General features: G+C 53.6%; 1 protein-coding gene and 1 pseudogene across 1 annotated transcript; both read left to right on the top strand.

The window, feature by feature from the left end:
• The first annotated feature begins 48038 nt into the window (after positions 1-48038).
• LOC135272865 (germinal-center associated nuclear protein-like) lies at positions 48039-102381 on the top strand. The gene is made up of 29 exons (XM_064371579.1): positions 48039-48077; positions 49598-50907; positions 51460-51683; positions 53054-53132; positions 53489-53633; positions 56623-56804; positions 60022-60161; positions 62122-62319; positions 63211-63479; positions 65719-65881; positions 69398-69558; positions 70334-70575; positions 70947-71149; positions 72243-72343; positions 75220-75351; positions 75718-75831; positions 76722-76874; positions 79505-79702; positions 80551-80619; positions 80873-81007; positions 84742-84895; positions 90268-90526; positions 90743-90840; positions 92263-92653; positions 93748-94005; positions 94531-94660; positions 96260-96466; positions 100292-100442; positions 102143-102381. The coding sequence occupies exons 2-29, from the start codon at positions 49689-49691 to the stop codon at positions 102299-102301; spliced, it is 5934 nt and encodes a 1977-aa protein (XP_064227649.1). The 5' UTR covers positions 48039-48077; positions 49598-49688; the 3' UTR covers positions 102302-102381.
• Positions 102382-109214: 6833 nt separating this feature from the next.
• LOC135272864 (lanosterol synthase-like) lies at positions 109215-130711 on the top strand (annotated as a pseudogene).
• The last annotated feature ends 9184 nt before the right edge of the window (positions 130712-139895 follow it).

Below are 139895 nucleotides of genomic sequence, written 5' to 3'. Positions count from 1 at the left end.
AAACTCTCCTTCCTTACCAAATTGCCAACTGCAGGAATCGTGTGCATGTAGAGCACTGGAGTTCATCTTTCCCACAGCAGGGAAGGGCCGGCCAGAGGGCGGCGGAGCTGAGAGAGGGCGGGAGGCTGACTCCTGGCAGGTGTTGAGAACCTGACCCCACTGGTGCTGAGGAAACTCACTGAACTAGTGCTGAGAGTCAGGAAGGACACTTTTGTTCCTGATCTGATGTATTTGGTCTTCTATCACCAGTCCTAGCTAGAACAGAGGGAAATTTGCCAGTCTCCCATCTAAGCTTAGGACATACATTGAGCACAGACCCCCGACTCCCACCGACCCCTTTCTGCAGATCTCATGTGAAACAATGAACCTGGGGGACAGCAGGGAGAGCGTCCTCACAAGAGCTGGTGCTATGCCAGATGGGCAGGGCCACCGGGAGGGAGGGGAGGTGCAGCCCCAAACGGGGCATATCAGGTGCCTCTGGCAGCCTAATGGTGCCAAGACAGCCAGAGAAGCAGAAACACCAGAATGCCGTTTCCCTCCAGAGGGACTGAAGCCTCAGAAGCAGGAAAACCAGCCCTTTATCCCAGGCTCCTCACTCCAGACAACAGGACACGTGTGCTCTGAGACGCCACCCTCAGAAATCCAGGTGTCCAGAAGTACAACCAAACATTGCTGGACACAGCCTGCTTGGGACTCTGTAAGGGATTTCTTGGGCCCAGGTGGAGCTATAGGACTGCTATGGGCTGAACTGTGTCTCCCAAAACTCCACCTGCTGAAGCCCTAACTCCTCGTGTGACTTCATTAGAGACCACGCCTATCACTAAGTGATTAAGATTAACTGAGGTCATGAGGGTAAGCCCTGACCCAATAGGGCTGGTGTCCTTATAAAAGACGGGGAGATGCCAGAGCGCTCTCTCTCCCTCTCTACCATGTGAGGACACAGGAAGAAGACCGCAGTCCACCTGGCAGGAAGAGAGCCCTCACCAGAACCAAACCCAGACGAAACCTTGATCTTGGACTGTTCCAGCCTCCAGGACTGTGAGAAAATAAATATCAGGTGTTTAAGCGACCAGCCTATCGGGTTCCGTCATGGCAACCTGAACAGACTATAGAGTGCATGAAGAGGATCTCTGGGTAGATATCTCCCAGGGTGATGCCCTCCTGGTCCTCAGATCGTCTGGACCTGAGGGAACACATCAGTAACCTGAACTCTATATACTAAAAGAGGAGGGGCTGCTGCGCCTGCCGCTGGCTGCCTGTCAGCCAGCCCAGCATCTGATGGGAGCAGCATGGAAGGTCAGGTCTCTGCTACGTGACACCTGCGGATTTGCAAGGTGAATTTTATGGCCAGGAGCCCATCTTCCCTCACTGAGGAAGTCAGGGCTGCTGACACCAACCCTGAAGAAAATCGTCAGGCGATGCCCTGGCTCAGGACCCACTTTGTCAACTGGACCATGGTGTGGGAACATCAAGTGGGCAGAGTGAAGAGGGCCTTCCGATTCCAAATGCCCAGGGGTGTCCGAGGCTGGGCTGCAGCCGGGAACCTTCCTTGGACAGCCAGTCAGCAGGTGAGCCGCCCGGGAGAAGTTCACAGAAAGCAAACTGATCCCGCTCGAGCTCCAGGAAGGTGGAGGCTGTGTCTGGCTTGGTTCACTGTTTTCATCCTGCACTTGCTCAGGAGGCTGGCTGGGCTGATGGCGGCTTCCCTGAGCAGGGGAAACTCCAGGCCCTTGGACAGTTCCCAGCTGCCTTCCTGCCGTCGCCATCACCGTGGCTGGGGTCCAGGCATTAATGATGGGGACGCTCCATGTGTTCACACACAGAGGTCATCTGTCCTGGGCACTCCGTGTGGGTCCCCATCTGATAGCTCTCTTCTGGGTTCTTAGGATGAAGGCCGATTCTCTCCTCTTCTCGGCGATTCCTTTGCAGGAAAGCCATCCTATCAGGGAGAGGGGCTGAGCACCAAACAGAATTCATCAGGGGCTGCGGGTGCTAGCGGCCTCGCTGGCTGTATAACCATAAATCCCAAGGGCCCACCCACCCACCAGTGACCCTCCGTATTTCTAGAATCCATTTGCTCTCCCTTCCCCTGAAGATGGTTTCACAACTTCTCACTGCTCAACATCCCGCGTCCTCCTTTCTTCTCACTCAGCAACCACGGCATCACCTCTTACTTCGCTGAGAGTGCACAGGCAATGATCTTCTACTGCCACCACCTCCGCAGGATGCCCTGCACCTGGGCCCACCGAGCCCCTGCCCGCTCTGTGGCCGCTGGTGAAAGCCCCTCACTTCTTTCTCAAGCAGCCCCTCCAACTCTTGTTAACTCAAGGACTGTGCACCTATAATTACCTCCTCCCCCTTGGACATCATCAGTTCCCCCCACCTGCTGACACCACCCCAATTATTACCATAGACACACAGCATGTTCTAACATCGGTGTGTCTAACCCTTCTAGACCATGTCGCCCCCAGCTGCTGCATCCTCCATGGTGGCTTGCTGCTGGACCCTTCACGGGCCCTCCTCTCACCATCCACCAACCCACCCCTGATATGAATGAGAGCCAAATGCTCAGATCGTTAAATGCCTATTTCCAGCCCCAACGTCTTCCCTGAAATCCAAACTCGGATATCCCAATGCCTACTTAGATGTCTAGTAGGTGTCTCAAATTTACACTTTTAAATTTGTGCTCTCAAAACAACACTCTTTTTTTAAATAAAACTTTATTTGTTTTTAATTTTTTTATATATATTTTATTGTATTTTAGGTTTTGGGGTGCATGTGAAGAACATGCAAGATTGTTGCATAGGTACACACATGGCAGTGTGATTTGCTACCTTCCTCCCCATCACCTATATCTGGCATTTCTCCCCATATTATCCCTCCTCAACTCCCCACCCCTCACTGTCCCTCCCCTAGATCCCCCGCATAGATCCCAGTTTGTGATGCTCCCTTCTCTGTGTCCATGTGTTCTCATTGTTCAACACCCGCATATGAGTGAGAACATGCGGTGTTTGATTTTGTGTTCTTGTGTCAGTTTGCTGAGAATGATGGTTTCCAGGTTCATCCAAGTCCCTACAAAGGACGCAAACTCATCGTTTTTGATGGCTGCATAGTATTCCATGGTGTATATGTGCCACATTTTCCCTGTCCAGTCTATCATCGATGGGCATTTGGGTTGGTTCCAGGTCTTTGCTATTGTAAACTGTGCTGCAATGAACATTCGTGTGCATGTGTCCTTACAGTAGAACGATTTACAATCCTTTGGGTATACACCCAGTAATGGGATTGCTGGGTCAAATGGAATTTCTATTTCTAGGTCCTTGAGGAATCACCACACTGTCTTCCACAATGTTTGAACTAATTTACACTCCCACCAACAGTGTAAAAGTGTTCCTATTTCTCCACATTCTCTCCAGCATCTGTTGTCTCCAGATTTTTTAATGATCGCCATTCTAACTGGCGTGAGATGGTATCTCCATGTAGTTTTGATTTGCATTTCTCTAATAATCAGTGATGATGAGCATTTTTTCATGTTTGTTGGCCTCATATATGTCTTCTTTTCAAAACAACACTCTTACCAAATACCTTAAGCTTGTTCGCTCAGCCAACCCCATTTCAGCAGATGACACGTATATTTCCCCATTGTCTCAAAGCAAAACCCGAGGAATCTTTATAAACTGCTCTCTTTCCCATACATGCTGGAATTCTTGCTTGAATTCAGCAGCAAATCACACTTGCTCTTCCTTCGTGGATTCCGGACCCACACCCCCTCCCCCAGCCTGTAGCTGAACAGGCCAGTGGGTAGGTGGTCACCTCTCTGAGCCCCCCAGCGTGAACACCACAGATCCCAGAGCAGACGGACGATAAAAGATACGCAGCAGCAAGAACCACTCCCATCCAGCTGCCTTGCTCAGGATGCAGGGCCACAGAAACTGGAATAGTGCACCCCAGATGACGAGAGTAACTAGAAGACACAGGATTTGAACCTGGGAAGTCTGACTGTCAACCACTACACTAAAGTGCAGGCAAGGGCGGGACATGGAGAGGGTTCAGAACATAGAGAATTACCCAGCTCATCTGCAAAACTCTTATTCTCCAGACGGAAAGAGTCAGGGGTACCCAAATCCCCTTCCCTCCCCCGGCACAGCCCCACGTCCTGGTGGCCACACATGGTTGCTGGCCATACCGGGTTGTGACAGGAGGGAACAAGGCATACAATGGCTGCTCTTGAGCAAACACTAGGCCCCTCTTCTGGACTGCAGGGTTCTCCTAATGCAGCCTCGCCCATGGGAGAAGAAGCTTAAGAGGACCCCACCTGAACAGACACAGATCCCAACACAGATTCTAATATGCAGCGGCAGCTGAGAACCACCACAGCTACAGACAAAGAGCTTCACATTCTGACTGTAGCTGAGGCTAATTGTCAGCATGGTAAAGGGACACAGTTACAGAGGCCCATGTGATCACCAAAACTTCTGTGAGAAACTTTAAAAATACTGGTTTCTGAAATACCTAATGTTGATGACGGGGTAATGGATGCAGCAAACCACCATGGCACGTGTATACCTATGTAACAAAGCTGCACATTCTGCACATGTATCCCAGAACTTAAAGTATCATAAAATATATAGAGAGATAGATAGATTTCGAGGCCTGTTTGAATCAGAGCATCTCACGTAGCATCTGGGATTCTCTACTCTCAGAAGTTCCCCATAGGATTCTATTGGTGCAGAGAGTAGATCTGAGGGAGGAGGTGACTGGGGCCTGGTGGGAGGGCCAGCTTCCGGGATGATCCCCGGGGATTCCCACCACCAAACACCCACACCCCTGGGGAGCCCCCTCCACAGTGAATATGCCTGGCCTGTGTACCAGTTGGATCTTACAAAAATAATAATGTATGAATTATGCAATCAGGTTGTAAAAGGACACTGCAGCTTTCCTCTCTGTCTCTGGATTGCAGGCTCTGACACACCTCGTCGTGGGGAAACTCGGCAACCCTGTGCAGAAGCCCCCACGGTGAGGCACCAAGGCCAGGTGCCAACAGCGAGTATTGACCCGCCAGACACATGCATGCCCCACCGTGGAGGCGGCTCCCTCAGCCCCCGTCAGGCCTTCAGGTGTCTATACCCCTCCCTGACATCTGGATGGCAACTCCAAGTGACAGCCACCCAGGCAAGCCCTCCTGAATTCCTGACTCACAAAATGGGATGAAGCAATACACATTTATGGTTGTTTTAACCTTCTGAGTTTCGCAGTAATTCGTAGTGCATTGAGAGACAATTGATAACCTGGAATGATCAGAAGACCCTTCCCAGAGGACACGGATGCTGGGTCTGATCATCAGAAAGGAGGGCATTAGGTAAAAACAGAAGCTGGTTCGGGTATGATGTACTTCACTGATGCAAAATAGAGAAGAGTAAATATATCCCTGTGAACAGATTTCTATTTCCCCTGTGAGAGTGTCAGTGCCCCTCCAGGGACGGGGGTGCTGGCATCACTGTGCCTGGTGGTGGGTGAGGCTGCCCTTCTACGGCAGGATGGACCTGAGCCGCACCCACTCTCTCCGTCATTCTTTAGCTGGGCCGCACATTCAGATCCCTGAGGAGCTTTGAAAAATACTGATTTCACACTCACAAAGATTATGATTTAACTGGTCTGAGCTGTAACCCAGACGTAAGAATTCTGAAAATCTCCCCAGGTGATTCTGATATGCAGCTGCAGCTGAGAACCACAGCTACAGACAAAGAGCTTCACATTCTGACCGTAGCTGAGGCTAAGTGTCCGCATGGTAAGGGGACACAGTTGCAGCCCTTTCTTTCAACGCAAGCAGGTGTGCAGGGGTGCAGGGACCATTCCCACTCAAGTCAGGATATGTTGAACAAACAGCCAGTAGAGATTGCTGCTTGTGTGGCATAAACCATAATAATCATTTGTTATAATTAGGACGCTCGTGCAGCTCCGGGGCCTGGTTGGACCCTGCTATGGGGTTCTTACGTAGACTGTCCTGTGGTCAGGCAGTGGCTGGGGCTAGAGTCCTCTCTTAGGCTTCTTTCCTACACACCTCACTGGTGGTTGATGCTGGCTGTCAGCTGGGTCTTCTGCTGGGGCTGTTGGTGGGACATGTGCCAGACTTTCAGGGAGGCCTGGGCTTCCTCACAGCATGGCTGCTGGGTTCCAAAAGTGAGTGTCCCAAGAGAAAAGCCATTAGGACCTCATCTAGGCCACCCTTGGAAGGCACGTAGCATGATATGGTTAGGCTTCAGGAGCCCTCCCGCATCTCATCTTGAATTGTGATCTCCATAATCCCCACGTCAAGGGAGAGACCAGGTGGAGGTGACTGAATCACAAGGGTGGTTTCCCCCACGCTGTTCTCATGAGAGTGAGTTCTCAGGAGTTCTGATGGCTTTATAAGGGGCTCTTCCTCCTTCACTCAGCACTTCTTCCTGCTGCCTTCACCTTGTGAAGAGGGCACATTGCTTCCCCTTTGCCTTCCGCTATGATTTCAAGTTTCCTGAGGCCCCTCAACCATGCTCAGCTGTGAGTCAATTAAACCTCTTTCCTTTAGGAATTACCCAGTCTCAGGCGTTCTTGACAGCATCATCACACTTTATTCATTGAGAGAATCACAAAGGCTCAAGGACCAGGAGGCTGTCTGCATGCAGACCCTCAAAAGCAAAGAAACAGCCAAAGTGATAATTGCTAACGTTTGTCAAGTGGTTACCACGTACCTGGCAGGAAGTGACAGCCTTCTGCCCTCTAGCCACTGTGGTACGGCTATGGGATGACTGCCCAGTCATTCGTGAAATACTGCGAGGCTTCATTGCCAGCGGCTCCCAGGTGGTGCTAGTCCCACTCTGCTTCTCAGGAAACGAGGTGTATTCATTTTCCACTGCTGCTGTAACAAACTACCATAAACCCATGGCTTAAAACAGCAGACATGGATTCTGTCAGGGTTCTGGAGACCAAGAGCTCCAAATCAAGTCTTCAGCACGGCCATGCTCCATCTCAAGGTTCCTCCTCCGCAAGGTTCTCCCTTGCCTCTTGTGAGATTGCCGTGGCTCCCAGCAATCCCTGGGTTCCTTGGCTTGCGGACGCATCGCTCCAGCCCCTCCTCCACTGTCACACGGGCTTCTGTGTGTCTCTGCGTCTCTCTCCCTCATCTTATGAAGACACCAGTCATCACATTTCAGGGCCATCCAAATCCAGGGTGAACTCAACAAATCGCATCTGTGAAGACCTTATTTCCAAATGTGGAAATGTGTCACATTCTGAGGTCCTAGGCGGACACGGATTTGGGGAGTCACTATTTACCCTATTACACTGAGTCTTTGAGAGGTTTCGAGAATTACCTGTCTCCACAACAACAACCAAAAAAAGGTGGCTGAAATGGGGTTTGAACCCCTGGAGTGAAGCTGCCCCTGAGGCCCACAGTGGTGTCAGCAGCCTGAGGGCTGAACAGCTCTAACCTCTTCTCCTACCACCTCACACCCCACCACCACCCCAAGAAACTGATCCACCACCACCATCATTTTTGAGTCAGAGACAGAACCCAGTAGAGAACACAGGGCGGGTCTCGGAGCAGGGTCCCAGGCTGGAACGCGGGGCGGGTCTCAGAGCAGGGTCCTGGGGACAGCAGCACCAATGGTTCTTCCTGAGCGGGCTCAGTGAGCTGGGAGGGCTCTTTTAACTCCGCAAGCCTCGGGGCCATCTTAAGACTCATGGGAGATTCCCTACACCTCCTAAGCATCCCAAGAAGTATTTTCCCCAGATACCGGTTTCTTCCTTAACTCTATATTTGCTGCCACTCTATAATTAATGTGATTTATCTTTCAGGAAAATTTCTCTTCAGTCCTCTCTCTCTGGACTTCCCACTTCCCCTCTGGCAGTCCCAGGCCATTCTAAATTATATTCCATAATCCTTCCTCAGATGTTTAATTCTCCTAATGAGCATTTTCTAGCTCAGGCTTGCACTGCTCTCCGTAGGGTCCCTGAGGGGTGCCCATGGGGAAGGCGATGCCCTTCAGGGCTTGGAGTGGGTTTTAATATTTAAATCTTCACAGCACTGCTGACACTAGATGGCAGTGGTTCCTAATTATCCAAGGCTCCAGGCGGGTTCGCCTTCTTCCTGGGCTGTGGAGGTGGTGAAAAGTGTAGCATACCCACCCCACCAACCCCTTCCTGCAGACCCAGACCAGAGAGCTCAGTCCGGGTAAGGAAGAAAGGAAAGGATTAAAGGAAGCACCCAGAGGAAAGCTGTGAGGCAGTGAACTTGACGCGCGGCTGCTGATTTCCTCTCCGCGTGCCTCAGACAGATCCCGCCCTGAGAGGCCCTTACAGAATGATCCTCTCCAGGGGAAGCTCACAAGCTGTAGTCATTGCCTGCAGGATTTTAGGAACCAGCCCTGCCTCACTTCCATCTCCCGCAGGTAGGAAAGTCCTTGGGAAAGGCAAGTCATCAGTGTTCATCAAAAGCCCCCAAAATGTCCTATGATCACTTTATATGTAGGAATTTATTGGAAGATTAGAAGTGAATATGTCAACAGGAATATATGTATGGGAAGCCAAGGCAGGCAGATTGTTTGAGCTCAGGAGTTTGAGACCAGCCTGGACAATATGACAAAACCTAGTCTCTACTAAAAATAAAAAAGTTAGCGAGGTGTGATGGTGCACGCCTGTAGTGATAACTACTTGGGGCTGAGATAGGAGGACCGCTTGAGCCCAGAAAGTCGTGGCTGCAGTGATCTGAGATCACTGCCGAGATCACACCACTGCACTCTAGCCTGGGTGATAAAGTGACACCCCGTTTCAAAAAAACGGAGAAAGGGAAAGGAAAAGAAACAGAATAATACACAAAGACTCAAAACAAAGGGATGGAGGAAGATTTACCCACCAAATGGAGAGCAAAAAAAAAAAAAGCAGGAGTTGCAATTTTTGTCTCTGATAAAATAGACTTCAAAGCAACAAAGACCAAAAGAGACAAAGAAGGACATTACATAATGGTAAAAGGATCAATGCAACAAGACGAGCTAACGATCTTAAATACATACGCACCCAATACAGGAGCACCCAGATATATAAGGCAAGTTCTTAATGACTTATAAAGAGACTTAGACTCCCACACAATAATAGTGGGAGACTTTAACACCCCATTGTCACACGCCTCGGACTCCCAAAATGCTGGGATTACAGGCGTGAGACACGACCCTCGGCATTTTTTTTTTTTTTTTTTTTTTTTTTGAGACAGAGTTGTACTCTGTCTCACAGGCTAGAGTGCAGTGGTGCGATCTCAGCTCATTGAAACCCCGGCCTCCCAGGTTCAAGCGATTCTCTTGCCTTGAACTCCCGAGTAGCTGAAAACACAGGCAAACACCATCATGGCCATATAATTTAAAAAAAAAAAAAAAAAAGGCCGGGCTTGGTAACTCACGCCTGTAATCCCAGCGCTTTGGGAGTCCGAGGTGGGTGAATCACGAGGTCAAGAGATCAAGACCTTCCTGGTCAACATGGTGATACCTTGTCTCTAGTAAAAAGACAAAAAATTAGATGGGCACGGTGGCCCGTACCTGTAATCCTAGCTACTCAGGAGGCTGAGGCAGGAGAATTGCCTGAACCCGGGAGGCGGAGGTTGCGGTGAGCCGAGACCGCGCCATTGCAGTCCAGCCTAGGTAACAAGAGCGAAACTCCGTCTCAAAAAAAAAAAAAAAAAAAAATTAGCTGGCCGTGGTGGTGCATGCCTGTGGTTCCAGCTACTCAGGAGGCCAAGGCAGGAGAATCGCTTGAACCTGGGAGGCGGGGGTTGCAATGAGCGGAGATGGCACCACTGCACTCCAGCCTGGGAGACAGAGTAAGACTCTGTCTCAAAGAAAAAAATAAAAAGGCCGGGCGTGGTGGATTACGCCTGTAATCCCAGCACTTTGGGAGGCCGAGGCGGGTGGAGCACGAGGTGAAGAGATTGAGACCATCCTGGTCAACATGGTGAAACCCTGTCTCTACTAAAAATACAAAAAATTAGCTGGGCACGGTGGCACGTGCCTGTAATCCCAGCTACTCAGGGGGCTGAGGCAAGAGAATTGCCTGAACCCGGGAGGCGGAGGTTGCGGTGAGCCGAGATCCCGACATTGCACTCCAGCCTGGGTAGTAAGAGCGAAACAGGGTCTCAACCAAAAAAAAAAAAAAAAAAAAAAAAAAAAAAAAAAAAATTAGCTGGCCATGGTGCTGCATGCCTGTGGTTCCAGCTACTCAGGCGGCCAACGCAGGAGAATCGCTTGAAACTGGGAGGCGGGGGTTGCGGTGGGCCGAGATCGCGCCTTTGCACTCCAGCCTGGGTAACAAGAGCCAAACTCCGTCTCAAAAAAAAAAAAATTAGCTGGCCGTGGTGGTGCATGCCTGTGGTTCCAGCTACTCAGGAGGCCAAGGCAGGAGAATCGCTTGAACCTGGCAGGCTGGGGATGCAATGAGGTGATATCGCACCACGGCACTCCAGCCTGGGAGACAGAGAAAGACTCTGTCTAAAAAAAAAAAAAGGCTGCGCGTAGTGGCTGAGGCCTGTAATCCCAGTACCTTGGGAGGCCGAGGTGGGTGGATCACGAGGTCAAGAGATCGCGACCATCGTGGTCAACGTGGTGAAATTCCGTCTCTACAAAAAATTCAAAAAATTAGCTGGGCACGGTGGCGCGTGCCTGTAATCCCAGCTACTAAGGAGGCTGAGGCAGGAGAATTGCCTGAACCCGGGAGGCGGAGGTTGCGGTGGGCCTAGATCGCGGCTTTGCACTCCAGCCTGGGTAACAAGAGCCAAACTCCGTCTCAAAAAAAAAAAAAAATTAGCTGGCCGTGGTGGTGCATGCCTGTGGTTCCAGCTACTCAGGAAGCCAAGGCAGGAGAATCGCTTGAACCTGGGAGGCGGGGGTTGCAATGAGCTGAGATCGCACCACTGCACTCCAGCCTGAAGAAAAAAAAAAAAAAAGAAAAAAAAACAAGGGCAGAGTTTCGCTCTTGTTACCCAGGGTGGAGTCCAATGGCGCGATTTCGGCTCTTCGCAACCTCCGCCTCCCGGGTTCAAGCGATTCTCCTGCCTTGGCGTCCTGAGTATCTGGAACCACAGGGATGCAGCACCATGGCCAGCTAATTTTGTTTTGTTTTGTTTTAGAGACGGAGTTTCGCTCTTGTTACCCAGGCTGGAGTGCAATAGCGCGGTCTTGGCTCACCGCAACCTCCGCCTCCCGGGTTCAGGCAATTCTCCTGCCTCAGCCTCCTGAGTAGCTAGGATTACAGGTACGGGCCACCGTGCCCATCTAATTTTTTGTCTTTTTACTAGAGACAAGGTATCACCATGTTGACCAGGAAGGTCTTGATCTCTTGACCTCGTGATTCACCCGCCTCGGACTCCCAAAGCCTGGATTACAGGCGTGAGTTACCAAGCCCGGCCTTTTTTTTTTTTTTTTTTTTAAATTAGATGGCCATGATGGTGTTTGCCTGTGTTTTCAGCTACTCGGGAGTTCAAGGCAAGAGAATCGCTTGAACCTGGGAGGCCGGGGTTTCAATGAGCTGAGATCGCACCACTGCACTCTAGCCTGTGAGACAGAGTACAACTCTGTCTCAAAAAAAAAAAAAAAAAAAAATGCCGAGGGTCGTGGCTCACGCCTGTAATCCCAGCACTTTGGGAGGCCGAGGCGGGTGGATCACGAGGTCAAGATATCGAGACCATCCTGGTCAACGCGGTGAAACCGCGTGTCTACTAAAAATACAAAAAATTAGCTGGGCACGGTGGCGCGTGCCTGTAATCCCAGCTACTCAGGAGGCTGAGGCAGGAGAATTGCCTGAACCCGGGAGGGGGAGGTTGCGGTGAGCCGAGATCGCGCCATTGCACTCCCGCGTGAGTAACAAGAGCGAAATTCCGTCTCCAAAAAAAAAAAAAAAAAAAAGAAAAGAAAGTCCTACTGCGCAAAAACGAAGCCCTTCTCTGGCTGCCTGCCCTCGGAGAAAAGCTGCGCTCCCTCAGGCTCCAGGGCTCCGGGGGCCTGCCGCCGCCCATTCCGGGCGCACACCTGGAAGTCCCGAGCTAGGGCCCCGCCTTGGTCGCCTACTCCAAAGCCCCGCCCCGCCGCGCTTCACCGCGCCTGCGGCGCTGCTCCACCGCCCTGTGTCGCTACACCGCGCCTGCGCCCCACTCCATCGCCCGGTCCCGCTCCACCGCGCCTGCGCCTCTCTCCACGGCCCCGCCCCGCTGCGCGGCGCCTGCGTCCTGCTCCACTGCGTCTGCGTAGCGAGCGCCAGTGTTGTAGTTGCAGTCCGTCGGGAGCAGTGCGCGGGTCGTCTGGCGGTTGCGGAGCCGTTGGCGTCCGCCGCGAGGGAGCGTCGGCGTGGAGGCGCCTTCTGGCTCGGGCTGGGACCGGCTGGAGCGCGAACGAGTAACGGCGGCAACTGCGGGCATGTGGACAGCGGCCTCAGCGGCCAGCAGGTAAGGTCCGCGCGGGGGAGGGTGGGTCTTGCAGGCCCCTGACGGGGTGCGGGTTGCGGGCGTGCCAGGGTTGCGGCGGCCTGGCCGAGGGTGTAGGCGAGCGCGGCCCGAGCGGAGTCCGTTCGGGAATTGTCCTTCCGGCGGCGCCCGCACCGCGCCCACTGCCGGCGGGTCCTCGGCGGGGACCCGGGCGGGGCGGGCCTCGGCCTCGGGGCGGGCGCGCGCTCCTTCTTCGCCGGCCGGTACTCCTCCGTCTTCCCATTTCCTCCGCACCCAGCCAACATGGCCGCCACTCTCCTGTCTCCACTTCCTGGCCGTTGCCGGCCTCTTTGCGCGCGCTTTGTTTGAAGCAGGCCGGCGGGCTCGGGGGGTGGCGGCGCTGTGTAGGCGGACGCGGGTACGCCGGGGTCCAGGGTGTCTGAACAGGGTCAGGTGCCGGTGGACCTTGATCTCTGGACGGGGCCAGGTGCCGGGGTCCTGGGCCTCTGAACGGGGGTATCTGCCGGAGTCCAGGGCCTCTAGACAGGGTAGGTCCCGGGGGACTGGGTTTCTGGACAGGGGTAGGTGCCAGGGGTCTTGGTCCTCTGGACGGGGTAGGTGCTGGGGGCCTGTGTCTCTCGACAAGGGTAAGTGCCTGGGGGCCTGGGCCTCTGGACAGGGGTAGGTGCCGGGGGGCCTGGGCCTGGGTAGGTGCCGAGGTCCAGGGCCTCTGGACAGGGGCAGGGGCCGGGGGCCCTGGGTCTCCGGACAGGGGCAGGTGGGGGGGGCGTGGGTTTCTGAACGGCGGGGGTAGGTGCCGGGGTGCCTGGGTCTCTGAACAGGGATAGGTGCCGGGCTCCATGGCCTCTGGATGGGGTAGGTGCAGGGGGCCTGGGTGTCTGGACAGGTGTAGGTGCCGGGGGGCCTTGGCCTGGGTAATTGCTGGGGTCCAGAGTGTCTGGACGGGGCAGCTGTCGGGGGCCAGGGTCTCTGAACGCGGGTAGCTGCCGGGGTCCAGGGCCTCTGCACAGCGGTAGGTGCCTGGGAGCCTGGGTCTCTGGACAGGGGTATGTGCCGGGGTCCAGGGCCTCTGGGCAGGGGTAGGTGCCCTCGGGGGCCTGGGTCCCTGGACGGGGTAGGTGCTGGGGGCCTGGTTCTCTGGACAGGGGTAGGTGCTGGGGGGCCTTGGTCTCTGGATAGGGATAGGTGCGCGGTCCTGGAAAGGGGTAGGTGTTAGGGGTCCTCGGCCTCTGGACAGGGGCAGGTGCAGGGGTCCAGGGCCTCTGGACAGGGTCAGGTGCCGAGGGTCTGGGCCTCTGGACAGGCGCAGGTGCCGGGGCGCATGGGTCTTTGGACAGGGGTAGGTGCTGGGGGGCCTGAGTCTCTAGAAACTGGTAGGTGCTGGGGTCTGGGTCTCTGAACAGGGGTAGGTGCCAGGAGCCTGGGTCTCTGGACAGGGGCTGGTGCCGAGGAGCCTGGGTCTCTGGACAGGGGCAGGTGCCGAGGTCCAGGGCCTCTGAACAGGGCTAGATGCCGGAGGCCCTGGGTCTCTGACCCGGGGTAGGTGCCGAGGGGCCTGGGACTTAGTAGGTGCTGGGCTCTAGGGCCTCTGGACAGAGGCAGTTGCCGGGGGGCCTGTGTCTCTAGACAGGGGTAGGTGCCGGGGTCCTGGGTCGCTGGACAGGGGTAGCTGCCAGGGTCCTGGGTCTCTGGACATGGGTAGGTGCCGGGGGCCTGGGTCTCTGGACAGGGGTAGGCGCCGGTATCCTGGGTCTCTGGAAAGGGTAGGCGCTGGGGGTTGGGTCTCTGGACAGGGGTAGGTGTTTGGGGATTTTGGTCTCTGGACAGGGGAAGGTGCGGGGTCCTGGGTCTCTCGAAAGAGGCAGGTGCCGGGTGTTTGGGTCTCTGGACTGGGTCAGGTGCCGAGGAGCCTTGGCCTGGGTAGGTGCCGGGGTCCAGAGCCTCTGAACAGGGCAGGTGCCGGGGGTTTAGGTCTCTGGAGAGGGGCAGGTGCCAGGGGCCTGGGTCTCCGGACAGGGGTAGGTGCTGGGGGGCCTGGGTCGCTACACAGGGGTAGGTGCCTAGGTGCTTGGGTCTCTGGACAGGTGCAGGGAGCGGGGGGCCTGGGTATCTGGACAGGGGCAGGTGCCGGGGTCCTGAGTCTCTGGACAGCTGTAGGTGCCGGGGGCCCTTGGTCTCTGGACAGGGGCAGGTGCCGGGGAGCCTGGGTCCCTTGACAGGGGCAGGTGCCGGGGTCCAGGGCCTCTGGACAGGGCTAGGTGCCGGGGTGCCTGAGTCTCTGGACAGGGGTAGGTGCCGGGGGGCCTGGGTCTCTGGACAGGGGTAGGTACCGGGGGTCCTCGGTCTCTGGACGTGGTAAGTGCCATGGGTCTGGGTCTCTGGACAGGGGTAGGTGTCAGGAGTCCTCGGTCTCTGGACGGGTTAAGTGTCGTGGGCCTGGGTCCCTGGATAGGGGTAGGTGCCAGGGAGCCTGGTTCTCTGGACAGGGATAGGTGCCGGGGGGCCTGGGCCTGTGTAGGTGCCGGGGTCCAGGGCCTCTGGATAGGGGCAGGTGCCAAGGGGCCTTGGTCTCTGGACAGGGGTAGGTGCCGGGGGGCCTGGGCCTGGGTACGTGTCGCGGTCCCGGGTCTCTGGACAGGGGCATGTGCCGGGGGGCCTGGGTCTGTGGACGGGGGCATGTGCCGGGGGGCCTGTGTTTCTGGACAGGGGTAGCTGCTGGGGGCGGGTGTCTCTGGGCAGGTGTAGGTGCCAGGGGTCCTGAGTCTCTGGACAGCGGAGGTGCCGGGGACTCGGCTCTCAGGACAGGGGCAGGTGCCGGGGTCCAGGGCCTCTCGACAGGGGCACGTGCCGTGGGGCCTGGGTCTCTGAACAGGGGTAGGTGCCGGGGGCCTGGGTCTCTGGACAGGGGCTGGTGCTGGGGGCCTGGGTCTCTCAACGGGGGTAGGTGCCTGGGGCCTGGGTCTCTGGACAGGGACAGGTGCCTGGGGGCCTGGGACTCGACATGGGTAGGTCCCGGGATCCAGGGCCTCTGGATACGGGCAGGTTCCGGCGGTCCTGGTTCTCTTGACAGGGGCAAATGCAGGGGCGCCTGGGTCTCTGGACAGGGATAAGTGCTGGCTGGCCTGGGTCTGGGGACAGGGGTAGGTTCCCGGGGGGCCCGGGTCTCTGGACAGGGGTACGTGCCGGGGTCCAGGGCCTCTGCACAGGGCTAGGTGCCGGGGGCCCTGGGTCTCTGGACAGGGTAGGTGCCGGGGGCCTGGGTCTCTGGACAGGGGTAGGTGCCTGGGGGCCTGGGTCTCTGGACATGGGTAGGTGCGGGGTGCTGGACAGGGGTTGGTGTTGGGGGACCTCGGCCTCTGTACAGGGGTAGGTGTTGGGGGACCTTGGTCTCTGGACAGGGGTAGGTGCGGGATCCTGGGCTTCTGGACAGAGGCAGCTGCCGGGGGTTGGGGTCTTTCGAAAGGGGCAGATGCCGAGGGGCCTAGGCCTTGGTAGGTGCCGGAGTCCAGGGCCTCTGAACAGGGGCAGGTGCCGGGGTTTAGGTCTCTGTACAGGGGCAGGTGCCGGGGGGGCCTGGGTCTGTGGACAGGGGAAGGTGCCGGGGGGGCTGGGTGTCTGGACAGTGGTAGGTGTCGGAGGGGCTGGGTGTCTGGATAGTGGTAGGTGCCGGGGGGCCTGGGTCTCTGGACAGGGGTAGGTGCCGGGGGTCCTCGGTCTCTGGACAGGGGTAGGTGCCGGCGTGCCTGGGTCTCTGGACATGTTTAAGAGCCGGGGGTCCTGAATCTCTGGACAGGGGTAGGTGCCCGGAGCCTGGGTCTCTGGACAGGGTAGGTGCCGGGGGGCCTGGGTCTCTGGACAGGGGTAGGTGCCGGGGGTCCTCGGTCTCTGGACGTGGTAAGTGCCATGGGCCTGAGTCTCTGGACAGGGGTAGGTGCCAAGGGTCCTCGGTCTCTGGACAGGGTAAGTGTCGTGGGCCTGAGTCTTCGGATAGGGGTAGGTGCCGGGGAGCCTGGTCCTCTGGACAGGGATAGGTGCCGGGGGGCCTGGGCCTGTGTAGGTGCCGGGGTCCAGAGCCTCTGGATAGGGGCAGGTGCCAGGGGGCCTTGGTCTCTGGACAGGGGTAGGTGCCGGGGGGCCTGGGCCTGGATAGGTGTCGCGGTCCAGGGCCTCTGGACCGGGGCATGTGCCGGGGGGCCTGGGTCTGTGGACAGCGGTAGGTTCCGGGGGACCTGGGTCTCTGGACAGAGGCAGGTGCCGGGGGGCCTGGGTCTCTTGACACAGGTACGTGCCAGGGGTCTTGGTCTTTGGACAGTGGTAGGTGCCGGGGGGCCTGGGTCTCTGGACAGGGGCAGGTGCTGGGGCCTGGGTCTCTGAACGGGGGTGGGTTCTGGGGGCATGGGTCTCTAGACGATGGTAGGTGCCGGGGGGCCAGGGCCTGGGTAGGTTCCGGGGTCCAGGGCCTCTGGACAGGGGCAGGTACTGGGGGGCCTGGGTCTCTGAACGGGGGTAGGTGCCAGGGGGCCTGGGTCTCTGGACAGGGGTAGGTGCCGGGGGTCCTGGGTCTCTGAACAGGGGTATGTGCCGGGGGGCCTGGGTCTCTGCACAGGGGTAGGTGCCGGGGGGCCCGGGTCTCTTGACAGGTACAGGGGCCGGGGGGCCTGGGTATCCGGACAGGGGTACCCTGGCCAGGGTCCAGGGCATCTGGACATGTTCAGGTGCCGCGGGCATGGGTCTTTTCACACGGGGAGATGCGGGGGCGCCTATGTCTCTGGACAGAGGTAGGTGCCGGAGGGCCTGGGTCTCTGGACAGGGGTAGATGCCGGCGTGCCTGGGTCTCTGGACAGGTGTAGGTGCCGGGGGTCCTGAATCTCTGGACAGGGGTAGCTGCCCGCCGCCTGGGTCTCTGGACAGGGGTAGGTGCCGGGGGGCCTGGGTCTGTGGATAGGGGTAGATGCCGGGGTCCAGGGCCTCTGGACAGGGCTAGGTGCCGGGGGCCCGGGTCTCAGGACAGGGGTAACTCCCGGAGGCCTGGGTCTCTGGACAGGTGTAGGTGCCGGGACGCCTTGGTCTTTGGATAGGGGTAGGTGCTGCGGGGCCTGGGTCTCTGGAAGGGGCAGGTGCCTTGGTCTCTGTATAGGGGTAGGTGCTGGGGGGCCTGGGTCTCTGGAAGGGGCAGGTGCTGGGGGCCTAGGTCTCTGAACGGTGGTTCGTGCCAGGGGGCCTGGGTCTCTGGACGGATAGGTGCCAGGGGTCCTTGGTCTCTGGACGGGGTCAGGTTCCCGGGGACCTGGGTCTCTGGACAGAGGCAGGTGCCGGGGGGCCTGGGTCTCTTGACTCAGGTACGTGCCAGGGTTCTTGGGTCTTTGGACAGTGGTAGGTGCCGGGGGGCCTGGGTCTCTGGACAGGGGCAGGTGCTGGGGCCTGGGTCTCTGGACATGGGTAGGTGCGGGGTGCTGGACAGGGGTTGGTGTTGGGGGACCTCGGCCTCTGTACAGGGGTAGGTGTTGGGGGACCTTGGTCTCTGGACAGGGGTAGGTGCGGGATCCTGGGCTTCTGGACAGAGGCAGCTGCCGGGGGTTGGGGTCTTTCGACAGGGGCAGATGCCGAGGGGCCTAGGCCTTGGTAGGTGCCGGAGTCCAGGGCCTCTGAACAGGGGCAGGTGCCGGGGTTTAGGTCTCTGTACAGGGGCAGGTGCCGGGGGGGCCTGGGTCTGTGGACAGGGGAAGGTGCCGGGGGGGCTGGGTGTCTGGACAGTGGTAGGTGTCGGAGGGGCTGGGTGTCTGGATAGTGGTAGGTGCCGGGGGGCCTGGGTCTCTGGACAGGGGTAGGTGCCGGGGGTCCTCGGTCTCTGGACAGGGGTAGGTGCCGGCGTGCCTGGGTCTCTGGACATGTTTAAGAGCCGGGGGTCCTGAATCTCTGGACAGGGGTAGGTGCCCGGAGCCTGGGTCTCTGGACAGGGTAGGTGCCGGGGGGCCTGGGTCTCTGGACAGGGGTAGGTGCCGGGGGTCCTCGGTCTCTGGACGTGGTAAGTGCCATGGGCCTGAGTCTCTGGACAGGGGTAGGTGCCAAGGGTCCTCGGTCTCTGGACAGGGTAAGTGTCGTGGGCCTGAGTCTTCGGATAGGGGTAGGTGCCGGGGAGCCTGGTCCTCTGGACAGGGATAGGTGCCGGGGGGCCTGGGCCTGTGTAGGTGCCGGGGTCCAGGGCCTCTGGATAGGGGCAGGTGCCAGGGGGCCTTGGTCTCTGGACAGGGGTAGGTGCCGGGGGGCCTGGGCCTGGATAGGTGTCGCGGTCCAGGGCCTCTGGACAGGGGCATGTGCCGGGGGGCCTGGGTCTGTGGACAGCGGTAGGTTCCGGGGGACCTGGGTCTCTGGACAGAGGCAGGTGCCGGGGGGCCTGGGTCTCTTGACACAGGTACGTGCCAGGGGTCTTGGTCTTTGGACAGTGGTAGGTGCCGGGGGGCCTGGGTCTCTGGACAGGGGCAGGTGCTGGGGCCTGGGTCTCTGAACGGGGGTGGGTTCTGGGGGCATGGGTCTCTAGACGATGGTAGGTGCCGGGGGGCCTGGGCCTGGGTAGGTTCCGGGGTCCAGGGCCTCTGGACAGGGGCAGGTACTGGGGGGCCTGGGTCTCTGAACGGGGGTAGGTGCCAGGGGGCCTGGGTCTCTGGACAGGGGTAGGTGCCGGGGGTCCTGGGTCTCTGGACGGGGGTAGGTGCCGGGAGACCTGGGCCTGGGTAGGTGCCAGGGTCCAGGGCCTCTCGACAGGGGCAGGTGCCGGGGTCCTGGGTCTATGGACGGGACACGTGCCAGAGGCCTGGGTCTCTGGGCAGGGGTATGTCCAGTCCCGGGGGGCCTGGGACTGGCTAGGTGCCGGGGGTCCTGGGCCTCTCGACAGGGGCAGGTGCCGGAGGTTTGGGTCTCTCGACAGGGGCAGAGACTGGCTGAGCAGAAGCTCTTTCGTTAGATCCCATTTATCAATTTTGGCTTTTGTTGCAATGGCTTTTGCTGTTTTAGTCATGAAGTCTTTGCCCTTGCCTATGTCCTGGATGAGATTGCTTAGGTTTTCTTCTAGGGTATTTATAGTTTTAGTTTTTATGTTTGCGTCTTTAATCCATCTTAATTTTTGTGTAAGATGTAAGGAATGGGTCTAGTTTCTGTTTTCTGCATATGGCTAGCCAGTTTTCCCAGCACCATTGATTAAATTGGGAACCCTTTCCCCATTGCTTGTTCTTGACAGATTTGTGGAAGATCAGATGGTTGTGGACGCGTGGTGTTATTTCTGAGGTCTCTGTTCTGTTCCTTTGGTCTACATATTTAGTTCGTACCGGTACCATGCTGTTTTGGTTACTGTGTCCCTTTAGAACAGTCTCAAGTCAGGTAGTGTGATCCCTCCAGCTTTGTTCTTTTGACTTAGGATTGTCTTGGCTATACGGGCTCTTTTTTGGTTTCACATGAAATTTAAAGTAGTTGTTTCTGGTTTTGTGAAGAAAATCAGTGGTAGCTTGAGGGGAATAGCATTGAATTTACAAATTACTTTGGGCAGTATGGCCATTTTCACGATAATGATTCTTTCGACCCACGAGCATGGAATGTTTTTCCGTTTGTTTGTGTCCTCTCTTATTTCTTTGAGCGGTAGCTTGTAGTTCTCCTTGAAGAGGTCCTTCACTTCCCTTGTAAGTTGTCTTCCTAGGTAATTTATTTTCTTTGTAACAATTGTGAATGGGAGGAGTTCACTCAAGGTTTGGCTCTCTGCTTGCCTGAGATGATGGGGTTTTGTAAATATACACTCATGTTGTCTGCAAACAGAGACAATTTGATGTCCTCTCTTCCTGTTTGAATACACTTTGTTTCTTTTTTTTTGCTTGATTTCTCTGGCCAGAGCTTCCAATACTATGTTGAATAGGAGTGGTGAAAGCCGGCATCCTTGTCTTGTGCTGGATTTAAAGGGAATGATTCCAGCTTTTGCCCATTCATTATGGTACTGGCTATGGGTTTGTCATTAATAGCTCTTACTATTTAGAGATAGTTCTGTCAACACCTAGTTTATGGAGAGTTTTTAGCATGAAAGGGTGTTGAATTTGATCAAAGACCTTTTCTGCATGTATTGAGATAATCATGTGTGGTTTTTTTTTTGGTCATTGGCCAGGGATATGTGCCGGGGGCCTGGTTCTCTGCACAGGTTAGGTGCCGGGATCCAGGGCATCTGGACAGGGCTAGGTGCCGGGAGCCCAGGGTCTCTGGACAGAGGTAGTTGCTGGGGCCCTGGGCCTGGGTAGGTGCTAGGGTCCAGTGCCTCTGGACAGGGGCAGGTGCCAGAAGGCCTGGGTCGGTCTCTGGACAGGGTTAGGTGCCTGGGGGCCTGGGTCTCTGGACAGGGGTATGTGCCCGGGTCCAGGGCCTCTGGGCAGGGGCAGGTGCTGGGGGCCTGGTTCTCTGGACAGGGGTAGATGCTGGGGGCCTTGGTCTCTGGACAGGGATAGGTGTACGGTCCTGGAAAGGGGTAGGTGTTAGGGGTCCTCGGCCTCTGGACAGGGGCAGGTGCAGGGGTCCAGGGCCTCTGGACAGGGGCAGGTGCCGAGGGTCTGGGCCTCTGGACAGGCGCAGGTGCCGGGGCGCATGGGTCTTTGGACAGGGGTAGGTGCCGGGGGCCTGAGTCTCTAGAAACTGGTAGGTGCCGGGGTCTGGGTCTCTGAACAGGGGTAGGTGCCAGGGCCCTGGGTCTCTGAACAGGGGTAGGTGCCAGGGCCCTGGGTCTCTGAACAGGGGTAGGTGCCAGGGGCCTGAGTCTCTGGACAGGGGCTGGTGCCGAGGAGCCTGGGTCTCTGGACAGGGGCAGGTGCCGAGGTCCAGGGCCTCTGGACAGGGCTAGGTGCCGGAGGCCCTGGGTCTCTGAACCCTGGTAGGTGCCGAGGGGCCTGGGACTTAATAGGTGCTGGGCTCTAGGGCCTCTGGACAGAGGCAGTTGCCGGGGGGCCTGGGTCTCTAGACAGGGGTAGGTGCTGGGGTCCTGGGTCTCTGGACAGGGGTAGCTGCCAGGGTCCTGGGTCTCTGGACATGGGTAGGTGCCGGGGGCCTGGGTGTCTGGACAGGGTTAGGTGCCGGGGTCCTGCGTCTCTGGACGGGATAGGTGCCGGGGGCCTGTGTCTGTGGACAGGGTTAGGTGCCGGGGGTTCTTGGTTTCTTGACAGGGGTAGGTCCCGGGGGGCCTGCGTCTCTGGACAGGGGTAGGTACCGGGGGCCTGTGTCTCTGGACAGGGGTAGGTGCCGGGGTCCAGGGCCTCTGGACAGGGCTAGGTGCCGGGGGACCTGATGTCTCTGGACAGGGCTTGGTGCCGGGGGGCCTGGATCTGTGGATAGTTGTCGGTGCCGAGGGGCCTGGGACTGGGTAGGTGCCGGGGTCCAGTTCCTCTGGACAGAGGCAGGTCCTGGGGTCCAGTGCCTCTGGACAGAGGCAGGTCCTGGGGAGCCTGGGTCTCTGGAAGGGGTAGGTGTCGCGGGGCCTGCATCTCTGGACAGGGCTAGATGTGGGGTCCTGGACCGGGGTAGGTGTTGGGGTCCTGGGCCTCTGGACAGGGGTAGGTGCCGGGGGCCTGGGTCTGTGGACAGGGGTAGGTGCCGGGGGCCTGGGTCTCTGGACGGGGGTAGGTGCCGGGGCCTGTGTCTCAGGACAGGGGTAGGTGCCGGGGTCCAGGGACTCTGCACAGAGCTGGGTGCCGGGGGCCCTGGGTCTCTGGACAGGGGTAGGTGCCGGGGAGCCTGGGTCTCTGGACAGGTGTTGGTGCCGGGGTCCCCGGTCTCTGTACAGGGTAGGTGCCAGGGGCCTGGGTCTCTGGACAGGCGTAGGTGTCAAGAGTCCTGGGTCTCTGTACGGGAGTAGGTGCCAGGGGGCCTGGGCCTGGGTAGGTGCCGGGGTCCAGGGTGTCTGGACCGGGTCAGGTGCCGGTGGGCCTTGATCTCTGGACGGGGCCAGGTGCCGGGGCCCTGGGCCTCTGAACGGGGGTATCTGCCGGAGTCCAGGTCCTCTAGACGGGGTAGGTCCCGGGGGACTGGGTTTCTGGACAGGGGTAGGTGCCAGGGGTCTTGGTCCTCTGGACGGGGTAGGTGCCGGGGGCCTGGGTCTCTCGACAAGGGTAAGTGCCTGGGGGCCTGGGCCTCTGGAGAGGGGTAGGTGCCGGGGTGCCTGGGCCTGGGTAGGTGCCGGGGTCCAGGGCCTCTGGACAGGGGCAGGGGCCGGGGGCCCTGGGTCTCCGGACAGGGGCAGGTGCGGGGGGCCTGGGTTTCTGAACGGCGGGGGTAGGTGCCGGGGTGCCTCGGTCTCTGGACAGGGATAGGTGCCGGACTCCATGGCCTCTGGATGGGGTAGGTGCAGGGGGCCTGGGTGTCTGGACAGCTATAGGTGCCGGGGGGCCTTGGCCTGGGTAATTGCTGGGGTCCAGGGTGTCTGGACGGGGCAGCTGTCGGGGGCCAGGGTCTCTGAACGCGGGTAGCTGCCGGGGTCCAGGGCCTCTGCACAGGGGTAGGTGCCTGGGGGCCTGGGTCTCTAGACAGGGGTAGGTGCCGGGGTCCTGGGTCTCTGGACAGGGGTAGCTGCCGGGTTCCTGGGTCTCTGGACATGGGTAGGTGCCGGGGGCCTGGGTGTCTGGACAGGGTTAGGTGCCGGGGTCCTGCGTCTCTGGACGGGATAGGTGCCGGTGGCCTGTGTCTGTGGACAGGGTTAGGTGCCGGGGGTTCTGGGTTTCTTGACAGGGGTAGGTCCCGGGGGACCGGCGTCTCTGGACAGGGGTAGGTACCGGGGGCCTGTGTCTCTGGACAGGGGTAGGTGCCGGGGTCCAGGGCCTCTGGACAGGGCTAGGTGCCGGGGGACCTGATGTCTCTGGACAGGGCTTCGTGCCGGGGGGCCTGGATCTCTGGATAGTTGTCGGTGCCGAGGGGCCTGGGACTGGGTAGGTGCCGGGGTCCAGTGCCTCTGGACAGGGGTATGTGCCGGGGTCCAGGGCCTCTGGGCAGGGGTAGGTGCCCAGGGGCCTGGGTCCCTGGACAGGGTAGGTGCTAGGGGCCTGGTTCTCTGGACAGGGGTAGGTTCTGGGGGGCCTTGGTGTCTGGACAGGGATAGGTGCGTGGTCCTGGAAAGGGGTAGGTGTTAGGGGTCCTCGGCCTCTGGACAGGGGCAGGTGCAGGGGTCCAGGGCCTCTGGACAGGGGCAGGTGCCGAGGGTCTGGGCATCTGGACAGGCGCAGGTGCCGGGGCGCATGGGTCTTTGGACAGGGGTAGGTGCCGGGGGCCTGAGTCTCTAGAAAGTGGTAGGTGCCGGGTTCTGGGTCTCTGAACAGGGGTAGGTGCCGGGGTCTGGGTCTCTGAACAGGGGTAGGTGCCAGGGGCCTGGGTCTCTGGACAGGGGCAGGTGCCGAGGTCCAGGGCCTCTGGACAGGGCTAGGTGCCGGAGGCCCTGGGTCTCTGACCCGGGGTAGGTGCCGAGGGGCCTGGGACTTAGTAGGTGCTGGGCTCTAGGGCCTCTGGACAGAGGCAGTTGCAGGGGGGCCTGGGTCTCTAGACAGGGGTAGGTGCCGGGGTCCTGGGTCTCTGGACAGGGGTAGGCGCCGGTATCCTGGGTCTCTGGAAAGGGTAGGTGCTGGGGGTTGGGTCTCTGGACAGGGGTAGGTGTTTGGGGATTTTGGTCTCTGGACAGGGGAAGGTGCGGGGTCCTGGGTCTCTCGAAAGAGGCAGGTGCCGTGTGTTTGGGTCTCTGGACAGGGTCAGGTGCCGAGGGGCCTTGGCCTGGGTAGGTGCCGGGGTCCAGGGCCTCTGAACAGGGGCAGGTGCCGGGGGTTTAGGTCTCTGGAGAGGGGCAGGTGCCAGGGGCCTGGGTCTCCGGACAGGGGTAGGTGCTGGGGGGCCTGGGTCGCTACACAGGGGTAGGTGCCTAGGTGCTTGGGTCTCTGGACAGGTGCAGGGAGCGGGGGGCCTGGGTATCTGGACAGGGGCAGGTGCCGGGGTTCAGGGCATCTGGACATGTTCAGGTGCTGGGGTCCTGAGTCTCTGGACAGCTGTAGGTGCCGAGGGGCCTTGGTCTCTGGACAGGGTCAGGTGCCGAGGGGCCTTGGCCTGGGTAGGTGCCGGGGTCCAGGGCCTCTGAACAGGGGCAGGTGCCGGGAGTTTAGGTCTCTGGAGAGGGGCAGGTGCCAGGGGCCTGGGTCTCTGGACAGGGGTAGGTGCTGGGGGCCTGGGTCTCTACACAGGGGTAGGTGCCTAGGTGCTTGGGTCTCTGGACAGGTGCAGGGACCGGGGGGCGTGGGTATCTGGACATGTTCAGCTGCCGGGGTCCTGAGTCTCTGGACAGGGGTAAGTGCCGGAGGCCTGGGTCTCTGGACAGGTGTAGGTGCCGGGACGCCTTGGTCTTTGGACAGGGGTAGGTGCTGCGGGGCCTGGGTCTCTGGAAGGAGCAGGTGCCTTGGTCTCTGTATAGGGGTAGGTGCTGGGGGCCTGGGTTTCTGGAAGGGGCAGGTGCCAGGGGCCTAGGTCTCTGTACGGTGGTTGTTGCCAGGGGGCCTGGGTCTCTGGACGGGTAGGTGCCAGGGGTCCTTGGTCTCTGGACGGGGGCAGGTTCCAGGGGGCCTGGGCCTCGGTAGGTGCCGGGTTCCAGGGCCTCTGGACAGGGAAAGGTGCTGGGGGGACTGGGTCTCTGGACAGGGGCTGGTGCCGGGGGCCTGGGTCTCTGAACGGGGATAGGTGCCGGGATCCAGGGCCTCTGGACAGAGGTAGGTGACGGGGGCCTGGGTCTCCGGACAGGGTAGGGGCTGGGGGCCTGGTTCTCTGGAAAGGGTTAGGTGTCGGGGTCCTGGGTCGCTGAACAGGGGAAGGTGTTGCGGTCCTGTGCCTCTGGACAGGGGTAGGTATTGGGGGACCTGGGTCTTTAGACAAGGGTAGGTGTGGGGTCCTGGGCCTCTGGACAGGGGCAGGTGCCGGGGTCCAGGGCCTCTCGACAGGGGCACGTGCCGTGGGGCCTGGGTCTCTGAACAGGGGTAGGTGCCGGGGGCCTGGGTCTCTGGACAGGGGCTGGTGCTGGGGGCCTGGGTCTCTCAACGGGGGTAGGTGCCTGGGGCCTGGGTCTCTGGACAGGGACAGGTGCCTGGGGGCCTGGGACTCGACATGGGTAGGTCCCGGGATCCAGGGCCTCTGGATACGGGCAGGTTCCGGGGGTCCTGGGTCTCTTGACAGGGGCAAATGCAGGGGCGCCTGGGTCTCTGGACAGGGATAAGTGCTGGCTGGCCTGGGTCTGGGGACAGGGGTAGGTTCCCGGGGGGCCCGGGTCTCTGTACAGGGGTACGTGCCGGGGTCCAGGGCCTCTGCACAGGGCTAGGTGCTGGGGGCCCTGTGTTTCTGGACAGGGTAGGTGCCGGGGGCCTGGGTCTCTGGACAGGGGTAGGTGCCTGGGGGCCTGGGTCTCTGGACATGGGTAGGTGCGGGGTGCTGGACAGGGGTTGGTGTTGGGGGACCTCGGCCTCTGTACAGGGGTAGGTGTTGGGGGACCTTGGTCTCTGGACAGGGGTAGGTGCGGGATCCTGGGCTTCTGGACAGAGGCAGCTGCCGGGGGTTGGGGTCTTTCGACAGGGGCAGATGCCGAGGGGCCTAGGCCTTGGTAGGTGCCGGAGTCCAGGGCCTCTGAACAGGGGCAGGTGCCGGGGTTTAGGTCTCTGTACAGGGGCAGGTGCCGGGGGGGCCTGGGTCTGTGGACAGGGGAAGGTGCCGGGGGGGCTGGGTGTCTGGACAGTGGTAGGTGTCGGAGGGGCTGGGTGTCTGGATAGTGGTAGGTGCCGGGGGGCCTGGTTCTCTGGACAGGGGTAGGTGCCGGGGGTCCTCGGTCTCTGGACAGGGGTAGGTGCCGGCGTGCCTGGGTCTCTGGACATGTTTAAGAGCCGGGGGTCCTGAATCTCTGGACAGGGGTAGGTGCCCGGAGCCTGGGTCTCTGGACAGGGTAGGTGCCGGGGGGCCTGGGTCTCTGGACAGGGGTAGGTGCCGGGGGTCCTCGGTCTCTGGACGTGGTAAGTGCCATGGGCCTGAGTCTCTGGACAGGGGTAGGTGCCAAGGGTCCTCGGTCTCTGGACAGGGTAAGTGTCGTGGGCCTGAGTCTTCGGATAGGGGTAGGTGCCGGGGAGCCTGGTCCTCTGGACAGGGATAGGTGCCGGGGGGCCTGGGCCTGTGTAGGTGCCGGGGTCCAGGGCCTCTGGATAGGGGCAGGTGCCAGGGGGCCTTAGTCTCTGGACAGGGGTAGGTGCCGGGGGGCCTGGGCCTGGATAGGTGTCGCGGTCCAGGGCCTCTGGACAGAGGCATGTGCCGGGGGGCCTGGGTCTGTGGACAGCGGTAGGTTCCGGGGGACCTGGGTCTCTGGACAGAGGCAGGTGCCGGGGGGCCTGGGTCTCTTGACACAGGTACGTGCCAGGGGTCTTGGTCTTTGGACAGTGGTAGGTGCCGGGGGGCCTGGGTCTCTGGACAGGGGCAGGTGCTGGGGCCTGGGTCTCTGAACGGGGGTGGGTTCTGGGGGCATGGGTCTCTAGACGATGGTAGGTGCCGGGGGGCCAGGGCCTGGGTAGGTTCCGAGGTCCAGGGCCTCTGGACAGGGGCAGGTACTGGGGGGCCTGGGTCTCTGAACGGGGGTAGGTGCCAGGGGGCCTGGGTCTCTGGACAGGGGTAGGTGCCGGGGGTCCTGGGTCTCTGAACAGGGGTATGTGCCGGGGGGCCCGGGTCTCTGCACAGGGGTAGGTGCCGGGGGGCCCGGGTCTCTTGACAGGTACAGGGGCCGGGGGGCCTGGGTATCCGGACGGGTACCCTGGCCAGGGTCCAGGGCATCTGGACATGTTCAGGTGCCGCGGGCATGGGTCTTTTCACACGGGCAGATGCGGGGGCGCCTATGTCTCTGGACAAAGGTAGGTGCCGGAGGGCCTGGGTCTCTGGACAGGGGTAGATGCCGGCGTGCCTGGGTCTCTGGACAGGTGTAGGTGCCGGGGGTCCTGAATCTCTGGACAGGGGTAGGTGCCCGCCGCCTGGGTCTCTGGACAGGGGTAGGTGCCGGGGGGCCTGGGTCTGTGGATAGGGGTAGATGCCGGGGTCCAGGGCCTCTGGACAGGGCTAGGTGCCGGGGGCCCGGGTCTCAGGACAGGGGTAACTGCCGGAGGCCTGGGTCTCTGGACAGGTGTAGGTGCCGGGACGCCTTGGTCTTTGGATAGGGGTAGGTGCTGCGGGGCCTGGGTCTCTGGAAGGGGCAGGTGCCTTGGTCTCTGTATAGGGGTAGGTGCTGGGGGGCCTGGGTCTCTGGAAGGGGCAGGTGCTGGGGGCCTAGGTCTCTGAACGGTGGTTCGTGCCAGGGGGCCTGGGTCTCTGGACGGATAGGTGCCAGGGGTCCTTGGTCTCTGGACGGGGTCAGGTTCCCGGGGACCTGGGTCTCTGGACAGAGGCAGGTGCCGGGGGGCCTGGGTCTCTTGACTCAGGTACGTGCCAGGGTTCTTGGGTCTTTGGACAGTGGTAGGTGCCGGGGGGCCTGGGTCTCTGGACAGGGGCAGGTGCTGGGGCCTGGGTCTCTGGACATGGGTAGGTGCGGGGTGCTGGACAGGGGTTGGTGTTGGGGGACCTCGGCCTCTGTACAGGGGTAGGTGTTGGGGGACCTTGGTCTCTGGACAGGGGTAGGTGCGGGATCCTGGGCTTCTGGACAGAGGCAGCTGCCGGGGGTTGGGGTCTTTCGACAGGGGCAGATGCCGAGGGGCCTAGGCCTTGGTAGGTGCCGGAGTCCAGGGCCTCTGAACAGGGGCAGGTGCCGGGGTTTAGGTCTCTGTACAGGGGCAGGTGCCGGGGGGGCCTGGGTCTGTGGACAGGGGAAGGTGCCGGGGGGGCTGGGTGTCTGGACAGTGGTAGGTGTCGGAGGGGCTGGGTGTCTGGATAGTGGTAGGTGCCGGGGGGCCTGGTTCTCTGGACAGGGGTAGGTGCCGGGGGTCCTCGGTCTCTGGACAGGGGTAGGTGCCGGCGTGCCTGGGTCTCTGGACATGTTTAAGAGCCGGGGGTCCTGAATCTCTGGACAGGGGTAGGTGCCCGGAGCCTGGGTCTCTGGACAGGGTAGGTGCCGGGGGGCCTGGGTCTCTGGACAGGGGTAGGTGCCGGGGGTCCTCGGTCTCTGGACGTGGTAAGTGCCATGGGCCTGAGTCTCTGGACAGGGGTAGGTGCCAAGGGTCCTCGGTCTCTGGACAGGGTAAGTGTCGTGGGCCTGAGTCTTCGGATAGGGGTAGGTGCCGGGGAGCCTGGTCCTCTGGACAGGGATAGGTGCCGGGGGGCCTGGGCCTGTGTAGGTGCCGGGGTCCAGGGCCTCTGGATAGGGGCAGGTGCCAGGGGGCCTTAGTCTCTGGACAGGGGTAGGTGCCGGGGGGCCTGGGCCTGGATAGGTGTCGCGGTCCAGGGCCTCTGGACAGGGGCATGTGCCGGGGGGCCTGGGTCTGTGGACAGCGGTAGGTTCCGGGGGACCTGGGTCTCTGGACAGAGGCAGGTGCCGGGGGGCCTGGGTCTCTTGACACAGGTACGTGCCAGGGGTCTTGGTCTTTGGACAGTGGTAGGTGCCGGGGGGCCTGGGTCTCTGGACAGGGGCAGGTGCTGGGGCCTGGGTCTCTGAACGGGGGTGGGTTCTGGGGGCATGGGTCTCTAGACGATGGTAGGTGCCGGGGGGCCTGGACCTGGGTAGGTTCCGGGGTCCAGGGCCTCTGGACAGGGGCAGGTACTGGGGGGCCTGGGTCTCTGAACGGGGGTAGGTGCCAGGGGGCCTGGGTCTCTGGACAGGGGTAGGTGCCGGGGGTCCTGGGTCTCTGGACGGGGGTAGGTGCCGGGAGACCTGGGCCTGGGTAGGTGCCAGGGTCCAGGGCCTCTCGACAGGGGCAGGTGCCGGGGTCCTGGGTCTATGGACGGGACACGTGCCAGAGGCCTGGGTCTCTGGGCAGGGGTATGTCCAGTCCCGGGGGGCCTGGGACTGGCTAGGTGCCGGGGGTCCTGGGCCTCTCGACAGGGGCAGGTGCCGGAGGTTTGGGTCTCTCGACAGGGGCAGAGACTGGCTGAGCAGAAGCTCTTTCGTTAGATCCCATTTATCAATTTTGGCTTTTGTTGCAATGGCTTTTGCTGTTTTAGTCATGAAGTCTTTGCCCTTGCCTATGTCCTGGATGAGATTGCTTAGGTTTTCTTCTAGGGTATTTATAGTTTTAGTTTTTATGTTTGCGTCTTTAATCCATCTTAATTTTTGTGTAAGATGTAAGGAATGGGTCTAGTTTCTGTTTTCTGCATATGGCTAGCCAGTTTTCCCAGCACCATTGATTAAATTGGGAACCCTTTCCCCATTGCTTGTTCTTGACAGATTTGTGGAAGATCAGATGGTTGTGGACGCGTGGTGTTATTTCTGAGGTCTCTGTTCTGTTCCTTTGGTCTACATATTTAGTTCGTACCGGTACCATGCTGTTTTGGTTACTGTGTCCCTTTAGAACAGTCTCAAGTCAGGTAGTGTGATCCCTCCAGCTTTGTTCTTTTGACTTAGGATTGTCTTGGCTATACGGGCTCTTTTTTGGTTTCACATGAAATTTAAAGTAGTTGTTTCTGGTTTTGTGAAGAAAATCAGTGGTAGCTTGAGGGGAATAGCATTGAATTTACAAATTACTTTGGGCAGTATGGCCATTTTCACGATAATGATTCTTTCGACCCACGAGCATGGAATGTTTTTCCGTTTGTTTGTGTCCTCTCTTATTTCTTTGAGCGGTAGCTTGTAGTTCTCCTTGAAGAGGTCCTTCACTTCCCTTGTAAGTTGTCTTCCTAGGTAATTTATTTTCTTTGTAACAATTGTGAATGGGAGGAGTTCACTCAAGGTTTGGCTCTCTGCTTGCCTGAGATGATGGGGTTTTGTAAATATACACTCATGTTGTCTGCAAACAGAGACAATTTGATGTCCTCTCTTCCTGTTTGAATACACTTTGTTTCTTTTTTTTTGCTTGATTTCTCTGGCCAGAGCTTCCAATACTATGTTGAATAGGAGTGGTGAAAGCCGGCATCCTTGTCTTGTGCTGGATTTAAAGGGAATGATTCCAGCTTTTGCCCATTCATTATGGTACTGGCTATGGGTTTGTCATTAATAGCTCTTACTATTTAGAGATAGTTCTGTCAACACCTAGTTTATGGAGAGTTTTTAGCATGAAAGGGTGTTGAATTTGATCAAAGACCTTTTCTGCATGTATTGAGATAATCATGTGTGGTTTTTTTTTTGGTCATTGGCCAGGGATATGTGCCGGGGGCCTGGTTCTCTGCACAGGTTAGGTGCCGGGATCCAGGGCATCTGGACAGGGCTAGGTGCCGGGAGCCCAGGGTCTCTGGACAGAGGTAGTTGCTGGGGCCCTGGGCCTGGGTAGGTGCTAGGGTCCAGTGCCTCTGGACAGGGGCAGGTGCCAGAAGGCCTGGGTCGGTCTCTGGACAGGGTTAGGTGCCTGGGGGCCTGGGTCTCTGGACAGGGGTATGTGCCCGGGTCCAGGGCCTCTGGGCAGGGGCAGGTGCTGGGGGCCTGGTTCTCTGGACAGGGGTAGATGCTGGGGGCCTTGGTCTCTGGACAGGGATAGGTGTACGGTCCTGGAAAGGGGTAGGTGTTAGGGGTCCTCGGCCTCTGGAAAGGGGCAGGTGCAGGGGTCCAGGGCCTCTGGACAGGGGCAGGTGCCGAGGGTCTGGGCCTCTGGACAGGCGCAGGTGCCGGGGCGCATGGGTCTTTGGACAGGGGTAGGTGCCGGGGGCCTGAGTCTCTAGAAACTGGTAGGTGCCGGGGTCTGGGTCTCTGAACAGGGGTAGGTGCCAGGGCCCTGGGTCTCTGAACAGGGGTAGGTGCCAGGGCCCTGGGTCTCTGAACAGGGGTAGGTGCCAGGGGCCTGAGTCTCTGGACAGGGGCTGGTGCCGAGGAGCCTGGGTCTCTGGACAGGGGCAGGTGCCGAGGTCCAGGGCCTCTGGACAGGGCTAGGTGCCGGAGGCCCTGGGTCTCTGAACCCTGGTAGGTGCCGAGGGGCCTGGGACTTAATAGGTGCTGGGCTCTAGGGCCTCTGGACAGAGGCAGTTGCCGGGGGGCCTGGGTCTCTAGACAGGGGTAGGTGCTGGGGTCCTGGGTCTCTGGACAGGGGTAGCTGCCAGGGTCCTGGGTCTCTGGACATGGGTAGGTGCCGGGGGCCTGGGTGTCTGGACAGGGTTAGGTGCCGGGGTCCTGCGTCTCTGGACGGGATAGGTGCCGGGGGCCTGTGTCTGTGGACAGGGTTAGGTGCCGGGGGTTCTTGGTTTCTTGACAGGGGTAGGTCCCGGGGGGCCTGCGTCTCTGGACAGGGGTAGGTACCGGGGGCCTGTGTCTCTGGACAGGGGTAGGTGCCGGGGTCCAGGGCCTCTGGACAGGGCTAGGTGCCGGGGGACCTGATGTCTCTGGACAGGGCTTGGTGCCGGGGGGCCTGGATCTGTGGATAGTTGTCGGTGCCGAGGGGCCTGGGACTGGGTAGGTGCCGGGGTCCAGTTCCTCTGGACAGAGGCAGGTCCTGGGGTCCAGTGCCTCTGGACAGAGGCAGGTCCTGGGGAGCCTGGGTCTCTGGAAGGGGTAGGTGTCGCGGGGCCTGCATCTCTGGACAGGGCTAGATGTGGGGTCCTGGACCGGGGTAGGTGTTGGGGTCCTGGGCCTCTGGACAGGGGTAGGTGCCGGGGGCCTGGGTCTGTGGACAGGGGTAGGTGCCGGGGGCCTGGGTCTCTGGACGGGGGTAGGTGCCGGGGCCTGTGTCTCAGGACAGGGGTAGGTGCCGGGGTCCAGGGACTCTGCACAGAGCTGGGTGCCGGGGGCCCTGGGTCTCTGGACAGGGGTAGGTGCCGGGGAGCCTGGGTCTCTGGACAGGTGTTGGTGCCGGGGTCCCCGGTCTCTGTACAGGGTAGGTGCCAGGGGCCTGGGTCTCTGGACAGGCGTAGGTGTCAAGAGTCCTGGGTCTCTGTACGGGAGTAGGTGCCAGGGGGCCTGGGCCTGGGTAGGTGCCGGGGTCCAGGGTGTCTGGACCGGGTCAGGTGCCGGTGGGCCTTGATCTCTGGACGGGGCCAGGTGCCGGGGCCCTGGGCCTCTGAACGGGGGTATCTGCCGGAGTCCAGGTCCTCTAGACGGGGTAGGTCCCGGGGGACTGGGTTTCTGGACAGGGGTAGGTGCCAGGGGTCTTGGTCCTCTGGACGGGGTAGGTGCCGGGGGCCTGGGTCTCTCGACAAGGGTAAGTGCCTGGGGGCCTGGGCCTCTGGAGAGGGGTAGGTGCCGGGGTGCCTGGGCCTGGGTAGGTGCCGGGGTCCAGGGCCTCTGGACAGGGGCAGGGGCCGGGGGCCCTGGGTCTCCGGACAGGGGCAGGTGCGGGGGGCCTGGGTTTCTGAACGGCGGGGGTAGGTGCCGGGGTGCCTCGGTCTCTGGACAGGGATAGGTGCCGGACTCCATGGCCTCTGGATGGGGTAGGTGCAGGGGGCCTGGGTGTCTGGACAGCTATAGGTGCCGGGGGGCCTTGGCCTGGGTAATTGCTGGGGTCCAGGGTGTCTGGACGGGGCAGCTGTCGGGGGCCAGGGTCTCTGAACGCGGGTAGCTGCCGGGGTCCAGGGCCTCTGCACAGGGGTAGGTGCCTGGGGGCCTGGGTCTCTAGACAGGGGTAGGTGCCGGGGTCCTGGGTCTCTGGACAGGGGTAGCTGCCGGGTTCCTGGGTCTCTGGACATGGGTAGGTGCCGGGGGCCTGGGTGTCTGGACAGGGTTAGGTGCCGGGGTCCTGCGTCTCTGGACGGGATAGGTGCCGGTGGCCTGTGTCTGTGGACAGGGTTAGGTGCCGGGGGTTCTGGGTTTCTTGACAGGGGTAGGTCCCGGGGGACCGGCGTCTCTGGACAGGGGTAGGTACCGGGGGCCTGTGTCTCTGGACAGGGGTAGGTGCCGGGGTCCAGGGCCTCTGGACAGGGCTAGGTGCCGGGGGACCTGATGTCTCTGGACAGGGCTTCGTGCCGGGGGGCCTGGATCTCTGGATAGTTGTCGGTGCCGAGGGGCCTGGGACTGGGTAGGTGCCGGGGTCCAGTGCCTCTGGACAGGGGTATGTGCCGGGGTCCAGGGCCTCTGGGCAGGGGTAGGTGCCCAGGGGCCTGGGTCCCTGGACAGGGTAGGTGCTAGGGGCCTGGTTCTCTGGACAGGGGTAGGTTCTGGGGGGCCTTGGTGTCTGGACAGGGATAGGTGCGTGGTCCTGGAAAGGGGTAGGTGTTAGGGGTCCTCGGCCTCTGGACAGGGGCAGGTGCAGGGGTCCAGGGCCTCTGGACAGGGGCAGGTGCCGAGGGTCTGGGCATCTGGACAGGCGCAGGTGCCGGGGCGCATGGGTCTTTGGACAGGGGTAGGTGCCGGGGGCCTGAGTCTCTAGAAAGTGGTAGGTGCCGGGTTCTGGGTCTCTGAACAGGGGTAGGTGCCGGGGTCTGGGTCTCTGAACAGGGGTAGGTGCCAGGGGCCTGGGTCTCTGGACAGGGGCAGGTGCCGAGGTCCAGGGCCTCTGGACAGGGCTAGGTGCCGGAGGCCCTGGGTCTCTGACCCGGGGTAGGTGCCGAGGGGCCTGGGACTTAGTAGGTGCTGGGCTCTAGGGCCTCTGGACAGAGGCAGTTGCAGGGGGGCCTGGGTCTCTAGACAGGGGTAGGTGCCGGGGTCCTGGGTCTCTGGACAGGGGTAGGCGCCGGTATCCTGGGTCTCTGGAAAGGGTAGGTGCTGGGGGTTGGGTCTCTGGACAGGGGTAGGTGTTTGGGGATTTTGGTCTCTGGACAGGGGAAGGTGCGGGGTCCTGGGTCTCTCGAAAGAGGCAGGTGCCGTGTGTTTGGGTCTCTGGACAGGGTCAGGTGCCGAGGGGCCTTGGCCTGGGTAGGTGCCGGGGTCCAGGGCCTCTGAACAGGGGCAGGTGCCGGGGGTTTAGGTCTCTGGAGAGGGGCAGGTGCCAGGGGCCTGGGTCTCCGGACAGGGGTAGGTGCTGGGGGGCCTGGGTCGCTACACAGGGGTAGGTGCCTAGGTGCTTGGGTCTCTGGACAGGTGCAGGGAGCGGGGGGCCTGGGTATCTGGACAGGGGCAGGTGCCGGGGTTCAGGGCATCTGGACATGTTCAGGTGCTGGGGTCCTGAGTCTCTGGACAGCTGTAGGTGCCGAGGGGCCTTGGTCTCTGGACAGGGTCAGGTGCCGAGGGGCCTTGGCCTGGGTAGGTGCCGGGGTCCAGGGCCTCTGAACAGGGGCAGGTGCCGGGAGTTTAGGTCTCTGGAGAGGGGCAGGTGCCAGGGGCCTGGGTCTCTGGACAGGGGTAGGTGCTGGGGGCCTGGGTCTCTACACAGGGGTAGGTGCCTAGGTGCTTGGGTCTCTGGACAGGTGCAGGGACCGGGGGGCGTGGGTATCTGGACATGTTCAGCTGCCGGGGTCCTGAGTCTCTGGACAGGGGTAAGTGCCGGAGGCCTGGGTCTCTGGACAGGTGTAGGTGCCGGGACGCCTTGGTCTTTGGACAGGGGTAGGTGCTGCGGGGCCTGGGTCTCTGGAAGGAGCAGGTGCCTTGGTCTCTGTATAGGGGTAGGTGCTGGGGGCCTGGGTTTCTGGAAGGGGCAGGTGCCAGGGGCCTAGGTCTCTGTACGGTGGTTGTTGCCAGGGGGCCTGGGTCTCTGGACGGGTAGGTGCCAGGGGTCCTTGGTCTCTGGACGGGGGCAGGTTCCAGGGGGCCTGGGCCTCGGTAGGTGCCGGGTTCCAGGGCCTCTGGACAGGGAAAGGTGCTGGGGGGACTGGGTCTCTGGACAGGGGCTGGTGCCGGGGGCCTGGGTCTCTGAACGGGGATAGGTGCCGGGATCCAGGGCCTCTGGACAGAGGTAGGTGACGGGGGCCTGGGTCTCCGGACAGGGTAGGGGCTGGGGGCCTGGTTCTCTGGAAAGGGTTAGGTGTCGGGGTCCTGGGTCGCTGAACAGGGGAAGGTGTTGCGGTCCTGTGCCTCTGGACAGGGGTAGGTATTGGGGGACCTGGGTCTTTAGACAAGGGTAGGTGTGGGGTCCTGGGCCTCTGGACAGGGGCAGGTGCCGGGGTCCAGGGCCTCTCGACAGGGGCACGTGCCGTGGGGCCTGGGTCTCTGAACAGGGGTAGGTGCCGGGGGCCTGGGTCTCTGGACAGGGGCTGGTGCTGGGGGCCTGGGTCTCTCAACGGGGGTAGGTGCCTGGGGCCTGGGTCTCTGGACAGGGACAGGTGCCTGGGGGCCTGGGACTCGACATGGGTAGGTCCCGGGATCCAGGGCCTCTGGATACGGGCAGGTTCCGGGGGTCCTGGGTCTCTTGACAGGGGCAAATGCAGGGGCGCCTGGGTCTCTGGACAGGGATAAGTGCTGGCTGGCCTGGGTCTGGGGACAGGGGTAGGTTCCCGGGGGGCCCGGGTCTCTGTACAGGGGTACGTGCCGGGGTCCAGGGCCTCTGCACAGGGCTAGGTGCTGGGGGCCCTGTGTTTCTGGACAGGGTAGGTGCCGGGGGCCTGGGTCTCTGGACAGGGGTAGGTGCCTGGGGGCCTGGGTCTCTGGACATGGGTAGGTGCGGGGTGCTGGACAGGGGTTGGTGTTGGGGGACCTCGGCCTCTGTACAGGGGTAGGTGTTGGGGGACCTTGGTCTCTGGACAGGGGTAGGTGCGGGATCCTGGGCTTCTGGACAGAGGCAGCTGCCGGGGGTTGGGGTCTTTCGACAGGGGCAGATGCCGAGGGGCCTAGGCCTTGGTAGGTGCCGGAGTCCAGGGCCTCTGAACAGGGGCAGGTGCCGGGGTTTAGGTCTCTGTACAGGGGCAGGTGCCGGGGGGGCCTGGGTCTGTGGACAGGGGAAGGTGCCGGGGGGGCTGGGTGTCTGGACAGTGGTAGGTGTCGGAGGGGCTGGGTGTCTGGATAGTGGTAGGTGCCGGGGGGCCTGGTTCTCTGGACAGGGGTAGGTGCCGGGGGTCCTCGGTCTCTGGACAGGGGTAGGTGCCGGCGTGCCTGGGTCTCTGGACATGTTTAAGAGCCGGGGGTCCTGAATCTCTGGACAGGGGTAGGTGCCCGGAGCCTGGGTCTCTGGACAGGGTAGGTGCCGGGGGGCCTGGGTCTCTGGACAGGGGTAGGTGCCGGGGGTCCTCGGTCTCTGGACGTGGTAAGTGCCATGGGCCTGAGTCTCTGGACAGGGGTAGGTGCCAAGGGTCCTCGGTCTCTGGACAGGGTAAGTGTCGTGGGCCTGAGTCTTCGGATAGGGGTAGGTGCCGGGGAGCCTGGTCCTCTGGACAGGGATAGGTGCCGGGGGGCCTGGGCCTGTGTAGGTGCCGGGGTCCAGGGCCTCTGGATAGGGGCAGGTGCCAGGGGGCCTTAGTCTCTGGACAGGGGTAGGTGCCGGGGGGCCTGGGCCTGGATAGGTGTCGCGGTCCAGGGCCTCTGGACAGGGGCATGTGCCGGGGGGCCTGGGTCTGTGGACAGGGGTAGGTTCCGGGGGACCTGGGTCTCTGGACAGAGGCAGGTGCCGGGGGACCTGGGTCTCTTGACACAGGTACGTGCCAGGGGTCTTGGTCTTTGGACAGTGGTAGGTGCCGGGGGGCCTGGGTCTCTGGACAGGGGCAGGTGCTGGGGCCTGGGTCTCTGAACGGGGGTGGGTTCTGGGGGCATGGGTCTCTAGACGATGGTAGGTGCCGGGGGGCCAGGGCCTGGGTAGGTTCCGAGGTCCAGGGCCTCTGGACAGGGGCAGGTACTGGGGGGCCTGGGTCTCTGAACGGGGGTAGGTGCCAGGGGGCCTGGGTCTCTGGACAGGGGTAGGTGCCGGGGGTCCTGGGTCTCTGAACAGGGGTATGTGCCGGGGGGCCCGGGTCTCTGCACAGGGGTAGGTGCCGGGGGGCCCGGGTCTCTTGACAGGTACAGGGGCCGGGGGGCCTGGGTATCCGGACGGGTACCCTGGCCAGGGTCCAGGGCATCTGGACATGTTCAGGTGCCACGGGCATGGGTCTTTTCACACGGGCAGATGCGGGGGCGCCTATGTCTCTGGACAAAGGTAGGTGCCGGAGGGCCTGGGTCTCTGGACAGGGGTAGATGCCGGCGTGCCTGGGTCTCTGGACAGGTGTAGGTGCCGGGGGTCCTGAATCTCTGGACAGGGGTAGGTGCCCGCCGCCTGGGTCTCTGGACAGGGGTAGGTGCCGGGGGGCCTGGGTCTGTGGATAGGGGTAGATGCCGGGGTCCAGGGCCTCTGGACAGGGCTAGGTGCCGGGGGCCCGGGTCTCAGGACAGGGGTAACTGCCGGAGGCCTGGGTCTCTGGACAGGTGTAGGTGCCGGGACGCCTTGGTCTTTGGATAGGGGTAGGTGCTGCGGGGCCTGGGTCTCTGGAAGGGGCAGGTGCCTTGGTCTCTGTATAGGGGTAGGTGCTGGGGGGCCTGGGTCTCTGGAAGGGGCAGGTGCTGGGGGCCTAGGTCTCTGAACGGTGGTTCGTGCCAGGGGGCCTGGGTCTCTGGACGGATAGGTGCCAGGGGTCCTTGGTCTCTGGACGGGGTCAGGTTCCCGGGGACCTGGGTCTCTGGACAGAGGCAGGTGCCGGGGGGCCTGGGTCTCTTGACTCAGGTACGTGCCAGGGTTCTTGGGTCTTTGGACAGTGGTAGGTGCCGGGGGGCCTGGGTCTCTGGACAGGGGCAGGTGCTGGGGCCTGGGTCTCTGGACATGGGTAGGTGCGGGGTGCTGGACAGGGGTTGGTGTTGGGGGACCTCGGCCTCTGTACAGGGGTAGGTGTTGGGGGACCTTGGTCTCTGGACAGGGGTAGGTGCGGGATCCTGGGCTTCTGGACAGAGGCAGCTGCCGGGGGTTGGGGTCTTTCGACAGGGGCAGATGCCGAGGGGCCTAGGCCTTGGTAGGTGCCGGAGTCCAGGGCCTCTGAACAGGGGCAGGTGCCGGGGTTTAGGTCTCTGTACAGGGGCAGGTGCCGGGGGGGCCTGGGTCTGTGGACAGGGGAAGGTGCCGGGGGGGCTGGGTGTCTGGACAGTGGTAGGTGTCGGAGGGGCTGGGTGTCTGGATAGTGGTAGGTGCCGGGGGGCCTGGTTCTCTGGACAGGGGTAGGTGCCGGGGGTCCTCGGTCTCTGGACAGGGGTAGGTGCCGGCGTGCCTGGGTCTCTGGACATGTTTAAGAGCCGGGGGTCCTGAATCTCTGGACAGGGGTAGGTGCCCGGAGCCTGGGTCTCTGGACAGGGTAGGTGCCGGGGGGCCTGGGTCTCTGGACAGGGGTAGGTGCCGGGGGTCCTCGGTCTCTGGACGTGGTAAGTGCCATGGGCCTGAGTCTCTGGACAGGGGTAGGTGCCAAGGGTCCTCGGTCTCTGGACAGGGTAAGTGTCGTGGGCCTGAGTCTTCGGATAGGGGTAGGTGCCGGGGAGCCTGGTCCTCTGGACAGGGATAGGTGCCGGGGGGCCTGGGCCTGTGTAGGTGCCGGGGTCCAGGGCCTCTGGATAGGGGCAGGTGCCAGGGGGCCTTGGTCTCTGGACAGGGGTAGGTGCCGGGGGGCCTGGGCCTGGATAGGTGTCGCGGTCCAGGGCCTCTGGACAGGGGCATGTGCCGGGGGGCCTGGGTCTGTGGACAGCGGTAGGTTCCGGGGGACCTGGGTCTCTGGACAGAGGCAGGTGCCGGGGGGCCTGGGTCTCTTGACACAGGTACGTGCCAGGGGTCTTGGTCTTTGGACAGTGGTAGGTGCCGGGGGGCCTGGGTCTCTGGACAGGGGCAGGTGCTGGGGCCTGGGTCTCTGAACGGGGGTGGGTTCTGGGGGCATGGGTCTCTAGACGATGGTAGGTGCCGGGGGGCCTGGGCCTGGGTAGGTTCCGGGGTCCAGGGCCTCTGGACAGGGGCAGGTACTGGGGGGCCTGGGTCTCTGAACGGGGGTAGGTGCCAGGGGGCCTGGGTCTCTGGACAGGGGTAGGTGCCGGGGGTCCTGGGTCTCTGGACGGGGGTAGGTGCCGGGAGACCTGGGCCTGGGTAGGTGCCAGGGTCCAGGGCCTCTCGACAGGGGCAGGTGCCGGGGTCCTGGGTCTATGGACGGGACACGTGCCAGAGGCCTGGGTCTCTGGGCAGGGGTATGTCCAGTCCCGGGGGGCCTGGGACTGGCTAGGTGCCGGGGGTCCTGGGCCTCTCGACAGGGGCAGGTGCCGGAGGTTTGGGTCTCTCGACAGGGGCAGAGACTGGCTGAGCAGAAGCTCTTTCGTTAGATCCCATTTATCAATTTTGGCTTTTGTTGCAATGGCTTTTGCTGTTTTAGTCATGAAGTCTTTGCCCTTGCCTATGTCCTGGATGAGATTGCTTAGGTTTTCTTCTAGGGTATTTATAGTTTTAGTTTTTATGTTTGCGTCTTTAATCCATCTTAATTTTTGTGTAAGATGTAAGGAATGGGTCTAGTTTCTGTTTTCTGCATATGGCTAGCCAGTTTTTCCAGCACCATTTATTAAATTGGGAACCCTTTCCCCATTGCTTGTTCTTGACAGATTTGTGGAAGATCAGATGGTTGTGGAGGCGTGGTGTTATTTCTGAGGTCTCTGTTCTGTTCCTTTGGTCTACATATTTAGTTCGTACCGGTACCATGCTGTTTTGGTTACTGTGTCCCTTTAGAACAGTCTCAAGTCAGGTAGTGTGATCCCTCCAGCTTTGTTCTTTGGACTTAGGATTGTCTTGGCTATACGGGCTCTTTTTTGGTTTCACATGAAATTTAAAGTAGTTGTTTCTGGTTTTGTGAAGAAAATCAGTGGTAGCTTGAGGGGAATAGCATTGAATTTACAAATTACTTTGGGCAGTATGGCCATTTTCACGATAATGATTCTTTCGACCCACGAGCATGGAATGTTTTTCCGTTTGTTTGTGTCCTCTCTTATTTCTTTGAGCGGTAGCTTGTAGTTCTCCTTGAAGAGGTCCTTCACTTCCCTTGTAAGTTGTCTTCCTAGGTAATTTATTTTCTTTGTAACAATTGTGAATGGGAGGAGTTCACTCAAGGTTTGGCTCTCTGCTTGCCTGAGATGATGGGGTTTTGTAAATATACACTCATGTTGTCTGCAAACAGAGACAATTTGATGTCCTCTCTTCCTGTTTGAATACACTTTGTTTCTTTTTTTTTGCTTGATTTCTCTGGCCAGAGCTTCCAATACTATGTTGAATAGGAGTGGTGAAAGCCGGCATCCTTGTCTTGTGCTGGATTTAAAGGGAATGATTCCAGCTTTTGCCCATTCATTATGGTACTGGCTATGGGTTTGTCATTAATAGCTCTTACTATTTAGAGATAGTTCTGTCAACACCTAGTTTATGGAGAGTTTTTAGCATGAAAGGGTGTTGAATTTGATCAAAGACCTTTTCTGCATGTATTGAGATAATCATGTGTGGTTTTTTTTTTGGTCATTGGCCAGGGATATGTGCCGGGGGCCTGGTTCTCTGCACAGGTTAGGTGCCGGGATCCAGGGCATCTGGACAGGGCTAGGTGCCGGGAGCCCAGGGTCTCTGGACAGAGGTAGTTGCTGGGGCCCTGGGCCTGGGTAGGTGCTAGGGTCCAGTGCCTCTGGACAGGGGCAGGTGCCAGAAGGCCTGGGTCGGTCTCTGGACAGGGTTAGGTGCCTGGGGGCCTGAGTCTCTAGAAACTGGTAGGTGCCGGGGTCTGGGTCTCTGAACAGGGGTAGGTGCCAGGGCCCTGGGTCTCTGAACAGGGGTAGGTGCCAGGGGCCTGGGTCTCTGAACAGGGGCTGGTGCCGAGGAGCCTGGGTCTCTGGACAGGGGCAGGTGCTGAGGTCCAGGGCCTCTGGACAGGGCTAGGTGCCGGAGGCCCTGGGTCTCTGAACCCTGGTAGGTGCCGAGGGGCCTGGGACTTAATAGGTGCTGGGCTCTTGGGCCTCTGGACAGAGGCAGTTGCCTGGGGGCTTGGGTCTCTAGACAGGGGTAGGTGCCGGGGTCCTGGGTCTCTGGACAGGGGTAGCTGCCGGGGTCCTGGGTCTCTGGACATGGGTAGGTGCCGGGGGACTGGGTGTCTGGACAGGGTTAGGTGCCGGGGTCCTGCGTCTCTGGACGGGATAGGTGCCGGGGGCCTGTGTCTGTGGACAGGGTTAAGTGCCGGGGGTTTTTGGTTTCTTGACAGGGGTAGGTCCCGGGGGGCCTGGGTCTCTGGACAGGGGTAGGTACCGGGGGCCTGTGTCTCTGGACAGGGGTAGGTGCCGGGGTCCAGGGCCTCTGGACAGGGCTAGGTGCCGGGGGACCTGATGTCTCTGGACAGGGCTTGGTGCCGGGGGGCCTGGATCTGTGGATACTTGTCGGTGCCGAGGGGCCTGGGACTGGGTAGGTGCCGGGGTCCAGTTCCTCTGGACAGAGGCAGGTCCTGGGGTCCAGTGCCTCTGGACAGAGGCAGGTCCTGGGGAGCCTGGGTCTCTGGAAGGGGTAGGTGTCGCGGGGCCTGCATCTCTGGACAGGGCTAGATGTGGGGTCCTGGACCGGGGTAGGTGTTGGGGTCCTGGCCCTCTGGACAGGGGTAGGTGCCGGGGGCCTGGGTCTGTGGACAGGGGTAGGTGCCGGGGGCCTGGGTCTCTGGACGGGGGTAGGTGCCGGGGTCTGTGTCTCAGGACAGGGGTAGGTGCCGGGGTCCAGGGACTCTGCACAGAGCTGGGTGCCGGGGGCCCTGGGTCTCTGGACAGGGGTAGGTGCCGGGGAGCCTGGGTCTCTGGACAGGTGTTGGTGCCGGGGTCCACGGTCTCTGTACAGGGTAGGTGCCAGGGGCCTGGGTCTCTGGACAGGCGTAGGTGTCAAGAGTCCTGGGTCTCTGTACGGGAGTAGGTGCCAGGGGGCCTGGGCCTGGGTAGGTGCCAGGGTCCAGGGTGTCTGGACCGGGTCAGGTGCCGGTGGGCCTTGATCTCTGGACGGGGCCAGGTGCCGGGGTCCTGGGCCTCTGAACGGGGGTATCTGCCGGAGTCCAGGTCCTCTAGACGGGGTAGGTCCCGGGGGACTGGGTTTCTGGACAGGGGTAGGTGCCAGGGGTCTTGGTCCTCTGGACGGGGTAGGTGCCGGGGGCCTGGGTCTCTCGACAAGGGTAAGTGCCTGGGGGCCTGGGCCTCTGGAGAGGGGTAGGTGCCGGGGTGCCTGGGCCTGGGTAGGTGCCGGGGTCCAGGGCCTCTGGACAGGGGCAGGGGCCGGGGGCCCTGGGTCTCCGGACAGGGGCAGGTGCGGGGGGCCTGGGTTTCTGAACGGCGGGGGTAGGTGCCGGGGTGCCTCGGTCTCTGGACAGGGATAGGTGCCGGGCTCCATGGCCTCTGGATGGGGTAGGTGCAGGGGGCCTGTGTGTCTGGACAGCTGTAGGTGCCTTGGGGCCTTGGCCTGGGTAATTGCTGGGGTCCAGGGTGTCTGGACGGGGCAGCTGTCGGGGGCCAGGGTCTCTGAACGCGGGTAGCTGCCGGGGTCCAGGGCCTCTGCACAGGGGTAGGTGCCTGGGGGCCTGGGTCTCTAGACAGGGGTAGGTGCCGCGGTCCTGGGACTCTGGACAGGGGTAGCTGCCGGGTTCCTGGGTCTCTGGACATGGGTAGGTGCCGGGGGCCTGGGTGTCTGGACAGGGTTAGGTGCCGGGGTCCTGCGTCTCTGGACGGGATAGGTGCCGGGGGCCTGTGTCTGTGGACAGGGTTAGGTGCCGGGGGTTCTGGGTTTCTTTGACAGGGGTAGGTCCCGGGGGACCGGCGTCTCTGGACAGGGGTAGGTACCGGGGGCCTGTGTCTCTGGACAGGGGTAGGTGCCGGGGTCCAGGGCCTCTGGACAGGGCTAGGTGCCGGGGGACCTGATGTCTCTGGACAGGGTTTGGTGCCGGGGGGCCTGGATCTCTGGATAGTTGTCGGTGCCGAGGGGCCTGGGACTGGGTAGGTGCCGGGGTCCAGTGCCTCTGGACAGGGGTATGTGCCGGGGTCCAGGGCCTCTGGGCAGGGGTAGGTGCCCAGGGGCCTGGGTCCCTGGACGGGGTAGGTGCTGGGGGCCTGGTTCTCTGGACAGGGGTAGGTTCTGGGGGGCCTTGGTGTCTGGACAGGGATAGGTGCGTGGTCCTGGAAAGGGGTAGGTGTTAGGGGTCCTCGGCCTCTGGACAGGGGCAGGTGCAGGGGTCCAGGGCCTCTGGACAGGGGCAGGTGCCGAGGGTCTGGGCCTCTGGACAGGCGCAGGTGCCGGGGCGCATGGGTCTTTGGACAGGGGTAGGTGCCGGGGGGCCTGAGTCTCTAGAAATTGGTAGGTGCCGGGTTCTGGGTCTCTGAACAGGGGTAGGTGCCAGGGGCCTGGGTCTCTGGACAGGGGCTGGTGCCGAGGAGCCTGGGTCTCTGGACATGGGCAGGTGCCGAGGTCCAGGGCCTCTGGACAGGGCTAGGTGCCGGAGGCCCTGGGTCTCTGACCCGGGGTAGGTGCCGAGGGGCCTGGGACTTAGTAGGTGCTGGGCTCTAGGGCCTCTGGACAGAGGCAGTTGCCGGGGGGCCTGGGTCTCTAGACAGGGGTAGGTGTCGGGGTCCTGGGTCTCTGGACAGGGGTAGGCGCCGGTATCCTGGGTCTCTGGAAAGGGTAGGTGCTGGGGGTTGGGTCTCTGGACAAGGGTAGGTGTTTGGGGATTTTGGTCTCTGGACAGGGGAAGGTGCGGGGTCCTGGGTCTCTCGAAAGAGGCAGGTGCCGTGTGTTTGGGTCTCTGGACAGGGTCAGGTGCCGAGGGGCCTTGGCCTGGGTAGGTGCCGGGGTCCAGGGCCTCTGAACAGGGGCAGGTGCCGGGGGTTTAGGTCTCTGGAGAGGGGCAGGTGCCAGGGGCCTGGGTCTCCGGACAGGGGTAGGTGCTGGGGGGCCTGGGTCGCTACACAGGGGTAGGTGCCTAGGTGCTTGGGTCTCTGGACAGGTGCAGGGAGCGGGGGGCCTGGGTATCTGGACAGGGGCAGGTGCCGGGGTTCAGGGCATCTGGACATGTTCAGGTGCTGGGGTCCTGAGTCTCTGGACAGCTGTAGGTGCCGAGGGGCCTTGGTCTCTGGACAGGGTCAGGTGCCGAGGGGCCTTGGCCTGGGTAGGTGCCGGGGTCCAGGGCCTCTGAACAGGGGCAGGTGCCGGGAGTTTAGGTCTCTGGAGAGGGGCAGGTGCCAGGGGCCTGGGTCTCTGGACAGGGGTAGGTGCTGGGGGGCCTGGGTCTCTACACAGGGGTAGGTGCCTAGGTGCTTGGGTCTCTGGACAGGTGCAGGGACCGGGGGGCGTGGGTATCTGGACATGTTCAGGTGCCGGGGTCCTGAGTCTCTGGACAGCTGTAGGTGCCGGGGTGCCTTGGTCTCTGGACAGGGGCAGGTGCTGGGGGGCCTGGGTCCCTTGACAGGGGCAGGTGCCGGGGTCCAGGGCCTCTGGACAGGGCTAGGTGCCGGGGTGCCTGAGTCTCTGGACAGGGGTAGCTGCTGGGGGCGGGTGTCTCTGGGCAGGTGTAGGTGCCAGGGGTCCTGAGTCTCTGGACAGGGGAGGTGCCGGGGGCCCGGGTCTCAGGACAGGGGTAGATGCCGGGGTCCTGAGTCTCTGGACAGGGGTAAGTGCCGGAGGCCTGGGTCTCTGGACAGGTGTAGGTGCCGGGACGCCTTGGTCTTTGGATAGGGGTAGGTGCTGCGGGGCCTGGGTCTCTGGAAGGGGCAGGTGCCTTGGTCTCTGTATAGGGGTAGGTGCTGGGGGTTCTGGGTCTCTGGAAGGGGCAGGTGCCGGGGGCCTAGGTCTCTGAACGGTGGTTGTTGCCAGGGGGCCTGGGTCTCTGGACGGGTAGGTGCCAGGGGTCCTTGGTCTCTGGACGGGGGCAGGTTCCAGGGGGCCTGGGCCTCGGTAGGTGCCGGGTTCCAGGGCCTCTGGACAGGGAAAGGTGCTGGGGGGACTGGGTCTCTGGACAGGGGCTGGTGCCGGGGGCCTGGGTCTCTGAACGGGGATAGGTGCCGGGATCCAGGGCCTCTGGACAGAGGTAGGTGACGGGGGCCTGGGTCTCCAGACAGGGTAGGGGCTGGGGGCCTGGTTCTCTGGAAAGGGTTAGGTGTCGGGGTCCTGGGTCGCTGAACAGGGGTAGGTGCGGGGTCCTGAACAGGGGTAGGTGTTGCGGTCCTGTGCCTCTGGACAGGGGTAGGTATTGGGGGACCTGGGTCTTTAGACAAGGGTAGGTGTGGGGTCCTGGGCCTCTGGACAGGGGCAGGTGCCGGGTTCCAGGGCCTCTCGACAGGGGCACGTGCCGTGGGGCCTGGGTCTCTGAACAGGGGTAGGTGCCGGGGGCCTGGGTCTCTGGACAGGGGCTGGTGCCGGGGGCCTGGGTCTCTCGACGGGGGTAGGTGCCTGGGGCCTGGGTCTCTGGACAGGGACAGGTCCCTGGGGGCCTGGGACTCGACATGGGTAGGTCCCGGGATCCAGGGCCTCTGGATACGGGCAGGTTCCGGGGGTCCTGGGTCTCTTGACAGGGGCAAATGCAGGGGCACCTGGGTCTCTGGACAGGGATAAGTGCTGGCTGGCCTGGGTCTGGGGACAGGGGTAGGTTTCCGGGGGGCCCGGGTCTCTGGACAGGGGTACGTGCCGGGGTCCAGGGCCTCTGCACAGGGCTAGGTGCCGGGGGCCCTGGGTCTCTGGACAGGGGTAGGTGCCTGGGGGCCTGGGTCTCTGGACATGGGTAGGTGCGGGGTGCTGGACAGGGGTTGGTGTTGGGGGACCTCGGCCTCTGTACAGGGGTAGGTGTTGGGGGACCTTGGTCTCTGGACAGGGGTAGGTGCGGGGTCCTGGGCTTCTGGACAGAGGCAGCTGCCGGGGGTTGGGGTCTTTCGACAGGGGCAGATGCCGAGGGGCCTAGGCCTTGGTAGGTGCCGGAGTCCAGGGCCTCTGAACAGGGACAGGTGCCGGGGTTTAGGTCTCTGTACAGGGGCAGGTGCTGGGGTCTGGGTCTGTGGACAGGGGAAGGTGCCGGGGGGGCTGGGTGTCTGGACAGTGGTAGGTGTCAGAGGGGCTGGGTGTCTGGATAGTGGTAGGTGCCGGGGGGCCTGGGTCTCTGGACAGGGGTAGGTGCCAGGGGCCTGGGTCTCTGGACAGGCGTAGGTGTCAAGAGTCCTGGGTCTCTGTACGGGAGTAAGTGCCAGGGGGCCTGGCCCTGGGTAGGTGCCGGGGTCCAGGGTTTCTGGACAGGTTCAGGTGCCGGTGGGCCTTGATCTCTGGACGGGGCCAGGTGCCGGGGTCCTGGGCCTCTGAACGGGGGTATCTGCCGGAGTCCAGGGCCTCTAGACGGGGTAGGTCCCGGGGGACTGGGTTTCTGGACAGGGGTAGGTGCCAGGGGTCTTGGTCCTCTGGACGGGGTAGGTGCCGGGGGCCTGGGTCTCTCGACAAGGATAAGTGCCTGGGGGCCTGGGCCTCTGGACAGGGGTAGGTGCTGAGGGGCCTGGGCCTGGGTAGGTGCCGGGGTCCAGGGCCTCTGGACAGGGGCAGGGGCCGGGGGCCCTGGTTCTCCGGACAGGGGCAGGTGCGGGAGGCCTGGGTTTCTGAACGGCGCGGGTAGGTGCCGGGGTGCCTGGGTCTCTGGACAGGGATAGGTGCCGGGCTCCATGGCCTCTGGATGGGGTAGGTGCAGGGGTCCTGTGTGTCTGGACAGGTGTAGGTGCCGGGGGGCCTTGGTCTGGGTAATTGCTGGGTTCCAGGGTGTCTGGACGGGGCAGCTGTCGGGGTCCAGGGTCTCTGAACGCGGGCAGCTGCCGGAGTCCAGGGCCTCTGCACAGGGGTAGGTGCCTGGGGGCCTGGGTCTCTAGACAGGTGTAGGTGCGGGGTCCTGGGCTTCTGGACAGAGGCAGCTGCCGGCGGTTGGGGTCTTTCGACAGGGGCAGATGCCGAGGGGCCTAGGCCTTGGTAGGTGCCGGAGTCCAGGGCCTCTGAACAGGGGCAGGTGCCGGGGTTTAGGTCTCTGTACAGGGGCAGGTGCTGGGGGCCTGGGTCTGTGGACAGGGGAAGGTGCCTGGGGGGGCTGGGTGTCTGGACAGTGGTAGGTGTCGGAGGGGCTGGGTGTCTGGATAGTGGTAGGTGCCGGGGGGCCTGGGTCTCTGGACAGGGGTAGGGCCGCGGGGGGCCTGGGTCTCTGCACAGGGGTATATGCCGGGGTCCTGGGTCTCTGCACAGGGGTAGGTGCCGGGGGGCCCGGGTCTCTACCCGGGGCGGGGGCGCCGTTCCCCGAGACGGGGCGGCTGGGCGGTGCGCACGAGCGTGGCGAGGTGGGGAGGGACAGGGCGGGAGACAGGTGAGCGTGTGGGGCGGACCCACGCGGATGACTGCGACGCTCCCGTTTGGGAGACTAGGAACCCGCCCGCACGTACTGGGCTCGAGACCCGGTAAAGGGCGCGAGCGAGGCGGACCCGCCCCACCGGAAGCTCCGCCACCTGGCAGGGTGCCGAGGGCGGAACCGGATCGCGGCGGAACCCGGTAGTACTGCGGGAGCTGGAAATCGGTCCGCCGCGTTTTCGGTCCTCCGCGTTTTCCGTCCGCGGTGCGCAGTGGCAGTGTCGCGGCTGCCGGCTGGGCTTGCGCCTCTCGTCCTTTCAGGGGGTCCGGGAGCTGCGCGGGCCTCGGGGTCCAGCGGCGAGACGGTGATCGAGGGGGTTGGGCCGGCGCCGGGCCCTCCCCGTCATCTCTAAGGGAGCGCTGCGTCGTCGGCGGCCCCGGCGAGCCCGGCGCGTGACCGCGGCCTCCGCCTTTCGGGCTGCGCTGGGCGGAAGCTTAGGCTTCCGGGCACGCCGTCCCCGCCGGGTTCCGCAGCTCCGTGGCGGCGCCTCACCCTTCGGCCGGCTGCGGGGTCGCCAGGGCGGTAAAGGAGTGCGCGAGGACGCGCTTGGCGCGCAGCCGCCCCAAGGGAAGCCGGTTGGGAGGAGGCCCCGAAACGCTAACGTTCTGTCTGCGTTACGGTCCGGTTCTCCGGCTGTAGAGAGTGCAGGCGGTCGGGAGAAATCCATCTCTTAAGTCGTAAGGAGGAACAGCGTTCATTTTCTTACTGCCAGTGGAGGTTTTTCATGAATTTACCAACTCAGTCATTCGGCCATTTTTTTTTTTTTTTTTTAATCTTAAAGGATCACGCTTTATTTTATTTTATTTTTTTTTTTATTGCATTTTAGGTTTTGGGGTACATGTGAATAACATGCAAGGTTGTTGCACAGGTGCACACGTGGCAGTATGATTTGCTGCCTCCCTCCCCTTCACCTATATCTGGCATTTCTCCCCATGCTATCCCTCCCCAACTCCCCACCCCCCCACTATCCCCCCTCCCCTCCAACAGACCCCCATGTATAGTGCTCCCCTCCCTGTGTCCATGTGTTCTCCTTGTTCAACACCCGCCTATGAGTGAGAACATGTGGTGTTTGATTTTGTGTTCTTGTGTCAGTTTGCTGAGAATGATGTTTTCCAGGTTCATCCATGTCCCTACGAAGGATGTGAACTCCTCCTTTTTAATGGCTGCATAATATTCCATGGTGTATATGTGCCACATTTTTCCTGTCCAGTCTATCATTGATGGGCATTTGGGCTGGTTCCAGGTCTTTGCTATTGTAAACTGTGCTGCAATGAACATTCGTGTGCATGTGTCCTTATAGTAGAACGATTTATAATCCTTTGGATATATGCCCAGTAATGCGATTGCTGGGTCAAATGGAATTTCTATTTCTAGGTCCTTGAGGAATCGCCACACTGTCTTCCACAGTGGTTGAACTAATTTACACTCCCAACAGTGTAAAAGTGTTCCTATTTCTCCACATCCTCTCCAGCATCTGTTTTCTCCAGATTTTTTAATGATCGCCATTCTAACTGGCGTGAGATGGTATCTCAATGTAGTTTTGATTTGCATTTCTCTGATGACCAGTGATGATGAGCATTTTTTCATATGTTTGTTGGCCTCATGTATGTCTACTTTAGGATCACGCTTTAAACCTCTGTAACAAAGTAATTATTTGTACCGGTCTCTACACCATTCTCTAACAAAAGAACCCGTTGGCTCTCAGAAAATAATAGTCCTTTGTCTGCCTTTGGAATAGTTATCCTTATATGACTGTGTTCAAAAATTCCTTTCTTAATTTTGTAGCAGAACGTAGCTGTGATGATCTGAATTTTTGTCTTTCAGCTTGTTATGAAGACGAAGGGGAGGCTGTTTCAGAACGCCAATTAGTTTTGTACACGTAATACTTATTACCTTCTAATAATTGGATCAGAAGATGAACCCAACTAATCCTTTCAGTGGGCAGCAGCCTAGTGCTTTTTCGGTGTCTTCTGGTAGTTGCGTAACAACATTCCCATCCAAGGCGCCGTTTCGATTTGGTCAGCCTCTTTTTGGACAAAACAGTACCTTATGTGGGAAGAGCTCAGGATTTTCCCAGGTATCCAGCTTTCCAGCATCTTCTGGAGTGAGTCACTCCTCTTCAGCGCAAACATTAGGGTTCACCCAAACCTCAACTGTTGGACTCTTTTCTGGACTTGACCACACATCCACCTTTGTAGCTACCTCTGGGCCTTCAAGTTCATCTGTGCTGGGAAACCCAGGATTTAGTTTTAAATCACCCACCGGTGTTGGGGCTTTCCCAAGCACTTCTACTTTTGGACAAGAAACTGGAGAAATAGTGAGTTCTGGTTTTGGGAAAACGGAATTCGGTTTTAAACCTCTGGAAAACGCAATGTTCAAACCAATACTGGGGGCTGCTGCTGAGCCAGAGAAAACCCAGAGCCAAATTGCTTCCGGGTTTTTCACATTTTCCCACCCAATTAGTGCCCCTGGAGGCCTGACCCCTTTCTCTTTTCCTCAAGTAACAAGTAGTTCAGCTACCAATTCAAATTTTACCTTTTCAAAACCAGTTAGTAGCAATAATTCATTATCTGCTTTTACCCCTGCTTTGTCAAACCAAAATGTAGAGGAAGAGAAGAGAGGACCTAAGTCAGTGTTTGGAAGTTCTAATAATAGCTTCAGTAGCTTCCCTGTGTCGTCATCTGCAGTTTTGGGTGAACCCTTCCAGGTCAGCAAAGCAGGTGTCAGGCAGGGGCGTGAAGAAGCTGTTTCCCAGGTGGAACCACCTCCCAGCCTAATGAAAGGCCTGAAAAGGAAGAAGGACCAGGATCGCTCCCCAAGGAGACATGGCCATGAGACAGCAGAAGATTCTGATCCTCTGTCCAGGGGGGATCATCCTCCAGATAAACGACCTGTCCGCCTGAATAGACCCCGGGGAGGTACTTTGTTTGGTCGGACAATACAGGATGTTTTCAAAAGCAATAAAGAAGTAGGTCGCCTGGGCAACAAGGAGTCCAAAAAGGAAATTGGCTTTGTTGAGTCTGCAGAAAGTGACCACGTGGCTACCCAAGGAGGGAGCCAGTCTCTACTGGCACCTTCCCGGATTGCAGGTTTGAATAAAGAGGAAGAAACTGAAAGTAGAGAAAAAAAAGGAGGTGAGTTCTGAAAATGTGGAACATAGTGTAAATCCTGCTGGCAGTTTCCCAGTAAGTTTCTCTGGGTGTTAGCTTGATTTTTCAGATAAATCTCCTCTAAACATTAGGGATTCTAGGCTGGGCGCGGTGGCTTATGCTTATAATCTCAGCACCTTGGGAGGCTGAGGTGGGTGGATCACAAGGTCAAGAGTTCGAGACCAGCCCGGCCAACATGGTGAAACCCCTCTTCTACTAAAAATACCAAAATTAGCCGGATGTGGTGGCGGGCCCCTGTAATCCCAGCTACTCTGGAGGCTGAGGCAGGGAGAATCACTTGAACCCAGGAGGCAAAGGTTGCAGTGAGCCAAGATCGCACCACTGCACTCCAGCTTGGTCAACAGGGCGAGACTTTGTCTCAAAAACAACAAAACAAAAAAACACATTAGGGATTCTACATGTCATATGGAGCAGGTCTTACACCTGTGAACATCTTTGCTTTTACACAGGTGGTGCCTCCTGTTGTTAGAAAGTGTTATATCTGATGGTTTAAGTGTCTGTTCTCTGAACCCCTAGATTCTTTAAGAGGAACTCCTGTGCGTCAGAGTAAAAGAAGCGAGAGCACAGATAGTCTTGGGGGCTTGGCTCCCTCTGAAGTCACAGCGATCCAGTGCAAGAACGTCCCTGACTACCTGAACGACAGGACCGTCCTGGAGAACCATTTTGGCAAAATTGCTAAAGTGCAGCGCATCTTTACCAGGCGCAGCAAAAAGCTCGCAGTGGTGCATTTCTTTGATCATGTGAGTATTTCTGTATCGCCATTTGTTACCCTAGATTTGAGCCACGTCACTGTAAAACTTGTTTTTCTTTTTGGGGGGGCCATCATGGTCTATCAGTTATTTGTTTAATATAGGGAAATTACTCAAATATCTTATTATTTTTTTTTTTGAGACGGAGTTTCGCTATTGCCTAGGCTGGAGTGTAATGGTACAATCTTGGCTCACTGAAACCACTGCCTCCCGGGTTCAAGAAATTCTCCTGCCTCAGCCTCCCGAGCAGCTGTGATTACAGGCATGCACCACCATGTCCTGCTAGTTTTGTATTTTTTTTTTAGTAGAAATGGGGTTTCTCCGTGTTGGTCAGGCTAGTCTCAGACTCTGACCTTAGGTGATCTGCCCACCTTGGCCTCCCAAAGTGCTGGGATTACGGGTGTGAGCCACCACACCCAGCCTCAAATACCTTATTCTTTTTTTGACATGGGGTCTTGCACTGTTGCCCAGGCTGGAGTGCAGTGGCAAGATCTTGGCTCACTGCACCCTCCACCTCCCAGGTTCAAGTGATTTGCCTTTCTCAGCCTCCTGAGTAGCTGGGATTACAGGCACCTGCCACCATGCCTGGCTAATTTATTTGTAGTAGAGACAGTGTTTCACTATATTGATTAGGCTAGTCTTGAACACCTGACCTTGAGATCCACTCACCTCAACCTCCCAAAGTGCTGAGGTTACAGGCGTGAGTCACCGTGTCTAGCCCCTCATTTGTTTTTAAAGTCATTTTTTGCCTGTTGCAATGTGCTCATTTTCCCAGCTGAACATTAAATAGTTGATGACCTAATATGTAAATACACTGCCTTTATAAGCAATTCATTGGTACGGACAAAGCTGAACACCCTCATCTCTCCTGTTACCCAAGAGCAGTCCAGTTACCTAGTGTGGTGTGTGTTTTTCTAGACGTTTTTATGAGTATCTACAAGGAGACTAAGAGGTGGTTGGTTTTGTGTGTTTTCTGTGATAAATGGCATCTTGTGTGTTATTCTGCAGCTCCCTTTTACGCTTCATTGTGACTTGGAAAACTTGGTTTCTGTGTATGTAATTAGCTGGTGAAAATCATCTCACTAAATGCCAGAGGCCAAGTTTGTGAGTTCTGTGAGGCAAAGTTGTTAATTCGGAAAAAAGAGCGGAGCAAATAGATGCTTGTGAGACAGATAAGGGAGACGACTGCGGCCACAGCCGAAGGCTCTGCAGGCAGCAGGTGGGGGATGGGGGTATCACTAGTGTACGGAGGACAGGGGCTCCTGGTGCCTTTGGGTGGATGTTTTGCTTACTGCGTTTGAGTTTTCAGTCTCATTTCCTTTAGTCTCCTGATGTACTCACACTTGGTGGTTGTTTTCTAGGCATCTGCAGCCCTGGCTAGAAAGAAGGGGAAAAGTTTGCATAAAGACATGGCGATCTTTTGGCACAGGAAGAAAATAAGTGAGTTTTCAATTCTCAGTTTTCAAAAAGTTATTTTTGTTTATTTATTTATTAGAGACGAGATCTCACTACGTTGCCCAGGCTGATCTGGGATTACAGGCATGAGCCACTGTGTGTGGCCTGGCCCTCTCTTCGGTTTCTCTTGCTCTGTACAAACCCTTTGAGTGTGGGCCCTTTCCCCAGCCAGTGGGGGAGGCTGGCTCTGCGTGGATTTGCATCTCAGTTATTCCCTTGGGCTCTTCTCTAACCTCCTGTGACAATGAAAAGAATATTACTTTCTCAAAAACAAAGTGACAAAGTCTAGTACCAGGTGATCTGTGACTGCATAAACTCTTTTCTGCCTCCTATGTCCTCAGGCCCCAATAAGAAACCCTTTTCCCTGAAGGAGAAGAAGCCTGGTGATGTTGTGGTCAGCCCGAGCCCGGAAGACACATCTTTTCAGCACTCTCCTCTTGGCAAGGCCACAGGGAGGGCTGGTGCTAGCAGCCTGCTGAATAAAAGGTGTGATGGCCCCTCCTAATGACCTTATTTGGGAAGTACCAGGAAATACTGCCCTACAGTGACACCTGAGTTGGGGCTGTGGGGTCGGGGGGTGGTGGTGAGGAAACAAGAGCCAGTTGTCAGGGATGCTTGAGGGTCGAGGGGCAGGGGTTCCTGAGCCTGCCCCTCCGGCCAGCATGGGCCGTGTGGAGGTGGGTCTGTGTGGGGCTGGTGCTCTCAGCCAGGAGAGAGAATTTTCTGACACTGGTACCTGCCAGCTGCAGAGAAGGTGGAGAGCAGTGGTACTGTCCTGTCTTGTTCTCACATGCCCTAGGGTCAAGGTTGCTGAGAAAGCCTTCCTTCGGGGCCGGCTGGGTCAAGGTTGCTGAGAAAGCCTTCCTTCCGGGGGCCGGCTGGGTCAAGGTTGCTGAGAAAGCCTTCCTTCGGGGCCGGCTGGGTCAAGGTTGCTGAGAAAGCCTTCCTTCGGGGCCGGCTGGGTCAAGGTTGCTGAGAAAGCCTTCCTTCGGGGCCGGCCTGGGTCAAGGTTGCTGGGAAAGCCTTCCTTCGGGGCCGGCTGGGTCAAGGCTGCTGAGAAAGCCTTCCTTCAGGGCCGGCCTGGGTCAAGGTTGCTGAGAAAGCCTTCCTTCGGGGCCGGCTGGGTCAAGGTTGCTGAGAAAGCCTTCCTTCCGGGGGCCGGCTGGGTCAAGGTTGCTGAGAAAGCCTTCCTTCGGGGCCGGCTGGGTCAAGGTTGCTGAGAAAGTCTTCCTTCGGGGCCGGCTGGGTCAAGGTTGCTGAGAAAGCCTTCCTTCGGGGCCGGCCTGGGTCAAGGTTGCTGGGAAAGCCTTCCTTCGGGGCCGGCTGGGTCAAGGCTGCTGAGAAAGCCTTCCTTCAGGGCCGGCCTGGGTCAAGGTTGCTGAGAAAGCCTTCCTTCGGGGCCGGCCTGGGTCAGGGTTGCTGAGAAAGCCTTCCTTCGGGGCCGGCTGGGTCAAGGCTGCTGAGAAAGCCTTCCTTCGGCGCTGGCCTTTTTGTTTGTTTCCATCTTGGCATTTTCTATGGGAGAATCTCGTCACACAGTTGCTGTAGCTGGTGAAGGCCTTTCAGCTACAGCAGCTGTTACAGGAGACCGGGGGAGGCTGCTCACTGAGGACACACAGTGCCTGCTCTGCGGAACAGACACATGCAGCCTGGCACCCTGTGGCTGCCTGCCTCACAGGGTATAGTAGCAAATCTCGCTCATCTTGTCCTGAATTCCACTGCAGTTGAGTGCAGTTCCACTTGGCATGTAAACGTATAAGCAATGACTTTTTTCCTCAAGACATCTAACTGGCTGTGATAAACCATGCATTCTTTTTTTTTTTTTTGGAGATGGAGTTTCGCTCTTGTTACCCAGGCTGGAGTGCAATGGTGCGATCTCGGCTCACTGCAACCTCCGCCTCCTGGGTTCAGGCAATTCTCCTGCCTCAGCCTCCTGAGTAGCTGGGATTACAGGCATGTGCCACCGTGCCCAGCTAATTTTTTGTACCTTTAGTAGAGACAGGGTTTCACCATGTTGACCAGGATGGTCTCAATCTCTTGACCTCGTGATCCACCCGCCTCGGCCTCCCAAAGTGCTGTCTTCTTTTTTATTTTGTTAAATAGAGACGGGGTCTCTCCATGTTGGCCAGGCTGTTCTCGAACTGCTGACCTCAGGTGATCCACCTGCCTTGGCATCCCAAAGTGCTGGGATTACAGGCATGAGTCACTGTGCCCGGCCTCTTTTTTTTTTGAGATGGAGTCTTTGTTGCCCACGCTGGAGTTTGGTGGTGCGATCTTGGCTCACTGCAACCTCTGCCTCCCAGGTTCAAGAAGTTCTCCTGCCTCAGCCTCTCTAGTAGCTGGCATTACAGGTACTCCACCATGCTGGCTAATATTTTTGTATTTTTAGTAGAGACGGTTTGACTGTGTTGGCCAGGCTGGTCTTGAACTCCCGACTACAGGTGTGAGCCACCCACCTGGCCACACCATGCATTTTTAATAATCACTTCTAGCAGTTTCCAGCATGACTTTTTTCCCCCGCTAAAAATCTATCTCCTCTAGGAAGGACAGCATAACTTTTTGCAGGTGCAGGTTATCACGGCGAAGCAGATGCTGTTGGCTGTGTTAGTTGTGTGAGCTGGCGGGTGATGTGCGCTTCCCTGGCTGCCTCGTCTGTCGGGGGAACTCTGTTCTGAAAGGCTTTTCCTTTTCACACCAGGCCTACTTTGACAGGTCTCCAGCTTAATCTGTCTTCTTACCTTTTCGTCAATGTATTTTTCTTACTTTCCATTTTGTGATGAGCAGTTTAGTTGCTGCTTTGACATATCTTCTTTGACATTCAAGTTTAGAAAATGATAAAAACCAGAAAATGGGGAAGCTGAGAGAGGATGCTCAGTTCCTTTCAGTATGTCCTTCTGCCAAAATAAACTTCTGTTTTAAAACATGTAGGCATAATACTTATATTAAAGGTGTTTTTCATGCAAGTTTCATTTTTTTGAGATAGAAATTTGTAAGTGTTCCTTTCAGCTGTTTAAATGCGTCTATCTTGTTTTTTTTGGAGGGGTGGTAAGGATGGAGTCTTGCTCTGTTGCCCAGGCTGGAGTGCAGCAGTGCAATTCCAGCTCACTGCAGTCTCCGCCTGCCAGACTGAAGCAAGCCTCTCACCCCAGCCTCCTGAGTAGCTGGAACTATAGGCACATGCCAGATGCCTAATGTTTAAATTTTTTGTAGAGATGAGGTCTCACTATGTTGCCCAGGCTATCTTTGTTTTTCAAAAGTATGAAATATTTCAGAATCCTATTAAGGTCAGTGAATCATGTGGATAACGCTTTTGTGCGTATCCCCATCTTTATCAGGGCTCCTCATTTTAGTGGTTGTAGTTTCTCAACTTCAGAGGACCAGAAAGTCTTGAAAGATGAGGGGACGTGTTCAGAAATGAAAACCCTCTAAAGGCCTTTCCGGTACAAGGGCCCTCAATGTGGTGTTTACTTTATAGCTCTCCAGTGAAGAAGCCAAGTCTCCTCAAGGCCCACCAATTTGAGGGAGACTCTTTGGACTCAGGCTCCGAGGGCCTCGGGCCATGTGTGCCGCCCCTCAGCGCCCTGATAGGCACCGTGGCTGAGACGTCCAAGGAGAAGTACCGCCTGCTTGACCAGAGAGACAGGATCATGCGGCAAGGTATGGGGCAAGGCGGCAGAGGTTCTGGGGCCTGGTGCGGTCGTCCTCTTGGGCGCCATCAGAGCGGGAGCTGCTTCTTTCCAGTGGGCTCTGTTGCTGTTGAGTCTCAGGGCCTCTGATGTGCTGTGTCTGAGCTTCATGGTCGGCCAGTCTTCCTTGGAGTGAGTGCTCTGTGTGTGTGTACATATACGTTCAAATATGTTTGCTTATGTGTGTACAAGATAGTAGTGGGAGCAGGCAAAAGGATGGGCTCATGTCTGTAGAGGGAGCAGGTTTCTGTTTTTTTTCTTTTTTTTGAGATGAGTCTCGCTCTTGTTGCCCAGGCTGGAGTGCGATGGCGAGATCTCAGCTCACCGCAACCTCCCTTCCTGGGTTCAAGCAATTCTTCTGCCTTGGCCTCCCGAGTAGCTGGGATTACAGGCACGTGCCACCATGCCCAGCAAATTTTTTGTATATTTAGTAGAGACAGGGTTTTACCATGTTGTCCAGGCTGGTCTGGAACTCTCGACCTCAGGTGATCCACCCACCTCCCAAAGTGCTGGGATTATAGGTGTGAACCACCACGCCTGGCCGAGGGAGTGGGTTTCTGACGGGCAGAGGTTATGGTGGAGTGTTCCATCTCGGACAGGACATCCTTACCCTATTGGAATGTTGAACTGTGTGAATGTATTACCTACTAAAAAGAAAGTATTCCATTAACACTGAAAATATATGCAGGGATCAAAAATAAAAGGAAAAACACAGGTACTCCTCTTTGCCAATTTTTTTGTCTTAAATTTCAGCTGGGTCGGGCGCGGTGGCTCACACCTGTAATCCCAGCACTTTGGGAGGCTGAGGCATGTGGACCACCTGAGGTCAGCAGTTCAAGACCAGCTTGGTCAACATGGCGAAAACCTGTCTCTACAAAAAAAAAACAAAAACAGAAATTAGCTGGGTACGGTGGTGTGCACCTGTAGTCCCAGCTCCTTAGGAGGCTGAGGCAGGAGAATTGCTTGAACCCTCGAGGCAGAGGTTACAGTGAAATGAGATTGCGCCACTGCACTCCAGTCTGGGTTACAGGGTGAGACTCTGTCTCAAAAAAAAAAAAATTCAGCTATCCCATTTTTTAAAAGCTGTGGATAATTAGAATAATCACAGTGTTTCCTTACTATTTGGTAATAAAAGCTGCCATCATACATTGTGTCACTGATACAGTGATTTTTGTATTCCAAATAAAATCATTAGGTATTAGAATTTTTCTTTTTCTTTTTTTCCTCCTGAGATGAAGTCTTGCTCTGTTGCCCTGGCTGGAGTGCAGTGGTGCATCTTGGCTCACTGCAATCTCCGTCGCCTGGGTTCAACGAATTCTCCTGCCTTAGCCTCCCAAGTAGTTGGGACTACAGGTGCATACCTCCGTACCCAGCTCATTTTTGTATTCTTAGTAGAGATGGGGTTTCACCATGTAGGCCAGGCTGGTCTCAAACTCTTAACCTCGCGATCTGCCCTCCTCGGCCTCCCAAAGTGCTGGGATTACAGTTGTGATACACCAGGTATTAGAATTTTTCTGTTTTTCTTTTTTTTTGGGGTATGGAGTTTCCCTCCTGTTGCCCAGGCTGGAGCGTAATGGCGTGATCTTGGCTCACCTTCACCTCTCTGGTTCAAGTGATTCTCTTGCCTCAGCCTCCCAAGTAGCTAAGTAGCTGGGATTGTAGGCATGTGTCACCATGCCTGGCTAATTTTGTATTTTTTTTTTTAACATGGAGTCTTGCTTTGCTGTTCAGGCTGAAGTGTAGTGGCATGATCACACCTCAGTGCAACCTTCCCCTCCCAGGTTCAAGCAATTCTCCTGCCTCAACCTCCTGAGTAGCTGGGATTGCAGGCGCCCACCACCATGCCTGGCTGATTTTTGTATATTTAATAGAGATGGTGTTTCACCATGTTGGCAAAGCTGGTCTCAAACTCCTGACCTCTGGTGATCCTCCTGCCTCAGCCTCCCAAAGTGCTGGAATTACAGGTGTATGCCACCGCACCGGGCCTAATTTGTAATTTTAGTAGAGACAGAGTTTCTCCATGTTGGTCAGGCTGGTCTTGAACTCCCAACCTCAGGTGATCCGTCCACTTCGGCCTCCTAAAGTGCTGGGATTATAGGCGTGAGCCACTACTGCACCAAGCCTAGGTTATAGAACTTTTCAAAATAAAAACAAGAAGTATATATTTTGAGTTGTGAAGTTGTTGCATTTCTTTTTACTTGCAAGATACATTTATAACTATTTAATTCTAAGTGTAATCGTAGCAGTTTACTTATTCAGGTAAGAACCCAGTTAACTTCTATTATATGATTTTTACGTTCAAGTCATGATGAATACTGTTTCAGAGTTTTAGAGTAGTGGTATATTTGTTGTTTTTTGTTTGTTTGTTTGTTTTGAGATGGAGTTTCACTCTTGTTGCCCAGGCTGGAGTGCAATGATGCAATCTCAGCTCACTGCAAACTCTGCCTCCTGTGTTCAGGTGACTCTCCTGTCTCAGCCTCCTGAGTAACTGGGATTACAGGCACCCACCACCATGCCTGGCTAATTTTTTTATTTTTTTTTAGTAGAGACGGGGTTTCCTCATGTTGACCAGGGTGGTCTTAAACTCCTGACCTCAGGTGATCTACCCACCTCAGCCTCCCAAAGTGCTGGGATTACAGGCATGAGCCACCGCACCTGGCTTTTTTTTTTTTTTTTTTTTTTTGAGACGGGGTTTCACCACCATGTTGGCCAGGATGGTCTCCATCTCCTGACCTCGTGATCCCCCTGCCTCGGCCTCCCAAAGTACTGGGATTATAGGCGTGAGCCACCATGCCCAGCCAATATTTGGAATATTTGCAGTTGTAATGAGTGAATCCTTCTAGTAAACATCCTGCACCATGAGAGTTTGTCATTGAGGTTATGACAGGAGTTAAAAACTCTGGCTGAAAGTGAGGCTGCGTCCCCACTTTTAGTCGGCAGTGAGGGTCTGTGACTGTTGGAGAGCGGCAGACCCAGGGGTCTTTGGGAGCTTTGATGTCCTACTCCCTGGCAGAATAGACCCTAAGTCCTCTTTCTCTGAGGCTCAGAGTCTGACAGATATTTTTGTTTTCCTTTGTAATGTGGGTGTGTTTTAAGTTTTAATTTCTTTTTATCATTATGAGAGCATACTTCTGTAGGTTCATGCTAACCGTGTGGTACGTTCTTACCTTTCACTTGACGTCATTTAGCTCGGGTGAAAAGAACCGATCTGGACAAAGCGAGGACTTTGGTTGGGACCTGCCTGGATATGTGTCCCGAGAAGGAGCGGTACATGCGGGAGACCCGAAGCCAGCTGAGCGTGTTTGAAGTGATCCCCGGGACTGACCAGGTCAGAGCCCTGCGTCTCCCCGTGGAGTGGGGGCAGGCTGTGCAGGGGAGGAGGCTTCTTTTGTAATTCTGTACATACTGGATTTAGGTGTTTGCTTGTTTTAGAGGGTATTGGGTATTTGTGCCCTTAACAATCATATTCAGCTCTTTTGCGTCGTGAGATGTTCACTCTGTAATTGGTACCTATACGTGATAAGATATAGATGCAAGTTTTTTGTTGTTTTTTTTTTTGAGACAGAGTTTCACTCTTTTTTCTTTTTTTTTTTTTTTAAATTTTTTTTTTAGAAGGAGTTTCACTCTTATTGCCCAGGTAGGAGTGCAATGACGTGATCTCAGCTCACCACAACCTCTGCCTCCCAGGTTCAGGTGATTCTCCTGCCTCAGCCTCCTGAGTAGCTGGGATTATAGGCATGCACCACCATGCCTGCTCATATTTGTATTATTAGTAGAAACGGGGTTTCTCCATGTTGGTCAGGCTGGTCTTGAACTTCTGACTTCAAGTGATCCACCTGTCTTGGCCTCCCAAAGTGCTGGGATTACAGACATGAGCCACCGTGCTTGACCTGATGCAAATTTTTTTAAATCGAGTTGTTTAAAATATTTATTTATTTATTTATTTGGAGACAGGATTTTATTCTTTCACCTAGGCTGGAGAGCAGTGGTGCAATCATGGCTCACTGTAGCCTCGACTTCCCAGGCTCAGGTGATCTTCCCACTCAGCTTACTGAGTAGCTGCGATTACAGGCATGGTCCACCATGCCCAGTTATTGTTTTATTTTTTTGTAGCAATGGGGTCTCAGGGGTCTCAGCCGTGTTGCTCAGGCTGGTCTTGAACACCTAAGCTCAAGTGATCCACCTGCCTCTGCCTCCCAAAGTGCTGAAATTACAGGCGTGAGCCACCACATCTGGCTTTTTTCTTTTTACAATCATTCTTATCCTTTTCTATGCTTAAGTTTTGCACATTCAGGATTATATTCTAGATATAATTTTATGTGTCTCTTTCCCACTTAAAATTATGTCATGAACATTTTCCTTCGTTATGCTGAACTAGAGCATGTAGAAATGACAGCATATTTTCTTAGTAGCTCTGTCAAAACTCTGCACTTCTACCATTAGTAGATAGGCTGTTTCTAAATTTTTAGCTCTTGTAATAATATGGTTTGGCATCTTGTGTGTCATGTTTCTCTGGTGTTTAGATTACTTTGTTCCGATCCTGAGAATTTAATTCCTGCATTGGAGGGTTTGTCCTTTCCCGAACATTATCCGTGTAGCTTCCCCAGTTGTTTCCCCAGGAAGCTGCACCAATTTAGATCCTTTGCACTTTGTGAATTTTGCTTGTGGACTTCTCCTCCTCTTTGTGGCTGGTGGCTTTATACACCCTTCGCCCAGTGCGGTGTCCCCAGACCAGCAGCAGGTGTGGGGCCCCTGCTGCAGCAGAGAGCGCGTGCTCAGGGCCTTGTCCTGCGGATGTCTCTGCGTCTCCTCTTGGCCACGTCATCAGCCTCCTTTTGAGGCGGGAGATGCAGCTCCAGGCCCCAGGTGGGCAGCTGGCCCCTGCTGCTGTGCCCTCAGCAGTCCTCACTGCCTGTCTCTGTTTCACTTCTGGTCTGTGTAGACTTCAGCTGGTGTGTGAGCAGAGCTGAGACCTGTTAAATGCTTCGAGGCCCTTCCCTGTCCCGTCTCTGCTTTGGAGCTTGCAGATGTGCCTTCACCTACATTCCTCCTGTTTGTCGTGACGCACTCGTGTCTTAACTCATTGTGGTATTTGCCAAATCAAATTTCTCAATTTATCTTGCCTTTGAATTTTGTCACTTTTTAACAGAAATTTTATGTTGAAAAAAATGTGTTCTCAACTATTGATCTGTGTGGGTGTGTATGTGATTTTCCCTCATTTTCAGGCATAACTGTGCCTGGCCCAAGGTGTTTCTCACGGGCAGCCCATCTCTGCTTCGTGTCCCTAGGTGGACCACGCAGCAGCCGTGAAAGAGTACAGCCGGTCCTCGGCCGATCAGGAGGAGCCTCTGCCCCACGAGCTGCGGCCCCTGGCAGTGCTCAGCAGGACTATGGATTACCTGGTGACCCAGATCATGGACCAGAAGGAGGGCAGCCTGCGGGACTGGTATGACTTCGTGTGGAACCGCACACGTGGCATACGAAAGGTATTGGCTGCTTCCAAGCTGGACGCTAAAAAATGCATGCAAATTCCAAAGTCAAACTGATATTTATTTTTATTTTACTCAGTTACGTATTTTATCTGTTTCAAAAATATACCTTTATGGACAGGGTGCAGTGGCTCACACCTGTAATCCCAGCACTCTAGGAGGCCAAGGTGGGTGGATCACCTGAGGTCAGAAGTTTGAGACCGGCCTGGCCAACATGGTGAATCTCAGTCTCTACTGAAAATACAAAAATTAGCTGGGTGTGGCTAGGTATGGCGGCTCATGCCTGTAATCCCAGCACTTTGGAAGGCCGTGGTGGGCAGTTCACGAGGTCAGGAGTTCGAGACCAGCCTGGCCAACACAGTGAAAACCCATCGCTACTAAAAAAATGAGCAGCTGGGATTGTGGCAGGTGCCTGCAATCCCAGCTGCTCAGGAGGCTGAGACAGGAGAATCACTTGAATCTGGGAGGTGGAGGTTGCAGTGAGCTGAGGTCGTGCCATTGTACTCCAGCCTGGATCACAGAGCTAGACTCTGTCTCAAAAAAAAAAAAAAGAAAGAAAGAAAGTAGCTGGGCATGGTGGCACACACCTATAAAGTCCTCTACTCAAGAGGCTGAGCCAGGAGAATTGCTTGAATCCGGGAGGCGGAGGTTGTGTGAGCCAAGACCGCACCACTGCACTCCAGCCTGGGTGACAGAGCGAGACCCTGTCTCAAAAAAATAAAAAAACAAGTACTTTTGTTTAAATCACTCCAAAGTCCTATTAAAACGTGCATCATGGGCTTTGCTTCACATTGAAATGTGAGAAATTGAGGTCATAGCATGATCTTTCTCATAGCTGACTCTCTGCATGGGAATGTGTGTATGATCCTCCCCCTCACCTGTGGCCAGGATATCACGCAGCAGCACCTCTGCGACCCGCTGACGGTGTCCCTGATTGAGAAGTGCACCCGATTTCACATCCACTGTGCCCACTTCATGTGTGAGGAGCCCATGTCTTCCTTTGATGCCAAGATCAATAATGAGAACCTGACCAAGTGCCTGCAGAGCCTGAAGGAAATGTACCAGGACCTGAGAAACAAGGGTGTCTTCTGTGCCAGCGAAGCGGAGTTCCGGGGCTACAATGTTCTGCTCAGTCTCAACAAGGGAGACATTCTAAGGTGAATTTCCACATCCGAATTTGTCTGCAAAGGCAGGCGTTAAGCAGGAGGAGAGCTTTCAGGATTGGCAGTAGCGATAGTGCTGCGTTCTCTCTGGTAGCAGGTGTTGGGAGGATAGGAGTCTCGGTCTCGCTGTGCAGTCTGCGGAGCTGAGCTGGGGGAAGAGTGATGGGGTTGTGCACCTGACCAGCACATCTGATGTAGGCCCCACACACTCGCTTCCGAGAACTGTTTCTCCTCAGCAGTGAGAGACATGAGGAAGGAATCCTAGTGAGACAGGTGAGTGAACCAGGAGAGGGAGTTCTAGCTGCCCTGCAGGGTTGTTAGCAGCTCCCTTTTTCCAGATAGTTTTGTCAAAGATCCAAATGAGAGGAAAAAAATTGTGTGCAACAAAAATGCTAAGAATGGGGTAGTAAGAATGAATGAATTTAAAACCCTGGTCTGATCTGACATTGAGAGGTCTGGCAAGCTCTCTGGCCCCTGCTTGTGGTGGTGGTTTTATTTATTTTTATTTTTTTTGAGATGGAGTCTCGTTCTGTAGCCCAGGCTAGAGTGCAGTGGTGCGATCTTGGCTCACTGCAACCTCCACCTCCCGGGTCCCGGTTCAAGCAATTCTCCTGCCTCAGCCTTCCGAGTAGCTGGGATTACAGGCACGAGTCACCATGCCCAGCTAATTTTTGTATTTTGTAGTAGAGACGGGGTTTCACCATGTTGGCCAGGCTGGTCTTGAACTCCTGACCTTGTGATCTGCCCGCTCAGCCTCCCAAAGTGCTAGGATGACAGCCTTGAGCCACCGTGTCCAGCAGTGGTGTTGTTGAGCTGGACTTCATGGTGGGCAGTGTCCCCTTCAGTTCTAAAATTCCCCTATTGATGCTGAAACTCATTTTTTTAGCTTTGTATTTTCTTCAAGAACTGTGTGGAAGAATATCTAGATGAGTGAATGATTTTAAATTTTTATTTTATTTTTGACACCGAGTCCTGCGCTGTTACCCAGGCTGGATTTCGGCTCACTGCAACCTCTGCCTCCCAGGTTCAAGTGATTCTCCTGCCTCAGCCTTCTGAGTAGCTGGGATTACAGGTGCACACCACCATGCCTGGCTAACTTTTTGGTATTTTTAGTAGAGATGGGGTTTTGCCATGTTGGCCAGGATGGTCTGGAACTCCTGACCTCAGGTGATCCATCCACCTCAGCCTCCCAAAGTGTTAGGATTACAGGCATGTGCCACCGCGCCCTGCCAATTTTAAATGTTAAAATTAAGCCTGGTATAGCCTGGGCAACATAGTGAGACCCTACTCTACAAAACCCCTGTAGTTCCAGCTACTGGAGAGGCTGAGGTGAGAGGACCCCTTGAACCCAGGAGGTCAAGGCTACAATGAGCTGTGATCATGCCACTGCACTCCAGTGTGGGTGACAAAGCAAGACCCTATCTCTTAAAAAAAAAAAAAAAAAAGACCAGGTGTGGTGGCCCATGACCTCATAGTACTTTGGGAGGCTGAGATCAGAGGATCGCTTAAGGCCAGGAGGTTGAGGCTGTAGTGAGCCGTGATTGTGCCACTGCACTGCAGCCTGGGTGATAGAGCAAGACTCTGTTTCCAAAAAAAAAACCAAAAAGTAAAATTAAGCCATGTAGATAAACTGGTTATGGAGAATGGCTGTATTGTCTTTTTATTTGTGATAAGCATTTGTTTCCCATCATGAATAATTCAGTCAAAATCAATTCATTTCTGAACAAAGAGTTAAGTTTTCTGTTTTCTTAGACTTTACCGTCCAGCACAGCTGGCAGTCGGCATTACTTTAAAGTAACTTTTTGGTAACTGATGGCTGAACTGCTTCTTGAATTTGTTTATTCTGTTCATTATATTTTTGAAAGAGACCTTTGTCTATCAAAGCAGCTCAAGCATGGTAGCTTTGAAGTTAGTAAACTATGAATTTAGTGGCATGTTTCACCAGCAAGACCCTCCTTCTCAGTGTGGTTGAAATCTAATATCGTTATTATTTGAGACAGGATCTTGCTCTGTCACCCAGGATGGAGTATAGTGATGTGATCTTAGCTCACTGCAGCCTCAACCTCCTGGGCTCAAACGATCCTCCCATCTTGGCCTCCCAGTGTTTTGGGATTACAGGCATGAGCCACAGCATCTGGCCAACGAAATCTGTTATTTATTATAGCTATCTTTATGAAAATTTTGTCTTATGAAAAACAACATTCCAACCCCTTTTCTCTCCTTTAATTGACAGAGAAGTACAACAGTTCCATCCTGCTGTTAGAAACTCCTCCGAGGTGAAATTTGCTGTTCAGGCTTTTGCTGCGTTGAACAGTAATAATTTTGTGAGATTTTTCAAACTGGTCCAGTCAGCTTCTTACCTGAATGCTTGTCTTTTACACTGTTACTTTAATCAGGTGAGTAAATGAGCTGTGCTTGCTGAGTTGGTAGAAAGCAGGTTGTTCCTGTGCTATTCGAACACTTTTCTCTTCCAAGCTTTTCCAAGCAGGTCTCAGGCTGAGGCTGTGTCGTCCTTGGGGCAGCCCCACGGAGGAGTTTCTAGTGTTGCCCTGTTTAATAGCGTTAGCACCATTGGACACCATCCGGAAAGGCTGTGCAATGGAAAATACTGTTTTATGGTTCAGATAAGAAAAATCTCTTTACAGCCTGGCTTGGTGGCTCATGCCTGTATAATCCCAGCACTTCGGGAGGTCAAGGCAGGCAGATCACAAGGTCAGGAATTCAAGACCATCCTGGCCAATATGGTGAAACCCTGTCTCTACTAAAAATACAAAAATCAGCTGAGTGTGGTGGCAGGTGCCCATAGTCCCAGCTACTCGGGAGGCTGAGGCAGGAGAATCGCTTGAACCCGGGAGGCGGAGGTTGCACTGAGCCAAGATCGCATCACTGCATTCTAACTTGGGTGACAGAGCCAGACTGTCTAAAAAAAAAAAAAAAGTCTCTTTAGAACACAATTTGAATTCAGCACTATCATCATCCATGAAAACTAACTAAAAAGCAGAAACGTCATATCTACGCACAAAATCCCTGACTTTGAAGTTCTTCATGTTTTAAATCTAAGTTTCTGGAGTAAGGCCGATGGTGCTAAGTTTATTTTAGTTGATGCCTCAGTGTCTGTGCTTTGCCGTGTGCTGGGGCTGCAGAGCAGTGGGAAGGCTGGTCCCTCTCCTGAGGTTTGCACAGAGGAAACTCAGTGTCTTCGGGGTTTCCACTTGGTCCTTTCGTTTCAGTTCCATGGGACTTGGGGATGAGGACAGAGCAGCCCTTGTGGCACCTGCCGTTCTGGGCCCTCCATGTATCAGTTCAGGTAGACATGACCAGGACCGCCGCCTGCCTTACAGAGGGTCACCTTGAACCCACTGCCTCACCTCGCGCACACTGTGCTGCCCACTCTGGCAGTGGGTTCAAGGAGGTGGCCTAGATCCCTTCCACAAGCCTGCAGTGGCCACTGTGGGGAGATGGTGATGCCTGGGAGACCTCAGGACCTGCCTAGGTCCATCCATCTCTGGCTCCAGATAATTTCTTTGGTCACACATCAGGGCCTCCTGTAAATTGACTAAACAGAGAGTCATGTCGCAGTCAGAGAATCTTTTGCAGGTTTGCTCCTTGTTGTCAGGTCTGCAGGTTGCCAGACAACCGAAGTTCTGGAGCAAATGAAAAGCTTTTCCTTAACTTGCCACTTGTAGTTAATACTGGCTGGGTGCTTTGGCTCACACCTGTCATCCCAGCACCTTGGGAGACTGAGGTGGGAGAATTGCTCGAGCTCAGGAATTCTGGACCAACATAGGGAGACCCCGTCTCTACTAAAAATAAAAAAAACAGCTGGGCAGGTGTGGTGGTACACTCCTGTATTCCCAGTTACTCAGGAGGCCGAGGTGGGAAGATTGCTTGAGCCTGGGAGGTTGAGGCTGCGGTGAGCCAAGATCTACTGGGCAACAGAGACCCTCTCTCAAAAAAAAGATAAAATGAAACTTAAAGTTAATACTGTATATATGATGATCGTTAGTAGAATGTTGACCAATTTTAATAACTTTATTTATTTATTTATTTTGAGACAGAGTCTCACTCTGTTGCCCAGGCTGCAGTGCACTGGCACAGTCTTGGCTCGCTGCAACCTCTGCCTCCTAGGTTCAAGCGATTCTCCTGCCTCAGCCTGTCTCCCAAGTAGCTGGGATTACAGGCGTGTGCCACCATGCCAAGCTAATTTTTGTATTTTTAATAGAGACGGGGTTTTGCCATGTTGGCCAGGCTGATCTTGAACTCCTGACCTCAGTAATCTGCCCGCCTTGGCCTCCCAGAGTGCTGGGATTGCATGTGTGAACCACTGTGCCTGGCCATTTTTAATAACTTTAAACAAAAGAGGTGATTCAAGTGTTTTTCTTTGGAAAAACCGTTTTCACCAGCAGTGGTGTACAGAGGCACCCGCCTGTCCCCACAGCCCCGTGCATCCCTGCTCAGAGGCTTTGTGCTTGCTGTTCCCACTGCTGTTCCCGCTCACAAAGTCGCATGGTGCTGTCAGCTCCAGCCTGAGCCCCTGTGTGTCTGAACTCAGCACCTCCCCGAGGCAAGACGGGGCCTGGCTGCTGCCCTCAGTCGGCCTCTGCCAGCGCTCCCTCTTCTCCCCGTCCGTTTGCCGCGCTGAATTGCCGTTTTGTGTATTGTCTGTGCTCGTTTTCCGTGGCATTGTTCTCTTCCCTAGCGTGTCCGCTACGTGGGGACAGGGATTTTGTATTGTTCACCGTTGTATTCTCAGCATTAAGGACAGTACCAGGCACAGGCCAAACGCTGTATTGCTTGAATTAAAGAACATTGGAAGAGGACGAACAGCTTAGTCACCAAAGCCCCAGCACCCAAGCGTAATTTTTGTTAGCATTTTTATGTTTTTCCTTTGTCGTTTTAAATTTTTATTTATTTTTTTGAGATGGAGTCTCACTCTTTCACCCAGGCTGTAGTGCAGTGGCGCCATCTCGGCTCACTGCAGCCTCCACCTCCTGGGTTGAAGTGGTTCTCCTGCCTCAGCCTCCCCAGTAGCTGGGAATATAGGCTCCCACCACCACACCCAGCTGATTTTTCTGTTGTTGGAGTAGAGACCAGGTTTCACCATGTTGGCCAGGCTTGTGTTGAGCTCCTGACCTCATGTGGTACGCCTGGTCTCCCAAAGTGCTGGGATTACAGGTGTGAGCCTCGGCACGCAGCCCCGTTGTCTTTTTTGGAGACTAGTTCTCACTCTGTCACTTAGGCTGGAGTGCAGTGGTGTGATCAGGGCTTACTGCAGCCTCAACCTCTTGGACTCAAGCCATCCTCCCATGTCAGCCTCCTTAGTTACTGGGACCACAGGTGCATGCCTCCATACCCCACTAATTAAAAAAAATTATTTTTTGTGGAGAATAGGATGTAGCTATGTTGCCCAGGCTGGTCTTGAAGTCCTGGGCTCAAGCGATCCTCCTACCTTGGCCTCCCAAAGTGCTGGGATTATAGGCGTGAGCCACCACACCTGGCCTCTTTTTTTTTTAAGGCTTTTGTTATAATGCCATGATTCATTTCTTCCTGGCATTCCATAGTCTCCGGGGTCCTCTGCAGCACCTTCATGTCGGTGGATGCTGCATAGCTGAATTCACCTGGCCTTGTTGGTGGACAGTTTGTTTCCTGATTTTTCTTATAAATAAAAACTTCCCAGCCTATCCTTCTCTGTGAGAGTGTTTACTTGGCATGCATTCCTGAGCATCGCCACTGAGCAGCCCACCTGCGATCTCTAAGCTTGGGTCATTCTATGTTGCCAGAGCGCCTTCTGTTGGGCTGAGCCCCAGGAGGAGCCCGTGTCCCCACGCTGGCCGTTCCTGTGGTCACAGGCTGACTGCATTTGTCTGATTGGGCCTTTCTCTGAGACTGCAGTGATTGGCTGCTTCTTTCAGATCCGCAAGGATGCCCTCCGGGCGCTCAACTTCGCGTACACGGTGAGCACACAGCGATCTACCGTCTTTCCCCTGGATGGCGTGGTGCGCATGCTGCTGTTCCAAGGCTGCGAAGAGGCGACTGACTTCCTCACCTGCCACGGCCTCACCATTTCTGACGGGTGAGAGCTGAGCGTGGAACTGCGGGCCCCTCTCTCCTGTTTCCTTTCGAATTCTGATACAGGGCCGTGGGGGGCTGCCTGCCTGCCCCGCTTGGAGAAGGTGTGTTCCTCTCCCGTACAGGTGAACACACGAGGCTCAGAATAGCTGGGGGTGTTCCCAGCACCCTGGCTGTCAGCCCATTGAGGGCTCAGACCAAGTTCTTTGTTGACTCGAAAATCAGTCCTTTTCATGAGTTGTCAGCGAACCTAAAGATAAAAGTTAGGGCTTCTTGTTTGCCTTGAGTGCCTTTGCCAGCTGGCGGCAGGCAACCTCTGACAGCTGGGATGGAGGCACTGCAGGCCAGGCCAGAGTCTTCTCTGCTACTGAGCAGAGTGTCTTTTAAGACCAGGATGAGACTCAGAGACCCACTGTCAGACACCGGCAGCTTACCCTCCACACCCACTGCTGGGTCCCCACCCTGCCTCCTGCACCTCCTCACCTGCCCCCGGCCTGCCTCCTCCTTCCCGGTCTGCCCTCACAAAACAGGCGGCTTTGGGTGAGCCAGCCAGGAGGCAGGAGTGAGTCAGCGTGTGTCTGTTAACTCGCTGGGCCCAGTGGTTCCGGGGACCACAGAGGCTCCAGGACGGGTGGCCATGGGACCTGGGCCTCTGCTTTCTGTCCTTTACACATGGCTGTGGCACGCCTGACAGCTTGCAGCACTCAGCGGGGCACTGAGGGCAAAGCTGCCTTCTTCCCTGGTGACGGCCCTCTGGTGTCTTCTTGTGGTCTGGGTAGCTGTGTGGAGCTGAACCGGTCTGCTTTCCTGGAACCAGAGGGATTATCCAAGACCAGGAAGTCGGTGTTTATTAGCAGGAAGCTGACGGTGTCCATTGGGGAAATTGTCAATGGAGGGCCATTGCCCCCCGTCCCTCGTCACACCCCTGTGTGCAGCTTCAACTCCCAGAACAAGTACGTTGGGGAGAGCCTGGCCACAGAGCTGCCCGTCGGCACCCAGAGACCCGGCTCGGACACAGCAGGTGAGTGAAGCCGCAGTCGTAGTGAGGGGACTAGCTGCTTTTTCCTGCCAGGACGCCTCCCAGGAGCCTGAGCATCTGTCTTGTCTTGGGCCCAGGGCTGTGGTGCTCCCTCATGCTCAGAGCTCACTGGGAGTGCACCGAGGGGCCGTGAAGCCTGGCTCCTGGCTCCCTCACCTCCTGGGGCTTGTCTTTCACCTGAAGGTGGACGTGTCCCCTGTGGTGTGTGTCCCATGTGGCTGTTCTTCAGGAGGGCAGGCCAGTTCTCAGGGTCACTGTGGGTGGCCTGGGGCTGTCCCTGCACAGACCTTGGTCTCCGTGGTGCCAGGTGCCTGTGTCTGCAGCGCCGTTTCCTCCTGTGTGTTTCCTTCCAGGTGGAGGGAGAGGAGAGGAGTGTGGCGCAGAGCCAGATGCGCCCCTGCCCGGTCTCCCGCAGCCTCTCCCTGCCCCTGCGCCCTCGCCAGTGCCTCTGCCTCCCATCCTGGCACTGAACATGTCCGCGGCGCCAGGCCTCTTCCAGCCCCCTGTGCAGCCTGAGCTGCCGCCTCCAGAGCCCATGCCCGTGTACTCTGATGAGGTAGGGACTCTTCTAGGTCATTGTGCACTAGTGTCCTTGGTCTCCACTCCGGGGGGTGGGCTGTGGTGCCTGGTCTCCAGAGAGTCCAGGGAGGGGTCTTGCTAGAGTCAGCCAGCCTCGGGTGGCAGGTCTGGGGCCCGCCATCCAGGCCCAGCCTGGAGTCCCATCTTCATCTTGGGAGCTTCCTCTCAGCACTGGCCTGAGCCCCTGTGTGTCTGAACTCAGCACCTGTCTATTCCTGACAGGATCATGGGCAGCATTGTACGCCTTCATGGGCATGGCCTAGGTGTGGGTGTGCCCCCGGCGGGGGTGGGTGTGTCCCTCATGGACATGGCTGAGGGTGGGTGTCCCCCCGATGGGTGTGGCCTGGAGTGGATGTATCTTCCTGGTAGGTGCTGCCCCGGTATGCCTGGCCTGAGAGTGGGTGTGTCTTCCTGGTGGTCATGTCTGGGGGTTGTGTGTCCCCACTGTTGGGTGTGATCTTGTCCCCTTTGGGTGTTACTTGGGAGTGGGTGTCCCTACTGATGGGTGTGGCCTGGGTGGGTGTGTCCCCTGTGGGCATGGCTTGGGGTGGCTGTGTCGTCTGATAGGCGTGGCCTTGGGGTGGATGTGTTTTTGTTGGTGTGTGTGGCCTGTGTGACTGTGCACCCTGATGGGCCTGGCCTGGGGTGAGTGTGCCCCTTGATGTGTGTGGCTGCAGGGTGGGTTTGGCCCCTGACCAGTGCCTTACTGTGGAGTAGAGCCTGTTAACTCTATGGTTGTGGAACTGGCTTGTGCCACTCTGGCTGCTTAGGGGCAGGCACTGGGCGCCAGCCCCTCTTGGGATCGGGGAGTCCTGAGTGGGAACATAAGAGTGGCCACAGAAGCGGAGGCTGCTCAATGTAGATTGGAGATGTCTGGGCCAGGGTGCTCTGTGGCCATCCGCTTTCCGTTTGCCAGGGGACACTTTTCCTGCAGCAGCCTAGCTGACCCTGTGTCAGGGGTCATGTGCTTTTGTCACCAGATACCTGCAGACTGTCAGTGACAACATGTTACCCAGGATTTCTGCCCTGGGTGGGACGTTCCCTTCAACCCCATGCTGGTCTCTCCACAGGACCTGGAGCAGGTGCTGGATGAGCTCATCCAGGAGGCTCTGCAGGGGGACTGTGAGGAAGTCGGCTCTGCAGGCGCTGCCTACGCGGCTGCTGCTCTGGGGTGAGTGGCATCTGGTGCTCCCCTCCTGCTACTCGTGGTGGGGAGCTGCGCCCAGTCCTCTAGAAGTTTCCTCTACTAAAGTTGCCTGTGTTTTGGAGTCACGATGCAATAAGTCATTGCCAAATACAGTGTCATGGAGATTTTCCGGTGGCTCATGCCTGTATTCCTAGTGCTTTGGGAGGCCGAGGCAGGTGGATCACCTGAGGTCAGGAGTTCAAGACCAGCCTGGCCAACATGGTGAAACCCCCATCTGTACTAAAAATATGAAAATTAGCCAGGCGTGGTGGTGGGCACCTATACTCCCAGCTACTTGGGAGGCTGAGGCAGGAGAATCGCTTGAACTCAGGAGGCGGAGGGTTGCAGTGAGCCAAGATAGTGTCACTGCACTCCAGTCTGGGTGACAGAGCAAGACTCTGTCTCAAAAAAAAAAAAAGCCGGGTGTGGTGACTCTCACCTGTAATCCCAGTACTTAGGGAGGCCAAGGTGGGAGGATCACAAGGTCAGGAGTTTGAGCCAGCCCGACCAACCTGGTGAAACCCTGTCTCTACTAAAAATAAAAAAAGTAGCCGGGTGTGATGGCAGGTCCCTGTAATCCCAGCTTCTTGGGAGGCTGAAGCAGGAGAATCGCTTGAACCCAGGAGGCGAAAGTTGCCATGAGCCGAGATCGCACCATTGCACTCAAGCTTGGGCAACAGAGCGAGACTTTGTCTCAAAAAAAAAAAAAATTTCCCCTCCATCTATTCTTCTCGTTCAAGATGGTTTTGTTATTTGGGGTCTCCTGAGATATCTGAATTTTAGGATGAGTTTTTCTTTTTCTGCAAAAAGTGCTGTTGGGATTTTGATAGAGATTGCATTGAATCTGTAGATTGTTTTGGGTAGTATTGTCATCTTTTTTTTTTCTTTTTTGAGATGGAGTCTCTCCTTGTTGCTCAGGCTGGAATGCAGTGGCTCGATCTCAGCTCACTGCAACCTCCGCCTCCTGGGTTCTATCGAGTCTCCTGCCTCAGCTTCCTGAGTAGCTAGGATTACAGATGTGTACCACCATGCCTGGCTAATTTTTTAATATTTTGTAGAGATGCCTTTTGCCATGTTGTCCAGGGTGGTCTCGAACTCCTGGCCTCAAGCGATCTGCCTGCTTCAGCCTCTTAAAGTACTGGGGTTACAGGCGTGAGCCACCACACCTGGCCAATATTGTTTTAACAATATTAAATCTTCTAATTTGAGAATATCAGATGCCTTTCCATTTATTTAGGTCATCCTTAATTTCTTTCAGGACTGTTTTATAGTTTTCACCATACAAAGTTTTTGCTTCCTTGGTTAAATTAATTAATTAATTAGTTTATTTTTGAGATAGAGTCTTGCTTGGCCAGGCTGGTCTGGAACTCCTGACTTCAGGTGATCCACTGCCTTGGCCTCCCAAAGTGCTGGGATTACAGGCATGAGCCACTGTGCCCGGCCAAGTTTTAAATTTTTTAGAGGCTGGGTCTCAGTTTGTTGCACAGACTGGCTTTGAACTCCTGACCTCAGCCTCTCAAAGTGTTGAGATTACAGGTGTGAGCCACTGCACCCAACATTTGTTGAAGATTTGTTTTTTTCTTTGAGATGGAGTCTTGCTCTGTCGCCCAGGCTGGAGTGCAGTGGCACAATCTTGGCTTACTGTAGCCTTCATCTCTCAGGTTCAAGTGATTCTCCTGCCTCAGCCTCCCAAGTATCTGGGATTACAGCTGCTTGCCACCAACGCCAGGCTAATGTTTGTGTTTTTAGTAGAGACAGGGTTTCACCATGTTGTCCAGGCTGGTCTCGAACTCCTGACCTCAGGTGATCCACCCACCTTGGCCTCCCAAAGTGCTGGGATTACAGGTGTGAGCCACCATGCTCGGCCTTGTTGAGGATTTTTATATCCATATTCGTGAGGAATATTGGTCTGTAGTTTTCCTCTTTATTCCTTTTTTTTTTTTGAGCCAGGGTCTTACTTTGTCGCCAAGGCCAGAGTGCGGAAGCACAATCACAGCTAGCTGCAGCCTTGATCTTCTAGGCGAAGCCATCCTCCCACCTCAGCCTCCCAAGTGACTAGGACCACAGGCGCGTGCCACTATAACCTGGCTACGTTTTTATTTTTTTGTAGAGATGAGGTCTCCCTGTGTTGCCCAGGTTAGTCTTAAACTCCTGGGTTCAAGCAGTCCTCCCACCTCAGCCTCCCAAAATGCTGGGATTATAGGCGTGAGCCACGTGCCTGGCCAGTGTCTAGCTTTCCTCTAGTGTCTCTGGTCTGTCTTTGGTATTAGGGCAATGCTGGCCTCATAAAATGAGTTAGTAAATGTTCCCTCCCCCTCAGTTTTTGAAAGGGTTTGAGAAAGATTGGTGTTAGTTTTTCCTAAGTGTTCGATAGAATTTACCAGTGAAACCTTCTGGTCTTACACTTTGCTTTGTTTGGAAATCTCCTTACTAGTTACAGGACTGCTGAGATTTTTCTGTTTCTTCACGAGTCTGTTTTGGTAGATGGTGTGTTTCTAACAGTGGGCTTAGTTTGTATGCTGACAGCCAGACACGCACAGGCTGCTATCCCGTATCCAAAACGCTGGGACGACAGTGTTTTAGATGACAGATACTTTTGGATTTTGGAATATTTGTATTATATCTACTGGTTGAGTATCTCCTACCTAAAAATCTGAATTCTAAAATGATTCAATGAGCATTTCCTTTGAAAAGCATGTCATGCTGTGCTCAAAAAGTTTCAGATTTTGGAGCATTTTGGATTTCAGATTTTTGGATTAGGGATACTCAAGCCGTGTGTTTTTTTCCTTGTCAATATTAGACACTTACTGACGTGGCTTTTTTACTGTGACTTTGAATGCTACCCCCTTTGCTCTGTGTAGTGTTTCTAATGCTGCTGTGGAGGATTTGTTAACAGCTGCAACCACAGGCATTTTGAGGCACATTGCAGCTGAAGAAGTGACTAAGGAAAGGGAGCGAAGAGAGCAGGAGAGGCAGCGGGCCGAAGAGGAAAGGTCGGTGTGTCGTGTCCATGCAGCAGGACAGGAGATGTGTGTGGACCAGGAGAGAATGGACCCTGGCCGGGAAGCCCTTGCTCTTGTGCACTGTGCTGCCATTCAGCCCCTGCTGACCCTCTCAGTGCCCTCATACACTGGAGCCCAGGGAGTGGGTGGAGGTCCCCAGGCCATACCTACCTGTGAGCAGTGGCCTTCCCCAGCCAGGAAAGGCAGGGGCAGGGAGGTGGTGTCGGGAGCTGGAGTCGGGGTGGCCTCCTGGCTCAGGCAGCACAGCTCCGTCCCTGTCTGCACGGCTGGGGAGTAGACCAAGCAGCGCTTATTTTTATTCTGAAACATTACCCTTGTGTATTCTCTTCCTTGTAGGTTGAAACGGGAGAGAGAGCTGGCGTTAACTGAGCTGAGCCAGGGCCTGGCTGCAGAGCTGATGGAACGGGTGATGATGGAGTTTGTGAGGGAAACGTGCTCTCATGAGTTGAAGTAAGTGAGACACTGGTGCCTTGCTGTGCCAGGAGACTGAGGCTGTGTCTCGAGCCACTGAGGATGGGCTATTGGAAATGTGCTTTCTTGTTTAAGCTTTGATTTTGTGACCAAATGTATTTGATAGACATTCGACAAAGAGAATTTTATTACAAAAAATTCTCTTTTATACGAGGGTTACCACCACATGACCAGCGTCAGCCATCCTTAGTAGCCACTGGCATTTATCAGATATTTGACACACTTCCAGTTGCAGGTGTCAGATATTGCTGATGAGAAGATTTTCTGGTTGGTTGTCTACATGGTCATTCACAAATTCTAAGCCAGGCATCTGTAGTCCCAGCTCCTGAGACTGAGGTGTGAAGATCACTCAAGCTCGGAAGGTCCAGGTAGTGTGCAGTGATTTCACCTGCAGATGGCCACCGTGCTGCAGCCTGGGCAGCGTAGTGAGACTCTGTCTCTAAAATAATTAATTAAAAGTTCTGACTCTTTTATTAAGATAAAGGTTTCTTTCTTTCTTTTTTTTTTTTCTTGAGACAGAGTCCTCTGTCACAAGGCTGGAGTGCAGTGGTGTGATCTCAGCTCACTGCAACCTCTGCCTCACGGGTTCAAGCGATTCTCCTGCCTCAGCCTCCCAAATAGCTAGGACCACAGGCCCATGCCACCACGCCTGGCTAATTTTGTATTTTTAGTAGAGCTGGGGTTTCTCCATGTTGGCCAGGCTGATCTGGAACTCTCGACCTCAGGTCATCCGCCCGCCTAGGCCTCCCAAACTGCTGGGATTACAGGCGTGAGCACCGTGCCTGGCCAGCTCTTGAACTTTTAAAGCAAGCCTTCAGTGTCTGTGGGCCCTGAGTGCAGTCTTCCATGCTGATCGCCCTGTTTCTCAGGAAAGCAGTAGAGACAGACCAGAGGGTCCGCATGGCCCGTTGCTGTGAGGATGTCTGTGCCCATCTCATGGACTTGTTTCTCGTGGAGGAAATCTTCCAGACTGCAAAGGAGACACTCCAGGAGCTTCAGTGCTTCTGCAAGTATCTGCAGCGGTGAGTCCTGTGTCCCTACAGGCAAAATCCACACACAGGGAAGAGTCTTTTACCAGATTCAAAATGTATGAGCCATCAATTCCTTTATTCAGTGGTGAAAGGATCAGGGAAAATGTTCCAGCAATGAATACCTAAAATGGACTCTAATTGGATTATATTGGGTTTCAGAAATACTTGATTATGTGCGAAACACACACACACACACACACACACACACACACACACAGAGTATAGACTAAGGTGAAAAGTCAGGAATTAGATTGGGGTGTGGTGGCTGCTCTGTATTTCAGCAGATACTTACAGGGTGCCTGCCATTTGCCCACGGCACTGGATGCTGGGAGATGGCTGTGAACAGGCCAGATCAGATGATGGCTCTGTGCACCAGCAAATGTGAATTCTCAAAACAGGAGTGGTGGGAAAAAAGCAATTAATAGGGAATATACAAATACTGTATATTCATACCAGATCGCTTAGTTTGGATTTTTATATAGTGGTATAACCCTAAAGAAAAGGAGGAAAATAATGATCATAATCTCAGCATAGTGGTTACTTTTGGGAATGGGAGGGCTGCCTCTCACGGTTACAACGTCTCAACTGGATGAAAGTGCATAGGTGCTTGATTATTTATTAATCTTTAAACGGGGCATATCTGTGTTCCGTGTGTTGTATGATTTATTTCACAGTAAAATTTAAAATAAGTAATAGTGTCCTCGACAGTTCTAACAGTATAGAAGGGAGTATGGGGAGAAGTGAGTCTCCCTTCCACAACAGACCTCTGTCCATTGTTCGAGACAGCAGCTGCTTGTGAATCTATCCAGAGACTTTCTGTCCTTTCCTGTGGCTGTCGGCACAGGTGGCCTCCTGACCCCTGCTTTGCTCTGAGCCTTTCTGTGCTGCATCTGATAAGAGGTGGAGGACTGGCTGTAGCAGCATGTTGAGCTCTCAGCATTGCCAGTGGTGTTGAGGTCAGTGCGAGAATGTACCAGTAATGACCTTCCTCGTCCTTGGTTGCTGGACTTTGATGTGGCTCTCCTTTTAGCTCTGGCAAAGAGTGTCACAGTGACTCTCCTTGTACAGACATTTCACCCGCTTGGACACAGGCATGTGTATCTAGAGATAAATTCCTGTCAGTGGCGGCTGTGGGTCAAGGGATGTATGTATATCTTTTTTTTTTGGACAAGAGTCTCCTTCTGTCGCCCAGGCTGGAGTGCAGTGGTGTGGCGTGATCTCGGCTCACTTCAACCTCCACCTCTCGGGTTTAAGTGATTCTCCTGCCTTAGCCTCCTGAGTAGCTGGGACCACAGGCACCTGCCACCATAACCGTCTAATTTTTTGTATTTTAGTAGAGATGTGTTTCACTGTGTTGCCCGTGTGGTCTCAGACTCTTGAGCTCAGGCATTCTGCCCACCTTGGCCTCCCAAAGTGCTAGGATTACAGGCGTGAGCCACCGAGCCCGGCCAGGCGCATGTATCTTAGATCTCTATCTGCAGGGTGCAGCCCCACAGGGTCTTGTGGGTATTCTCTTGTGTGCAGTGACGATAGATCGTAGAAGAGAAAGACACAAGGACACAGAGATAAGAATTCAGCTGCTACCAGGGGGTGGAGTCCAGCAGTGGCCCCCGAATGCCTGGACTCACTGACATTTATTGTATACAAGGCAGGGGGACAGGGCCGGAGAGTGAATTATCTGACATGATTGCTAGGGGTCAAGCAAATCACTTTCTTAAAATATGGGGGGCCACATGGGCGCAGTTCAGCGGGTCACGTGGGTACAGCACAGAGGGCCCTCCCTCAGGTAGCTGCTGCAAGGAGGGGAGGCACATAGGTCAGTATCTTTCTATGCACTTATCAGAGGGATCAAAGACTTTTAGGAGTCCTCTATTCTAAGAATTTACAAGAGAGCATCAGGTGGGAAAGTGGACCATGAAAGTGGACAAGAACAGTGACCGTCGGAGCACAGCACCACGGAGAGGGTTTAAGCCCCTGATGTCCGTGGGCAGGCTGGCTAGTGTCAGACCTTCCTTAAGAGCCGGCAGAGCAGAGTTTTCTCTGAACTCCTCAGTGAGAGGGAAAGTGCCCCTCACGGCCTGCTAAGTAACGGGCGCCTCCCCAGGCACTGGCGCTACCGCAAGGCTTTTACTCTCGCCTCCTGATCACTTCTCACAATGTCCCTTCAGTTCCTAGTTATGTTCTACCCTGTTATTTCTATAGTATAAGGCTAAAAACGGTCCTACACTGTAATACTAAAGGGAAAGTTAATAATAGAGAATAATAATGTAATAAGATTGACTATATAGTTAATTATGTTTGATATCACTGCTATGTCTAAGTAATCATTTATGATGCTGGGACAGATGTGCCTTCAGTTTCTTGCCATGGCACCTGGGCAGCTTTCTCTGCCAAGTCGGCCTCCAAAGCGCATTCGGCGTTAGTTCTTACATCCAGTAGTTTCGTCGCTCACCACGCTCATTTGATGTCATTCCTTCCCCATGCCCGAGTTGTGTTTGTTTATTTATTTATTTATTTCTTGTTGGCCAAGTCAGCAACATGCCTGCGTTTTAACTCCAGTTTGTTTATTGGTTTGAAGACCTTGAAAACACTCAGTGATGATGTGTTCTTGTGTCCCCCAGGTGGAGGGAAGCTGTCGCAGCCCGGAAGAAACTGAGGCGCCAGATGCAGGCTTTCCCTGCCGCGCCCTGCTGCGTGGACGTGAGCGACCGGCTGAGGGCGCTGGCGCCCAGCGCAGAGTGCCCCATTGCTGAGGAGAACCTGGCCAGGGGTCTCCTGGACCTGGGCCACGCAGGGAAATTGGGCATCTCCTGCACCAGGTGAGCATCAGCCAGAGGGTCCTCCGAGAGCTCAGCCAGGTGGCGTCGCCTGTCTTGGCGGCGAACCCAGCGGTGGACCCGGCCCCCTCCCCAGCTGTCTCACTGCTCTCCGCAAACATGCTGGGTCCAGCTGTGGCCCAGCACAGGCGTGTGCTCTGCCGCTGGCTGTCCTGCTGCCGCCCCTGTTTCCTTTAGGTCGTTGCTCACCTGTCACCTGACCACCCTGGTGAGACTGCAGCATACACCCCACCTCAGCCCCACCTGGCGGCATTTGCCCACAGTGCCGACACCTCCCACGTGCCAGGCCGGCATTTAGAGATGCTTGAAGGGCAGGATTTATTGCTGAGTCTCCCACAGCCAGCACACAGCAGATACTTAATTGATATTTGTGGAATGAAGGAATCCTCTTAACCCGTTTCTTTTTCTTTTTTTTTTTTTGAAATGGGGTCTTGCTCTGTCGCCCAGGCTGGAGTGCAGTGGCCGCGATACTGGCTCACTGCAACCTCCGCCTCCCGGGTTCAAGCGATTCTTCTGCCTCAGCCTCCCGAGTAGCTGGGACTATAGGTGTGCGCCACCACACCCAGTTAATTTTTAGTATTTGTAGTAGAGACCGGGTTTCACCGTGTTAGCCAGGATGGTCTCAATCTCCTGACCTCGGGATCTGCCCACCTTGGCCTCTCAAAGTCCTGGGATTACAGGCGTGAGCCACCATGCCTGGCCTGTAACCCATTTCTTTAGCAGAAAGTTTTTTTCAATCTCCTGGGTACTCCCCAGGGGACACTCACTAGCCAGTCAGTACTTTTCACTAAGCTCCTGTGGGGACACTGTCATTCTGCCTTCCTTTGCAGGTTAAGGCGGCTCAGAAATAAAACGGCTCACCAGATGAAGGTTCAGCACTTCTACCAGCAGCTGCTGAGGTCTGTCATGCCCCACCCTTCTGTGTCGCCGGTATCCTCCCCCCCGCCGCCCCCTGTCTCCCAGTCTATCACACTGACAGCCATTCATGCCTCTGAGGTCTCTTTGCTGAGTTTCAGACATGGTTTCTAGTTTGCAGTTCAACCTCTGACCCTGATTTTTCCCCACCCTGCCCCTTCCTGCTCATAGGATGTGTGTGCTGCTCCTGCTAGGGTCTCACATACTGGCTAACCCACGGTGGTCTTTTCCTTCCAGTGATGTGGCATGGGCGTCTCTGGACCTGCCGTCCCTTGTGGCCGAGCACCTCCCTGGGAGGCAGGAGCGTGTGTTTTGGAAGCTGGTGCTGGTGTTGCCGGATGGAGAAGAGCAGTCCCCAGGGAGTCCTGGCAGGTCAGGTTTTCCCCTGTGGGATTTCCAAGAGGTGGAGTGGACGGGGGCAGAGCTGTGGGCCAGGGCCGGGTGTTCCTTTTATGTCTGATGGGAACTCTGAAGCATAGGTTTAATGTTTTAATGCTTGGATTTACAGTCTGTTTTGCTCAGGATTTTAAGTTGAAACTTTAGATTTGATTATTTCCATTTTTATTCCATAAACTTGGTGTATTAGTCCGTTTTCACACTGCTTTAAAGAATTATCTGAGACTTGGTAATTTATAAAGAGGTTTAATTGGTTCATGGTTCCACAGGCTGTACAAGAAGCATGGCCGGGGAGGCCTCAGGAAACCCACAATCATGGTGGAAGGCGAAGGGGAAGCGGGCATGGCCTACATAGCCGGAGCAAGAGGAAGAGAGAGCACAGTGGGAGGTGCTGCGCACTTTTAAACCACTGGATCTCATGAGAACTCACTGTCATGAGAACAGGAAGGGGGAGATCCACCCCCGATACAGCACCTCCCACCAGGCCCCTCCTTCAACACTGGGGATGACAGTCCAACATGAGATTTTGGGTGGGCACACAAATCTGAACCACGTCACTTGGCAACAGTATTTAAAGCTGTGTTAAGGTATTGATAGACCTGCTTTACTTTAGACTCTTCGGTAAGATAGTTTATAGTTTGTTTACTATAGTTTCATTTTTTTCCCATTCAGAAGAAACTTTTGGCATTTAAATAAAAAAAATTGACACGGTCTTACTTCCTGTAACTAAAATACAGAAGTCTTTTTGAGACAGAATCTCGCTCTGTCGCCAGGCTGGAGTGCAATGGCACAATCTTGGCTCGTTGCAACCTCTGCTTCCTGGGTTCAAGTGATTTTCCTGCCTCAGCCTCCCAAGCAGCTGGGATTACAGGTACATGTCACCACACCCAGCTAATTTTTTTTTTTTTTTTTGGTATTTTGGTAGAGATGGGGTTTCACCGTGCTGGCCAGGCTGGTCTCAATCTCCTGACCTTGTAGTCCACTCACCTGGGCCTCCCAAAGGAGGAGTGAGCCACTGCACCTGGCCAGAAGTCTTTTTTTTTTTTTCCTGGTTTTTGAGCTGGAGTCTCACTTTGTCACCCAGGCTGGAGTGCAGTGGCTCGGCTCACTGAAGCCTCCGCCTCCTGAGTTCAAGCGATTCTCCTGCATTAGTCTCTTGAGTAGCTGGGATTACAGGCGCACACCACCATGCCTGGCTAATTTTTTCGTATTTTTAGTAGAGACGGGGTTTTACCATGTTGGTCAGGTTGGTCTCGAAATCCTGACCTCGTGATCCACCCGCCTCAGCCTCCCAAAGTGCTGAGCTTACAGGTGTGATCCGTTACTCCTGGCCAAGAAGTCATAGTTTTGAAGCAACTACAGTTTCTTTCTTCTGAGACAGGGTCTTGCTCTGTTGTCACCTAGGCTGGAGGTCACTGGTGTGATAATGACTCACTGAAGCCTCGACCTCCTGGGCTCAAATGACCTTCTCACTTTAGCCTCCTGAGTAGCTGGAACTACAGGCGTGTGCCACCATGCCTGGCTAATGGTTTTTCTTTTTTGAAAGATGGGGTTTTCACCATGTTGCCCAGGCTGGTCTTGAATTCCTGGGCTCAAGCAATCCACGTGCTTTGGTTTCCCAAGGTTTTGGGATTACAGGCGTGAACCATGACGACCGGCTTACAGTTTGTTTTTAAGATAGCTTTATTGAAATGTTATTCACATACCATAAACTTCACCCATTTGAAGTGTACATTTCAGTGATTTTTAGATATATCCACAGGGTTTTGCCACCATCACTGTTAAATTTCACTCAAAAAGAAAGCCCGTATTCTTTTTTTTTTTTTTTGAGATGGAGTCTTGCCCTGTTGCCCAGGCTGGAGTACAGTGGTGTGATCTCGGCTCACTGTAACCTCTATTTCTCGGATTTAAGCAATTTTCTTGACTCAGCCTCCCGAGTAGCTGGGATTACAGGTGCACACCACCCAGCCTAATTTTTGTATTTTTAGTAGAGATGGGGTTTTACCGTATTGGCCAGGCTGGTCTTGAACTCCTCACCTGAGGTGATCTGCCTGCCTCGGCCTCCCAAAGTGCTGGGATTACAGATGTGAGCCACCATACCCAGCCTGAAACCACTGATCTGTTTTGTTTCCATAAATTTTTGCCTATTCTAGACGTCTTGTATAAATTGAATCATATAATATGTAGCCTTTTGTGAATCGTACCTTTCCCCTATGGGATGTTTTCTAGACTTTTCCACGTTGAAGCATATGTTAGTGCTTCATTCTTTTCTGTGGCTGAATAATACTCCATTATGTGAGTATACCTTATTTATCCATTTATCGGTTGATAGGCATTTGGGTGGTTTCTACTTTTTGGCTACTGTGAAAAGACTGCTATGAATACTCAGGTGTAAGTATTTGTGTGGACATGTGATTTATAATTCTCTTGGTTATATAGCTAGGAGAAGGATTGCTAATTGTATGGTAACTATATGTTTAAGTCTTTGAGGAATTGCCAGACCTTTCCATGGTGGCTGCATCTTTAACATTCCTACCAGCGATGTATGAGGGTTCGAAGTTCTCTGAACACATTTCTTTTTAAACACCATTATCTAATTCCAAAATACTTTTTCACTTAAAAAGAAATCCCAGGCAAGCTTGGAACACATGCAGTAAGGAAAAAGAAAGAGAAAGTCATGATGTTCATCTCATAGTACAGCTGAACAAAGAAGAGTGTTGTGGCATTTTCAAATTATTTAAATGGCAATTCATTTTTCCTTTTTTTTTTAATTTTGAGACAGGATCCCACTCTATCCCCTAGGCTGGAGTGCAGTGATTCGATCTTGGCTCCCTGCAACCTGACCTCCTGGGCTCAAGTGGTCTTCCTGAGGAACAGACTATAGGCACGCACCACCATGCCAGGCTAGGTTTTGTAACTTTTTTTTTTTTTTTGTAAAGACGGTTTTGCCATGTTGCCCAGGCTGGTCTTGAACTCCTGGCTCAAGCAATCCACCTGCCTTGGCCTTCCAAAGTGCTGGGATTACAGGTGTGAGCCACCATGCCCAGCTGAGGATTCATTTCTTAAAATAGCTGTCTTGTGATTTGCTAAGTTCATATATCACTTAGGAATTCTTAAGGTCTCAGATGTGAGAAATTTGATCCATAAAAAATATGTATTTCAAACTCTAGGGATGTTTTCTGTTGCTAAAAATCTTAATGCCTCAGAATCTTAAGTCATATTAGAATGAGCCGGTTCTATGAGTGCTCCCTCCTGCTCAATTAAGAACAAGTAGAAGCCAGGTGCAGTGGCTCACAGCTGTAATCTCAGCAACTGGGCAGGCTGTGGAGGGATTGCTCGAGCCTAGGAGTTTGAAGCCAGCGTGAGCAACATCTGTGTTGTACTAACAAAACTTAGCAGAGGATGGTGGCCCGTGCCTGTAGTCCAGGCTACTGAGGAGGCTGAGGCAGGAGGTTTGCTTGCTACAGTGAGCCGAGTTTGTACCACCGCACTCTACCCTGGGTGACGGTAAGACCCTATGAACAGGTAAAGATCATTGCTCCATTTTTAAATGACAGCCTCTTTTGTGCAGGTCAACTTCATAGTAAGATTTGGTAACTTTGGACCTACATCTGTGTGATACTTCTCTTTTTTCTTTTCCTGGAAGTCTTTATAATTCACATTTAGAATTGGATTCTTAAGTGTTTTTCTTTTTTTTTTTTAATCTATAGAATTCTGGCAAATTGGTTGAAAGTCAAGTTCATGGGAGATGATGGCTCAGTGGATGACACGTGCAGCGATGCTGGTGGGATTCGGACGCTTTCGCTTTTCAACTCGCTTAGCGGCAAAGGGGATCAGATGATTTCTGTAAACGTGTGTATAAAGGTGAATTATAATTGCTTTGTGTTTACTTCTATGTTTTCATTACTTTCACTTACTCCAGGATATCACTAGAATCATGCAAATACTATTTATTCCCTAACGTGGTTTTGAAAGACTATGGGAGGCTCAGAAGCAAGTATTATGTCTGTCATTTCTAGTGTTTTTTAAAAATAATTTTTTTAAGCCAGCCAAATTTAGCAGTGGGCACTGCACCCAGCCTGCTTTTTTAATTTTTCTATTTTAATACTATATATTGAGTTTCCTAAATGTAATCCGTATACAAAACTTTAAAAAAAATGAGGAAATGTAAAAGAAATGTAAAGATGATAAGAGCCATCCATGCTTTTGCTGTTCTGAGGTGACAGTAACTTCTTGGTGCACATTCTTCCCTTTCCTGTGATTACAAAGTCATATTTCATCTCCTGGAAATTAGTTTACTGTTCCTGTTACCTTCATTTTCATTTTTAATGAAAGTAACGCTTCCATGTACTTAAAAACAAGTCAAATAACGCCACGTGATTTAAAATGAGACACAGTAGCTCCTCTCTCCTCTCAACTCCTTTCTTCAGGGCCTCATTTTTCTCATGTTTCCAGATCACACACTTAACAGCTGTTTCTCAGTTTGTCCATTTCAGTGTTCTCTGCTGACTTCCCATTAATATAAATGTATTAGTTACCTATTCCTAAATAACAAATTACCTCTAACATAGCAGCTTAAAATGACATCTGTTATCAGATTTCTGTGGGTCAGGAATCCAGGTGGCGTCACTTCCTTGCAGGCTGTGGCCAGAGACTTCCTCACTTCCTGCCACGTGGGCCTCTCCCCAGCTGACAGCATGGCAGCTGGCTTTCATCAGAGTGAGCAAGAGGTGAGCCAAGCTGGAAGTCTGAGTGCCTTTATAACCTACACTTAGAAGTGACATCCTGTTGCTTTTGTTGGCTTCTGTCCGTTAGCAGTGGCCAGGCCCAGCTCACAGGGCAGGAGATCACACGTGGGCACGGACACCAGGTGGAGTCGGGGACCTCGTGGCTGCTGCATACCACACTAGGTGCAGAGTGGCCTCCTGTGCCGTCATCCCAGTCAGCCTTCCACGTCTTCCCAGGATGGCTACACTGTCACTTTGTGAGCCCACTCCAGCGAATGGGCTCTGTGACTCTATTCGCCTCAGAACCAGTAGTGTTCTTTCTATGACCACAATTATTTTTTTCCTGCAAGAACTGGAGTTGCCTTATTGTCTCACTTAACATAGTTCTCTTTATCGCTTTGATTTTTACAGGGCGGGGTGGGGGGTTGCTGTGTATATCTCGGTAGTTTTCCAAATGTTCTGTCACTTCCATATTCCGATCCATCCATATTCCCTGTGTCCTGGAACCCTCATCTGTGGGCTGGTCTCCATCCAGGCAGCATGTGCCGTCATGCCATCATTGCAAGCACATGTCCCTGCTCCTCCACCTGGAAGCTCTGTGACCTTGGGCAAGTTCCCTAACGTCTCTGCCACCTATGTATGGATAGTTACTTACTGTCCTGTTTTACTCAGCAAAGCCAAAAGAAATTGCCCAAGCCTGCACAGGTGCTGTGTGCTGGAGATGCTCATCTGGCTCTTGAGGACGGAGTGAGTCTGCACATGCAGACTGCATAGGACAATGCCTGGCACAGGCCAAGTGCTTGCTCAGTGTTGCCATTAGCAGCAGCTGTGGTATTTTTTCTTGGTTCAGCCCCTTGTTGGATGGTACATGTCATGGGAGGGGAATTTTCTGAGTCCTTTCCCTTATAAAAATGATTTATTATTACTTATTTTTTTTCGAGACAGAGTCTTGCTCTGTCGCCTAGGCTGGAGTGCAGTGGTGCGATCTTGGCTTGCTGCAACTTCTGCCTTCTGGATTCAAGCGATTCTCCTGCTTCAGCCTTCTGAGTAGCTGGGGCTATAGGTGTGTGCCACCACGCCCGGCTAATTTTTTGTATTTTTAGTAGAGATGGGGTTTCATCGTGTTAGCCAGAATGGTCTCGATCTCCTGACCTCGTGATCCGTCCACCTTGGCCTCCCGAAGTGCTGGGGTTACAGGCGTGAGCCACTGCACCCAGCAAAAATGATTTTATTGACAAAATAACTTAGGCTGGGGGAAAGAAAAAAAGATTTATTTTATTCTTGTATTTGCTTCATAGTTTAGCTACGTTTGTAAAATTATAGGTAGGAAATTACTTCCCTGGCCGTACATAGTGGGTTACACCTGTAATCCCAGCACTCTGGGAAGCCAAGGTAAGCGGATTGTTTTGAGTACAGGAGTTTGAGACCATCTTGGGCAATGTGGTGAAACCCTGTATAAAAAATGCAAAAATTCGCCTGGCACGGTGGCCCACGCCAGTAATCACAGCACTCTGGGAGGCTGAGGTGGGCGGATCACACGAGGTCAGGAGTTTGAGACCAGCCTGACCAACATGGTGAAACCCCGTCTACTAAAAATACAAAAATTAGCTGGGCGTAGTGGTGCGTGCTTGTAATCCCAGCTACTCAGGAGGCTGAGGCAGGAGAATTGCTTGAACTCGGGAGGCGGAGGTTGCGGTGAGCTGAGATCGGGCCATTGCACTCCAGCCTGGGCAACAGAAGCAAGACTCTGTCTCAAAAAACAAAAAACAACAAAAAACCCCAAAATTATCTGTTCCTGTAGTTCTTGGAGCTTGGGAAGCTGAGGTGGGAAGACTGCTTGAACCCGGGAGTTCGAGGCTACAGTGAGCCGTGATCGCACCGCTGCACTGCAGCCTTGATTACAGAGGGAGACCCTGTCTCAAAAAAAGAAGAAAATTATTTCCTTTCAGTTTTGCTCCACTGTCACCTAGCGTCCACTGTTGCTGTTGAGGTGGAGTCTGAGACTGTTCCTGTTCCTTTCTGTGTGCCCTGGTATTGTTTCTCTCCAGAAGCCTTTTTTCTCTGTTCATGGCATCCTAAAACTTCACTTTGTCATGCCTGGCACTGGACTTCCTTCTCTGTGCAGGGCTTAGCAGTCATGTTTTTATGACACTCACAGTTTATTTATTTTTTTGAGATGGAGTCTCGCTCTTGTTGCCTAGGCTGGAGTGCAATGGCGCAATTTTGGATCACTGCAACCTCTGCCTGCTGAGTTCAAGCGATTCTCCTGCCTCAGCTTCCCGAATAACTGGGACTACAGATTCACGCTACCATGCCCGGCTAATTTTTGTATTTTTAGTAGAGACAGGGTTTCACCATGTTGCCCAGGGTGGTCTTGATCTCCTGACCTCGTGATCCGCCTGCCTCGGCCTCCCAGAGTGCTGGGATTACAGGTGTGAGCCATCATGCCCAATCTCTGTTTTCTTTTCTCTCTTGAGCCTCTGTTAGATAGATGTTAGACCTCATCATTTGATCCTTTGAGTTTCTTATCCTTTCTATCCTATTTTCAATCTTACCTCTTCCTACTATGTTCTGGAAGATTTCCTTGACTTCATTTTCCAGTAGTTCTACTGATTTTTTTCTTCCATATATATTATTTCCTCTTCTTACGTTGACTTTTTCATAGCATCTTATTTTTTGGATGCATCATCTTATCTTTTTAGGGTTTTGGGGGTCTAAGTTTTCTTCAGTTCATGCATTATCTGGTTCCTTTTTTTTTCCCCGCCCTCTTCTGTTATTCTAGTTTATCTCTTTTATGTTGGAGGCTCTCCTCAGATGCCTTACCCAAGGCTGTCTGTCTATAACTGAGTGAGGCCCTACAAGGCTGGCGAGGAAGTTCTGTGTTTGGGGTGGGGTGGGAGGTAGTTAAATGGAAAGCCAGCCTTTTCGGAGGGACTCCCAGATGTCTGGATCTGCGTGTCTGGTCCCTAGACTGTTCAGGCTTTCTGGAAAGAACTTGTGCCTTCTGCTTCCTGGAGAGCTGCTGGTATTCTCAGGGTAGGGTCGGGAGTGGTTTGACACCGAGTCCCTTCCACTGTGCCTGATCACGCCCCTGTGTCTGGATCCTCTCAGGACTCCTGTTCAGGGGCCCGGGGGACTGGTTGTGCATAAGGTTGCCTGCAGTGGTGGGTGCCTATAGGGCCAGGCTCTGAACTTCACCTTTGGCTCCTGGTGTCTGCAGGGCCTGGATATACAGGGCTTTTGCAGGCTCAGTCAACCTGGCTCCCTCCACACCCACAGCTGCAGCCTTTAGGTGTGGCTTCCTCTGCTTCCCTGACCCAGAGATTGGACCCATCTGCTTGCTGCTTTCTAGAAATGTATCAGAATCCCTCATCTGCTGCTGGCTTGCCTTCCCTCTTTATGTTATTATGGGCTTAAAGTTTTGTTTATTTTTGTAGAGATGGGGTCTTGCTATGTTGCCCAGGCTGGTCTTGAACTCCTGGCCTCACACAGTTCTGCCTCGGCCTCCTTATGTGCTGGGATGACAGGCATGAGCCACTGTGTCTAGTTTTAACTGTTTTCATACCTGTTTAAGGTTAATTAAAATTCTAGTAATATAGTCAAAACACAATTCTAGCTGGAGACTAACTTACCTGTTGAACTGGCCATTTCTTACACTAATTCTGTTGCGTTAATTCCGTTGTTTTTGTTTCTACGAATTTAAAATATGAACATGGGCAGGTGCAGTGGCTCACGCCTGTAATCCCAGCACTTTGGTAGGCCAAGGAGGGCTGATCACTTGAGGTCAGGTGTTCAAGACCAGCCTGGCCAACATGGTGAAACTCCATCTCCATTAAAAATACAAAAATTAGTTGGGCATGGCTGTGGGCGCCTGTAGTCCCAGCTACTCGGGAGTCTGAGGCAGAATTGCTTGAACCCAGGAGGCAGAGGTTTCAGTGAGCTGAGATTGTGCCACTGTAATCCAGCCTAGGCGACAGAGTGAGACTCCGTCTCAAAAAAAAAAAGAAAAAAATATGAATACGTTTTCTATCTGAAGGTCAGATATAGAAATTATTTTTCTAGGGAGATTGTCCTCTGGATATATGAAGAAAGAATGTTATTTGATACTTCTTTTAAAAAGGAAGTCTGAAGCTGGGCTTGGTGGCCCCTCAAACCTGTAATCTCAGCTACTCAGGAGGCTGAAGCAGGAGGACTGCTTGAGCCTAGGAGTTCAGGACCAGCCTGGGCAACATAAAAAGACCCCCTTCTCCAAAAAAAAAAAAAAAAAAAAAAATGTTGGAGGGGTCTTTGCTAACAATTAGATTTAGGGAAAGAGGTGCCAGGAATGAAAATAACTGCAGGAAGTAAGACAACTGTAGGGTATGCCCAGCTGTGCCCTTGGAAGCCTGTCTGGAGTGCAGTCAGTATTTAGCGCATGGAGAGCTTTGGCTGCACTTGCTCTGGGGCAGATGCGTCACTGCTGATGTGTCCTGTGGTGCGTCTATCCTGATGATCTTGATGCGCTTGCAGGTGACCCATGGCGCCCTGAGTGATGGCGCCATTGATGCCGTGGAGACGCAGAAGGACCTCCTGGGAGCCAGTGGGCTCATGCTGCTGCTTCCCCCCAAAGTGAGGAGTGAGGACGTGGCAGAGGAGGACGTGTACTGGCTGTCGGCCTTGCTGCAGCTCAGGCAGCTCCTGCAGGCCAAGCCCTTCCAGCCTGCACTTCCGCTGGTGGTTCTTGTGCCCAGCTCAGGAGGGGATGCCATTGAGAAGGAAGTAGAGGAAGGTTTGTGAAGGAAGTCTTGTTTATGAACCAGCATTGTTTAATAAAGGGGTGGATGCTTGGTCTGAGGATGGTCCAGTAGTGTGGGATCAGGAATCACTGAGACAGCAACCCTTATAGGACTGTCCACTGCAGGACTGGGGTGGTCAGCACAGTGAGTTGTGTCAGCAGGTGTGCTGAGAGCAGAATGTGTGTGACCTTCATCTCTTTCTCTTAAAGGTCTGATGCTGCAGGACTTGGTTTCAGCCAAGCTGATTTCAGATTACACTGTTACGGAGATCCCTGAGTCCACTAATGACCTACAGGGTTCAACTAAGGTAAGCCTTCACCATTTTTAACGGTCTGTCAAGGTATTTTGATTTTTTTCCCTTTTGCTGTATCTGGAATTGAGCGTATATTAGCATTTGTGTTTTTCTTAAGACAGAGTTTTAATTTTTTTTTTTTTTTTTTTTTTTTTTGAGACGGAGTTTCGCTCTTGTTACCCAGACTGGAGTGCAATGGCGCGATCTTGGCTCACCGCAACCTCCGCCTCCTGGGTTCAGGCAATTCTCTTGCCTCAGCCTCCCGAGTAGCTGGGATTACAGGCACGCGCCACCATGCCTGGCTAATTTTTGTACTTTTTAGTAGAGACGGGGTTTCACCATGTTGACCAGGATGGTCTCGATCTCTTGACCTCATGATCCACCCGCCTCGGCCTCCCAAAGTGCTGGGATTATAGGCGTGAGCCACCGTGCCCAGCTAAGACAGAGTTTTATTCTGTCACCCAGTGTGGCATGATAGCTCCCTGCAGCTTCAAACTACTGGGCTCACGCAGTCGTCCCACTTCAGCCTCCCAAGTATATGGGACTACTGTGGTATGCTACTGCACCTGGCAGCAGGTGTGTGGTTTATAGAACTTTCCAAAAACATAAGCAGAAATCAAAAGATGAAATTTGCCCAGTCCTGCTATCTGCAAATTAAATTGTTCATGTAAAATTTTTTAGTGTTTTTATTTCTATGAATTTAAAATATGAACATATCTTATATTTGAAGGTCAGATATAGAAATTATTTTTCTAGGGTGATTGTCCTCTCAATATATTAAGAAATAATGTTATTTGATGTTTCCTTTGAAAAGGAAGTCTGAAGCTGGGCATGGTGTCTCCTCAAACCTGTAATCTCAGCTGCTTGGGAGGTTGAAGCAAGAGGACTGCTTGAGCCCAAGAGCTGGAGACTAGCTTGGGCAACACAGGGAGACCCCCTTCTCAAAAGAAAAAAAGAAAGGCAGCGGGAGGCTTTGCTAACAATTTAGAGAAAGAAGTGCCAAGAATTAACTACAGGAAGTAAGATAAATATATGGTGTGACGGCATCTTGGCACATAGTGAAGCTGTTAGTCCTTCCAAAAGTCAGAAGACGTGGCTTCCGTTTCTGTGCATGGTGAAGGGGTTGTTCAGGGCTGGTTTCCTGAGGGCCTGGACCCTTCCAGGGGGGTGAGCATGCAGGTCACATTCCTCCTCAGGCCAAATGGGATCTGGGGGCCCCTCATTAGTTCCTCTGCTGGACATGTCTCCAGAGCCCTAGAAGGCTAAACTCAACTGCAGAGGACACTTCTGTTCCCCTTCTTACCACAGTTGGGAGCCCGGTACTCTGGTGTTACCTGCTGTGGGCAGCCTTAGGGGATCAAGCTGTTTCAGAAAGCTGTTTTTGAAAAACAGTGTGAATTGTTCAACCAAGTCTTTTCTGAATGTCTTTGCTCTCAGGTTTTGCAAGCGGTGCAGTGGCTGGTTTCCCACTGCCCCCATTCCCTTGACCTTTGCTGCCAGACTCTCATTCAGTACGTCGAAGATGGGGTTGGCCGTGAGTTTAGTGGCCGCTTTTTCCATGACAGAAGAGAGAGGCGTCTGGGTGGCCTTCCTTCGCAGGAGCCTGGTGCCATCATTGAGCTGTTTAACAGTGTGCTGCAGTTCCTGGCTTCCGTGGTGTCCTCTGAACAGCTGTGTGACCTGTCCTGGCCTGTCACTGAGTTTGCCGAGGCGGGGGGCAGTCGGCTGCTTCCTCACCTGCACTGGAATGCCCCAGAGCACCTGGCCTGGCTGAAGCAGGCTGTGCTCGGGTTCCAGCTTCCGCAGATGGACCTTCCGCCCCTGGAGGGTAAGTGCTTGTGCTGGGAGGAGCGGTGAGTGGCTGCAGCCGAGCCTCAGGCTTCCTTCTCACCGTAGTGACCACCCGGCAGGTGTTGGGCACCAGTGTGAGGGTGCGCATCCACCTTCACTGGGCACATGGGGTGTCCCCACGGTGTGCTTGCCTGCACCTTCCTTTGGGTTCACAGGTCAGAACAAGCTGGGTTTTGTGAAGTGGGGGCTGTTGGCCTTTCCTGACCGACACAGCAGTCCATGGGAGTTCACTCTCCTCAGGAGGAAAGTGGCAGGTGGTACTGGGAGGAACACCAACCCTGATCCTGTCCTGCCTGCCTCACATGGTCCCTGTTTTCAAAACAGACGAGTCAGGGGCAAAGAGCATGGGGACCATGTAGCCCTATCCCCAAGCCACAGCCATGGCACTCAGTGCCGATTTAATGTTACTTCTTTGTCAAAGAAGTCTTTTCTGTGGCTCTGGCTGTGCCCCTGTTCCTGGCTGAGGTCTCTGAGCTGCTTTGACACAGATCCTATAGGCCATCTGGCTGGCTCAAGCCCAGGGTGGCATGGGGCTGCTCCTTCCCATGCAGACACTGTCAGCAGGGAATGAGCTGCTTATGTGGTGGAAGTCATGGCATTAGCATAGACACTCCTCCCATTTGGGCCTCAGGTGCCCTTCTAAACTGTGGGGTGTGGTCTGTAGTACCTCTAACCCATGCTCACTGAAGGAACCCAAAGGGAAGCGAACCACTCACCACAAGCCCTTAGTGTTCTGACTAGGTTGGGGTTCACCAAAATAAGCCAAGACAACGTATACCAGACTTACCTGGGTGCCTGTTACAATACAGATTCCTAGGCACAAGCAGAGTTTCTGGGTATGGTGTGCCTTTGCTATCAACACTGTTTAGGGGGACTGTCTGCATCCCTCACCTAAACCCTGGGAGCAAGCTGCTCTTGCCCTCAACAACTGTGGTTCCACTGTGTTTAGAAAGCAGACTTCTCAACTTCACAGTTGCCTTCTCCTAAGAAAATAGAGTTAAAAATATTTTCATACACATTTTCACCTGTACTTTGGCCAAACCTGTAACTAATGAGGCACTTTCTCCCCAGCCCCCTGGCTCCCCGTGTGCTCCATGGTTGTGCAGTACGCCTCTCAGATCCCCAGCTCGTGCCAGACGCAGCCTGTCCTCCAGTCCCAGGTGGAGAACCTGCTCTGCAGAACCTACCATAGGTGGAAGAGCACGAGCCCCTCCGCAGTCCATGGGGCAGGCCCTTCCGTCATGGACATCCCATGGGATGATCTCATCGCCTTGTGTATCAACCACAAGCTGAGAGACTGGACACCCCCCCGGCTTCCTGTTACATCAGGTAGTTAGACCTCGGTGCAGTGCGATCAGCGCCTCACAAGACTTTCTGGTACAGTCTCTGCAAAGGACGATGTTTACTTGATATTTCTTTTCTCTCGAGTCCCTACCCTTCTTTTCCTTAGGCCTTCCTCCTTCAAGTCAGTGACTTAGAAACATTGAAAACAAGCTAAGAAGGTTCCAGTAGAGCCTGAACTCACCTCCCTGAAACAGGCTTCCTAGGCTGGCTCTTAGAGAGGATTCTGTGGCTTTTGAGTAGTTCTTACCGGCCCTGCCAGTCTGGATATCAGCCTGTCTGGACTTTGGGTGACGCATGGACACTGGGAGCCTATTTAATTAAAGTATGGAAGTCACATAATAATTAATTGAAGGACTTGCCCTTAAATCAGTGAATTTAAGCACATGCCAAATGGCCACCTGCTGCTCTTTATATATTATTTTTACCTGGTTTCCTTTTTGTTTTTTGAGACAGGGGCTTGCTGTGTTGCCCAGACTTATCTCTTTATCTGTTTTTGTATTGTTTTCTCAGAGGCGCTGAGTGAAGATGGTCAGATATGTGTATATTTTTTTAAAAACCATTTGAAAAAATATGATGTTCCTTTGTCATGGGAACAAGCCAGATTGCAGACACAGAAGGAGCTACAGCTGGGAGACGGACGGTGAGATTCATGTTCAGTATGTTTCTGTTGCTTGCTAAACTGTATTTTTCTTCCAAAGTACACAGAAATTAACATCCTACATGCCAAATCCAGTCCATTGTGAGCAGATTGTGACAAACCCTCAAGGAACAGGTCATTCCCATGCAGTAGAAACTCTTCTAGAGCAAAGTTAGACGCATTTCACTTCATTTATCAGGCAAACCTGACCCTGAAATCAACCTAACCAGGAGAATACAGCTGACATTTCATCTCACTTCCAAATCTGGTTCTAAAGCACAGTACCTAAAAAGTTCACAAGTATGCTTTCTCTCAGGAAAAACAGTAACAGTGAAAATCTATTAATGTAATCTGTTGCCAGAATACAAAAATAAGTGGCCATTGTAGCAGGTGTTGAAATACATTTCTTAAAACTTATACCCATTCCCAATAAAATTGCTTTATTTTGGGTCATTTCTTTAGCTTGAGTAAAAAAAAAAAAAAGGTCCTAACCTGATAAGGCTACCTAACATAAAACTACCAAAAGGTGGGGGGTGGGTGGGATCATGCTTCTTGGTAGACCATTAGGAACACTGGAGTCAGAACCAGCCTGTTGTCCTGGCTGCTATTCACTATTGTCTTGGAAATTCTGACCAGCACAGGGATGTGGGCTACAAGCACAAACACCGAAAGGAAGGAGAAACTGTCATTTCCAGACACTACGGTTGTCAGTCCAAGATAATCGGCAGTCAAGCCCATAGAACCATTCTGAATTCAGCAAGTTGATCAGATAGACAGACCCACAACATGTAAAAAAAAAGAAAAAAAAAGCCTCATTCACAACATACGAGTTTCTCAGGGCCTGCATGTGCAAAGGAAACCTGAGCCATTGAGGTTCAGATTAGGTTGTTTACAGGAGGATACGATGCTGTGAAGGTGTCAGTTCTGGTGTTGATAAGTTCTAAAATTCCTCAGGGTAAGAAAATACTCAACAATTACTAAGAAAGTTTTAAATAAGCCTAACAAGGTTTGCTCAGCCTGGTATCAAAACATAGAAAGAGCTCCAGTACTTAAAACCACGTGGGGAAGCCAGAATAGATGAATGGATCAGAATAAGGAGTCAAGAAACAGAACCATATGTGACAAAAGTGAAATTAGTGCGGAAAGGACAAACACTGGCATATGTTTAGAGAACAATGTTAGATGCCTTCTCTCATCATTTGTAAACATTACTTCCAAAGCTAAATATAAAAAATAAGGACCTTGCCAATATTAGGGAAAAACAGAATCTGGAACCCTGGGGTGGGAAGGAAAACATGAAGCAGAGAAGCTCCAAAAGCTGCCTCGTGAGAGCAGAAGCTTCCAAGAGGAACAGGCAGTCTCGATGCCTCTGTGCATGAGGGTCACCACGGTGCAGGGGCTGCCTTCCCTCTTTGCCCTACTCCCTGACTTGGGGGAAGCTTGGAAGCAGGCCAGGCCAGCATGAGCTGTCCCAGGAGGGCACGTGTCTAAGGCACCTGTTCTTACATGTTAACGCACATGTGCAGTTTATCTATATGCTTTACGTGATGCTGTAGAGATATTTTCTCTTGACCATAAGCGTTTCAAATCATGTACTTACAGTTTGGGAATAAAGACTTTTCATGCTTCTGCAAACAATTTTCCCATACCATTGCTTCACACGGACGGTAACTGGAAGAGGAGCACAGAGTGTGGTCGAGAGGGGAGGATTCCCAGCACAGAGGATCTGATGCGAGGAGCTTCTGCTGAGGAGCGCCTGACGCAGTGTTTGTCGAGCAGTCTGCTGCTGGAGAAAGAGGAGAACAAGAGGTGAAGTCCACTTCCTTCGAATTCATGTGTCTTGTTTAGTCCACTTGATGCTGGGAGGGGAGACTGGCTATTGCTTGATTGATGATACAAGACAACCAGGATGGAGAAGGGCCGGTGGGTTATTAGCAGCAGTTGTAGTGGTGTGACTGTTTAAAAGCTCTTTGAAGACAGAAGCAGTACAATAGGAAGTATGTTTTTAACTGTTTTATATTGAAGTGAATTTCATTTATTATTTATTATTGAAAGTCAGTGTTAAGTTTTTGTGGGAAATTCATGTGGCTGAGTCTACTCAGAAGATGGTGAGTGCTGAACAGTATGGCTGGCCACAGGCACCCTGCCCTTGGGTGGCTCGTCCCATGCTGTGACTAGGCAGCAGCTGGGCTGCCCCTTCTCTGCATTGCCCACATCCCTCCCTCCCATGCATACCTTTGCTTTCATCCGATGGCCATGTTTACCATTTTACTGAGAAGTAGAACCAGGAATGAGGGACCTTCCACAGCTTATCCTCTGCCTTCCCTTCCCTCCCAGCCACATCCAGCACCCTCCCTGTACCCCCTTCCTAACCCCTCTTGTTGCTAGAAGGGAACCATCCAGCTCTTAGTCAGTCAGTCCTTCCCTGGGCTGGGATCTCATCTCCTGCTCTCCCAAGGACATTCATTCCATGGGATCCCTCTTGTGTTACCACCCCTCCCCATCCTAATGGTACCATCAGCAACACACAGGCATGAAACATGCCGCATTTCTCCCTATCTTGGGCCCATTTCCCTCTTTAGCCACCACTCCATGTTTCTGCCCTCATAATAGTAAAACTCAGAAACGCTTGTGACACTCACTTCCTCAGCCTTCTTTCCCAGCCTCCTGCAGCCAGCTCAGGGCTGAACATGACCGTGAACTCCAGTCCCTGGCAGCATCCCATACTTGCTCCTCCCCTCCTTGCTCCTAGGATGTCTGCATGTCCCCTCCTACCCTGCTGGTTCCTCCTTATCCCGCAGCTGCCCCCTGGATTCATTCTCTCAACTTCTCCTCTGCATCATCTGTACCTATTCCTCAGAGATTTCATCCAGGTCCATGGATTTTTAAATAACATCAATAGTCTGACAACTCCAAATTTGTATCTCAAACCTGTGAACTCCAGACTTGGAACATCCTACTGCTTCTTTGAAATCTTCATTAGGCATCTGCTGGATGTCTGGTAGCCACTGCAAAGTTAACATATCCCAAATCCAGTTCCTGACTTTCTACTAACCAACCCCTTCCTTTGCTGGTCGTCTCTGTTGATGGCGGCTCCATCCTTCCAGCTGCCTAGATCAGGTGGCTTGGAATCATCCTCTCACATCATCCCACTCACATATCCTGTTGGCTCTATTAAAAATGTATTCACAATTGGACCAGTTGTTACGGCTTCCATGGCTACCACTTGGCTCAAGCCGCTGTCATCTTCCTTCTGGATTATTATAGTAGGCTGTCGTTTAGTCTTGGTAGACCTGGTGGGTGCCTTTCAGGTGAGTTAAGATGGAGGTTGGGTCACTTGCTTGCTCACAGCCTCTCGGTGGTTTCCTTCTTTTACTGGAATGAAAGGCAGATTTTACAAGGGTGGCCAGGCCCGGAGTGATCTGTCCCACATTTCCTCTCTGACCTCTGCTCCATCCTTGAACATGGCGAGCAGCTCACAGTTGGGCCTTTGAGTTTGCTGTTCCTTTTGTCTGTGATTATCCAGCCCCTCCATTCTCCCCAGCATCCCCATGGCTGATCGCATACGCACTTCAGATCTCTGCTCAAATGTCTGCTTCTGTTAGGCCCTCCTTGCCCATCCCCGACCTTCCTGTTTCCATGGCCCGGCTTTGTCTTTCTCTTCCTCAGACCGTTTCTCTTATTATGTGTTCCTTGTCTGTCTCCCCTCACTAAAGGATAAATTGCTTAGGGCAGGGCCTGTTTTGTTTCAGTGCAATATTCCTTGTACCTAGGATGATGCCTAGCGTTTGGAGGAGGCTTGATAAATATGTGTTGGAAGAATGAATGAATGTGTCCAATTTCTAGAATCAGTGTCTATAAGTGGTTTTAGATGAGATCTTTTCTCCTTTCTTTCTTTTTTTTTTTTTTTAATTAAGAGTCTTGCTCTGTTGCCCAGGCTAGAGTGCAATGGCATAATCTTGGCTTACTACAACCTCCGCCTCCCAGGTTCAAGTGATTCTCCTGCCTTAGCCTCCCAAGTAGCTGGGACTACACGTTCCTGCTACCATGCGTGGCTAATTTTTGTATTTTTAGTAGAGATGGGGTTTCACCGTGTTGGCCAGGCTGGTCTTGAACTCCTGATCCACACGCCTCAGCTTCCTAAAGTGCTGGGATTACAGGCATGAGCCACTGTACCTGGCCAAGATTGTTTTTCTTGAAAAGACCGGTATATGAAAGTAGACAGCTCTGGAGTATGTTAGGTGGCAGTGGGATATTATTTTGAGTTAATTGTAAGTTATAAGCAGCAATCCACACATTTGGAAAATGTCAGAATAATTATAGATGCATAAAACCAAAGTAAATAAAAAGAAGATAAGCCAAACAAGACAATTACAAGTAATGTTAAGTAACACACAGAAGCAGTTGTTTTCGGATTAATGCCACCTTTTTCATTAAATATAAATTGGATTTGTAAATTAAAGGGAAGTTTTTTGTTTGTTTTTTTGAGATGGAGTTTTGCTCTCATGCCCTGGCTGGAGTGCAATGGTACAGTCTTGGCTCACTGCAACCTCCGGCTCCCAGGTTCAAGCAATTCTCCTGCCTCAGCCTCCTGAGTAGCTGGGATTACAGGGACCTGCCATCACACTTGGCTAATTTTTATATTTTTAGTATAGATGGGGCTTCACCGTGTTGGTCAGGTTGGTTTCAAACTTCTGACCTCAGGTGATCTGCCTGCCTTGGCTTCCCAATGTGCTGAGATTACAGGCGTGAGCCATCGCACCCAGCCTAGTTCTTTTTTTAAATTAAGCTTTATCATAGGAAGTTATGAAATTTTCAATAAGTACATTTCTACTTCTCAGTTGATGTCATCTCTTACATTCTTAGTAAAAAGCAAAGGCTTAAGGCTGGGTGTGGTGGCTTATGCCTATAATCCCAGCACTTTGGGAGGCTGAGGTGGGCAGGTGGCTCATGCTTATGATTCTAGCACTTTGGGAGGTCTAGGTGGGCAGATCACTTGACCACAGGAGTTGGAGACCAGCCTGGCAACACAGCAAAACCCGGTCTCCACAAAAATTAGCTGGGTGTGGTGGTGTGCACCTGTAGTCCCAACTACTTGGGGGGCTGAGGTGGGAGGATCATTTGAGCTTGGGAGGTCAAGGTTGCAGTAAGCCAAGATCGTGACACTGCATTCCAGCCTGGACAACAGAGCAAGACCTTTTCAAAAATAATAATAATAAAATTGGCTGGGCACAGTGGCTCACGCCTGTAATCCCAGCACTTTGGAAGGCTGAGGTGGACAGATCACCTGAGGTCAGGAGTTCAAGACCAGCTTGTGCAATATGGTAAAATCCTATCTCTACTAAAAGTACAAAAAATTAGCTGGGCGTGGCAGCATGTGCCTGTAATCCCAGTTACTCAGGAGGCTAAGGCAGGAGAATCACTTGAACCTGGGAGGCAGAGGTTGCATGGACCCGAGATCACCCCACTGCACTCCAGCCTGGGCAACAGAGTGAGACTCCGTCGGAAAAAATAAATTAATTAATAAAATTAAAAAGAAGAGGCTCAAAAAGTTCTCAAGTATATATAGAAGATTAATGAACAATTGTTAACTTCCTGATGCTCAAATATTTTTATGATCATAAATTGTTTCAGGTTTGAAGATCAACTTCAGCAATGGTTGTCTGAAGACTCAGGAGCATTCACGGATTTAACTTCCCTTCCCCTCTATCTTCCTCAGACTCTAGTGTCCATTTTTCACAATATTGAATCTGTGATGAAAATACCTATAACTACTAGCCCACAGGTGAGAAGAAAGTATGTTTGTCATTTACATAAGAATTAAAGATTGAGAGAATGGCTGGGGAAAATTTATCCTATGATGTTGTGATGACCAACAAATTATTAGCTAAAATTAGACCTTTTTTTTAACTTTTATCATATCATTGTTATAGAGACCCAAGTGATTTTGAGTTTCTGCCTATGAAATAAATAATAGAATTGAAATATTCTTAAGAACTGAATAAGACCTGTAGCTGCTGATGTGTAGTTAAGGGCATTAAGGTGATGACAGCAGCTTCTGTCAGAGCAAATTTTGTCTGAGCTTTGGGATTACCCAGAGCTCTCTTCTGAGATTAATTTTTCTATTTTCATTTCTTTTTATATTTTTTTTTGAGATGGAGTTTTGCTCTTATTGCCCAGGCTGGAACGCAATGGTGCGATCTCTGCTCGTGCAACCTCCGTCTCCCGGGTTTAAGTGATTCTCCTGCCTTAGCCTCCTGAGTAGCTGGGATTACAGGCATGTGCCACCACGCCTGGCTTATTTTGTATTTTCAGTAGACGCAGGGTTTCTCCGTGTTGGTCAGGCTGGTCTCGAACTCCCAACCTCAGGTGATCCGCCCACCTTGGCCTCCCAAAGTGCTGGGATTACAGGCATGAGCCACGGTGCCCAGCCAATCTGGGATTAGTTTTTCTTGAGGAAAATTAATGAATGAGGAAGGTAAGCTCCCGGAAGTCAATGCCTCACTCAAGGGTATTCCAGTAGTGAGTGGTTAGGGTTGCTTACTCAGAGCCAGATCCAACTGGCTCCAAACCCTAAGGTCTTTTTACTTACTTACCATTCTTCCTTCAGTAGTTAAAGATGCAAAAACAGAGTTTTAATCACAGATATGTGCCACCGGACAGGTAAAAACTGTGCTCCTGGACTGGCTTTAGGAAGCTCTTCAGTAGGGGGGAAAAGCAAATTAAAATGACATACTGTTTCCATTTATCAGTTTGGCAGATATTTTTAAAATATTCATACCCTTTGAATTACCAATTCTGACCTAAAGAAATTAGCAGATATTCACTAAAACTAATGTATAAAAATGTTTACTATAGTATTAGTTATACTGTACAAAAGTAGAAAAAGACTAAATATCTGAAGATGGGAGTCTGATTAAACAATTATAATACATTCATGCGATAGAATACTTCACAGCCCTTGACAATGATATTTTCTAAAAATGACTGGCTGGGTGCGGTGGCTCATGCCTGTAATCCCAGCACTTTGGGAGGCTGAGAAGGGAGGATCACTTGAGCCCAGGAGTTTGAGTCCAGCCTGGGCAACATAAAAGAGATCTCATCTCTACAATAAGTAATTAGCCAGGGCATGCCTGTTGTCCCAGCTACTCAGGAGGCTGAGCTGCGACGATCACTTGAACCCAGGAGTTTGAGGCTGCAGTGAGCTATGATTACACCACTGCATTCCAGCCTGGGTGAAAGATGACTGACACTGGAAATCGTTCATGATAGAATACAAAGGCAGACGGTCTATGTGCAGATACCAGCTGATTGTACAAGCTAAATGAGGCTGGAAGGATGTGCAATTGGTAATTTTTCCCTCTAAAAAATAAATGACTACTCAGATGAGGTTTCTAACATGATCCAGATCTACCCACTTCACAGAGAATAGGTCGTGGTTTATTGACATCCCAGAACTCTTTAGTTTCTTTTTTATTCAAATAGAATGACACGACAAGGGAGCAACTGCAGCTGTCAGAGGTGACAGGAACATGTCTGACCGAACGGCTAACGCACCTGGAAAGGCTGATCCAGAGTTCAAGGGAAGAGGAAGTCGCCTCTGAGCTCCATCTCTCTGCATTGCTAGATATGGTGGACATTTGAGCAGCCTGACCTGTGGGGAAGGGGGGTCTCTCCAGAAGAGTTTGTTTTTACTCAAAATAATGTTAATCATGCAAATAAACCATTTAAATGTCAAAGTCTCCCAGTTTTTCATAATGAAAAGTTGTTGACCTTGTGGGACATCTTCAGTATTCTATTTTCATGACCTCGGCAGACTGTCACCCACCAGCATATGCTCTGAGGCAGTTTGGAGCTTACATTTCCATGTGTAACGGGCGATTCATTCTCTCAGCAAACTTGCAGTCCTTGATGTGTCAGACATCAGTGATGCAGAGATGAATTAAGGCACAGGGCCCCTGCCTGCCAGGCTCACCCAGATTACGTCCAGGAGAGTGAGCAGGTGTATCTGTACATAACTCTCAGAGAATGTACACAAGGCATGGGCCTGAACTGGTAGCAGGGAGAAAACAGGATGGAACAGGGTCTGGTTGGGTAGAAGAGAAAGCAGGATTCCTAGAGAGGCGTGCAGGGGTGTGGCTGGGGACAGTGTACTTAAGAAGAGGACATGATGAAAGCTTGGAGGTACCAGTTTGGTTGTGTGGCCAAGTGAGGGGGAACAGGCCAACAGGGTGAGATTGGAGATTGTTGTTGCCTTGTTCTAAGAGCTGTGAGAACCAGTTGTTGAATGTTAGGCAGAGAAAAATGGCATTTGGGGCAGCAATCTTGAGAGGTGAGTGCTGCAGCCATCCAGGTGAAATTCAAAGGGAATAAGCCTGAGCTCGCTAGCAATTGGTGTGAAGAGGGGTTAAATCTGAGCCACATACAGAAAGAAGTATTAATAGACTTGGTGACGTTGAATATGACCACCAATCTTAAACTGGCACTCAGCATCTCCTGACTGTAATCCTCCATCCCCAGACTCAATTTCATGTCTTCTCATTCTCTTCAAACCACCAACATTCTTAGATCATGTCCTTGTTTCACTGAAAAAACAACAGCACTAAGAAGAGAACCTCCTCCACTCCTCCACCAAATCCACCATCCAATCCCTGCTTCCCCAAACACACATTACTCAACTCAGGGATCTTCAGTGATTAACTTCATGTAAAAACTTAAATAATGCTATTTTTTAATCTTGACTTTAGAGATGGTTGACTTCCTACAATGGAAGGAGTTAGCTTCTCTTAACTGTCTTTCCTGCAACGTGTAATCACCCCCACCCTCGACACCCACATTTCCTCTATTAGTCTCCCTAAAGAGTTTAATATAATATTGGCTGAAACCTGCATTCACAGTTTAGTATAACTATGTTTACCATTTGCTGTTGAGCCCTTTATTAGTTTATGACTATATTTCCTTTAGGTATAATTGTTGATTTTTCCTGGAGTTAATAATTGAATTTTTTTTCATTTGATTGGTTTTCTATGCTCCTGTCACTACTTCACTTCCCTAAGTGTAAAGCTCTTCCCAACAAAGTCATGTGCATCAGGCAGTATGCTCCACTTTCTCTTAGAGATGATCCTCTGGGAACCCTGTCTTCCTGCCATAGCTTGGACATTTCCTGGATTCTGAATAATATTTTCCTCTTCCTTGGTTTTCTCTTGATAAAGCCTGTCCTTTAGTAGCCTTCTGAGCTTGAATATCTATAATGTCTTTATTTCTACTGTAATATTATCAAATATATATTTGGTCTTTGCCTCTGCGTTCTGACATGCAACTCCTAAAATCCTTGGAATCTGCAAAATGTCTTTTTATATGCTAGTAAGATGACTGATGGCTGGCAGCACCTATGTAGTTTCAGGATAGGGACTGGTCATCTGAAAGACCAGAACATGATCTAGAGGGGTTGGAACTTTGAGCCCACCCCCTAAACTCCCAGAGGCTGGGGGAGAGGGACTGAAAGTACGTTGATCATCAGTGGCCAATGATTTAATCCATCATGCCTGTGTAATGAAGCCTCCTAAAAACCCAAAAGGACAGAGTTCAGAGAGCTTGTGGATAGCCAGATGTGTGGGGGCTTCCAGAAAGGTGGACAAGAACATGTCCACATGGCGGGAGAATGGCACACCCCAGCACCTTGCAGACAGAAGCTCCTGCTCTCGGGACCCTTCTAGACCTCACCGTGTGTATCTTTTCATCTGGCTGTTTATTTGTAGCCTTTATCCTCTGTAATAAACGTGTGTTTCCCTGAGTTCTGTGAACTGCTCTAGCAAATTAAAGCCAAGGAAGGGGTCATGGGAACCCAGAAGGACAGGTAAAACAACCTGGGGCTTGTGATTGACACTGGACGTGGGGCTCAGTCTTGTGGGACGAAGTCCTCAACTTGTGTGATCTGCTGCTATCTCCAGATACACGGTGCAGGACTGAAGCAGATACCTGGCTGGTGTCTGCTGCAGAACTGATTGCTTGCTTGCTGATGGGAAGAAATCCTTTACATCTGGTGTCAAAAGCATGTTGTGAGAGTAAAGAAATGGGTTTTCTTTTTTTTTTTTTTTGACTTATCCTTATGTTTGATTCATCATTTGAATGGGAATAGAATTTTAGATTGCAAATCATTCCCTTGTGTTTTTGCTTTTTTGTTGCCAGAAATTCTTGAGATCACCTCTATTCCTGATGGTCTCAAATTTCTCAACAACATTACTTGATATGTTGCCTCCCCACCCCCTCACCAACCCCTGCCCAATTTATTGTGCTTGGTATTTTGTAGTCCTTTTTCCTAGTTTTTATTGCTATTGAACAAATTATCCAAATATAGTAGCTTAAATTTGCGGAGGATTCAGCTGGGCAGCTTTCTCTTGGGATCTCTCATGCAACTGCAGTCAGGTATTGCCTGAGGTTACAGTCATCTGAAGGCTTGACTGGATCAGCTGTCCACGATGGATCACTTGCATGGCTGGAGGTAATGTTGCACTGTTTTCCTCAAATGTCTGGCTCATGCTGATGACAGGGCTCTAAGGAGCTTGTTGGAAACTGTGTCAATGGGTACACAGCCTGACAGCTAATAGGTTTCTGTTTTGCTACTGGGTCATAGTTGCCAGTGTTTGCAGGATGTTTCTTGTGGACCAGCTGCTCCAGAGGAATCCTTCCACTTCTATCTCATGCTATCTGGCTGAGTGGGAGAAGTGAGCCTGGACCCACATGTGTAGACTTTCACTTAATTCCTCTGCTTTCAGTGGCCCTCAGCTATGCCTCATGCCTGAGGTCACATCTACTCTGATTCAACTGCAGGCTTCCTCCACCCAAGAGAGGGGAATCTATGGTCACACTGTTCTTACAAAAATTTTCCACCAGTTATTCCAATTTCGACACCTTCCTGGTGTTCGCTGGCAGGACTGGTCTCTTTCTTCTTGACTTCACCCACAAATATTAAGTTTCAACTTTGTCTGGCTAAGTCAGTTATAACTTCTTCATCCATTCCCTGCCTCTGTAATTTTGTTGACTTCTCTTGCTTACTGGTGTCTCCTCTCCCATTCTTTGTGGGTTTTTATGTCTTTTATTACTTAAGTGAGTAGGGTTTGGGCAGGAAGTGGAAGTTAATGCCTATGCTCAATCTGCCATGTTTAACTGGAAATTTCTTTTAAAACTGCCATTAGAGTTTTCTCCCCATGTCTCCTGAGATAGCTCGTCAGTCACCAATACATTGCTTTGTTACATCCAATAATACTTCAGTCTTCATTTTGCAATCCCTTCAAAGCCTCAGCAAAGATCACCATATCTTCACTTATATTATGTCTACATATTCTTCTGGTTTTCCTTCTCTCTGTGGCCACTCCTCTATACTGGAAAAGGTTGGTGCCCCAGGGCTCCTGCTGGAATTCTCTTTTTTGTATGTGCATTTCCTAGTTGATCTTGTCCAATCTCATGATTTCAAACACTACCTGAAAGCAGATGACTCCCAAATACCTGTCTCTAGCATTATCTTCTCTCCTGAATGCCAGCCTACTCAGCATTTCACTTGAATATCTAATAAGCATCGCTAGTATAACTTGTCCCTACTTAAACTGAACTTTCCAATCAAACTTTCCCTATTTTAGGCCAGATGTGGTGGCTCATGCCTATAATCCCAACACTTTGGAAGGCTAAAGTGGGAGGACTGCTTGCGGCCAGGAGTTCGAGACCTTCCTGGACAATGTAGTAAGACCCATGTCTCTAACAAACTTAAAAATTAGCCAGGTGGCCAGGCGCGGTGGCTCATGCCTGTAATCCCAGCACTTTGGGAGGCCGAAGCGGGTGGATCACGAGGTCAAGAGATCGAGACCATCCTGGTTAGCATGGTGAAACCCTGTCTCTACTAAAAATACAAAAAATTAGCTGGGCATGGTGGCGCGTGCCTGTAATCCCAGCTACTCAGGAGGCTGAGGAAGGAGAATTGCCTGAACCCAGGAGGCGGAGGTTGCGGTGAGCGGAGATCGCGCCATTGCACTCCAGCCTGGGTAACAAGAGCGAAACTCCGTCTCAAAAAAAAAAAAAATTAGCCAGGTGTGGTGGCACAGGCCTGTAGTCCCAGCTGTTCGGGAGGCTGAGCCCAGAGGATCACTTAAGCCCTGGAGTTTGAGGCTGCAGTGAGCTAATGATTGTGCCACTGCATCCCCACCTGGGTGACAGACTGAGATCCTGTCTCTAAATAAGTAAAAGACACCTTCTCTATTTTAGTAAATGACCAGCACCATATACCCAATTGTTCAGACCAAAATCCTCAGAGCCTTAGAATCTGGCTTAATAAACAAGCTGGATGTGGCAGTATGTAAGCAGATAGAAGCATTGTTTTTTCTCATGACTGCCCCTAGAAGCTTACCTGTGTCAATTCTCAGACGTATTTTACAGTTTTTTCTTTTCTTTTAAATATGAAAAAGGTGGGTTATTTTACTCATAAAAAAGTCCAGTCCACTAAAATATCAAAACTAAAACTCTTTTCCCATTGAAACCTCTTCCCTCACCTAGCTTTGCCAGATTCAGAGTCTGAGATTCCATGCAGGCTGAAGCCCCTTATTCCTCCTCTTCATGTTTCTACATGGAGGGATTTACCTGGAGAAAAACTTTCAGTCTCTTTCTGCTTCCAGAGAAGTGGAGTGACTATTTGGTTGTATTTCAGAGAACAGATAGGGTGGAGTGCGCTCAGGTCCCTCTGAGTGTTCTTTCTGGGGTCTGTGGTTTGACTGGGGCGCGGGGCAGAGGTGTCTTCTAGTCGGCACTCAATTGCATAGAGCTTGATGAGGCAGCTCTATGGCCCAGAGGCTGGGGGATACGTTTTTCGGATTCAGGGGTGATTTCGTAGCCTGACCTCTTGCTTTTTTAAATCTTGCAGATTTAAGCTTTGTCCTTCAAACTAGCTTTTTATTTGTGGCAAGGCTGACATTTTGATATCCACCCATCTTATCGCTGTGTCTTTTTCATTTGTTTCTGAACTGGGATAGGAAGAGTTGAGTATCCTCGATTGTGTAAACCCGCTATTCCACTGCAGGAAGGTGCCTGTGGGTGGTTTTCCTTTTGTCCACTCTCCCTTCCAACTTTCGGGCAGGAATTGAGAGGTGGCTGCAGAGACGCTCATTAGGCTGGGGCAGTAGTGACCGGATGTTAGGGATTCTGTGGGGCAGATGCAGACGCGCTGGGGTCTTCCGGGTCCTTGACCTGACTTCGGGCCCACGGTTGCAGCCTGCAGACGTCGGCCACGTTTCCAGCAGCCACGTTTCCACACCCCCCCGACAGCCCTGCTGCGCCCGGCTGTCCCTTCCAAGCGCGGTCACCTCCTTCTGCTGCTCAGGTTTTCACCTTCAGTTTCTCCTGGGGTCCCCCCGAACTCCAGCGGCCCCGTGAGCTCTCCCGCGCTTGGCCCCGGCCGACGACGCAGCCCTTCCCCGCCCGGGGCTCCAGGGCTTCTGGCCCCTCGGCCTCACCACGACGCACACGCGCCCCGGGCGAAGACCGCGCCGGTCTCGGCTTCCCAGGGACGCGCGGCGGCGCCCTCCGCTCCTCCCCGCCCTCCGCCTGGTCTCCCCGGGCGCCTCCTGCCCGCGCCCACTTCGCCTCAGGGCGGCCTCCCACCCCCTCCCCCGGCCCTGGCGTCCCGGCAAATCCTGCAGCGCAAGAGCGACTCCCTGCCACCTGACCTCCGCACCGTCCCTCGCTCGAGCCTCGCTCCCCACATCGTCCTTCCCTCTGACCTCCGGCGGGACCCTCCTGACCGGACCCTCAGAGATACCCTCACCTCAGAGCGCGGCGCACCGGGCTAAGCTCCCGGGACACGCTGCCCCTGAAGGCGCGCGAGAGGCCCCGCCCCCTGCCGCCAGTCCCCGCCCCCTGCCGCCAGTCCCACCCACCTTCCCCGCCCCATGCCCCACCCACCGGCCCCGCCCCTCCGCCCCCGCCAACAAGGCCCTACCCACCTCCCCCCGCCCCGTCGGCTCCACCCGCCAGCCCCGCCCCTCAGTCCCCGCCAACAGGGCCCCACCCACCTCCCCCCGCCCCGTCGGCTCCACCCACCACCCCGCCCCCACCGCCCCACCCACTAGCCCTGCCCCTCATGCCCCGCCCCACTCCGCGTGGGGCGCCGCGCGCTCAGCCACTGTGGTCGCCTGGCACACCCCGGGCGCACGCTCGCGGGGCTCTGATTGGTTGCGCGGGCATCGGCCCACCTGGGCCTGAGCGTCGGCCGAGGCCGGCGCCTGCGTAGTGCGCGTGAGGGAGGCGGGGCCGGGCGGCCTGTCCGGGAGCGGGCGGCGTGCGGCGTGCGGCGTAGAGCTCGGCCGCGGCAATGGCGGACGGCACGTGAGTCCCCGCGCCCCGGGCCCCTGGCGAATGCGGGGTGGTCCTGGGTGCTGAGGAGAGCGCGCCGCGGGCAGTGGGCCGGCGGCCGGGGGGGCGGGGCCGGGGTCGCTGATGGCCGGTGGCCCTCAGGTGTCTGCGGCGCCGAGGGGGCCCCTACAAGACCGAGCCCGCCACTGACCTCGGGCGCTGGCGGCTCAGCTGCGAGATGGGCCGGCAGACGTGGACCTACCTGCAGGACGAGCGCGCCGGCCGCGGGCAGACCGGCCTGGAGGCCCACGCCCTGGGGCTGGACACCGTAAGTGGCTTCCGCGGAGCGTCCGCGAGCGCTGGGACCCCGCGGGGCGCTGAGCGGGGAGCCGCGAGGAGCTGGTTTCTCTCGGAAGGGTGGGTGCTGCGAGCGCCCGGGAGAGCTGCGAGCGCGGCCCCTTCGTCTCCATGCCACGCACAGGACACTCCTGATGTTGTTTTTTAGCATCTTATTTTGAGATAATTTCTGACTTACAAAGACACTTGTAACTTTTTTTTTTTTTTTTTTTGAAGACGGGGTTTCACCATGTTGGTCAGGCCGGTCTTGAACTCCCGACCTCAGGTGATCCTCCCGCTTTGGCCTCCAAAGTGCTTGGATTACAGGCGTGAGCCACCGCGCCCGGCCGTAATTTTGTTTTTATGCACAAAAAGTTTTTGGACCCAGTGTCTTAGTTGCGTGCGTTGTAAGAGATTTGGCTGGTCTCCGCCAAGCCCTGGCCGCCGTGGGAGAGAGGCTGTGCCATCCTTTGGGCCCTTTCTGAGAGGCTCGAGTCCAGGACCCAGGGGGCATCCGTGCCCTGCCCCACCCTTTGGTGCCTGGTTTATACAGACATCTTGGAGAAGTTGTGAAGAATCCGTGACTGGAAAGTAAAGCAATGAAAATGTGGAACTGTCCTTTTACTTTGCCGAGATGTGATACGCGCATCAGAGTTTCATACTTTTGATGGAAACAGCTGAAACTTTTACAGTAATTTAGATTCACTATTTTGACTTGGGCTGTGTGTGAGGAGGGCTCCTCTGGCCGGGCAGCAGGACCCTCAGCTTGCTCTCTCTCTCTCTTTTTTTTTTTTTTTTGGTCTCTTTACAGAAGAATTACTTTAAGGACTTGCCCAAAGCCCACACCGCCTGCGAGGGGGCTCTGAACGGGATGACGTTTTACATGGGGCTGCAGGCTGAGGATGGGCACTGGACGGGTGATTACGGTGGCCCACTTTTCCTCCTGCCAGGTAGGAGTGTGCTGCCCCAGCATGAGGGTGCGGCCACCCTGGGTCATCCTTGGGATCCTGGCCCAGCCTGGTCTAGGGTTTTGATGAAGAGGTGAAAATCCGGGAGCTTACATAGGAAAGGACTAGCAAACTCTGCCCCGTGTCAAAGTCCACGTGCTGTCGGTGCTAGGGGATCAGCTAGCCTTGGCCATGTAGGATGACAGGCCCTCTGATAAGGGAAGCAAGTGGTTCTCTAGGGGTCTGTTGCCTTGAGGGAGGAGGAAGGTGGGCTTTGAAGTCTCAGCACAGAGTGGGATGGGCATTCCAGGTGGAAGGCCCAGCCTATGCCAAGGGGCTGTAGGTGGGCCGAGTGGTGGGTGGGAAGCTGATAACTGCTGTGAACTTATCTTGAGCTATTGCAGGGGAGCTCATGCAGGGGAGCTTCAGGTTCAGGCCAGTGAGTAGGAGGGGGATAGCAGTTGGACTGCCTGGGTACTGAACTGCTTTGGCTACACGAGACTATTTTGCATCCTGGGAGTGTTTCTTCACAGAAATCCTCAGCCTTGTAAAATGGGAAATTCCCTACGCAATAGGACCTTTTCCCTAGGACTTGTGATCACATTGTTTCACTGACATGAGTTCCTACATAAGTAGGGTTTCTTTCCGTGATAGCTCATTGATACGTCGTTTTCTTTTACCACGCTGTCGATTTAAAGTTCTTATATACCTTCGTCGCCTTTCTTTTTAAAACATCTCTTAGCTGTGTCTATCCATTTACTCATCCAAATTGCCTTTATCCTGATTCTGTCCCAGAATAAAACCTGTTGGGACTTTGAATGAAGTTGCATCGGGCTTACGTGTTAGTTTGGGAAGAGTTGGCCTTTAATGTTAAAAATGGTTCCATGGTGTTTACTGCAGTCCAAGCCCTCCTCAAGGCCTGCTCTTCTTTTAGTCCTTAGAATAAGCCTAATGGGATCCATTAGGAAACCGAGGCATATTTATTCCAGGCCACCAGACTAGCAAGACGAGCACTGGGATTCCATCTCTGCTTTGACTCCCAGCCCTGCTGCCACCTGGACTGTACAGCACTGAGTTTTTCTGTCCTGGGATTTGAGGGCCTGTCGTTAGGGGAAGTTGAGGTGCTCTTTCTTCCCTTGGCTCATGGTAAGACGATGACATAGAGTTGGTCAGGAGATGAGTCAGCCTCACTTTGCCTCTGTAGCCTCATCTGTGACTGGATTGGAATCAGGTTTGGTTATGTGCAGTGTCAGGCACGCTGTGGTGTTTGGTCAGTGGGGTTACAGTGTTGTTTTGTTCTTGCTGCTTTGGCTCTGGGCTGAGCTTGCTGGGACCCTTCCTGTGGGCTGGCTGTGAGTTGGGTCTTTTCTTCCTTCTTTCTGGACTTTGGAAAATGCTCCTGGAGTCCACGATCCTGTGTAGACAGCTCCCGTCGAGTGTGCCTGTGTGGCACTGGCAGCACTGTGGTGAGCACTGAAAGGGGTCTGACCTAGCCCCACCATTTACTGGCTGTGCCTCAGTTTCCTTGCCTGTAAGATCAGGAAGATGCTGGCTCTGCAGACCGGCTCTGCTCCTGTCTGCACATTTCCCTGTCCTAACAGCATCATAACTGATAGGAAGAGACGGGCGTGTTTTGGGATAGCTCATTTTATGTGAACCCGTGCAGTGTTTCTCAGCCCATCTCTCCTTCCAGGGCATGTCTGTATGCTTTGTCCACTAGGGCTTCTGATGCTCTAAGCCAGAGTCAGGCATTCATTCCATGGCACATGTGGCTGGGGTCTGCCCTGAGACCTGCCCCATGCCAGGCTCTGGGGGCGCATGGCTGATGGAACCAAGCATGGGGAGTGGAGGTGGAGGGTGGCCTGTGAGCACCGTGCCTGAGAGGACCAGGCTGGGGACGGAGGTTCTTAGTAGATAATATTTATTGTCGCTCCCTCCCCACTGACATTTGCAAAGCGGCATATGCTTATAAAAAATCTATGAAACAGAAAAATATGAATAAGCAAGTAGGTATTACCCCATCCAAGGGTGAGCAGTTTTGTATTTTTTTCCCAGCAGATGTTAAAGCAAGACCAACACTCTCCCCTCATGGAGGGTCCACTGATCTAAAGTGCTGGTTCCTTTTGGACCTTCGGGGCACTTGGGGGAGGCCTTCCTGAGGTGCTGTGCAGTGTTTGGTGTTTCTCTGACCCAGAGGGTCATGCGAGCCAGGCGTGGCTGAGTGGGCTCTGCAGGCCCTAGGCAGGGAGCATCGCCTGTGCTGTGGCTGACGTCTTCTCTGGCCCTGTGCCCAAAGTGCCTGTTGGCCTGGGAGGAATTGCCTTTCCAGGGGTGTTTTTATGGGAAGTAGGTAGCTCCCTGTTGGAGTGGGGTACTCAGGAGGAAAGGGGCCTGGTCTTAGCAGCGATGCCCACCTCCCCAAAGCGAGGAACATCTCTCCTGCCACACAGGCCTCCTGATCACTTGCCACGTGGCACGCATCCCTCTGCCAGCCGGATACAGAGAAGAGATTGCGCGGTATCTGCGGTCAGTGCAGCTACCCGACGGCGGCTGGGGCCTGTGAGTGTGCCTGCCCCGGTGTCACTGCACACGCACGTGTGCGTTCTCATGTGGGAGATGCTTGGGTTTCCAGGCAGCTGCCAGGGGGGTAGGAGGATGGCAGCTATGGGCCTGGGGTGGGTTGGGGAGAGCCTAGCAGGACGGGAGTGGGCTGAGGCTGTGCAGGTGGGGCCTTGGCGTCATAGTTATTCCTATATATGGTCATAAAGAATCCCATAGCTATTCACATTAATCATAAATATACGTATAGACAATCGTGTAATCTTTAATCTCACTAATAAGTCTCAGGTCAAGAAGTATGGAACCGAAGTAGTGTTGGGAAAGAGGTGACCCTAAGGTAGATACTCTAAGCCCTCTGTCACGCCCGCATAAGGGCTGCTGGAGGATGCCTCGGCCGTGCGGCAGTGCCAGCGCTGGGAAAGTGCCTGCTGTTTAGCCAGCTAGGGACGGAGACGTCCAAGATGACTGAGACGTCGCCTTCCTCGGGGGAGTGAGGAGAAAACTCCACTTCTCCAAGCTCTTGTGGTAGGCCTGGCGGCTGTCAGGGAGGCCCGCAGACGTCCGGGGGACTTAATTGTCTCTGTGTGACGCTGTGCCTCAGCGGTCACGTTCCACGTCTACTTTCACGTTCTGCGTCAGCACCTGGTTCTTCTCTTTCTTCTCAGATAAGAATTAGTAATAGTAAAATAAATTTTAATGTCCTTGATATTCTTGACAAGTGTGAAAAAAGTGCTGACACATTAGGTTTTCTCCTCGCCTCGGCTTCTTGAAAATCCTGAGCCCCTGTCTCCAAGACATGTGACTTACCTGACCCTGTCACTGACCACCGTTGCCTCAGCCTTTCTACCCTGCTTCCTGCTTAGTACTCAGTAAAAGTCAGAGTGTCCAGGCCCTCGGGTGCACCGCCGGTCTCCAAGATTTGGTAGCGGTGGACCCCTGGCCCAAACTCTCTTTTCTCTATCTCTGTGTCTTGTGTCTTTATTTCCACAGTTTCTTGTCTTCACACCTGGAGAGAAGGACTACTTCATGACCTGAGACTTACTAGTAAAATTAGAGATGATATGATTGTATATATGTATATATTTATGATTGCATGTAAATAGTTATGTGATTTTGATTATATATAGGAATAACTATGTAACTTTATCTCTAATTCTTTTCTAATTCAGTATTTATATGAAAACTGACTGAGGCCTCAGACTCTTGCCTCAGCTCTTGCAGGGCTTCCCCACACGGACTCTGGGCTGGCAGCAGGTGGAGGCAGCTGGACAGCTTTCCTGCAGCGTGGCACACACTGGGAGCAGAGCCGTAGCCCAGAGTGGACCGCCCTCGGGAAGGTGTCGAGCAGGCGGGCTAGGTGGATGGAGCGGGGCTCGGGTGGCGTGGGAGGTGCATGAACTGGAGAGCGGCCGCTCAGGTGTCTCCTGTGTTGGCGTGTTATGTCAGGGTAAGGGATGTTGGCATTCTTAGTTTGCTGAGGAAACTCCAGAAAGTTTTGCTTTATTTCTTAGAAGTAAGGACAGATACCAGTTTCCCACCTGTGCTCTGCTCCCGTAGGCACATTGAGGATAAGTCCACTGTGTTTGGGACTGCACTCAACTATGTCTGTCTCAGAATTCTGGGTGTTGGGCCTGATGATCCTGACGTGGTACGCGCCCGGAACCTTCTTCACAAGAAAGGTATGCCCCGTGCAGCACGTGCTGGGTCAAGGGATCATGTCAGCTCTATAACGAGCTCTCACAAACGAGATATAGAAAGGTGCACCTCCAGATGAAACAGTGGGCAAAACACATCAACAGGGAATTTGTCAAAGCAGAAATAGGCAGAAACTGTTTAACTGATGCATAATTTCTTAAAAAGCAAATTGAGAGCCAGGTACAGTGGCTCATGCCTGTAATTCCAGCACTTTGGGAGACTAAGGTGAGCCTAGGAGTTTGAGGCCAGCCTGGGCAACATAGTGAGACCCTGTCTTTACAAAAACAATAAAATATTAGCCAGGTGTGATGGTATGCACCTGTGGTCCCAGCTACTTGTAGGCTAATAAGGCAGGAGGATCACTTGAGCCCAGGAGTTCTGGGTTGCAGTGAGCTGATTGTACCACTGCACTCCAGCCTGGGTGGCAGAGTGAGACCGTGTCTCTTAAAAAAAAAAAAAAAAAAGCAAAGCAAATTAAGACAACCAGGTAATTATTTGTTTCCTGAATTGACCAAGACTTAAACGAAACACATTAATATGTTGCTTGAGGAAGAACACAGAAGCCACCTTCTGGGGGCAGCCTGGCTGCAGGCGGGGGCAGCCGTGCAGCTTGCACCTGTCAAGCCTGGCCTGGCTACCTCTCCTCTTGCCTGTCGGCCCTGACGGTGATTTCAGCCGAGGGAATCCATGGCTCCTGCTGCTCCAAGAAAGTCTAGCTCATGTTGTGGCTCTGCAGAGCCTGGCCTGGTTTTTGCCCCCGGCCTTTCCCAGACCTTCCGTAGCCCATCATGCCTGCCTGCTCTCTGCTGCGTGCACAGGGGTGACCTGTGAGCTCCTCAAAGGTCCTTACTACACCAGGGCTCACCATGCACTGGAGCCTCTTACCTTCCACTCCCACCCCGGTGGCTCACAGTTGCAGTGTTACTTCTTCGAGGGCCCCTTCCTGACCTGCCGTGCCAGGTGGAGTGTCCTGTAATGCATTCCCATGAGACCCTGCCTCCTTCCTTCATGAGCTTGTCACTCTTGTCATCAGTTCACTGTCAGCCTTTGGTGTCTTCGATGCTGTGTTCCCAAGGCTGCTGACTGGTTCCCCGCCACAGTCCTGGCGCCTGCCTGGTGGAGGAATGTGCTCAGGCTGCACTTCAGCAGCTTCGTGGGTGTTGCTGGCTTTTGCATACCCTTTGGGGTTTGGAGCAGGGACTCCTCAGCAGTATGTTTAGACAGCATGGCTGTGCCGGAACTGAGTGCTGCTGGAAGTGGCTCTGGCACGTGGGGCCAGTGTGCCGGAGCTGCTCTGGAGTCTGGGGCTTGTCATTGTTCCCGTGCAGGACCAGTCTGCCAAGTGGACATGACAGACTGGGGCAGCTCAGGCTTGGCTCAGAGTGCGAGGCTGAGTGCGTGCTCTGACTGCCGCTCGTCGCCTTCTCCAGGCACGTGTGCACCTGGGCCCCTCGCTCGCCTGAGCACTGAGGTGTCCCTGGACCTTCCAGGTGGCTGTCTTCATGTGCTCCTTCCTGGGGCCAGGGGTTGGAAACACCTCTCCTGGGGCTGGAAACACTCCCAGGAAAGCCACTGGTTTCACCTAGGGGCCGTGCGTCCAGGGCATTTCTGAGCACTCTGGAACCTGCTTCTCACATGGGCTTGCAAGATCGCATGAGGCTGCCCTTGGCTCATGGAGAGGGGCACGCTTGACTCCTGGAGGGCGAAGCTTCCCAGCTACAGACAGCGTGGGCTCTGCTGACAAGAAGCAGATGACACGGGCCTATTCTCTTTCCTCTCAGGTGGTGCTGTGGCCATCCCCTCCTGGGGGAAGTTCTGGCTGGCTGTCCTGAATGTTTACAGCTGGGAAGGCCTCAATACCCTGTTCCCAGAGATGTGGTATGCCTGCTGTTGGCTTGGTCGTCGGGTGGCTGCTGCTTCCCTGAAGAGTAGAGTGACAGGGACAGTGGTCAGGTGCAGGCTGTTAGACAGAGAGGGGTGGTGGTTCTGTGGGTGGGTGCAGTTAGGCTCCCGGCAGGGTCCTTGATCGAGCTGAGTCCTACAGGGATACAGAAAGGGGGTTCCCAGCTTGGCAGGAAGGCGGCTGTGCTGTGGATGGGGGTACCCTGAGTCAGGCTACAGGCAGGGTGGGGTGGCTTGCATCTTGTGGGAAACTGAGCATCTGTAGAAGTAGAAGGAGCTGTCCCTCCTGCAGCCTGCGCAGGGGCGTCCCGTGCTGCTGTTGCTGACCTTGTCTCCTTTGCTGTGGAATGTGAAACGTGTCCCAGCGTCACACCTCACCTGCGGACCCAGTGTGCTTGCCTTTAAAAGATCAGTGTTTGTTTTTCTAAACAGAACCGAATGCTTTTAAATACCCAGCAAAGCCAACATTAATTTCTTACTATCTAGTGTCTTTTTTTTTTTTTTTTTTTTTTTTTTTGTGACAGAGTCTCGCTCTGTCACTCAGGCTGGAGTGCAGTGGCATGATCTCAGGTCACTGCAACCTCTGGCTCCTGGGTTCAAGTGATTCTCCTGCCTCAGCCTCCCAAGTAGCTCAGACTACAGCCATGCGCCATCGTGCCCAGCTAATTTTTGTATTTTTATTGGAGACAGGGTTTCACGATGTTGGCCAGGATGGTCTTGATCTCTTGATCTCGTGATCCGCCCACCTCAGCCTCTCAAAGTGCTAGGATTGCCTAGCCTAAAAGTAAACTTTAAATTTTGGAATAGTTTCCAATTTCTGGAAAAGTTGCAAAGAGAGCCAAGAGTATTCGCTGGGGCCCTCACCCCATATTCCCCTTGTTGATGTTTTACGTTACCAAGGTGTGTTTGTTGCAGCTAAGAAACCCACAGACAATCCTAAGCATTTAGGAGCTCCCTCACCTGGCTGTAGGGTACAAAATGCTAACTGAACCAGGAGGTGCAGCTCCTTGGGGAGTGCACCGATGGCTCGACTGTCCCCCTCAGCAGCACGGTTGAGAAATGCCGCAGGTGCACTGATGCGGTGGGGAACAGCCACCCACCTGTGTCCGTGCTTGGAAGGGCCCAAGGTGTGGATCCTGGCGGAGTGGCAGGCTTCCGTCTTGCGGGTCTCCCACTGACTCCTGCTGTTGCCCCAGGCTGTTTCCTGACTGGGCACCGGCACACCCCTCCACACTGTGGTGCCACTGCCGGCAGGTCTACCTGCCCATGAGCTACTGCTACGCTGTTCGGCTGAGTGCCACGGAGGACCCGCTCATCCAGAGCCTCCGCCAGGTAGGACCTCATCAGGGAACAAAGCGAAGGCTTCTGGGGCTGGGACCCATAGGGCCTGGGGCTCCTGGAATCTCACCACACCTGTCCGCTCACCTGGGGGCCCTGTGGAACCGAGAGCCCTGTGAGCACAGTGGGCCTCCACCTTCCTCCAAGCTCTGCCCAGAGGGGACTCGTGCTATGGGACAGGCAGCAGCCGTTGCCCGGGGTTCTTAGGGGGACATCCAGGACTCAAGAGATGCAGGAGGCAGATGTGCACTGTGTCCTCAGGAAGCAGGCCCTGAGGCGGGGTTTGAGGTGCAGGATGTCTATCAGGCCTGCCCTGGGGAAGGAGGAGGGGCAGAGGGAGGAAATGAGCTTCTGGGTAGGCCTGGGGCTCATGGAGTTGGGGAACTCCACAGAGTGGTCCGCACATAGCCACAATGGCCAGGCCTTCATGTACCTTCAGGGTCAGTTGCTGGAGGGCCCCCCGACACACACCCAGGAAGGGGCTGGTCCAGGGCCCTGAGGGTGGGTGGTGGGAGACTGCCCCTCCCGGTTTGAGCCAGGCTAGCCAGCTGCCCCCACCAGGAGCTCTATGTGGAGGACTTCGCCAGCATCAACTGGCGAAGGGGCAGAGGAACAACGTGGCCCCAGATGAGCTGTATACACCGCACAGCTGGCTGCTCCACGTGGTATATGGTGAGTGCCTCCTGAGGGGCTGGCAGGGCAGCCTGTGGTCGGGCTGTCCCACTCATTCATGAACTCATCCTCTGCCAGTGGCACTGGGCCATCTTTGTGCCAGGCCCCAGGAGGCGGGCCCTTCCACCGAACCGGCAGGGCTGACTTCCAGTCTCAGGAGCTCATCCCGAGCAAGGGTGTGTGTAGGAGGTGTGGGGCGCCCCTCCTGGGCAGGGAAGGAGGAGCTCAGCAACCAAGTCTGGCGGTGGGGAAGGGGAACCCTGGGGAAGGGCAGGTCCAGGTGCGCGGGGCTCCAGGCGGAGGCCAGGGTCCTGGTGCCTGGCGTCCACTGACCCCCGTCCCCTGCAGCGTTCCTCAACCTGTACGAGAGCCACCACAGTGTCCGCCTGCGGGAGCAGGCCGTGCAGCAGCTGTATGAACACATCGCGGCTGACGACCGATTCACCAAGAGCATCAGCATCGGCCCGGTCAGTGCCTCCGCCGGCCTCCGGCTGCAGCCGCTGGGGGTTGGGGTCCAGAGTAAAGTCCATGAGCTGGGAGTAGGGTCTCCTGGAGCCTAGTGCACCGCCATCTGGGAGGTGGCCCTCAGATCCCACAGGCGTTTGAGGACTTCTGTCCTGGTTCCCTGCACGCCCAGCTCAGCGAAGCCGCCCCCCCACACTCGACCCTCCCTCCTGTTCTCCAGTTGCTCTTGTCCTGGGGGGTGCCTGGTCCTCTCCTGGAGGCCCTTCCTGAGATCTTTCTGGCCAGCTGGGAGGGGCGTTTTTTCTCACTTGGTTCCTTCCGAATTCCCCTCCCCAAATAGTTGATTATTTGTCCTTCTCCCAGGGGGTTTAGAGACGCCCAGGGTGGGTGGGAGTAGCAGGGTCCTCGGGTTCCACTCCTGATTCCTCCTGCCTAACCAGGGACTCGGACCTCTCTCTTCTGTGGGGCCCGCGGGGGGCCAGGTATGGGCTAGTTCAGTGACCTTGGAGGGTGCAGTCCCCGGGCTGTGCTGGCGCAGGGCCGCCTCCTGACAGAGTCAGCAGCCCCTGGGCTGTGCCGTAGCTGCTGTGGTGTAGTGGGTTGGCCTTGGCATTCTCTGGATGTACCCCGGTGGCACTGGGCCACTGAGTCCCACCCTGATGCCGCATCTCGGGTTTTCTGGGCCTGATGCCACCTCAGTGAATCACAAATCCCGACTGACCTTGCAGCAGGTCCTCTGTTTTCCGGTCAGCAGTGACGTGGTTCTGTGTGGGTTTCGGTTCAATCCCATATAGAGCACATCTGTACTAAGCACGTTAGAAACATGCTTGCAATTGGATCTTGACTTGTAAGATCCATAAATAAGAAGTTGGGGCCTCTGGAACAGTCTGCTCTGAGGAAGGAGGGGAGCAGACATTTCCTGCTACTGCAGTCCCATGTCCACACCTCTTCCTGGGCCCCTCGGGCCCTGCCTCTGTCCCCTGTGTTGTTTCTAAGGCGCCTGACAGCCCATGCCCCTCTGGTTGTGGGCTGGCCCCTGTGGCTTCTCCTGGAACCCTTCACTTCTCACTGATGGAGTGCGGTCCCTCCTCATCCTAAGCCAGGCCATGGCCTTAGCTGACACTGCCTGTGTCTGAGTCGGGTCCTGGGTACACAGTTGTTGTCCATCCTCGCTCGGTCCCGCCCGTTAGAGCAGAAGGCCCCTTTCCTGGCCCTGAGTGAGCTGCATGGGACCCTGTCCCTGGGGGCTGCTGTGGGTCTGGATCAGAGCCCTGACAGGGGCGTGTCTCCGGCAGATCTCGAAAACCATCAACATGCTTGTGCGCTGGTATGTGGACGGGCCCACCTCCCCTGCCTTCCAGGAGCACGTCTCCAGAATCCTGGACTATCTCTGGTGAGTGTGGCTGGGATGTGCTGGTGAGGCCTCTCAGTGCAGCCATACGAAGGCTGGATCTGAGCCTTGGCCGTATCCCAGTGAGGGGGCCACCACGGTGCCATCTGGGAACACCGCCAGGGAACACCGCTAAGGAACACCACCAGGGAACACCACCAGGGAGCACCCACCACCAGGGAACACCACCAGGGAGCACCCACCACCAGGGAACACTGCTAAGGAACACCACCAGGGAACACCAACAAGGAACACCGCCAGGGAACACCAACAAGGAACACCACCAGGGAACACCGCCAGGGAACACCGCCAGGGAACACTGCTAAGGAACACCACCAGGGAACACCACCAGGGACCAGTAGTGTCACCGAGGGTTGTAGAAGCCACCGAGGGTTGTCTTTGACTTGGAAGATTTGCCACCCAGTCGAAGAGTGGGGTGGTCCTAGAAGGTAGAGTGAGGAGGGGCGTGGTGGGCAGCAGGGCAGATGCAGGTTGGCGTCAGGAAGGCCTGTGGACAAGGGGAGCTTGTCAGCCATGGAGTATGCCCTGAAGGTGGGCCCCTGTCGTGGATGGCACAGCACGGTCCCACGGTGGGAAGCCCTGGTTGGTCCCACAGCACCGAACACGGGCAGCAGGGCTGAGGCGGCCTGGGGTCGGGGGTCGGGGGTTGGGGAGCCTCCTGCCGCCCTTTGGCTTGGGTGCGCCCTTCCTGGGTGAGTGTGTCCTGTCTTCTCTAGCGTGTGGGCCTCACGCCCAGGAGTCTAGCAGCCCAGCTGGGGCGGCATCCAGGCCAGTGCCAGGCCTTGGGGGAGGGGACAGATGCCCTCCCTGGGACCTCCCTGAGTGCAGGGTCTGGGTAGCCGGCTGGGCTTCCAGCTTTCTCCTCGTGCCTGACTTGGGCATTTTTGTCCTCACAGGATGGGCCTTGACGGCATGAAAATGCAGGTAAGGGCTGCAGGACTGCGGCTGCCGGATTCCTTTGCAGTCATTTCTACCCTTCATTACTTTTCCTTCTGGGTTCATTAAGATGCAGAAATAACTCCTCCTGGACCAAGTCCCGGCAGCGTGTGACCGGACGCTGAGTCAGTCGAGGCCTCTGGCTGTGTCCCCGTGGGTGCCGTCGGTCCCTGTGTGGGTGCCCACAGTTCTCGAGTGTCTGTCTGCAGCTGTCCTGTTTGCTCTTTGCCCTGATGGTCCGAGTAGGCCCACCCGTGTAACGACAGACCCGGAGCTGCAGACGCTCTCCTCTTGTTACCGTGGCAGGAGGCGGCTCTCGTTAGTGGGGGGCCTCTCCTCCATGCACTCTTTTTGCTGCTGTTGTTGAGATGGAGTCTCGCTCTATTGCCCAGGCTGGAGTGCAGTGGCTCAATCTCGGCTCACTGCAACCTCCACCTCCCAGGTTCAGGTGATTCTCCTGCCTTAGCTTCCCTAGTAGCTGGGATTACAGGCATGCAGCACCACGCCCGGCTAATTTTTGTATTTTAGTAGAGACAAGGGTTTCACCATGTTGGCCAGGCTGGTCTCGAACTCCTGACCTCAGGTGATACGCCTGCCTTAGTCTCCCAAAGTGCTGGCATTACAGGCGTGAGCCATTGCGCCCAGCGACACTCTTAAGAGGCTCCTTCTTAAGGTTGTGGGTGCACAGGACAGGAGCCTGGAGGGCCGTGGTGGCGTGTGGCTGGACCTGGGAGCTGCCTGGGAACTTGCCCTGAGTGGGCTGGAACCCAGTCATGAGGGGCACCAAGCACGAGGGAGGGAGGCAGGCAGCCATCGCCACGTCCAGGGAGAGGAGGAGCAGGCGGGTGTGCTGGACACTTGGCCACGTGGCGATAGTCGGTTTCTTTCTGGATCCTTCCCTGAGCTTTTAGAAGATACACTTGTTTCCAGGCACGGATGCCTGACCGTGTCCTTGCCCTCCAGGGGTTGTGCGTCTGCCACCACTGTGGAGGAGGCCCGAGGTGTCTCAGATTTCCCAGAAGTCTGTGGGCTAGAGTAGCCGAGAGCTGCGTTAGGAAGGGCCAGCGCTGTGTTCTGCTATACGGTCTGTGACGTCGGAAGCATCCGCCTGGGTGTGGCCTGCTCCGGGTGGAGGTTGTGGTGGTCTCCAGGTCATTGCTCTACGGAGCGGGTTGGTCATCGAGGTGGGAGGAGAACAGCCCGCTGCACAGGAACCGTAGGCTCCCTGCCTGCACTGTCTATGCCGTGTACTGCGGGTCCTTCTCTACGCCGTCCCGCTCAGCGTCTAGATTTTGTAGATGGTGCTGTCCTGGGTGTGGCCCTGGGGGCAGCAGGGCAGTGTTGAGGGCGGGGTCCTGGCTGACCCTGGTCCTGTCCTGGCTCTGGGGGCCCTGTAGACCCCAGTTCTGTCCAGCTGGGCTGAGCCTGTGCCCCTTTGTGCATTATCACAGTGGGTGTGTCAGAAGCCCAGACAGTGTTGCCCTGTGTGTTGTGGTCTGGTGAGGGTTATGCCCTGCGGGTCTGTCTTCTGTCCCCCACCTGGTTCAGTGTGGAAATGTGGAGTCTCCAGAGGTGTCCGGGGTGTCATGTTTGTGATGGACACACAGGGGCCCAGCACTGCCCGCCCCAGGGCTACTCTTGATGCCAGGTTTCCCCAGCCATGGGCTTTCACCCAGCTGGCCTTGAGCTCCCCCGAGGCTCCCTGGACACGGTCCATGTTTTGTGAAATGGTTTTCTAAACACATGCAAAGTGGATGAGTTACATGAGTAATGGCCCCAGAGCAGGCCCTGGCCTCCCTGCCCCTCCCTGACCAGCCCCCCGCTGCGCCCTCTCTTCAGTGCACCTCGGGCTAATGAGGGCCTCTGTGTTTTTACAGAGTTGCTCTGTGGTTGTCACACCCAGCAAACTTCACGACGGTTCCCGGGTGTAGTCCTCACGTTGCCGTTGGTGCGTGTGAGTCAGGGTTCAGGCCAGGCCCACACGGGCCTTCGCGTGTTGGTATCTGAGCTCCTGTTCGTCCACAGCAGTCTCCCGTGGCCTCTTTTCTCCTCCCTGAAGGGCTTCACGTTCCGGATCTGACCGGTTGCTCCCTCTGTTCTCTGAGTTTTTGTGAACTGGCCATGCACTGAGGCTTTATCCCGTTGTGTTTCTTTGGCGAGAGTGCTTTTCTGGTGGTCGCTGGCTCGTTCCTCCAGTGCATGACGTCTGGATGCCTCTGCCCCCTGCCGCCCCCTGCCACCATCCCCATGTCTGTTGCGGTCAGTGTCCAGCTCTGTCTCACTGGGGTTTGGTCACCGGCCCTTTGAATTGAGACCAGCGTATGTATCTGGGAGTCCAGGTCCGGGGTGACATTTGAGGTAGGGCCTTCCCAGCCTTGTGCAGAGTTTCCATCACCTCAGGTATACTTAGAAATGGGGTCATTTCCAGGCATCACCATGACTGAGGTGCACTGCTCTGACTGGGCGAGGGCAGCTGGATGCTCTGTGTGTGGGTGCTTGAGCCTCTGGGGGATTGTCCAGTCCTACAGGTGTCCTGAGAGGGACACTGTCCTGCCTGGTGGCCCATGAAGAAAGGTGGGGTTCCCTGATCCATGTCTGCCTGCAGGACTCAGCCTTCTCTGAGGCCCTTGTCAGCCATGAGGGGTGCACAGGGCTCAGAGCCTGAGGTTGAGTGTTGGCTGGATAGGAGCCCCCGCACCCAGCCCTCGGGCCTGTCAGCTCCTGGAGGCCGTAGGTGGGAGTGGGGGAGGCTGCTGCTGCTGTAACGCCCGTCTTTTGTGTGTAGGGTACCAACGGCTCACAGATCTGGGACACTGCCTTCGCCATCCAAGCTCTGCTAGAGGTTCGTGGCTCATTCTCTTTTCTCAGCCTCAGCTGACCTTCCTGTGCACATGAGCCCTCGCGTCCACCTGAGGGCAGCACTGCTGGCCACACACTTGTGGCTCCTTGAAGTTTCCAGTGACCTGGGCTCTGGCCTCTGGTTTGAGATGGTGGTGCTGTGGATGGGGCGGCCTTGCCCAGCAACCCTGGGTGTTGGGCTGGGTCAGAGGCTTTGGGAGGGCAGGAGCTGGAGGCCGTGTGCGCAGGGGAGCCTGGTGAAGGCTGTTTCTCAGCGTGGGCAGGAGGGGGACTCCAGCCTCTTGGAACTGGAACTGCTCATTATGGGCATTCTCCAGCCAATACTGCAGAGAAACAACAGTGGATTTTTATGCTGGTGGGAATGAGGTTGGTGGGATTCTGAAGGTGTTTCTGGAGTGCCCTGAGGGCTGGGCCATTCAAAGGACCTGCCCACGCCGAGGTGCTGGAGATCCTCTGGGCATAGACGCTCACTGGGCAGGTGGGGTGCTGGCACCCATAGATGGTCTCTTCTGCTCCCTTCCGTCTTGTCATATCTCATGGACCTTTGATTTTTTGTCTTTAAAGGTAAGTGCAGCAAGAAACCCTGGCACTCTCTGGAGATATCTGCCAGTTTCATTCTGGTTCCCAGTCGGGGCAGGATGTGGCCAGGACCATCGGGGACCCACTCAGCCATGGTGGCCGTGCAAGGGCGGCTCAGCCTCTCTGTCCTGCTGTCTCTTCCAGGCGGGTGGACACCACAGGCCCGAGTTTTCGTCCTGCCTGCAGAAGGCACATGAGTTTCTGCGGCTCTCGCAGGTGAGGCCTGTGCCTGGGGCCCTGAGGGGGCTGAAGAGGGGGATCAGGGCTGGGATCTCCTACAGGCAGAAGTGCCCGCCTCACCTCCACCCTGCCCCGTTCCCTGCGCTGGTTTCTCAGGTTGCCCCTCCCCACCCCTGTTCCATCCACCCGTCCTTGGGCTGGCCTCACCCGGAGCAGCTCTGTGAGGCTTGCGGGGTGCCTGGGGTGCTGGGGGTGCTGGCAGTTCTGCATCCTGCTCCCGTTGGAGCCATGGTGTGCAGGAGCCAGGCACAGGTAGGGGCCATTTACCCTGAGCTGCGCAGCCTAGACTCCACCTCTGGGTCTCTGAAGCACCTTCTGCCCACAGAGGTGATGCCAGCCTGTGGACGTTCCCTCCTGAGACTGTTTGCAGCGAAAACCCCTGTCCATCCTGCTAGATCAGCTGCCCACAGACGGTGCCCCAGCCCCTAGTTTGACCTCAGTGTCTCACACACGCCTACACCCCAGTCTGCAGCCACAGTCATCCCATACATGCGCCCTAACCTCCCATGTCTCCCACTGTCCCTGCCACGGCCTCAGCCAGTGTCCTTCTGCCTGGAACAGCTGCCCCTCTCCCCCCCAGCCCGTCTCACCATGTCCCTTCAGATGTCATCAGGACGTTGCTTCTGCAGGCCCTCTGGGTGTTCCTGGCCTCCGTGTGGCCAAGGCTGGCACTCGTCTGGGGCTCAGGGAGGGGAGGGGCGTTGTCCTGCTGTGGCTGACCCTACAGCGGACTGCTCCTGCCTCCTGCCTCCTACCCAGGACTTGCTCTGGTTGATGGAGACTTGGGGAGGTTGACTGAACCCTACTACAGTCCAGGCCTCTTCCCTTCTCATTGAGGCAGGAGAGACGGCCCAGGAGCTGAGGTCCACGAAGCTGGGGTTGTTCAGGAGGCAGCGGGAGCCCCTGGCAGAGCACACCACAGAGGCCTGGGCCACCTCCTTGCCTCCTGGCCAGTGGGGAGATCACAGGGGAGGCACGTGCCTCCCGTCTGGGCTAGTTTCAGCCCTTGCTGGCCAGTCATGTTTCCCAGCAGCAGTGGGTGGTGAGCTCTCGGTTTGGGCCCTTGGTGCCTCGCAGCACCAGCAGGGGCTGTGGCTGGCACGTCCTGCCTCTCCAGTCCTGCCCCGTCTGTCTCAGTGATGTCCCCGGTGCTGACATGTTCTCTGCTTCCACATTCGCCCTCCATGCTGCCCAGGTCCCAGATAACCCTCCCGACTACCAGAAGTACTACCGCCAGATGAGCAAGGTATGCGGGAGCCGGCCCCGTCCCTGCCCCGTCCCTGCCCCGTCCCAGCCCCGTCCCAGCCCCGTCCCTGCCCCGTCCCAGCCCCGTCCCTGCCCCATCCCTGCCCCATCCCCCGGGGAGGCTGCCCTCAGCAGGTTGGTCCTTCCCTTTGAAGGCGGGACTCTTCCCTTGGCGTCTTTGGGTGTGCCTGGCATAGGGGCCCATGCCTCATGTTGCTGAGCTGCCTGGCACATGGGGGCACCATTTGCTTGCACATGTGGCCGTGCCTTAGAGCGGTTCAGGTGGTCATGGCACATATAGGCTTCAGGACGCCCTGTAGCCAGGGCGTCCGGGGAAGGCAGAGGGAAGAGACCTCAGCCGGGGTGGGCTGTGACCACAGGTGCGTTCTGTTCTGTGAAATTAGGCATGAGCACAGCAGCTGCTGCGTGTTTACAGTGGGGATGGGGGGCACCTGTGCCCCGTCCTGTCCCGTCGTGAGATCTGAAGGTGTTGAGGGTGTGAGCTGCTGCCCTGAGGGTCTCTGTGCTGGAAGCTGGAGTTCCATCTAGATGTGCCCAACTTGGGCCCCTGGCCGCACCCACACCTTTGGTGGATAGGCCCCCATCCTGACTGGGTGCTCTGTGGTGGGGAGGGATGTGTGTGGCTGTGGGGTGGCTCCGAGGACTGGGGTGTGGACACCCTCAGCCTAGGGTCACGGGTCGTGTTCTGCAGGGCGGCTTCTCCTTCAGCACGCTGGACTGTGGCTGGATTGTTGCTGACTGCACGGCTGAGGCCTTGAAGGCCGTGCTGCTCCTGCAGGAGAAGTGTCCCTATGTAACCGAGCACATCCCCCGAGAGCGGCTCTGCGATGCGGTGGCCGTGGTAAGGCTGTGGTCCTAGCAGTCCCGTCCACAGCTCATGTCTGCAGATGAGCTGCGTGCTCACCTCCACTCCCACGAGCCCCACCCCCCCACACTCCGGCCGGGCTGTAGGAGCTTGTCCTTGGACGGCGTTTGCATGTGGAGAACTGTGAGCTCTGGCTGGACCCCTAGGGCTTGCTGTGCTGTTTGCACAGGGCCCTGCACAGCAGGGCTGGTGTCCAGCTCAGCGCGATGCTTGCGGGAGCCGGTGTGGCCCCCGATTTTCTCTCTGGTGCTTCCCACTGGGTGTCTGAAGGAGGAGTTTCCGTTGGTTTTGGTGCCACATTCTTTCAGCACATCTGGCTGTTGCGTGTGTTTCTGGCAGCAGCACACACTTGGTTTCTAAGTCATGGGCACGTGTAGGGGCGTGTTCCCAGGTGGCTGCGCGTGGAGGCCCTGACGGCTGAGGTTGCAGCTGCTGCTCGGGGCACCCGAGGGCTTGGTTAATGTGGAAATCGGCTTCTTGCCCCCGTTCCTGCCCCACTGGTTGTCAGCCCTAGTGTTGCCTCTAGAAAGCTCCACTGTGGCCTGGGCGTCTGCGTGTGCTCATCGTGTGGGTGAGTTCTCGGGTGCTCTGTGATTTCAGCTGCTGAACATGAGGAATCCCGACGGAGGGTTCTCCACCTACGAGACCAAGCGTGGGGGGCGCTTGCTGGAGCTGCTGAACCCCTCGGAGGTCTTTGGTGAGTGGTCGGCCAGCACCGTGGTACACAAACCCTGGAGCCAGCTTTTCCCCCTTGCCCGAGGCTGCAAGGGCCCAGGTTCACCAGCAGATCTGTCTGGAGTCCTCTCTCAGCCCAGGCTGTTCTGTGTTCCTCCATCCCTGGGGGTGTCCGGATCCCTGTGTTGTGGATAGGAGGGCATCAGGTCAGGCCTAGGGGATGGGATGGTGGAGGGTTCCAGTGAGGTGCACAGCCTGGGCTGGCTCCTGCTCAGTCCACAGGGCTTATGTTCTGTGGAGGCTGCTGTGTGTTGCGAGCCCACTTCGTGGATCCCAGAGCGCCTGCAGGGAGGTGTCTGTGGGGACTGAGGGGACCCACGTCATGGGCTGGTAGGCTGCTGTGTGTGCATGGCTGCCATTGTACTGGTCTGGGGTCAGGATCTCACCCCTGGTCCACCTTTGGGCACCTCACATGCCCCCTTCCTGGTCCTCTACCCATCACACATAGCTTTTGGGGCTGGGATTGCAGCTTTCTGCTGCATTCCCCTCATCTTTGCTCTCTCGTAGTACAGGTGTGTGTCCTGGGCCGGCCAGTGTTTGCTCTGGAGGTTGGTCGGGGAGGCAGCATCCAGGCACGGGTTCTGCACACAGCGACACTCTTGCTTGTCGTGATTTGGCCTGAGTTGTAGGCCCTGGGCAGCCAGGGTGAGACTCAGCACCTTGGTTCTTCCTTCCCTTCCCCAGGGGACATCATGATTGACTACACGTATGTGGAGTGCACCTCGGCCGTGATGCAGGCACTTAAGCATTTCCACAAGCATTTCCCAGACCACAGGGCAGCCGAGATCAGGTACGCAGGGCCTCGGCCCGGGATGCTCTCACTCAGTGTGGGGGCTGCCAAGTTGGGGGCCAAGGCCCAGACGCAGCATTCTGTAGCACAGCCCTGGCGGCCCATCTCAGAAACAAAACTCACGTAGACGTGGGAGCCTGCAGAGGTTATTGAATGCAGTTATATGCCCTAAAGCCTACAAAGTATCTACTGGGGCTCAGAATAGCATAATTACAACACAAAACTGGATTTTCTCCCTATCTTTTAATAATGTTAAAAAGACATTTCATCCGCGGCTCCACCTGTGTTCCAGTAGCAGTTTTTAAGGGTGGCAAATATTCAGGAAAGTGCACAGGTTGATCTTCTGAAGCAAACAGGTCCCAGTGCCAACGTCGAACATGGCGATGCCACCAGAGCCCTCAGGCATCCCCATGAGGGGGCCGCCCGCACGCCTGCCAGGCTGTGGGTTTCTGTTGCTCGCTCTGAACCTTGTCTAGGTGGAACCCTGAGGTGTGGACTTCGTGTTGCCTTCTCATCTGCTCGAGGTTAGCCAGGTGGCTGGGGTAGCAGCAGCGTCCTCTCCCTCGGGCCTTTGGTTGAATGCAGGTGCCTTGCTGTCTAGCTGCCTGTCCTCAGCACCGGGGAGGATTTCAGTCTGGGTTTTTACGAAGCGTCTCCTGTGAACACTCTTGGCTCCTGGGTACTTATTTCTCACGGTCATGTACCTCGGAGTGTCGTTGCTATGTCACAGGGTACGTTAAAGGGCATGTGGTTTTTGCGGGTTCGTTATCCTACTATGATTACAGTTTTTACTTTTGTTAAGCCTGGTGTAGACTCACCTTGGTCATGATGCACTCTTTATATAGTGCTAGATTCAATTTGAGGAATATTTTGTTAGGAGTTTAACAGCTCTGGTTACTAGAGACAATGGTCTATAATTTTCTTTCTTTTTTTTAAAGATGGGGTTTCACCATGTTGGCCACCAGGATGGTCTCAATCTCTTGACCTTGTGATCCGCCCACCTCGGCCTCCCAAAGTGCTGGGATTACAGGCGTGAGCCACAGCGCCCGGCCTATAATTTTCTTTACATAAAATTATATGAAATTTTCTTTACATAAAATTATATGAAATTTTCTTTACATAATATCTTTGTGAGGTTCTCCTGTTAAGATGATACTGAACTCAGAAAAGCAGTTGGAAAATGTTTTTTAAAATACTCTTTGGAAGAATTTATGTAATGTTCGTAATATTTTTGCCTTAAATATTTGGGAAAAATTACTGGAAATGTCAGTTGGGCCTGGAGTTTTCTTTGAGGAAAGGTTTTAAATTAGAAGCTCAATTTCTTTTTTTTTTTTTTTTTGAGATGGGGTCTTGCTCTGTCGCCCAGGCTGGAGTGCAGTGTAATTTCTTTAATAGTTTATAGGACTGAGTAGATGTTCCATTTTTGTGTCGGTCTGGGAGTCTTCCTTTTTCCACTCAGTTTTATACTGATGGGCGCAGAGTGTTCCGTGTCCTCTTAGATGGCTCTGAGCTCAACGCTGACATCCTCTTCTTTCTTCTGAGATCTTATGCCGATCTTCTGAAAAAAACAAAAACAAAAACAAAAACCGTCTTAGTCTTTGATTCTGTTTTTTAGGAGAGTTTATTTTTTGTTTCATCAATTTCTTTTCTTTGTTCTTTTCTTTTCTTTTTTATATTTTTTGAGGCGGAGTCTTGCTGTGTCACTCAGGCTGGAGTGCAGTGGTGTGATCTCAGTTCATTGCAACCTCTGCCTCCTGGGTTCAAGTGATTCTCCTGCCTCAGCCCCCCGAGTAGCTGGGAATACAGGTGCTCGCCACAATGCCCAGCTAAATTTTTGGTATTTTTAGTAGAGACAGGGTTTCACCATGTTGGTCAAGCTGGTCTCAAATTCCTGACCTCAGGTGATTCACCTTCCTTGGCCTCCCAAAGTGCTGGGATTACAGGTGTGAGGCACCACACCTGGCCTTTGCTATTTTCTTTCTCCTTTATTTTTCTAACTTGAATGCTTAGATATTTGATTTCAGGTTTGTATTGAAATATGCACTTGAGGCTATAAACGAGTTTTGATATATCGTTCAATTAAAACTGTTGTTTGGTGCTGGCTGCGGCAGCACAAATACTGAAAGTGTTTTCTGTTTCTACTGTTCTTCTCTGAGCCTGAGTTACGTGGGAGTGTGCTGCTTCATTTAACATCTGAGGATATTCTGGTTGTGTTTTTGTTGGAAGCCGTGGGTGGAGCAGGGGTTTTCTTGTGCTTCGCAGGTGCAAGCACTGTGTTCATTGTCTTCCATGGCCTGGCACGGCCTTTGGCCACGTGCTGCCCGGCGGTGTGGAGTGGGGTTGGCCTGGCACGGCCCTTGGCCACGTGCTGCCCGGCAGTGTGGAGTGGGGTTGGCCTGGCACGGCCCTTGGCCACGTGCTGCCCGGCGGTGTGGAGTGGGGTTGGCCTGGCACGGCCCTTGGCCACGTGCTGCCCGGCGGTGTGGAGTGGGGTTGGCCTGGCACAGCCCTTGGCCACGTGCTGCCCGGCGGTGTGGAGTGGGGTTGGCCTGGCACGGCCCTTGGCCACGTGCTGCCCGGCGGTGTGGAGTGGGGTTGGCCTGGCACGGCCCTTGGCCACGTGCTGCCCGGCGGTGTGGAGTGGGGTTGGCCTGGCACGGCCCTTGGCCACGTGCTGCCCGGCGGTGTGAAGTGGGCGTGCGTTGTCCTCAGCCACACTCACAGAATTGGCCTTTTAAAAAATATATTACCTTTTAAAAATCACTGTAATAAAAGTAAAGCAGGTTCTTTACAAACAAGACTTGCAAAATACAGAAAAATGCAAAGAAGAGGCTAAGTTGCCCCCTCCTCGCCCCTGAGTAAGAATCTGCCGCTGCTGTTGGTCTGCACATTTCCATGGTGGTCTGCCGCCCCTCTTCAGGCCTGGCCCACTCTGTGCCTGGGTGGGGTTTCTCAAAGCCCCACCATTGAGCGTGCTCCTCCAGCACAGGCGTCGTGTCATTTCACTCGGTAGCCTCTGGGCTGTTTTTCCGTTTTCATTGTTGTTTTTAGCTTTTTCCCCAGTTTAACCTTAACCGGTATTTTCTTGGTAAATATGTATTCATGACCATTATTATTCCCTAGAGCTGTATGGCTTGGGGTCTGCCTGCCTGGGTGGGCCCCCAACCCTCCCTCTTCCTGGCTGACCTGGCCTGGTCACTTCTCTGCTCATCTCTTTCCCTGCCTGCATGGGCAAGAGTACAGCCTGGCAGAGTGGAGGGACTGTGAGAGGTGCCAGGGAAGCGCATGTCAGCTGTTGTCACTGTGTAGAAACGGATCCTGGATGTGGCACACGGGGGGCCGTGGTGACTTCATCATGGGTTTCCTCTGCATTTCTTTGGTGACTTCCAAGTTAGAACATTTTTTTTATAATTTATTTTTTTAGACAGAGTCTTATTCTGTTATCCAGGCTGGAGTACAGTGGTGAAATCATGGCTCACCACAGCCTCAAGCTCCTGGGCTCAAGCAATCCTCCCACCTCAGCCTCCTGAGTAGCTGGGAATAAAGGTGCATACTGTTATGCCTGGCTAATTTTGAAAATGTTCTGTAGAGATGGGGTCTAGCTCTGCTGCTCAGGCTGGTCTTGAACTCCTGGGCTCAAGTAATCATCCTCCCACCTCAGCCTCCCCAAATGCTGGGATTACATGGTAAGCCACCACCCCCAGCCATTTTTAAAATTTTCACTAGGATGGTTTTTCTTTCATTTTTAAGCACAATAAAGTATTTGTGTATTATGTTACAGATATTTTCTCCTCAATTTCTTTGTTCTTTTTATCACTTTAGGGTGTTTGAACCTAAGTGTTAAACTTTTATTTATTTATTTTTATTTTTATTTTTGAGATGAAGTCCTGCTCTGTCGCCCAGGCTGGAGTGTAGTGGCGCGATCTTGGCTCACTGCAACCTCCGCCTCCCGGGTTCGAGGGATTCTCCTGCCTCAGCCTCCTGAGTAGCTGTGACTAAAGGTGTGTTCCACCACGCCCAGCTAATTTTTTTTTATTTTTGTATTTTTAGTAGAGATGGAGTTTTACCATGTTGGCCAGGATGGTCTCGATCTCTTGGCCTCGTGATCCACCTGCCTTGGCCTCCCAAAGTGCTGGGATTACAGGCGTGAGCCACCGCACCCGGCCAGGTTTTTAACTTTTAAATGGTTAAATATATTAGTCTGATTTTTATATTAAGATTTTAAATTTACCTAGAGAATTTTTGAGATGCAGTATGGGGTTGCCAGTTACTTTAACATTACTTATATGGAATATTCTGTTTTACTACGCAGACTTAAATTCTCCCCTAAATTTACAAATTTATAGAAAAGTTGCAAAATCAGTAAAAAGTGCTCCTGTTACCTCTTACTAGGATTCCTCTCCTCTGAGGCTTCACTGCCTTCCCTCCCTCGCGCTCCAGAGATGCTCTTTCTTGAACCATTGGAGAAGTTGCAGAGAGGATGTACTGTGTTTCCAACTGCTTGAGTATTTCTTTTGTGCAAGTGTAGGTCAGAATGTTAATGTTGATGCAGTACTAATGTGCAGGCCTTGTTCAAATTGGCCTAATTGTTCCAATAATGTCCTTTGTGGCAAAATTTTTCCTCAAGCTTTAATCCGATATTTAAGGTTGCATTTTTTTATTTTTATTTTTTTGAGACAGAGTTCCATTCTGTCACCAGGTGCCAGGCTGGAGTGCAGTGGCATGACCTCGGCTCACTATTTAATAAATCCAATGCTACCAGGTTGTTTCATAAGTGTATTTTGTAGAACACTTTTTTTCTGTATCTTTCCTAGGGTTGGTAAAGACATCTCCATGGATATCGGAGTACTAGCAATTACTTAGTAAGAGTAGAAAGGGATATATTTTTTCCATTAAGTACTCCTAAAGCCTGGTCTATCTTTACACCATCCAATAAAGCAATCTTTAAAAATATTAGAAATATTGGCTAAATTTTTCATATTATGTATACCTTCTGAAAATTGTATGAGTATCAGGATCATATTTAACATCTTCTCAAGTATTTTATAAAATACTTGGTAAAAGTGAAAGTAAATCTTGAGCAGTTTTAAGCCACGGTTAACCCTTCTCCATTGTAATTCAGACAATGTAAAGTAAGTCTGAATTTATTAAGACAAAACAGTCACATACAAAGCTCAATCTTGTTATAAGAAGGGATTTTCTAGTTTCTGAAAATAAAACACAAAATTTAATTCTTTTCTTCAAAGGCTTTAACATTACGCATCACAATTTCAATAAATAACAGTCATTCTGAACAACCAGAAATGTTCTTACCTTACTTTTAATCAGTTTTTTGATTTGCTGCTAGCAGCTTTGTGTCATATCTTCCAGAACCTCTCTTAAAAGTTATAACTTTATTTAATATAAAAATGTTACTCGTTTTTACAGCACAGCTGCAAACTAGAGTTATACCAATTTTAAAGAGTAACTGAAAGTCTAAGCATCATTTCCCAAACTAGAAGTAACCATGTGACTATCTGTTAGTCATACTGTCATTAATCACAGTTGTCTCCTTGTCAAAAAAAAAGGTTTGCCAAGGAGGAAGGAAGTTGGTGAAATAAAAATTCAAGGTTGAAGAACACACACAGGTTTTCTTTCTCAACGGGGATTCTCATCTGAACAACAGAACACAAAATTACTCAAGTGGGTGTTTTCTGATTCATCCACTAGTAGTACGTAACTGGTATCCATCCAGAGCTGTCGGAGAGGCTGATACCGATTAATTAAACAGCATTCTTTAGGACATTACTGCTTTATTATCTTGTGTTAAGAAAGATCACCTTAAAAGCGACAGAATCAAAGAAAAAGCAATGCTTTAAACTTTGGCTACTGAAAGAAAAAAACTACTCTCTCAAAGACAAATATTTGCACAGTCACACATGTAGGTGTGAGAACACACACACACAAGCACACACAGAGGGAGAAAAAGAAAACAGAAGTAACAAAGTGCCCAGAATGTTACCATCAACATACAAGACGAGGCTACTATGCTTTTGCTGAGTTATGAGGCCACAATTTTTTTTTCAAATCTGCTTGAATCAGTTTTCCAGTGATTTTGCATTCCCCCTCAACAAATATGGAGGAAATGAGGAGGAGCAGCCAGTGTCCCACGAGCAGCTTTGGAATTAACACTGCATTTTTTCTGAGAGAGAAACTTGAAGTGGAAAAGCAAAGGAGAATAGAGAAGAAACTGTGGCACGCAGGAATTAAAAGAAAGAAAATGTGAAGAGAATAAGAAACACAGGTTTAATCATTTCTGGGTGTCCTCACACATACCTCTGGTCATGTCTGTCATCTCTCATAAAGAAATTATGCAAAGTAAACTGCAGAAGGAAAGGACAGATAACAAAATTGCTCTTTTCATTTTTGGACAGAAAAAAGACAGAAAATGTATGAGAAAATGAATATATTCTACCTTTTTTGTTAACAAAAGATCGTATCCAAAGAACTACTAGAAATGCATGTATAGAAAAATATAGAGATTACACAGTTATGGTTAAGTGAAATTTAGTTTTGTTCCAAAAAGGAAAACAGTCAAGATATAAAACATTTTCAACATGGCAAAATGTTCTCCGCTGTTGCTTTGCAGTTCATTCTCACCCCTGAAACCAGGCAGCAGTCAGCTAGGAAGCTTTGCTGGTTTTAGACATTTCTGTAAATAAAATGACACAATTGGCAGTTCTGGTAAGTCTGATGTTTTTCACTGAGCGTAATGTTTTTGAGTTTTATTCATGTTGTTGCACCGATCAGTAGTTAATTAGTTTTTATTACTGCGTAGTATTTCATTGTATAGACATATAATAACTTTTATGCATTTTATAATAAAATGTATCCATCACTACACTGAGCTTTTTCCACTTCATGGATAACATAAGATCAAAATAAACCTTTATGCAAAACTCTTTCTATTGACACATTTTTTTGATCCTTTGAAGAAATATTTCGAGGTGGAATTTCTAAGTTAGATGGAAAATTTATGTTTTATTTTATAAGCATACATTTTTCCAAAAAATTGTGCCATTCCCAACATTAATACTGAATGGTTCTGTTTGCTCCACATCAATAGCAACATTAGATATGCCCAATCTTTTTAAATTTAATCATTCAGGTAGATGTGTAGTAGAATCTAAATGTGATTTTAATTTGTACATCTCTGATGTTATATTGAGCATTTACTCATGTGCATATTGGCAACTCATACATCTATTTTCAATGACCTATTTAAATATTTTGCCTATTTTATGGATTTATTTTTCTTATGGTGATTTGTGTATATATGCAAATATATATAAAGAGAAACATAAATACACATAAAATGTGTATATAAGAAAATAAAATGGGTTGTAAAATAACATAGAAAAATTCCATTTTTTGATAAATATATTAAAATTACTTTGTCATTTGTATAGTGCCTTCTGAAAAATATTTTCTCAAAAATTTAAAAAATCTAGAATCTTCTAAATGTTGTACTCTCTAATCCTGACAAAGTTACATATTCTCCCTTGTTGAGGTCATGCCTTTTTCCTTACTTAAAGAAAATATTGAGTCCTTCATGCCCTTCTTACAACTCTCCCTTCCTTTCCTTTCTTAGTTATTGGTCATAAGGCCAATAACTAAGGTTATATGTTAAGCTTATAAGGAAGATAAAAGGCTATACTAAGGGTGAATTTGGGCCTAATTAATGTATTATAACAACAACTTGGAGTGTATACAACAGGATTGGATTCTGAGAGTGGCTACATCATAAGGGAAACATAAAGCTGGATAAGGGATATTTTATCAACATTGGGAATTCAGTTGCAATACAGAACTTCATAACTTGGACAAATGCTGTGAACAGTGATGATACACTGCTGAAATAACTCCAAGAAGATTGCAGAAAGCAATGGCTCATGTTAAGTCGAGTAACATTCCAGAGTTCCCGTGACAGGTAGCTGAAGAAAAGATAGAAATGCTTAGAGAAGTGGGCATGCTATAGGGGATAAATTATATAAGGCCAGGAAATCCACCAACGGACTCTGTTCTATGGGATGGTATAATCGGCACCATAAGGAAGGCACTGGGGAAAGGACTTAAGTCCTACATAAACATCACTGAGAAGCTTAGCATGACTCTCCTCTGCATGCCAAAGATTACAGTAGGAGGTGTTCCCACAGAAGTGGATTCAGATAGAGTATTGGGAATGACAGGGTTTAAAGTAGGAAAGGCCAAGTGTCCGAGCTCCACCACAAAACAAGGTGGGCCCCATTATGTTAATAAGGGTTGAATTGCAATAGCAGCTGGGATTACTCACCCAGAGCTATAGCAATGTCAGCTAGAGCTCAATGTTCGCAGAAGTAATACACAGAGCAAAAAGGTGCTTCCACTTCAGTGCTGTCCCTTAACAACTAGTGGCACAGAGGAAAAGACACACACAACAAGCCCTGGTTTGTAACATCAGCTGATTTCCGTGATGTGATTATCCCCAGCATCGCTGATTTCAAGGTACCCAGGTGACATCATTGAACACAGAGTTGGAAATTAATGTGCAGTAGTACAGCATTACTTATTCTTTTCACTATACAGATGTAACAGATGTTAACAATTTCATGCATGGATAATAGCAAAATGTACTAAAAATCACCACAAATTGATGAGTTCTGTTTGTTTTATTAGCTTGGTGTTAGGTCCACAACTATGCCAAATGTCATGACCCGGGTTAGGTTCCAGCCAATGCTGAGGTCTGAGGGGAGTGGGTGGATGGATGACAGCTGAAAGAACACTGGGGGCCATAGGCAGGTGAAATGGAGTTTTATTTAGCAGCCGTCTCATCTCACACAGTCTGCCTTTATCTCGGCTGTCTGCTCCGGCTCGCGGCTCCTGCCACTCCCACGCCTGCAGCAGCACTCCCCGGCCTGCAAGCCCAGCTCTGTCAGGACCAGCAGCTGCACTCTTTCCCTCTGGGCACAAGCTGGTTCCTGGTTCCCTTCTGCTCATCTTCAAGGTGACTGGCTCTCCCTTACAAGGGTCAGTACTGTTACTCTCTCTTTGGGCACCAGTGTGAGCCATGTCATGACATGCCGTGCAATGCTGAGCCAAGCCAAGCCCAAGAGTGCCTGTAGAGCATCAGCAGGGTTATTCTATTTTTTCCATGGCTTCGAGGCAAGCATGCGCTTACACAAACAGGCCATACAACATGTGGAGTTACATGCCTACACTCCAAACTCACTGAGTCACTTGCCTGGATGTCTGCCTCAGCCTGCTTCTTGACCAAACCACATTCATGTACCTTACAGTTGCTGCAAAATTTTTATGTTTTTGCTTTCAATATTATTAATTCAAAGTCTAGATAATGCAATTTTTAAATATAACTATGTTTAACAATGGGCTCGAAAACCCTCAGAAATTTCACAATCAGCTCTTGCAAGTATACCACTGGCTTTGCTGGACGTGTACAACAGGAAAGAAACCAAAGGTAGATTACTAGGAGGCTAAGGGCAACCGTGTCCTCAAAACCTATAAACTATTACCCCAAACTAGTTTGGCCAAAGCCAGGTTTCTGACAGAGGACCCAATAATGGGAGAACTCATTGTTAAAAGGAAGCCCTTTTCAACACCAAGACTAGAGTAAATGGTAAGTATTCCATTTACTCTATTTTTTTTTTTTGAACTTAACAGATACTTTATTGCTCACCTTTCACACAAAGCACACCTCCAGCCATTTTCTTTCACAGCTTGACAATGTTTACATATACAAAAACCCAGCAAGAAGCATCATGTCAGGTAGATTTCAGTAAGGGGAATGTAAACATCGACTCAGCCAGGCTTTTGTTTTCTGCAGCAATAATAAAGGGCCTCCTGCACTTGGCAAAAATCTGTCTTAACTTTGTAGTGCATTTCTTCCATTACAAAAAGTCTCCTGCCTAAAGCAAACTAACTTGATTTGCTGAGCCAGTGGTATTCACTGATGCATAAAACAAATTTCGGTTTGCTGTTTCTTCTAGCAAATTTCAAGTAAAAATAAGGTTGAAGGAGGAATTTGTTTTGGATGGATGCAGGTCAGTTTGAATTGCTATAATTAACTAAATGCCTACATGTACTATAGATTCACAATTTAGTTTGCTTTTATAATCTTTATGGATTTTGGCCATGTTCAAGGTTTTCAGTTGAGCATATGGTACAGTATTTCATCAACAAAATAAGGCTACTGAATGTGCTATCTGCAGAAGAGCTCATTTAATAGGAACTGACCTAGAGGTCCATTTCGTCAGTTGTGGGGCTTAGAATTTTGGTTTACAGAGCCTAAGGGAGTCCTGGATTGTTGAAGTCAAAAAAGCCACAATTAAAAGAGGGTGAGATCCCCGTTGCTATAATTTAAATATGTATCCCAAAGTTCACGTGGGGAAAACTTAGTCCCCAGTGCAGCCGTGCTGAAAGAGAAGTGTGTGGCCAACTCCATGGTGACTCAGATGAACAGCTAACTCTGGTGTCTCAATCAGGTGGATGAAGTGGTCAGGGTGATGACTTCTAAGCTCCTTATATGCCAAATAGGAAACCAGAAGTTCCTAGAGAAACAAAGAGTCTGGTAAGCTTCCTGGCCTTAGGGTAGAAGTGGAGCTCAAAAGAAAGGCAGAAGAGACACAAAATTCCTTCTTTGGATGGATATTCACAAATCAAATGTCCATTTGTTTATTCTAACATACTTAGAAAAAAAGAAAAGACTTATTTCCTTCCATATAAGTGGTACTAGTAATTCTTATATACTACCCGATAATAAGATTAAATAGAAAGTTAAGATTCTGACTATGACCACTGACATACTTCTGTACATTTTTTTTTTTAGGAAGCAAAGCATTTCCACGTATGGAAAAAATCCTGTGTTATATTTCTTGATTTTTAAAAGCCCATCAGCAAACTGTCAAAAAGAAACTTTATAATTGCCATTTTTAAGAGCAGTTCAATCAAAACCCAGCCAATAAAAGTAAGCAAAGTTACTTCCAAAAAAAAAAAATTTTTTTTTTAAACAAATGTACATTGTTCTAGTGTTTTCATTCAACAGAAACAATATTGAGTTTTTTGACATTAGAAGGCAACTAAAGACATTAAATACAACTTATTTGTCCTCTTTGATGAGGCACAAAAATAGAGCTTCCCGAGATAAAGTTGTTCCCATAGCATGTGGGCACATTTCTGATTTGTCTCTGTTCAGAAGTGACTACGGCAATGGATAGGCCTGAGAGGAGGTGAGAAGGGGCAATTAGTGATGGTGTGTGTAAGGGAACTTTGATCAA

The sequence above is a fragment of the Aotus nancymaae genome, unplaced genomic scaffold (genome assembly GCF_030222135.1).
Source record: "Aotus nancymaae isolate 86718 unplaced genomic scaffold, 86718_ANA_hifiasm-v0.15.2.pri h1tg000139l, whole genome shotgun sequence".
In the NCBI taxonomy this organism is placed as follows: Eukaryota; Metazoa; Chordata; class Mammalia; order Primates; family Aotidae; genus Aotus; species Aotus nancymaae.
The sequence above is the reverse complement of the archived record's forward strand: the minus strand, read 5'-3'. Positions and strand labels throughout refer to the sequence as shown.

Bases quoted from the DNA above. Each gene is read 5' to 3' on its own strand.
- LOC135272865 (XM_064371579.1), top strand. From the start codon at position 49,689: ATGAACCCAACTAATCCTTTCAGTGGGCAGCAGCCTAGTGCTTTTTCG. The intron at 72,344-75,219 runs GTGAGTGGCATC...TGCTCTGTGTAG, and splicing joins TACGCGGCTGCTGCTCTGGG to TGTTTCTAATGCTGCTGTGG. The intron at 81,008-84,741 runs GTCAGGTTTTCC...TTTAATCTATAG, and splicing joins TCCCCAGGGAGTCCTGGCAG to AATTCTGGCAAATTGGTTGA.